This window comes from Cryptomeria japonica, chromosome 9, assembly GCF_030272615.1.
Source record: "Cryptomeria japonica chromosome 9, Sugi_1.0, whole genome shotgun sequence".
NCBI lineage: Eukaryota > Viridiplantae > Streptophyta > Pinopsida > Cupressales > Cupressaceae > Cryptomeria > Cryptomeria japonica.
The window spans coordinates 723,313,335-723,453,715 of NC_081413.1; the positions used below are offsets into that span (position 1 = coordinate 723,313,335).

At 36.9% G+C, this 140,381-nt stretch overlaps 1 protein-coding gene across 2 annotated transcripts; it reads right to left on the reverse strand.

The window, feature by feature from the left end:
- Positions 1-52,674: 52,674 nt before the first annotated feature.
- LOC131067433 (glutamate receptor 3.4) lies at positions 52,675-121,210 on the reverse strand. 2 transcript variants are annotated; one of them, XM_058002439.2, is made up of 6 exons: positions 120,052-121,210; positions 105,831-107,173; positions 105,424-105,701; positions 54,237-54,268; positions 53,544-53,950; positions 52,675-53,388 (listed from the first exon to the last, which is right to left on the reverse strand). In XM_058002439.2, exons 1-6 carry the CDS (start codon positions 120,326-120,328, stop codon positions 52,999-53,001), a joined length of 2,727 nt encoding a protein of 908 aa, XP_057858422.1. In that variant the 5' UTR covers positions 120,329-121,210; the 3' UTR covers positions 52,675-52,998. The 2 variants fall into 2 exon arrangements, with proteins under 2 accessions (XP_057858422.1, XP_057858423.1); XM_058002440.2 differs by having other exon boundaries at positions 105,831-106,985; positions 120,052-120,183.
- Between the last annotated feature and the right edge of the window lie 19,171 nt (positions 121,211-140,381).

The following is a 140,381-nucleotide window of genomic DNA, read 5'->3' on the forward strand; positions in this document are numbered from 1 at the left end:
ACTAGACCGAACTGACTATCCAAACTGACGGAAGAAACGTTAGTAAGAAGAAATGAGACAGAGGACAGTTAGAGATGAAGAAAAACTTGCTTTCAATAATGCACTTTGTAGGTGAGAACCTTTATTTTTATGTAGCAAAATGGATGCGTAGACTCATGGCATTGAAGGCTAGAGCTGAAATGCAACCCTTTTTTGCAAAAGACAGACGCATCGCAGACAAACAACAATCACAACAAAAATGAAAGGGACCATGAACCACCCCGGTCACTCTAAATCACTCAGTGACATCATCGAGCGACATAGGAACATGATCGAAGCCAAAGATAAATCAATAAGAAAATAAGATGCACAAATTCAAGCAAATCAAACAAACATCTTGATCTTCATTGTCAAAAGTTGAAAGTGCTGATAAGATGATCATGCTGTCTGGTTTCAGGACATGTGGTACCCCATCTAAGACAGGACACAGTCTGGTTTCGAGTATACCACACCCTGTATAAGACCCATGATAATAGGAACAAGGACAAAAGATTTTGATGCCGATATTCGATTGATATGACGGTTTAGATCAGTTTTGAATGCCTGGTTTGATTGAAAAGTTCATCTGTTAACGCATGATTTCATTAAAGTGTAGTGTTGAATTGATTGTCGTTGGATGTATGCTCAGCAATCTATCTATGCACAAAGGGATCATTTATTGCAAAATGCTTGTTTTTGTTTTTGCTTTTCGAGTTTTTACAAAAAAAAATTGTCTTGTTCATTTTTATTTTTTTTCAGGACTTTATTTGATTTTTAGGGATTTTTTCACGACATTATTTGATTTTTTTGAATTTTATTTCAGGACATTTTTCAATTTTTTTTGGATTATTTCAGGACGCTTTTCAATTTTTATGACTTTTTTTAAGGACATTTTTCAATTTTTATGATTTTTTCAGGACATTTTTCAATTTTTATGACTTTTTTCAGGACATTTTTTAATGTTTATGACTTTTTTCAGGATATTTTTCAATTTTTAAAAGTTTCGGTGATTGATCATGACAAGGGGAAGACACCCAATGCACATCTGAAAGACATATATATAGACCGGGACCAAAACATATGTACAAGAAACCAGAGTATGTAAGACAATGATGTTGACCAATAACAGGCCTGAAACAGAACATTGGGTCAAGACAAAGATAGGCATGATAAACCGACTAAGAGAAAGCATAGCTAGAAGTCATGATAGATGACAGAGCAATGATCTCATTACTCATGGCGCCTAATTGCCAGGTTTCACCATGGTACTTGCCCAAAGCGCCTGTTTGCTAGGTTTTCACTAGAGGGTGAATCATTTTTCTTTACTTTTTTGCTCTTTTTTCTTTGCTTTTCACTTTTTTCTTTGTATTTTCTTGATTTTTTTCATTTTTTTGTACTTTTTGCTTTTTTCATTTTTTTTGTATTTTTTGCTTTTTTCATTTTTTTGTATTTTTTTCGGGATCATACTTGAAGAAGTGCTGATAGAAACACTATGCCCAGTACTTGCAAAGGTGCATGCTATTTATAGGATCGGACAAAGGTTCACCTTCTGGAGTGGCAAGCTGATATGCCCCCGAGCCATAAGCTGCAGTCACTATGAAAGGCCCAACCCAATTAGGTTCAAACTTGCCCTTGATGATGTCAGTAGACTGTGCATTCTTGGGGTTTGAAGTGTCACCCTTTGACTTTCTTATTATAAGAGTGACGGAGACGGTTTTGATATGCTTGCAAATGTGTCAGGGTTGTCTAGCGTTTCTCATCTAACATTTCAAGTTGATGCAGCCAGGAGACTCTGTGTGTCTCATCATCAATCAAATGTTGCAAGGAAACATGCAAGGAGGGAATCTCCAATTCCAAAGGTAAAATGGCTTCCGCACCATACACCAAGGAATAAGGTGTTGCGCCAATAGGTGTGCGGATAGAAGTGCGATAGGCCCATAGTGCTGGATTCAACTGTACATGCCAATCTCGACCAACATCATTGACAACCTTTTTCAGGATCTTGATAATGGTTTTATTGGATGCTTCAGCTTGACCATTACCCTATGGATAGTATGGACTAGAAAAATGGTGTTGAATATGAAACTTGTCACAGAGTTCTTTGACATCTTTATTCTTAAAAGGTCGACCATTATCTATGACTATGGCAAGGGGTACCCCATATCTGCATATGATATAGTTCAGCAAGAATTTTGAAATTTGAACACCAGTGATATAGGTCATGGGGATGGCCTCGATCCATTTTGTAAAATATTTTGTAGCTGTAATGATGAACTTGTGTCCATTTTCAGATGTCGGGTGAATCTTGCCAATAAGATCCAATCCCCACTGAGAAAAGGGCCATGGAGATATGATAGAATGTAGATCTTGGGCTGGTGCATGAATATAATTTCCATGTATCTGGCACTTGTAGCACTTCTTAACAAAATCATGAACGTCTTTTTCTAGAGTGGGCCAATAATACCCAGCACGAATCAACTTTTTGGCTAAGCTTAGACCATTGAAATGGCCCCCGCATATACCATTGTGAACCTCATGTAAAGCCATTTGTGCTTCGTCAGAATCCAAACACCTGAGGAGGGATATGGTCAAAGGAACGGCGGTAAAGGGTGTCGGCAATGATGACATATTTGGCCGTTTGTCGGATAAAGGCTCAGCGTTGATTAGTGGAAAGGTTAGGTGGTAAGGTCTGGGATTTCAAATATTGATATATATCATTGTACCATGGGGAGTTAGGACCAACAAGAACGCACATCACATCTATTGTCGGAATGTCAAAAGAAGGGACAAGCAATTGTTCAACCAAAAATTCACACTTGTCCATATTATGGGGCATATTCAACATGGAAGCGATTGTAGCCATTGCATCTGCCGACTTGTTTTGCATTCTTGGAACTTGACTGAAATGGATAGCTATGAATTTTGTCTTGAAGAAATCTACCATGTGCTTATAGGGAATAAGATTTTCATCTTTTGTTTCGTAGTCATCATTGACTTGTCGGATGACTAACTGAGAATCTCCATAGACTTGTAAATGTGTGATGTTCTAGTGGACTGCTACTTGGAGGCATGTGACTAGTGCTTCATACTCTGCAATGTTGTTGGTACAATGGAAAGTTATTCTGTAAGAATTGGGAATAGCATCACCTTGAGGGGTGACAAACAAGATGCCTGCTCTGGACCTGAACTTGGTATGGGACCCATCAAAATATAACTTCCATTCATTAGAAGATGCAAGAGTAAAGACAGATTCATCTGGAAAATCAGTCAACATGGGATGATCATCATAAATAGGAGCTTCTGCAAGTTGATCTGCTATGACTTGTCCTTTTATTTCCTTTCGCTCCATATACTCAATATCAAATTCACTGAGGATCATCACCCACTTGGCTAGGCGACCCGTCAAAGCTACTCTGCTAAGCAAATATTTTAAGGGGTCAATTTTTGCAACCAGCAATGTTTGGTGATTTAACATATAGTGTCAAAGTTTCTGTGTTGCAAAGACCACTGCTAAGCATGCCCGTTCAATAGTTGAATAATTTAGCTCATAGCCTACAAGTGTCCGGCTAATATAATAAACAGCTCGTTCTTTGCCATTCTCATCTTGTTGTGCCAATAGAACTCCTAGTGTTGTTTCAGTTGCAGAAATATACAATATAAATGGCTTTCCTTCTATAGGAGGCATTAGGATAGGCAGCGACAGCAAATAGTCCTTGAGAGCTTGAAAGGCTGATTGACATTGCTCAGTCCATTTAAAAGCAACTCCCTTATGTAATAGATGCTGGAACGGATGACACTTGTCTGCCAACTGAGCTATAAAGCAGCGGATTGATTGGAGCTTTCCTTGCAGACTTCTTAATTGCCGAAGATTGGAAGGGGGAGGCATATCCATTATTGCTTTAACTTTGGCAGGGTCGACTTCGATGCCTCGGTGAGAAACAATATACCCTAGTAATTTGCCAGCTATGACACCAAAGACACATTTCTTTGGATTAAGTCAGAGCTTGTAGGTCACCATTCGGTCAAAGATAGGTCCCAGGATGGCTAGATGACTATCTCTTGTGACAGATTTGCATAGTAAGTCATCAACATAGTCCTCCATCAAAGTATGCATGAAATCATGAAAAATTGCCATCATTGCCCTTTGATATGTTGCGCCTACATTTTTAAGACCAAAGGGCATCACATTCCAGCAATATGTGCCCCAAGAACAGGTGAATGCGGTCTTATGCTGATCTTCAGGAGCAATGCGAATTTGGTTATAGCCGGAGAAACCATCCATCAATGAGAGCATCTCATATCCAACAGTCATATCAACTATGATGTCTATGTTTGGCAATGGAAAATCATCTTTAGGGCATGTTTTATTGAGATCCCTAAAATCTATACAGATTCTGATGCCCCCAGTTACCTTGCTAACTGGTACTAAGTTTGAAATCCAGTCTGCATAATCAATGGGTCTGATAAAGCCGACATCCAGTAATTTTTTTAGTTCCACTTTGACCAAAAGAGCCACCTGGGGATGCATCTTTCTAAGTTTCTGTTTGAGGGGCTTGGCATCTGCTTTCAATGGCAAGTGATGAAGGACTAACTCTGGATCAAGGCCAGGCATATCTGCATAGGACCACGCAAAGCTGATCTTCTTCTGAAGAAAAAAATTGACAAAATCTATCTTTTCCTGTTTTGATAAAGAAGCCGCAAAATGAATGACCTTAGGGTTGTCAGGTGTACCCAAATTGATTTCCTCGGTCATTTCCACAAGCAATGTTGATTTGTCCTGACTTGATAGGGGTACGTCCACTCTTCCACCTTTGGGCACCTCAGAGAGGTTTTCACCGGCAGGTACGTCTTTTATTTTTACTTTTGCATGATCAGAGAGTGCCTTACGGTTTTCACTCAAAGACCTATTCTTTTGATTTTTTTCTTTTTCTTTTCCTTTTTCATTTTGATGACTGGAAGAGGGAGTTGACTCCCCAAAATATGTCGTGGAATCCAAATCAATAGCAAATCCTTCCTTATGATCACCTTGTGGTATGCCTTCCTGTAGTCCAAGGAATTCTGCAATTGCTTCGTCGTTTTGAAAACAATCCAACATGAGTGGTTCTTGTTGGTCATGTTGGATAAGTTGGGGATAGGTGAGGGGCATGGCATCATCAGTTTTAAGGAGGGAGAGGATTGAGATGGTAAAGATGTAAACATCCGTGGTGTCACTGTCTGAGCTGCTGGAATCCGATTCGGAGCTTGGGTCCCAAAATGACTCTATCCAAGCATGAGGACATGTTTTAGGAAGAGAAATTATTTCATGTTTGTCTTCCATAGGCAAATTATCAGGGTCAAGAAAAATATTCTCAAGGGCATAGGAGCTAGAAGAAAAAGAACTCCACTCCCATTCATTGGAATCAGTCTCGGGTCGGGTATCCTCAGGTGCTATTTCATCATCAGAGTTATGCCCTTTTCCACACGTGGTCACTTTGGTAGATGAGGATCCAATTCGCAATGGCACAAAACCTAACCCTAAAGTTGGAGGTCGCATCTTGGGTATAATAGGTTCTAGCCTTCCCTTCTTGTCTGGACCTAAGCCACTGTAGCCATCATATCCTTTCTTCTACAGCATAGTAAATCCTTTGCCATACCGTTCCACTGGCAACTTGACAGGTGGGGTCTCGGTTGGATCCTTATAAAGCTAGTCTATGACATCATCATCTAAAGTTTCTTTGTCAAGTTCCCCCCATCTTGTAAATGTAGTGGGAGGCTAATATTGCATAACCACTTTAGGTTCTTTTTGCAACAAACTTGGTTTGCCATATGATTTTGGAGATATTGGTAAATTCCCGATGAGGAATGTTTGATCCATTGAATATTCTCCACATCCTTGGTCCTGTATCTTCAGTTTTCCTTTGACAGCATCTAATAATTCATTAGGATCCACATAGCTATTTGATTTGGCTTCTCTATTGACTGGGACTTGTTGTTGCAGAGAATCCTTTAGGGCAGCACAAAATTGAAATGGATTAGGATCTCCTGGAATTGTTATCTTAGTTCCATTGTAGGGATATTTCAAACATTGATGATAGGTGGATGGAACTGCTTGCATTGCATGGATCCATGGACGACCAAGAATCATATTGTAAGGGAGATCAAGGACTAAGACTTGCAAGAAAGTATTTTCTGTCATTGGACCGACTCTGATAGGCAATTTAATTATCCCTTTAGATGGACACTTAGCATCATCATATGTTTTGATGGTTATTCTTTTGGAAGCATCAATGTCATTTTCTGTATAACCAAGGCCAATAACCACTCTCAAGGTACAAATATTAAGACCCACTCCGTCATCTATCAAGACTCGTTGGATTTTACAATTATGGACAAAGACTTCAAGATGCAAAGGATCATTATGAGGAAGCTTGTCAGGGGAAATATCATTATCAGAAAATGTGACATTTTGGGAAACAGCTAGATGTCCTATCCGGGCTTGGAACTGGTCAACATCAATGTCTGTCAGGACAGTAGACTCAGTTAGAGGTTTATCTAAGACTACACGATGCATAGGGGACATTTTTAACAACTCAAGGATTGATATTTGTGCAGGTGTCCTTCCTAGATGATCCAAGAGATTATACTGACTTGCATGAGTTGGCTTGGGAGGAGCTATGGGAGCTCCTTTCAAGACTATTTTGGATCGACGAGTGGTGACTGTGCAAGAAGGATCTTGTTCTTTTATTTGTATGGTGGAAACATACTCATTTGACGCTCGAAAACAATTAATGACATTGTTATAACCAGTGTTTGTATAATTTGCTGTTTGGGTAGAGTTTGACGAAGATGCTTTACCCTTGTCATGATCAAGCAAAGGAGTTTTGAAAATTGTATGATTAGTATTAGAGGTCATGTTGGGTGGATCTATCTCAATTACTCCTTGTTCTAACAAGTCTTGAATCATATGTTTCAATTGAAAACATGACGCAGTTTTATGTCCTTTTGATCGATGGTACTCACAATATGCATTATCATTCCACCAATGCGGCTTTACCGTTGGTTCTGCCTTGATATCGGGTAGCTTGATTAATTTTGCTTGTATTAATTGTTTCATTACTGATTCAATAGGCTCTCCCAATGGCGTAAATTGTCGAGGAGGCCCATCTCTTGATCGGAAAGGTTTGCGTTGTTGGCTTTGTTGCTGACCTTGTTGTTGATTATATTGTTGAGCATGCTATTGGTATTGCGGTTGTTGAGTAACATTGCTCATTGGTGTTCAATTTTGTTCCATCGTTGACATATTAGGAACACTCAATTTCTTGATTGTGAATGGGGGTTGATTTGCATTCACCACTCTTGCATCAACAACACCATCATTAGTGACATTCTTGTTTTTATACCAAAAATCTATTTTCCCCTGAATTATTTGTGTTGTCACTGTTTTTATTGAGCTTAATAATTCCCTTAGCTACAAGCACAGTTTCAATGTTCATCCCTTTCTTAATGAGCTTCTCAATAGTACTGGGACTTTTCAATTTGGGCTCATAGATCATTTCTGGGACTAAATTTTGGATAAACAGATTCACTCGTTGTTCTTCAGGTATATATAGGGAAGAATGACTATACAAGCTTCGCCATCATTGCAAGAAAGTCACTAATGGTTCACCTTGCTTTTGCTTGGTGTTACATAAATTTGACATAGTCACATCACTATCAATGTTGAACGCAAAATGAGATATAAACTTTTGAGCCAATTCCGACCAAGTCTTTATATTTCTTGGCAAATGCGAATACCAATCCATGGCTTGTCTCGTGAGACTTCATGCAAATAAGCGCATTAAATATGTTTCTTCATAGCTCACTTCAGTACATGCCGCGAAAAATGCTTGAATGTGATCTTTTGGATTGCCATTCCCTTTATATTTCTCAAAATTTGGTGCCTCAAAATGCTTAGGGAATGGAGGCATGTATAAACTCTTATCAAATGGATTAGGACATAAATCTTGATCTGTATACAGCTTCTTTGTTCCTTTAGTTTCCAATGCGTCAACTTGTCGTTGCAATTTCTCAAGTTGTTGTGCAATTGTATCCAATTTTGGAGGTTCATCATTAATAATCCTGGTAGGTACTCTTTGCCGATACATCGTGTTTCCGATCGGTTGTTGATACTCCAAAATTGTCGTCTTTGGTGTCTCCGGCATATAATGTTCTTGGTACACCTCTTGTTGTTGTGGTAGTGCCATGCCTTGATATTGACCATGTTGTTGTGCTTCTTGCAGCCTAGGTTGATATTGCAATTGAGGATATTGTTGATGTTGCACAGGTGCCAATTGTGGTTGTGGAGCATGATAACTTGTTTGTCTTAGCGCATATTGAGGCACATGTTGTTGATGCTACCGAATCGGAATTTGCTGACCTTGTGCCAATTGTTGTCATCGCGGTGTAAATCCCATCATTTGCAAAAAACTTTGTTTAGGTGGTTTTTGTTGTTTCTCCTTAAGGTGGGGTATGGCACTTGCATTAGCTTGCTATGTTGTTTGTCCAATCCATTGTGATGGTTGCAGGTTTGCATTAACTTGTAATGAAGTAGAAGGCGCTGCAATTTGCTGTCGACTGCGATATTGTTGTTGTTATGCATTGCTTGTTTGCACATTCGATTGTCCCATTTGCATATTACTTAATTGTTGCAACATTTGTTGTTGGTGCATACCACTATCCATAGCTCTTTGTGTCACCATTATAGAAGGATCTGTCACAATAGTGTTTGGCAAATATATTGAGCTTAATGGGACATAAGAACGTTGTTGCATTGTGGAATCATTTTGAACATTAGTGATATTAGGCATTCCAGTCGTGAAGCTTTCTTGCATCTTAGATTTTGATTCAACTTTACGCATGTGAGGAACCACTTCTTGTTGAGGAACCATTATCAATACTTGCATGGTCTTCATTTGATCTTGTATTACAGGCGTTGTGTTGAATAATGGATTATTTATTGTCTCAAATGGTGACTTTTGAGGAATAGTCACTGTCAACGCCTTTGAAGTACGTTTACTCATCAAGGTAGGTTGAAGCTCTTGTTGCACATTTTCTTCATTTGGATGTGAAGAGAAACTTAACAGCTCACTACCTTGCTGTGTTTGCACATTAATTTTCTCATTTGAGGAAGCCACATTACTCATCATGTTAATATATTTTTGCGGGAACATCTTAAAGACTTTGTTCAATAATTTATCCATCCTTTTTGTTAACTTTGGATCTTGAAGGAACATATCAACATCATCAGAAGCATCAGAATCTGATGAAGAATCTGGTTGGACATTTGGATTTGTTTCTTGTTGAATGCCTTGATCTGAACCAAATCCTTGTGAAAGAGTTTGTTCCTCATATAATGTTTGAGTTTGAATGTCATGTTGCATGTTTGGTTGATTCCAATTGAAAGGTGCATTTCCTTTTGGTGTTGGTGGAACACTCCCATGTCCTGGTTTCATGGGTACAAACACTGGTTCATATAATGGAGGTGGTCCAAGTTGAACCATTCCATATGGTGGCAATGATGTGTTTGATGAACCTTCAACTTGCACTGTTTGACTAGTTTGAAACTGCGAATTTGCTATGTTGTCCATGGGTTGATACGTTGGTTCGCCCATCTTCTTAGATTTTGACCTTGTCTCAACAGGCATGTCACTTATGCAAATGCAATATTTTTGGAATTTTTGAAGGATAATATATGATATGCCACTAAATGCAAACTAAATAGATGAAAATGCAATTTATGTTTTTGGTTGTTTTTGAAGATTTTGACAAACTTTTGAAATGCAAATCTAAAAGAGACCTTTAGGAAATTGAAATGATGTCTAGACCTCAAAGGACAAAAGGACAAAAGGTTTGATAAGGTCCAGACTTCCTAACAATGACTTAAGGTTTATCAAAGATATGGATTACTCAAGTATGACAAGACCTAGTTTTGACACTATATGCAAAGGGACAATTGCTATGATATGATAATGACTTAAGCTTAATAATGGGACTTAGGGTATGCAAATATGAATGTATGATAATGATATTACTCTAATGCAAGAGGACATATGCAAATGGATGACCCTTATTGATATGCAAAGGAGTATGACTTAGATGAAACTTAACCTTGACAATGAACTTGCAAAATACAAACCTAGGATGAACCTAAATCTAAGTGACATAAATGTTGAGACAAGATTTTGACAAATGTTTGACAACCATGTTTGAAGGCGTTTTGAACTTTGTTGGATGAAATGCTCTTATGTTTAATCTTGTTTGGAATCAATTTGTCTTGTTTTGAAATGAGATGCAATTCAACTTTTGACAATCAAAGAAGACAAGATATTTCCACTTAGACTCAAGACAATCATGCTCATTCACACATTTCTTATGGTAAGCAAGGACATTAGGTACTTGAGAGGTAGACTCATTATGGGATTCAAGGAGAATACATAGATTCTTGACCCCACGGACTCCCCTCCACGGCACTCACTTCTCAAGGCAGCCAAGCATCAGTCCCCATGGAAATCTCCCCATGGCAAACTTAGTATCTCTTCCAAGTATCTAAATTTGTCCTTCTCAAGCAACTAGAAGGTTTTTTGGCCTCTAAAAACAAGGTGTTTAGTAAGGATTTCTGTTAAGTGTTACTCCTTGATGTCATGCAAGTATGATTGAGACATTAAGCCCACCAAGATACCAAACAAATGTAGTCGCACAAGCACAATTTAGATCATGAGGTCCTACTTAGATGTTGATATGAGAAAGAGTTCAAGGGTCATCACTTCCCAAGTAACTACAATTCCCACGTAACCCTTCCTTCAAAGCTTTTGCTCATCAAGTATTTGTTTATAGTGAGTTAGAATGCCAAGGTATTCTAGCTGTACTCACTTTGGGTCGTTCCCTTCTCACGATTATCACTTGCTTGCAAAAGCAAATGGTTGGGAAGGCAAGCCCTCTAAAGGTGACACACAATCAAAACAAAGAGCATGGTATCGAAGATCTAGATTTATGATCACCCTAAGAAGGATGAGAGCATACTCTCCTACTCCAATGTCACACTCAACAATCAAAGCAAAAACATGTTCATTCCAACCTATTTAGAAATCATACTAGGTGCCTATAACATTAATGACAAACACAAAGTTTAGTTGTTTCTCCAAGGCAACCTGCAAAACCCAAGTTAGAAGTTTGAGGTGTTTATTCTTTGACTATTGATTCTGCATAAAACATGTTAGGAGTTTCATTTGTTGTCTATGTCATGCGTATGCCAAGATGTTGCACAGATAATTAGTACCAAAAACCAAAAAACAGAAAACAGAATGCAAAAACAAAACAAATTTTTAAGCAAAACACTGCCTTTTTACCTCTGTTCTGGACTTTACATAGGCGCAGAACTCATGACACAGGCGCAGAACTCATGACACAAGTGTATAATGTCATTAACACAAGCACAAAATGTGTAACACAGGCGCAGGTTGTCTCACACAAGCGCAGAAGTCCCCAGAACGCCCTGCATTACCCTGTTTCTTGGGTTTTTGACCTGCAAAACATCTCAAAAGCACTCAAAAGCATAATTAGGGGGTTAGTTCACATCGAGTTCACCAATTAATGTGAGGTAGGAAATCAGAAATCATCAAAGCATATCAAAACTAATCTAGCTCAATCACGAAAGCACAAATGCAATGATCTATCCTAAAACACACTCAATAGAGACATGAAATAAAAACATTCAATACTAAAGATTATGCAAACCAGATGTAGACTTGAATGCTCCTTCATGCGGCTCCATTGTCCTTCTTTCTTCTCCAAATAGCCTTTGTTTGTGGATCTCACCTTCAAGTGCACACACCTAATGTGAAAGCAAGATGGATATTGGCACAAGAGTACTCAAAGCGTGATTGATTAGAAATTCGATAACCTGATTATTCTCATTCTCATTAGTTGGGATTGAAGAAATTCATCCAATTTATAGAGAAATTGGAGAAAAAGACCAAATTAGCATGATTCAATTCGAATGGAAATTGCAAATCAAACATGTCAATTATGACAAATTATGCACCTTCTATGCAAAATTTGATTGATTGATAATTAATGACAATTTATGAAAAATTTCTATGTCAAAATTGATTGATTGTCAATTATGACAAATTATGACAAATTTCTATGTCATTCCCATGAAATTAGGAGAAAAATAGGAGAGAATTGAAATTAGGAAATTAGAAAATTAGAAAATTGAAATTGATGAAAATTAGGAATTAGAAATTGATGGAAAATAGGAAATTAAGTGAATTAATTAATAATTTGTCATTTATTAATTAATTCACAAAAAGAGGAATAATTAGCCAATTAAATGAACATTTAATTGCGATGAGAAGACTTAGGATAAATAAATAATTTATTAATCCTAGAGAGAGAAATGACAAACAGGGTTAAATGATTAAATCATGAAACCCTAGAAGATGAATTAGCAATGCGAGAATGACAATTAGGTCTTGACAAAAGATAATTAATGTCGATCATGATTTTGAATTGATAAATGACCAATGCGATAAATGATTTGATTGATAAATGTGCCAATTGACGAGGAACAATGACTAATTGACCCAAATTGACATGATTGAGAAGGACGATGACGATCGATGACAAATCGATGACAAAATTGACAAGAGGACAAGGATCGATGACAAAATGGATTGCAAAACGACAAGATTGAAAAAGACCACGATCGATGACAAATCGATCGCAAAATGACAAGATTGAAAAATGACAACAATTGATGACAAATCGATCGCAAAATGACAAGATTGATAAGAGGACAAAACCCTAATTAGGATTGACGATGTCCAAAATGATGACAAATGAACACGCACATTGATGCGACAGGATAAGATTGACCAAAATCATGACTAAAAGTTGTTGTCGACAAGACCGAATTCGAAAGCGAGACAAATGAAGAATGTAGAAGAATGACTCGATGCTCGCAAATGATAAAGATCAAGTGCGAATCATAGGAGAAATGTTAATGTGACGCAAAAACCTAAAATGAGGCAATGCGCAAATGTTAAAGTATGACTCCGCAAGTGTTGACCATTTTTAGATGTCTACACCACCAATTTGGTATTAAACCACATTGACACACAAGGTTAAAACCTACCTTGAACAAGTTTACCCACAAGAGTACAATCTGTTATCCTTAGGACTCTGAGAGCATTCCTTGAGAGTACAATTTGGAAAAGAAAACCATAAATATCTTGCAATCTTCAATGTAGGATAATTCCATTATGAACACAATAAATCTGGTTAGAAACTTGACTTACTAGACTTACAAAAGCTTGAACTTTGAAACAAGTGAATCCTGTGTTAAGACGATAAGAGAGATAAGAAGCCAATATTAGCAGCGAAGGGAGGAAATAAAAGGGAAACGATATCATGTGAATAGGGAGGAGGATCATAAGGGGCCTCAACAATGATTTTGAGAGAAGGCTTGGGGTTGATTATTATTTTGGCAGCAAGATGGGAAGAATACGTTACAGGTCAGTGGAGTTGATCCTTTAACATGGGAAGAAAGGAAGCAAATAAGAATGCAAGGACGTGAGGGGAGAGAGAAGAGATCCGAAGTAAGATAAAGAGTGATCTCAGTTTGAATGAGATAAGTATGGCCATCCTTGATGATGTTATAACTGCTCCGTGAATTTAGTTCTTTTCCATGTCTTTGATACTGGTCATTACCCATCTTAAACTATAATTCTTAGAACTAATAAGAATCTATAACTTAGATCTATGCCTTTTCTGTGAATCCTCATGCTTTGTTCTATTTTATGGATATTGGAAAATCTATTTTCTTGAAAGTTCTAAAGCCTTTTCAACAAATTCATTTTATGCATGACCGGCGATCACATTAGCTTGAGGAATATTGTCATACAGTTCACACTTGCTCTCCTTGTTATCATATTTTGCATGCATACCAGTGTGTGGATCCCTTTATGAGTGTTAATGATATTTAGATTGTTTCTCATAATTTTTTAGAGGGAAATTAGATGCAATCTAGTTATTTAGGAAACCACTTCATTTGCAATTGTTGTTCAGATTTGTACCTTTTCCTCCATCCCCTAGTCGACTTTATTGGCCTTGGCACATTGCTTATGACTGTTAGTTATAAATAGCTTATAATGGTGAAGTATATGTATGACCACCAAGGGAATCCTTTTGCAACCTTTATTATAGAGTTCATTGTTTATCAGATGATACTGTCTTATCTACTTTCATTTCTTTTAATACATATCGATTGACTAAAGCAATTATTTTATAAATACACATGTAGAGAGTTTTAAGATCAATATTAGAAAGAATAATGGAGTAGGATGCTTTATTCTCATAGTATTGAGGCGATTCAAAGTATATTATATAATTTCTATTTTTATATATAAAATTATAGTCATAAAGAAAAACTATAGATACATATAGTATGTTGAATACAGTAGTATACTTTCTGTATAGACAAATTAACATAATCTTGGGTGCATAGTGTTGATAATGCTTATATTATCCAAATCTACATAAACTATACTTATTTTAATGTTTCATGACAACCCTTGGTGCAAATCACATGCAATTATGATCATTAGATTTAAGAAAAATTAAGTAAATTTGTGCATTAAATAACTAAAGAATCAAAGATTTGAATATTGATTGACTCAAATTAAATATGAGATCTTTAAAGGATCGATAATTGTTATGAAACTGAAAAGTCTTGAGTAGTTAATGATTCTTGTGGTTAATTATAAATTGAATAAACATTAGGTTAGATATCATATGGTATGTTAGCCATCAAAAGGGGAGTTAAATGATTGTTACTATGTGGTTTGTTAATATGATGTTATTATAAAATCCTCTTGCATAGTTGTTAGATTGTATTGCCTACGGGATTGTATAGTATTCTTATCGGTACAAATTGGTGTATAAGATTGCATTTATATGATAGTACATATGTTTTGCAATGGTTGTTGATTGAGTTCTCTAGAGCTTATCTAGGGATGAGATCTATTTCAATAATCGTTGAACCTAATAAGAAGAGTATCTTGGATTATAGGTGGGAAGTCCTATACTTTTTATTGAATCTAGTTTGTTTATTAGCATATTTAAATATCATAACAATATCTCATATGATTAATAAATTGGTGATATTTATGTTTAAGATTGACTTTATGAAATAAATGATGTCTTAAAAGTCATATTGGGAGTAGAATATTCACTAGCTCAGTCTTTATTACCAACTCATAGTAACTTTGATGTTGTGTATATCTTTTAGGACTTTTTATGATTGATCTGTATTCATAGTCTTGGGAAGTTAGCAATTAAATATGCAAGATTGTTCCTAGCTTGCTTATATAAGAAATTGTTTGATCCATTATCATTCATCTCTTGAACTAATGGGTCTATAGTTATGTCATGGTGCATTTGTATGCGCAAAAATGCTCTTATATGCTCTTTTGCTCGAGTAAGAGCCGCTGACAAAAATATCAATGGGAGGCAATTTGGCACGTGTGTGAGAGGTTGCAGAGAAGGCATTGGCAGAATTGTTGAGTCGAGGTAGTCTAGTAGAATTGCTAAATTGAGGAAGATTGGTAGAATTGTTGAATTGAGATGGATTGGCAAAATTGTTCATTTGGGATAGTTAGGTAAAATAATTGATTTGAGATAGTCAAGTGTAAGGAAATTGATGGTGTATCTTCTAGCACAATGGTTGTTGGGTAGGTGCAAGGAAGGGCTTGATTGCCATCATGAGTAGATGGGTAGAGGACAAGACACAAAGAATATTGCTCAATGGAGAGCAAGGGCAAAGAGCAATCATGAGACACAATTGATGGCCAAGAACGCAAAGACGATGGTTAGGTTGGATGTGATAATGGAAGAGGCAACACAAAAAGAGAGGATCAATACGACTAGAGGAGAGAAGGATGGTGTGAAGGCACAAACATTCTTATGGGGAGGACTTGAGGAGTTGATGAAGTTGGTATTGATAAAGGGGCATAGCTTTGTTCAAGAAGGGGTCACAGACACAAAGAAGGTAAAATTTCATGAAGAGGATGTTGTGTGGTGGTGTAGCAAAAGGATAGAGAGATCTCTAGGAGGGGAGATCATGTAGAGGTAAGGAAGGAGTGTGAAAGTGGGAGTAGATGGTCGCAAAACTATTGGATGAGGTGTTGCATTGCAAAGCGTGACCAAAGTGGTTGCGAAGGCTTGAAGCCAACAAGTTTAAGAGTGCATAGGAGATTACTTTTTTAGGCAATGCATGTAGGGAACTATTTAGCAAGTAGCCTAGTCCAAGTCCTCTGGAGCAACAAAGAGTAAAAGGACCCCATGGAGGTTTTAGTGGAAGCATAGGAGCTTGAAGGAAAGGCTCTAGAGGACTTTCGTCCTAGTCCAAGTCCTTTGGAGCAACAAAGAATAAAAGGACCCCATGGAGGTTGGAGTTGAAGCATAGGAGCTTGAAGGAAAGGCTCTAGAGGACTTTCATCTTGCCTCTATTGTAAATATGTAGACGCTCTAACTTCATTAAAAGAATGAATACTCTTTATTCTTCAAACAAATCTATAATTCATTAGTAGAGAGGTTGCAATCTCTAAAAATCAAGGTAAGTGGGGATAGCAATCTGATATTTTCTTTAAGGCCTAGCTCCTACTCTCTAAAAGTTTCAACAAGTTTTATATGCCAACAATGTTTATATGCTTGAAGCGAAGGCTTGAAGCCAACAAGTTTTATATTCCCGACAGTATTGGCTTGTCGAATGGGTGGCAGAATACTGTCAGAATTCTGACAACAAAGAGTAACATGTCTGATGGGCATGTTATATGCCCGACAATATTGGCTTTTCGGAATGGCAGTCACATTCACTGTCGGACGTGTCTTGGTTTCCGTCAAAATTTTGACGGCCTAGAGTATGTCGGAACATCCGACGATGATTTTGGTTGGTTTTCCGATGAAATGTAGTCAAAAATCCGATGAATTATCATCAGAATTCAACCCCAAATGTACTAGTGCAAGATACAATAAGGGCTACAACCCCAAAAGGCTCACTGCCTTACAAATATTGTACAATGATGAATTACAATTGTTGAACTCCAAAATAGCATCAAACAATGCATGGATGAGTTTCAGTTAAGTGCATAAAGTCTGACTATGCCACCTCTACTACTCCACTCTTTTTTCTATCTCAATTGGCTATCAGATCACGAATGTACACGTGAAACTACACTAAAGGATTTCTCAATCACAACTTGCTCATACTACTTCACAACATACACCAAAAATATCTTCTACTCCAATCTTATATATCCACAATCACAAACTAGACAATTATCAAGTTGACATGTAGTATAACGTTTAATCATGAATCGACTCCAATTGGATCACCCAAAACATGATAAAATAATTTTTATATGTCGGTGATGCAGGAGCATCCCCGATTCATGGCAATCTTGCATCAACCAAAAATATTTCTTTATGTTTTACTTTCTATTTGTAGTTTCAGAATTTCTCTCTGTATTTCCCGAATTTGGCTCACCAGAACATGTGGGGTTGGATTTTTCTTGAAGACTTGATCATCTACCTTATTCCCAAACTGCGGAGCATTTGGATCATTTTCTGGCAAGTTATCGCTACTGGTTTTCGAGACAATTTTATGTTACTAGTTGTCTGGACCTATTCGCATTGGTGATCAACCAGATCCTTTCCATAGCTTGCGAAACCCTGAGCATTGATTTTGTTGTTCCTTGGCATGTGGCCGACCTTCCCTTTGATTCTCACTTTGTCCTTTGGATTTTCTAGAGGAATTTCTTTGGCGGAGGCCGACTTTGTTCCTTTTACATGTTTGGTCTTGTTCTTCGGCATTTGATCCCTTTTGGGCTGACCGGATCCCCTTGGATCATATAAATCATTGTAAGTAAGCATTAGAATGGAAGATAAGAAGAGATAAATTAATATATAGAACATTGAAGATAGATCCTAAGATTTGAGGTCTTGGTTGTGACATGTTCTGTAATTAAGCATGTTTTAGCAGGCTAGTGAGTCGGTTTCTTGAACCCAGTTGTTACCAGTTGACTGTAATCAGTTTTCATGAAATAAATCGTTCAGTTTTGCATTGCCTCAATAATATCCTTGTGTTTTTCATTGTGTTTACTCTTGCTGACCGGTCCAGATTGATCTCTTTGAGGTCCCTCCTAACCAGTGACTGCACCAAGTGGTATCAGAGTGAGCTTTCATTCCAGAATTGTGTTATCCTGAGAAATTTCATTGTAGGGTGGCCTACTTTGGATCCGACCCACAGCTGCAGAGGACTGGCGTGAAGATGGCACGAAGAGGAAATATGAATGGTAGAGTGTGTGGGAATGCAGACCTTGTTGTGATGGAAATGTTGCAAGGAATTGCAACTTGGTTGGAAGCTATTAAGACAGCCCAGAGAAGAGGCCGACATATTGAAGATGTGAGTGAAGATGAAGGAGAAGAAGCCCCAATAGAACAAGTAAACCCACTAAAGATTGATCCAGATGAAGAGAGGTGTTTGAGGTTTTTGAGTAGGGTGAATACTAAACCTCATTTTACCCCACCAGAATATGATGAAAATTTAGATTCGAAGGAATCGATGGATTGGATCTCAAAGATGGAGAAATATTTTGATTTTGAGAACACCGCAGAAGAAAGAAAGGTAAAATATTTCTATACCCGGTTGAAGGGTCATGCATCTCTTTGGTGGGAGCATTTGCAGGTTGATAGATAGAGAAGAGGTAAAGAGAAGATCAAAACATGGGATCGAATGGTTGCTAAGTTGAAATCAAAATTTATGCCAGTTGATTATCAAGTGAATTTGTTCTAAAAGTTGTAGAATTTGAGATAGAAGGAATCTAGTGTGAAGGAGTACACCGAAGTATTTTACAAGTTGAATATCAGATCCAGACATGTTGATGATGAAGTTGAAAAAGTTGCAAGATATTTGAATGGATTGTGGATGTCTATACAAGAAGAACTTAGTTTGATCAAATTGTAGAGTGTTGAAGAAGCTTACCAGTATGCCTTGAAAGAGAAGAGAAGCTGAACAAAAGACATGAGTAGAGGCAGAGAGGTAGAGGTGGAAGGTTTTCCGGAGGAAGATTTCAAGGAGGAAGATATACCAGAGATAGAGGAACCTATACAAATTAGGACAAGGACAAGGAAGTAAGCAAAGAAAGTAATTCATACTGGAAAGATGATAGAAATTTCTACCGGAGGAGAGAACCAGATGGCTATCGGAATGATAATTTTGGAAAAGATGACAGAAGACAAGACAAGAGAGTGTTTAGAGGAACTTGCTATAAGTGTGGAGGAGAAGGACATCGTGCTTTCAAGTGTAAGAAGATAGAGAATATCGGAAGAACAGTAGTGGTGGAAGAAAGCCCCACCGGATCGGCCAATAAACCGGAAGATGGATAATTATTGATAATGAGGAGAGCTTTGTGTCATACCAAGAGAGATGAAGAACCCTTGCAGAGGAAGAATTTTTTCAAGACCATATGTAAGGTATCTAGTAAGTGTTGTAAAGTTGTCATTGATAGTGGTAGTTCAGATAATCTTGTTTCAAAAGAGATGGTGAATAAGTTGAATTTGGAATGATTGAAACACCCTAAGCCTTATTAGATAGCATGGATTTGGGATGATCATAAGTTGTTAGTAAGTGAGCAATGTTTGATTGAATTGAAAATTGGAAATTATCATGATGAAGTCTTGTGTGATAGTATGCCTATGGATATTTGTCACATTTTGTTGGGTAGACCTTGGCAGTTTGATAGACATACAATACATGATAGGAGGAAGAATACATACACTATTATGGCCAATGGGATGAAGAAAACCTTGTTACCCTTGGAGGAACCTTTGAAGAGTGAAGTCAGTATGAATGCTAGAATATGTTTGGTAGATGGAAGGAAATGCATGGATGGAATGAGACATGAGAATGTGTCTTTTGCCTTAGTTCCTAAGAAGACTGAGAGCACGGAGCATGAAGAAGAACAACTGGAAGAGATAAAAGAGTTGATGACAAAGTATGAAGACATCATATCAGATAATGTACCTAATGGATTACCACCTATGAGAAGTATCATTCATTGCATGGACCTGATTCTTGGAGCTAGTTTGCCTAACAAAGCTACACACCGTATGATGCAGGCAGAGAATGAAGAGTTGAATAGATAATTGCAAGAGTTGTTGAAGAAAGGTTTGATCAGGGAAAGTCTAAGTCCCTATGTAGTACCAGCAGTCTTAGCACCTAAGAAGAAAGGAGGATGTGTACCGATTCTAGAGCAATAAACAAGATCACAGTGAAATACTAATTTCCTTTGCCTAGGATGGATGGCATAATGGACTGTTTGAGTGGAGCCAAATACTTTACAAAAGATAGACTTGAAGAGTGGATATCATCAGATCAGGATCAAAGAAGGAGATGAGTGGAAGATAGCATTCAAGACAAATGAAGGACTGTATGAATGGTTGGCGATGCCTTTTGGGTTAACTCATGCACCGAGTACTTTCATGAGACTGATGAATGAGGTATTGAAGAAATTCTTGGGTAAGTTTATTATTATATATTTGGATGACATTTTGATTTTCAGTCAGACAAAAGAGGAGCATTTGTTGCATTTGACACAAGTTTTGTAGAGGTTGAGAGAAGAAAAGTTGTTGATAGATCTTAAGAAGTGTACTTTCATGAAGGAAGAATTAGTCTATTTGGGATTTGTGATATCTAAGGATGGTTTAAAGATGGACCCTCAGATAGTAGAAGCAATTGTTGAATGTTCTACACCGAAAAGCATTGGAGAGGTAAGATCATTTCATGGATTGGCTAGTTTCTACCGGAAGTTTATCTGAAATTTTAGTTCAGTTTGTAACTCTATGATTGAGACAATGAGTGGAGATAGGAAGGAATTCAAGTGGACCGTCGAAGCAAACAAAAGTTTTGAACTATTGAAGCTGAGAGTGATAGAGAAGCCCGTGTTAGCTTTACTGGATTTCAACAAATTATTTCAAGTGGATTGTGATGCAAGTGGAATAGCAATCAGAGCAGTCTTGAGTCAGGAAGGGAGAGTGGTAGCTTATTTCAATGAGAAATTGAATGATACCCGGAAGAGATATTCAGTGTATGATCAAGAATTTTATGTCATAGTTCAAGCCTTGAAGAAGTGGAGACATTACCTATTTCCTAAGGAGTTTGTGTTGTAGATGGATCATCAAGCTTTGCAGTATTTGAACAGTCAGAGTAAGTTGAATCAGAGACATGTGAGATGGGTAAAATTTTTGCAGAGTTACACTTTTGTGTTGAAGCATAGAAGTGGAAAATCAAACAAATTTGTTGATGCATTGAGTAGAAGAAGGAATTTGCTGACAAAGATGAGAGTGACATATTAGTATTTGAGGAGTTGAAGACCTTGTATGATGATGACCTAGATTTTGCAGAACCCTAGAGAGCATGTAGAGAACCGGTTATGGTAGATAGAAGCGAGTGGTTGGATTACTTTATTCAGGATGGGATGTTATTCAGAGGAGTGCAGTTATGCATGCCTAAGAGTTCTATGAGGCAGAATCTGATAAAGGAGAAACATAGTGGAGGATTAGTCGAACAATTTGGTGTTGATAAAATAGTAGCATTGGTGAGTGAGCATTACATTTGGCCCCAGATTCATAAAGATGTTAGGAAATATGTGCAAAGTTATAGAGTTTGTCAAGTTGCAAAGGGTAGTAGTTAGAATGTGGGATTGTATAAACCTTTGACAGTACTAGAGAGACCTTGGGAAGATATAAGCATGGATTTCATACTTAGATTGCCTAAAACATGGAAAGGGTGATTCTATATTTGTAATACTGGATAGATTCTCGAAGATGGCTCATTTCATACCTTGTAAGAAGAAATCAGATGCAGTGCATATAGCTGACTTATTTTTCAAGGAAGTGGTGAGATTGAATGGATTAGCTAAGAGCATAGTTTCAAATAGAGATGCTAAGTTTGTTGGTTATTTTGGGAGAACACTTTGGAAGAAGATGAAGACAAATTTGAAGTTCAGTTCTACTTTTCACCCACAGACTGATGGACAAACAGAAGTAGTTAATCGGAGCTTGGGAGATTTGTTAAGATGCTTATTTGGAGACAAAACCAAAAGTTGGGATTTGATTCTTGCACAAGAAAAGTTTTCCTACAATAATTCAGTAAACAGGAGTACCGAAAGGACACCTTTTGAGATTGTTACCGGAGCACACCCCAAAGATATATCAAAACTCAAAGATATTAGTAGTGAAGACCGGAGAAGTGTAGAAGCAGAAGAATTTGCAAATCATATAAAGGACTTACATATTCAAGTTAAGTAGTTTTTGGAGGACATGAACAATAATTATAAGGAGAAAGCAGATGAGAAGAGGAGACATAAGGAATTTGAAGTTGTCGATGAAGTGATGGTGTATCTAAGAAAAAAAAGATTCCCAGTTGGGACTTATAACAAGTTGCAGATGAGGAAGTTTGGACCTCGCAAGATTTTGAAAAAGTTTAGTTCTGGAAATGCATATGAAGTGGAGTTACCGGATAGTCTGAGTGTTTCACCTGTATTTAACATTGCAGATCTACATCAGTATCATGAACCAGAATTCAATGAGGACAATATAGCAGACTTGGACAAACAATTTCCCCGAAAGGAACTGGATCAAATTGAAGACATTTTGGATAGTAGGATTGGGCATAGTATTCGGAGCAGTCAGTATATGGAGTATCTTGTAAAGTGGAAAGGCAGACCAGTTGAAGATTTATCTTGGATTTCTTAGGAAGAGGTAGACAACCTTGGTTTTCCTCTAACCCCAGCAAAGTGAGAGACTCACTTTTTTTCAATAAACCCAGATGTTTGATGTAGGAGCATCCCCGGTTCGTGGTAATCTTGCATCACCCAGAAATATTTCTTTTTGTTTTCCTTTCTGTTTGCAGTTTCAACATTTCTTTTTGTATTTCCCGGATTTGGCTCACCAGAACCTATGGAGTTGGATTTTGCTTAAAGACTTGATCATCTACGTTATTCCCAAACTGCGGAGCATTTGGATCATTTTTTAGCAAGTTATCACTACCGGTTTCCAAGACAATTTTATGTTACTGGTTGCCTAGACCTATTTGCATTGGTGATCTACTGGATCTTTTCCGTACCTTCTGGAGCCCTAAGCATTGATTTCATTGTTCCTTGGCATGTGTTCGACCTTCCCTTTGATTCTTGTCATGCCCAAAATTTAGGGCAAAACAGAACAAATTTTTCTTTTAAAAAACATACTAAATTAATTAACAAGTTCACTCTCGCGACAAGCGTTACTGAAATTTCCATTATTAAATTCGAGCTAATTCTGAAACAAACTAAGCATCGATAAATTGTTAAATATTAATTGCGTAAGACTAACTGGTTTAATTTTATCTCCAAGAGACACCTAGTCCTTAGGTTTATTAAATTAATCAAGCTAAAGGAAATAGGAGAGGAAAATTAATTTAATCTCCCATATGACTATATTGTCTATCCATCCATTTTAAATTTCTCTTTATTACTTGTTCCAAATTATAACCAGAATTATATATATATAATTAAATACTTAATCCAAAATTATGATCAAAATTCATATATATACATATATATATATGTATCTATATATATATATATATATATATATATATATATATATATATATATCCATATATATATATAGATACATATATATATATATATATATATATATATATATATATATATATTACATATATGTTAAATATTTTAATTCTAATTCAAAAGCCATTTTAACTTCCTAAATATTATTCCATATTTTTCCCCAACCCTAATTAGGGTTCTATTTTCTCACATATATATTATCTAAACTAATTAACATATTATTTTTTAAACCAATCTGCCCTAACCCCACCCGGGCTAGGGTTTAACCCCTATTTTTTTTGTTACAGACAATTTTCTTACTGGGCCGAAGACCCCAAGGCGGCCATGTTTTTTTTTTGTTTGCAGGTTGCGGAGGAAGGGAGGTGGGTTTGGCCGCGCGCCACTGTGTGAGCGCACAGTGGGCGCCGCGGCACCACTGTGTGGCCACACAGTGGCGGTCGTGGCCATCCACTGTGTGTCCACACAGTGGGAGCCGAAAGCGGCTTCACAGTGGGCGCCACGCGGCCCTCCACTGCGCATACACACAGTGGGGTCCGCGAGGACCCAATAACATTCTCCCTTTTTTTTTAAATTTTTTTTTTTTTTTAATATATAATATATAAATATATATATATATAAATATAAATTTATATATATATATATTTATATTTATATAAATTTATATCCATAGTTAAAAATGGTGAAAATATTTCAATATGAATATATATATTTTTTAAAAGAGATTTACATACAAATTTTTTTTAAACTATTATAATAAAGGGAAAGGCATTAAGTTTATTCAGAAATATATATATATATATATATATAAAAGCTTTTAAATCAATGCTAACTGAAATACAATTTAAAATACTTTTTAAAAGATACAATATACTTTTCTGGAATAAAAAGAATTTCATTGATTTTTTTCCTCTAATAAAATATTTACATAAAACAACTTTTTTCATTAAAATACTTAAAATCTTTCAGCATCAATAAACTTCTATTTTGCCACAAGTAAAATATAGATAAAATTTAAATGAAAACAATTCTTTTTTTTTTTTTTTTTCATAATTCAAAGAAGCTTTTGCATGCAACACAAATTAACTTTTCTTTTTCTAAAAACCAGAAGTAGAAATAACAAGCCTTTCTTTTTTAAAACATCTCTAAGATATTCTACCAATTTTCAGGATGTTTCTCTGAACAGTCACAACAATAAAACTTCAAGTCTACTTTCACAAAATACAACTTGCTTCTCTTTTCTATGAATGAGGCATATTTCTATAACAATTTTAAACAAACATCTGCAACTGAATTTAAGAATCTTCAATAATAATCTTCAGTGTCTTTTTCATGGTTCCTATTCTTTTTCTCCTGTCTTTCCTGCATAATAGATAGACATAAATATGACCACGGAGTGCTCACCTCCCAGCCTAGGCTAACTGGTAGCCACCCCCGAGCTTGGAGAACCAAATCCTAGACGGGTTACAAACAGGCAAACACATAGAAAGCAATGCATATAGATTTTCCAGACACATTCCCAACTTGGCTTTCACAGCACCACACTTTGGTGATGAACAATTTCAAAGGGTGGTAGTGGACCAATACCCTGAGGAGAACTGCAAGTATGAAATAAACAAGAAGCCACCTCATGGCACAATAATAATATCAAGAATATCAACCCCTTATTCCTTATGCCCCCCAAAGGCATTCTAGCCTTATATCCCTCCTTATGACCCCCATTGCACAAACAGGCCATGCAGCAAGGGTCACACAAAGATCCCTTGTGATCGCTCTCAAAAGAGAGTCTCTCACTCGAGGGCTGTCACTGCTACCACCCTCAAGATCCTCTTCTCTCCCAAGAGTAAGAGATCTTGAGAAAACTCCCAAAACACAACAATTCATAAAGCAAAAATACCAAAGGATTTTCTAACACAAACTTTCAAGATCACAGATTTCTTATACCAACAACTTCCAAACATAACAAGAAGAAGACATTAAAATAATAATTGAAACCAACCTTAATCTGCCCAAAGGTTATTATGATATTTGATGAAGAGCTGCCCAATCCACAAATCTTTTTCCTTCTACCCTTATTCAATTTCTCTATTCCATAACATTATTTTCTTTTCAAATTTTCTTCTGTCTCCAAAAATGGAGAGTGGGTGATTACCCTCCTATTCTCAAAAATCTTCCTTAAGAAGCTCACTCTCTGAGTTCTCACAGGATTCTATAAAAAACCAAAAAGAAGAAAGAAAGCAAAAATGCAAAAAGATTCTCATTCCAAAAGGAAAAATCTTGATTAGATTTAACTTCTAATTTTCAATTTGCGCTCAACTCAAAAAAACCAATATTTAAAGCGTTAAAAAGATCATTATAAAGTAGAAACTTGCCTAAAATTACCCCTAACCCCTAGGTATACCTTATGGGCTTTAGGAAACCCTATTAAACTACCCCTAGGTGTTCATTTAACTCATTTTAAACCCCTCTGAAGTTTATTTTCGGGTCAAACATAAGTTGACCACTCCAAATATTATATTTCCAAAGTATTTATGACAACACATTAATTTATTTAAGAAAACTATAATTAAACACTTTCCCACCAAGAGACAAAATAAAACATTTAAATTTAAATACACACGTGTCAAGTGACACAAATAAAACACTTTTACAAAAATAAAACATGAAATTGTCTCTTGAGGTTTTTACACAATAAATTTAAATAACACTTAACACTCATGCAGCATATACTGCTACGAATAAAATACAACACAAACGGGGTGTTGTCTCTCCAAATAGACAAACCCTGGCTTACGAACATACATAAGTCTAGGTTTGATTCTCCGTAATTTTCCATGGTCACATGGTAAATTTTCCTGCGCATCTCAATATACACATTAGTACTTCCACATATCCAATTATAATATAATTCAATAATATAACAATGCACATCATTACTTGCATACAATTTTCATTTGCACAGATCAAATACAACTTTTACCAAGCAATTTCACATAAGCAATTTCATCCCAATTCACATAAACTAACCATACATCATATTTCTATATTCAAAGTAAAGTCCTGCAAATTCAATAACGACATCTATCATTGCAATATCATCCTATCTAACAATCAAGTAGTGTTCTATCTCATAAAGCATATAAGTAAATCATCAAATCATAGCAATGTTATCCAAATCCTGAAATCATATAAGTTCTAAGTCTCAAAATGCATCAAAATAAAGTATCCATAATAGTCTAAAATATAAAATCCACTGAATGTCAGACTGAGTCGAGGTGAGGCCTCACATCCTCCCCCTCTAGGCATGAACTTCCTCTTGGAGTTCATCAAAGAGGTGAGGGTACTCTGATCTCATACGTGCTGTGTCCTCCCATGAAGCCGTAACCTCATCATAACAATCCCACTGGACCCTAACCTGGTCCAACTCTCGACCTCGAAGGGCCAATGTCTGGCGTGCCAAAATGCGAATGGGCTCCAAAGCTAGCTGCCCGTCCGACTCCACCTGCAAGGCATCCCAATCTAAAAGGTGAGACTCATCATAGATATATTTTCTCAAAACTGAAACATGAAACACATCGTGGATGCGTGACAGGCTAGGTGGCAAAGCTAAACGGTAGGCAACTGGACCTATCCTCTCCAGAATCTCAAAAGGTCCTACAAATCGAGGTGCGAGCTTAGAACCCTTTCCGTAACGGATTGGACTCTTATGCGGTCGCACTCTCAAAAAAACTTTGTCTCCAACCAGGTAACTACGATCTATCCTCTTTGCATCGGCATACTTCTTTTGTCTATCTTGAGCCTCTCTGAGACGCTGTCTAATCAAATCCACCTGCTGTTCCATATCCCGAACTAACTCAGGACCAATAGCAACTCTATCCTCTATGCGATCCCAACTCAAGGGCATCCTGCAAGGCCTGCCGTATAATGCCTGGTAGGGTGGCATTCCCAAGGAAGTGTGATGCCCATTGTTATAGGCAAACTCCACTAAGGGAAGGTACTCCTCCCACCGGGTCTGATGATCCATGACGTACATATGAAGCATATCCTCTAACACCTGATTGACCCTCTCTGTCTGACCATCTGTCTCCAGGTGATAGGCTGTACTGAAATTGAGCTTAGTGCCCATAGCTGCCTGTAATGACTTCCAAAAGGTAGAAGTGAAAAGAGAACCCTTGTCAGAAATAATCTTGCGGGGTACGCCATGTAGTCTAACAATGTCTCGCAAGAACACCTGTGCTACTGTTGGAGCTGTGAATGTAGTACGAACTGGTGAAAAGTGAGCTACTTTGGTCAACTTGTCAACTGTCACCAAGATAGCATCATGGCGATGAGAAGACATAGGAAGACCAATGATGAAATCCATGGATATAGTATCCCACTTCCACTCTGGTATAGCATGAGACTGAAGCAACCCACCTGGATGGCGGTGCTCCGCCTTGACCCTCTGACACTCAAGACATCGAGCTACTATCTCGGCAATGAGCTGCCGCATTCCCGGCCAATGATACAACTGCCTCAAGTCAACATGCAACTTCTTAACCCCGGGATGCACTGCATAAGGAGCTCTATGAGCTTCCGAGACAATGAACTCTCGCAACCCTCCGGAGGAAGGTACATAAATGCGCCCTCTGTGGCGTAACAGTCCATCGGACTCCAAAGAATAATCCACATATTTCCCTTATAGAGTAACCTAAGAATGTAATACCTGACAAACCTCTGCATACCATCCATCCTCTGACAAGTGCCGAAGTATACGGTCTCTCAAGTCTGTGCCCATGGATATGGTGTAAACCTCATGACGTCTCCTACTCAAGGCATCTGCAACTACATTTTCCTTTCCTTTGATGTAGTGAATGTCAAAATCATATTCGCACAAGAACTCCATCCATCTCCTTTGGCGTGCATTAAGGTTCGGCTGAGTGAAGATGTACTGAAGACTCTGATGATCTGAATGCAACTCGAAGTGATGTCCTAAAAGGAAGTGTCTCCACCTCACAAGTGCATGCACTACTGCTGCGAGCTCAAGGTCATGGGTGGGATAATTAAGTTCATGAGTCTTAAGTTTCCTAGACTCAAAAGCTATGGCCCTACCACCCTGCATAAGAACTGCCCCTAAACCCTCTAAGGAAGCATCTGTACAAACCATGAAGTCAACTGAAGGATCTGGTACAACAAGGATAGGAGCGCTAGTAAGTGCCTTCTTGAGTTCCTGAAAGGCCTTCTCGCACTTCTCTGTCCACTCAAATTTCTTCCCTTTACGCTGAAGAGAAGTAATAGGGTGTGCGACTCTAGAGAAACCTTCGACAAAACGTCGGTAATACCCTGCTAAACCCATGAAACTCCTGACCTCTGTCACACTGGTAGGCGCTGGCCAATCCATAATAGCCCTAATCTTTGATGGGTCGACTGAGATCCCATCACCGAAAATAACGTGTCCAAGGTACTTGACCTCAGATCGAAAGAAAGCACACTTCGATAGGCTGCCAAACAACTGGTTATCCTGCAAACACTGCAATACCTGTTTCAGGTGCTCCTCATGCTCCTTCTCATTCCGAGAATATATCAGTATATCATCGAGGAACACAATAACAAAATGGTCCAGAAAGGTACGGAACACCCCATTCATGAGGCTCATAAAAACTGCCGGGGCATTCGTAAGTCCGAAGGGGACTACGGTAAACTCATAGTGACCATATCTAGTGCGAAATGCGGTCTTGTGGATATCACTTTCCACTATTCTCAACTGATGGTATCCTGGCTTCAGATCTATTTTGGAAAAGACTTTGGCACCCTGAAGCTGGTCAAATAAATCATCAATTCTGGGCAAAGGATATCGGTTCTTGATGGTTACTTTATTTAGCTGTCGATAATCCATACACAATCGGAGAGATCCATCCTTCTTCTTAACGAAGATGACTGGTGCACCCCATGGGGATACGCTAGGACGGATATGACCCTTCTCAAGAAGTTCCTCAAGCTGGATTTTAAGTTCATTAAGCTCATTTGTGGTCATTCTATAAGGTGCTCTGGAAACTGGCTCGGCTCCTGGTACTAGGTCTATATGAAAATCAATCTCTCTGCGGGGAGGCATTCCCGGTAATTCTGAAGGAAATACATCTGAATATCCCTTAAGGATAGGATAGTCATCAAGCGATGTTTCTTTTTCCTCCTCTTCCTCTCTGTCTCTGATAGTGATAGCAAAAAGCTAACATCCCTTCTGCATGCTCCGCTTAAGCTGCATTGCGGAGATCATACAAAGAGACACGGGCTTCTGTATCCTGGTGATAACTATGGGCGAACCATGATCATCCTCACACTCGATCTTTTTCAGGCGGCAATCCATCTTGGCTCTGTGGGCATAAAGCCAATCCATGCCAAGTACGATTCTGTAAGATCCAAGTGGAGTCACTCTAAGGTCTACTAAAGTGGTGGTCTTGCCAATCTGCAGCTGACATGCCCTAACCTCTGATTCCACTGACACTCTAGCCCCTGAAGCTAATTCCACTTCCCAACTGACACCCTGCCTAGTTGCCACTAGCCCGCAACGCTCCACAACCAATGGAGATATAAAGGAGTCAGTAGCTCCTGAATCAAACAAAATAGATACATTGTTACCTTTGATTATACCTGAAGATTTGATAACCGTGGCCTGATGCTCAGCCTGGCGGTTGTCAACCGCTGCGAATACTCTATGGGACCTGCCCATATCACCAACTGTCAGCTCTGAAGCGGCCATCCGCTGACTCCCTACTACCTGTCCCTGAGGGCAATCCCTCGCCATATGCCCCATGGCTCCACATGTAAAGCAAGCACCCCGTGCCTGGAACTGGGCACCCTGAGGCCTAGAGAATGACTGACCTCCTGTCCTACTGGATCCGCTGTACCCACCCCTGGAGGACTGCTGAGTCCCCGCCGGCTGTGTGTACTGCCCCTGTGCTCTCTGATCACATTTCTGTCCCTGAGTCTGCCACTGCTTGGGCTTGGAGCCCTGCGGATACTGTGGAGGCTTCTGCCTCTGGTTCTGTGGTGTCTGTTGTGGAGGAGGGGGTTTGGAGAACCCCTGAGAATTTCGGTTGTTCCCCTTCCAATGTGGTTTCTGGAATCCATAAGTCTGAGGTGTAGGATTTCGGTTCTGAAACCGATCCCTATTGTCCTGTGGTCTAACCTGAATTTCCTCAGCAATCAGTGCCTTCTCTACAGCAACCCGAAGGCTCTCTGGAGCGGACATCCTAACAGGCCCGGCTATACTGACATTTAATCCCCTGATGAAGCAGTTTACAAGAAGTTTCTCATCCTTTAGATAATCTACATATGGCAACAACTCAAAGAATTTACTCTCATACTGGGTTACTGACAAGCCTTTTTGTTGGAAATCATGAAATTCGTCTATACGACGCTGCCTGAAGTGTTCTGATAGGTACCTCTCACGGAACCTCTCTGTGAATATCTCCCAAGTGAGTGTATTAGGAACTAATCCGCATTTGTACTCTTCCTGTCTCCACCAGGTGGAGGTTGTCCCTCTCAGAAGATGAACTGCAACACGTGCTTTCAAGTTGCTCTCATATGAACGCAATGCAAAGCACCTCTCAAGACTCAGAAGCCATGCCTCGGCCTCTACTCCATCTGTAGAACCTCCGAAGGATGGTGGTTGGAGGCGCATGACCTCCCTGATGAGATCCCCTGGATCTCGATGACCTCTCTCAAAATAAACTGGTTCCACCGCTGGAGGTGGTCCTGGCATATGCACTGACTCTGGCTCATTACCACCCTGACTCTCTACAGGAATCGGAGCTGGGCTCCTGCTTCGTTCTCTATCAACAGACCTATGACTCCCAGAGTCATGACTCCTACCCTGAGGGTTCTCTGCTGGGATCCTTTCCTGAACAATGCCAATAAGATTCTGAATGGCTGCTAAAATGTCACGGTTAGGTTCATTTGGCTGTTCGGGAGGTGCTCCTGGGTTCTCCTCTGGAACCGATGCCTCCCTCTCTACCTCATCGCGTGCTATGCGCACACGTCTAGGACCCCGTCCGCGCTTGCGAGCTTGTCGCGTCAACGGAGGCATCCTAAGAGGAAAATAAGACAAAACAATTAATTTATTTCTTTTATAATTAAATTCAATTAAATTCAAAATTCCATTTAACAAAATAATTTAAAATATTCTAAGGCGAAACGTAAGTGAGTAAGGCTCCTAGTGTGGAAACCTTGCTCTGATACCAAAATGTCATGCCCAAAATTTAGGGCAAAATGGAACAAATTTTTCTTTTAAAAAACATACTAAATTAATTAACAAGTTCACTCTCGCGACAAGCGTTACTGAAATTTCCATTATTAAATTCGAGCTAATTCTGAAACGAACTAAGCATCGATAAATTGTTAAATTTTAATTGCGTAAGACTAACTGGTTTAATTTTATCTCCAAGAGACACCTAGTCCTTAGGTTTATTAAATTAATCAAGCTAAAAGAAATAGGAGAGGAAAGTTAATTTAATCTCCCATATGAATACATTGTCTATCCATCCATTTTAAATTTCTCTTTATTACTTGTTCCAAATTATAACCAGAATTTTATATATATATATATATATATATATATATATATATATATATTTATTTATATATACATATATATATATTTATAATTAAATACTTAATCCAAAATTATGATCAAAATTCATATATATATATATATATATATATATATATATATATATATATATAGTTTACATATATGTTAAATATTTTAATTCTAATTCAAAAGCCATTTTAACTTCTTAAATATTATTCCATATTTTTTCCCAACCCTAATTAGGGTTCTATTTTCTCACATATATATTATCTAAACTAATTAACATATTATTTTTTAAACCAATCTGCCCTAGCCCCACCCGGGCTAGGGTTTAACCCATATTTTTTTTGTTACAAACAATTTTCTTGCTGGGCCGAAGACCCCAAAGCGGCCATGTTTTTTTTTTGTTTGCAGGCTGCGGAGGAAGGGAGGCGGGTTTGGCCGCGCGCCACTGTGTGAGTGCACAGTGGGCGCCGCGGCACCACTGTGTGGCCACACAGTGGGCGCCGCTAGCGGCTCCCCACTGTGTGTCCACACAGTGGGAGCCGAAAGCGGCTCCACTGTGTGTGCACACAATGGGCGCCGCACGGCCCTCCACTGTGCGTACACACAATGGGGTCCGCGAGGACCCAATAACATTCTCCCTTTTTTTTAAAAAATTTTTTTTTTTTTAATATATAATATATAAATATATATATATATATATAAATTTATATATATATATATAAATTTATATATATATATATATATTTATATTTATATAAATTTATATCCACAGTTAAAAATGGTGAAAATATTTCAATATGAATATATATATTTTTTAAAAGAGATTTACATACAATTTTTTTTTAAACTATTATAATAAAGGGAAAGGCATTAAGTTTATATAGATATATATATATATATATATATATATATATATATATATATATATATATATATATATATATATATATATATATATATATATATATATAAGCTTTTAAATCAATGCTAACTGAAATACAATTTAAAATACTTTTTAAAAGATACAATATACTTTTCTGGAATAAAAAGAATTTCATTGATTTTTTTCCTCTAATAAAATATTTACATAGAACAACTTTTTTCATTAAAATACTTAAAATCTTTCAGCATCAATAAACTTCTATTTTGCCACAAGTAAAATATAGATAAAATTTAAATGAAAACAATTCTTTTTTTCTTTTTTTTTCATAATTCAAAGAAGCTTTTGCATGCAACACAAATTAACTTTTCTTTTTCTAAAAACCAGAAGTAGAAATAACAAGCCTTTCTTTTTTAAAACATCTCTAAGATATTCTACCAATTTTCAGGATGTTTCTCTGAACAGTCACAACAATAAAACTTCAAGTCTACTTTCACAAAATACAACTTGCTTCTCTTTTCTATGAATGAGGCATATTTCTATAACAATTTTAAACAAACATCTACAACTGAATTTAAGAATCTTCAATAATAATCTTCAGTGTCTTTTTCATGGTTCCTATTCTTTTTCTCCTGTCTTTCCTGCATAATAGATAAACATAAATATGACCACGGAGTGCTCACCTCCCAGCCTAGGCTAACTGGTAGCCACCCCCGAGCTCGGAGAACCAAATCCTAGACGGGTTACAAACAGGCATACACATAGAAAGCAATGCATACAGATTTTCCAGACACATTCCCAACTTGGCTTTCACAGCACCACACTCTGGTGATGAACAATTTCAAAGGGTGGTAGTGGACCAATACCCTGAGGAGAACTGCAAGTATGAAATAAACAAGAAGCCACCTCATGGCACAATAATAATATCAAGAATCTCAACCCCTTATTCCTTATGCCCCCAAAAGGCATTCTAGCCTTATATCCCTCCTTATGACCCCCATTGCACAAACAGGCCATGCAGCAAGGGTCACACAAAGATCCCTTGTGATCGCTCTCAAAAGAGAGTCTCTCACTCGAGGGCTGTCACTGCTACCACCCTCAAGATCCTCTTCTCTCCCAAGAGTAAGAGATCTTGAGAAAACTCCCAAAACACAACAATTCATAAAGCAAAAATACCAAAGGATTTTCTAACACAAACTTTCAAGATCACAGATTTCTTATACCAACAACTTCCAAACATAACAAGAAGAAGACATTAAAATAATAATTGAAACCAACCTTAATCTGCCCAAAGGTTATTATGATATTTGATGAAGAGCTGCCCAATCCACAAATCTTTTTCCTTCTACCCTTATTCAATTTCTCTATTCCATAACATTATTTTCTTTTCAAATTTTCTTCTGTCTCCAAAAATGGAGAGTGGGTGATTACCCTCCTATTCTCAAAAATCTTCCTTAAGAAGCTCACTCTCTGAGTTCTCACAGGATTCTAAAAAAAACCAAAAAGAAGAAAGAAAGCAAAAATGCAAAAAGACTCTCATTCCAAAAGGAAAAATCTTGATTAGATTTAACTTCTAATTTTCAATTTTCGCTCAACTCAAAAAAACCAATTTTTAAAGCGTTAAAAAGATCATTATAAAGTAGAAACTTGCCTAAAATTACCCCTAACCCCTAGGTATACCTTATGGGCTTTAGGAAACCCTATTAAACTACCCCTAGGTGTTCATTTAACTCATTTTAAACCCCTCTGAAGTTTATTTTCGGGTCAAACATAAGTTGACCACTCCAAATATTATATTTCCAAAGTATTTATGACAACACATTAATTTATTTAAGAAAACTATAATTAAACACTTTCCCACCAAGAGACAAAATAAAACATTTAAATTTAAATACACACGTGTCAAGTGACACAAATAAAACACTTTTACAAAAATAAAACATGAAATTGTCTCTTGAGGTTTTTACACAATAAATTTAAATAACACTTAACACTCATGCAACATATACTGCTACGAATAAAATACAACACGAACGGGGTGTTGTCTCTCCAAATAGACAAACCCTGGCTTACGAACATACATAAGTCTAGGTTTGATTCTCCGTAATTTTCCATGGTCACATGGTAAATTTTCCTTCGCATCTCAATATACACATTAGTACTTTCACATATCCAATTATAATATAATTCAATAATATAACAATGCACATCATTACTTGCATACAATTTTCATCTGCACAGATCAAATACAACTTTTACCAAGCAATTTCACATAAGCAATTTCATCCCAATTCACATAAACTAACCATACATCATATTTCTATATTCAAAGTAAAGTCCTGCAAATTCAATAACGACATCTATCATTGCAATATCATCCTATCTAACAATCAAGTAGTGTTCTATCTCATAAAGCATATAAGTAAATCATCAAATCATAGCAATGTTATCCAAATCCTGAAATCATATAAGTTCTAAGTCTCAAAATGCATCAAAATAAAGTATCCATAATAGTCTAAAATATAAAATCCACTGAATGTCAGACTGAGTCGAGGTGAGGCCTCACAATTCTCACTTCATCCTTTGGATTTTCTGGAGTAATTTCCTTGGCGGAGGTCGGCCTTATTCCTTTTACACATTAGCTCTTGTTCATCGGCATTTGATCCCTTTTGGGTCGATTGGATCCCCTTGGATCATATAAATCATTGTAAATGAGCATTAGAATGGAAGATAAGAAGAGATCAGTTAAGATACAGAACATGGAATATAGATCCTAAGATTTGAAGTCCCTGTTGTGACATGTTATGTAATTAAGCATGTTTTAGCACGCCAATGAGTCAGTTTCTAGAACCCGATTGTTACTGGTTGACTGTAATCAATTTTCATGAAATAAATCATTCGGTTCTACATTGGCTCCATCATATCCTTATGTTTCCATTGTGTTTACTCTTGCTGACCAGTTCAGATTGATCTCTTTGAGGTCCCTCCTAACCGGTGACTGCACTAGTCAGCCCTATCATCCCATGCATGAATCTCACCACCGCAATCACCAGAAATTTTCCGAACCAAAACTGCACTACTCAACCTGAATTACCAGTAGTCTGTCACTAGATCACAATAACTTCTGGATATCAAAATTTGTGATTACCAGATAGGATCTTCAAGGAGAGTTGCCATCAATGACAACCCTAGACCATTATTCACGCATCAGTATCCACTAGATGAGCGTCAATTACCAACAGACACTAGAGAGTTTACATTGGCATGACTATTTATGACTGATGACCTAAGCATTGATGATTATGACATCAAATTTGACACCTTTATGGATCAGTATCAATGATTATGAGTGGTGTTGGAATTTTGAGTTTATTGGCATTTTGCATAGAGATTGCATTAATGATATGCTGTCATTGATGTCAATTGAACCAGTAAAAGGTATTCGTGTTATTGTTGATATTATTGTTTTTGATATTGGCTAGTAACTAGTAAGAAGAGAGTTGTAGATGATGTTGTAACTGGTATGTAAAGTTTGTGAGTTGAACAGGTGAACCGGTGTAAAGGGTCAAACCTTTCTATGTAATGTAATCAGTAAACCCTATCAGTTGTTAAACCCTAACTGATCAAGTTTGTTGGTTTATTATCTGATGAGAGGTAATGATGGAGACACATGTGATCATTGTATGAGGATAAATTCAAATTGGTTTGGTGTGTTTGCTTATTGTCTAGGGAAGGAGCAAAGTGGATTGCATTTGATGCACAGCTCGTGATGAGTTACAAAGTCCAATGGAGCGGTGATCAAGGAGTGGTTGGAATTGTCTTAAAGAATGTGAAGAGATTGTCATGATTTCTAACGGTCAAGATTGAACCAACTTGTTTGTAATCTCAATAATGAGAATTAGGTTTTTGTTGTGTTACCGACCTAATTGATTTGTATTTAAGGTCGATGAAGTTGTTTGTAAAGGTTGTTGGCAAGATTGGTTGAAAACCTATTCAGTATGTGGTTGCCCAACCAGTGAATGGATCTGCATTTTTTAGTGAAGGAAAATTGAAGCTTAGAAGGATCTGATCAAGGAAATGTAGTTCTACTCAGACAGATCAAGAAAACTAGTTATTTTCTAACAATTACAGCAGAAGTAAAATCCCTTAACCAGGTAAGCTCTAACAAGCTTGGTTACTCATTAAATCCTCTAACAAGGTGGTCCATTAGCTTGGATTCTTAAATCCTCCAGTGAGGTTACTCCTAACAGGGTATTGTGCTTCTAACAAGGCATATTTGTAAATCCCCCTTAACCGAGTGATTCCTAACCGGAATTAGTTCTTAATAGGACTTATTGTAAAGCTCTAACAGGCTTTGGCTCCTAAAAGGGTGAACTTCGAAAGAGTTCAGATAGCTATCCTTGTGAGTCCCATCTCATCGTGGTTTTTACCTATTTGGGTTTTCCAAGTATAAAAATTTGTATCAAGTGGTGAATACTTTTGTGGTTGTGATCTTATTTGTTGATTTGGTTAATTTTTGATAAGGCATGTTAAGTAGAAGCATTGAGAGATGAATATGTTGAGTTAAGATTAAGCATTGTTGATGTTTACAAGATTGAAGGTGTTTACTGTTAAAAGTTCTCATAACAGTTAAACCAATTAATGTCAAGTATTCCTAAGAATATTGATCTTGACTGAGATATGTTTACTTTGTTTGACTAAGTTTGAGCTTGGGAACTTTGTATCAGTTTTTCAATATACTAATTCACCCCCCCCCACCTCTCATTATTCTACTGGATACTTATTCTTTCATCATACCATCAAGTGGTACTAGCATCAATGATTGGAAGGGTGCTTTTTCCAGATAGGTGAGATCATGGATTCCCTATTGGATGGGGCAGGTTTTATTAGTAGATGATGATTGATGGGACTGGGTTCACTTAGAGGTCATGTGTTCTAGCTATATTATTTCATCAATTACATGTTGTGTCTAACAGATCAATCAGATGTATTGTGATGCTACTACATATTTGGGCATGGGAGCATGCCACTATTACCATGTCAGTCTATTACAGAGCGAGAGGCCTAGAGTTTCCTTATGTGTACAACTATTCAGGGGTAGTTACCCATCGATAGTTGGGTAACAAAGCATGCTGGTAGGATGAGCTTGATATGTTAGTCACCTTTACCCAAAGGTCGTGGAGACATTGTGAGGGGTGGACAAATAATGTAGAGTATTTGTCTAACTATAGACATAACCAATATCTAATTGGTCAAACAATACAAACTATTCATGCCATTGAGTGTCAGTTGTCAATGTGAGTGCTCAAGTAGTTCGACAAGAGATAGCATGTACCCCTTGGCAAGACTATGTTTTCTTGATACCATCTAGAGATTGTAGCATGGGGACTATGATCAACCATGATGTGGCTATAATAAAGTTTCATCCATTAGCCCCAGTGTAGTAGGGAGCAGCGGCAAATGTAGTGAATTCAAGGACGACTTTGATCTATGACACTTGGTGGTTAGCTTATCACCCCACACACCTCATGGACCTCTAGAGACATATCAATGCCTTGAGAGATATAGTCAAGGAGAGGATAGAGGGGGAGAGGTCGATCCAGAGGGAGAGATGGAGATGGAGATGGAGGAGAGGGTAGAGGTGGAAGTGAGGGGAGTTGTCACCTAGTTATTCAGCCAACAGTATAGGTGTAGGTACAAACACAAGAGAAAGTGTAGGAGGATCAACCTAGGGAGAGTGGTATATAGGACAATAGTAGGAGGATGGTTTTATGAATGATACTGAGGTTGGCGAAGATGATGTGGGCTCATAGGTACAACTGGCTACATCATTACTAAAGCATGATAAGGCTCGAAGATGAGGGGACTTATTGCTTGTGGAGAGGGATACAACATAGGTAGTGTTGGCACAACTAAAAGCTAAGAGAGATGCACCTATGATTAGAGCACAAAGAGTTGAGAAAACATCTCTTAGGTTCCAACAAATAGTACAAGAACCTTCAGCTGATATGGCATTATAGTTAGTTTTTTCTTTCTATTTCTTGAGTTTATTTTCATCTTGATGATGGATCACAGAGTGTGATCCAAAACATTGATGCAAAAAAATCAACCAAAAACAACAATTCAGTAGTCTGTGTTGGTCAAGATGTTCGATACTAGAGAGATCTATACGAAAGTGTGTTGTTTCCAAATCAAAGGGCACCTAGTTACACATAAAGTCAATATGGACAGTCACACTCATATAGATCATCTAGTCCATCAGGAGGGGTTTCAAGACCTATGGGGCCACCACCACCATCACGGAAAGAACAAGGACGTATAAGAGCCTCAGGGTTTGGCCAGTAGGCACTTTCTCAATTAGAGGGTGGTAGTATCTCATAGGCTATTTTTGTATTGTAGACATATGTATGATAGAGCTTGTGAGCTCAATTTTGGACATACATTATGATATTATATCATGAGCTGATTTTTTTTTTTTGATATATATGAGATGCATTTTTCTTGCAGCAATCTATATGTCTTTTATGTGATTCTAATATGATGTCTACATTCATGTTTCCATTATGAAACGGGTCTATGTATATATGTGATGTGATTTTCATGTGTATGGATGCACTTATATGGATTATGATACTAACATGCTTGTGTGTGCAAGATGTGACGACTTATGAAAATATGTATGATTTATGTCACACTCCGCTATGAGGCCAAGAGGACTTAAACAACAAATACAAAGAAAATGCGAATATTTTTTTATTTTTAGTTTCTATATATATAAAGGATAACATTACAGAAAGAGAGATACATCCATCAAGATAAAAAGTGATACACAATTAACAACTAGCAATTATCGTCAAGGCCCCATAACTATGTAACTCATGGTTGAACATCATCCAATAAACCCAACAAAAAACTGCTAAACAAATTACAATGTTGATCATTTACATAAGATACATATTACATTTTTGAAGATTATACATATGAATATACAATATATTACAATGGACCCTCAAGTTACAAATCTCTAAGAGTCCCATGATGGGATAAATACATAAATTTGGTGCAATAATAACAGTCTTCAATCTTTTCACGAGCCTCCTCGAACATGCAGCTGAAGGAGCCAAAACCCATTGGGTACGAAAAGCACTCCACCCAACCATGTGGTACCAATAGGTCCACCCCCGTGCTAGGAGGTATCAGTCAGACCGACAAGGAGGAAGAAAACATACAAAGGTACCAATCAAGGACCACAAAATAATCCACAAAGCTATACTCACCAGAGACTCACAAGAGAATCCACAAGACAGAGTATACATGAGGCTCACAAGAGAATCAACCATACAAATTACACAAAAGACTCACAACAGTAACATCACTAGTCACAAAATATGATAACCAACTTCCAGAGGCCCAAAGAAATCCACAGAAGGATAAACCAACATAAGTTAACCAACCACTTCCGGAGGCACAAAGCAATCCATGGAAGGATAAAAAGACACAAGTTATCAGTAGGTAGCAATAGGGAAGAGTGTCATCACTAGGTTGTCATGAGTTACCCTGGTAGGTCTTCATTAGGTCTTGGCCCCCATCTTGAGTTACCCTGGTAACCTCTCTCGAGCCCTAGACCCCATACAAACTCTAGTGGACCACACCAACCTTTCGAAGGGACAAGATTGGTGGACACCATTTCAGGCCTTCTCTACTTACCCCAAACCTTTACGAGCGTTTACGAGCAAAAGAGGCAACAATCTTATCTTTATTAATGTGAACTAACTACCCACCCAAGTTCATTAATTATGTTTTCACTTGATTACAAAACTCCCATTAAGTTACCCTGGCGACCACTTTGGGTCCCGACCCCAATGAAAGCCACTCCCCCTTGACTTGCACCCAGGAATCAACAAATATAAATCACAAGGCCATGACACCAAAAACACAAGGTGACAAGGATTTCAACCATAGAAAGGCTCAGTCCACTTGCTAGAAAAGATCTTCAAAAGGAGTAACAACAATAGGCTAGGAATGACCATCTAGCACACAAAACTCCACTGATCCAAAATATCAGGAGAAGCAGTACAACAATGATCAACAATGAAGGCTTGACTATCATATAAGTCATGCAAGACACTAATCTCAAACATTCAAGGACAATGATAAACATACTCAAATGGGAATACAAACATTATCCTAGCCTCTGGAAGCTAAATGCATTAAACAACATGACCATGAATCCACAATAATGGGCAAGAAACAAGGCAATACCATGGTCTCATAAGGTAAAACATAAAGGAATACAATATAATACCAAGGAGACCACAAAAACATCTATACCACGTTATTTTAAATTTAACATTAATTTTCTAATATAACAAATTCAAATCATTAAAATCCATTATATTCCTAATTACACTATAAGACCAACATTTCATTGATCATCCATTTAAGATTGCATTATACGTTATTACCATTTCATTAACATGATCTTGATCAATAACAATAAAAAGAAGGGCTTCCAAATTCAAAAGAAGTATACACACACACACACACACACACACACACACATATATAATTACATTATAGCAATTAACCAATCTAAAACAAATCTTATATATTGTATCTATATTAAAACATATACAACTCCGCATATATAACCGAACACGGCAAAATACCAAAACAAGTTTATATATATATATATATATATATATATATATATATATATATATATATGAATCGTTTTAAATATAGAATCGACGGAAATAAACATTAATTAATAACCAATGCACAACACCCAGTTTTTAATAAGGTCGAGAGTATTATATGCACGACAAGGAAATAGTGAGGGAGCCGTGGGTTTTACCCACGGCTGTGGGTGAGCCCCCATAGTCGTGGGCTTAGCCACCCGCGTCGTGGGTGGGCTCTCCCACAGTGCCCACGGTAACAACAAACATGGAGATTAAACTCTGATAAACCGAAAAGTCAAAAAAACATTGAAACGCAAAAAAAAAAAAAAAAAAAAAACGAATATGAAATCGCATGAGTATATATATATTTGTTTTGAATGAATATATATATATATATATATATATTGATACTGAGACTAGCAAACCAGAATTATAGTAAGTTTCTCAGGCAAAAACTATACCAATTCAAAATACCCAAAACACCGATTTACAATAAAATTCAGGCTGACCCCAGATTCACAATTTTATTCAATCTAATTTCCCCAATTTTCAGACATTTTTATTTCCATTTTCTCATCACAATAAAAATATCTAATAGATTTTCATTTGAATCAAAGAGAGATTTTAATCTGCAGGGGAAATAACCAGAGTCCCTACCTCTTTCGCTTTTTGAAAATAAAAAACAAAGACAAAAGTTGTATGCACGAGATATCAATCCAAGAGATCCAATCCAAATGAATCGAACGATCCTTTCAATTTTGTTTACCCAAAAGCCAGAGTTTTCCCCAAATTCCTTTGAAACCTTCATAACCAGAGAAATGTGATTTTCAGAGCAAAAGAAATGTATGGCCAAAAACTTCCCTCCAAAAAGCCAGCCATAATAATTAAATACTCCATTCACAATTGTAACTCTTGCACAACATTTGCATGCCAAGATTTCCAACATTTAATTCCATAAATTAATTTATTTTGTAACCCCCACATGCACATGCAAGAAATTGATTAAAATAAATATTATTTTCCCTATTTGAATTAATTTCTAAAGGCCTAAAAGAATTCAAAAGACTAATTTCCCTTTTCAATAATTATTTTCTAAACAATAAGTAATTGTTGTATTTTAATAAATAATAACATGAGTAATGAAAATACTAAATTAAATATTTAAAATTTTCTATTTAATTAATCCTTCCAAAATAATTAAGTCCTAAAGCTTCTCAAACTAATTAAACTTGAATGCACAAAAAGATGTTATTATTAATTTCCTTACTAAATAACCCTTTCGAATAACTTAAATAATTCAAATCTTTAAGTTCCAAAATCTCAACTTAATAATAAATCAAATAACGACATCCCAATAACATTAAAATTTAATACTAATCTTTTCGCAAAATATTAGATAATTATTAAACTTCATATAGGAGCAACAAAATACAACAAATCAAAACACGGAGGACTAACGGTTGACATGACCAGACAAATACAACACAAGGATACCTGACTGGGGACTCATTCCATAGGAACGATGATACCACAGGGTCCGACTGATGTCTCCCTTTTTCCACTTTAACATTGGGTTGTAGAGCATGCTCAAACCTAAAGATTCAGGTGGAGTCAATGCTCAGTACCTACAGTGTTGCATCACAAAGAAAACATACATACATGCATACATCTATCACATGAAGGCACACCAGTGGAAGAGAGTCGTGATAGTCTGTGTCCCTCCGAAGTGGGTGACGGAAGATCATCCCCTCGCACCCCATACAGACTCATACTCATACAAGAAGATGAAGACAAGAAATATCTCATTCATGGAAGAAGATGCGTTAGACTAAGATCAATAAATACACAAATAATCTAACATCTAACTATCCTTCAAGATAAAATGCATTATCAACATAATAAAAACCTTCACATAAGAGAGTAACATCCAGTCACATATACCTCCAAGAAATGAAACAAAGTCAAACTAAGTTATACGGAGTCTGATCGAGGGAGGGGCACCACAATTTATTGCATATATGTTATAATACTATCATTTTAATTTGATGTTATGATTATGATTTCATCTTATGAATGTCCTAACTATGTATATGTAGGATATATTATGTCATAGATATGATTATGATAGCATGCTTATAGATGTGAAGTTTTAAATTAATTGTGGATGCAAGATGATGCAATGAATGCGATTGTTTTTGTGTGTCGTGACATTTAACCAAAATGACTATAATGATGGATAGAAGAACAATTAGTAAGAACAGAAGAATATTAGTTGATTGGTAGACAAGGTTTGATCTATATCAATTATGGATAATATCAATGTAATACTAAAATTTTGATGTGATGCTATGATTATGATTTCATCTTATGACCATGTTCTAACTATGTATATGTAGGATATGGTATGTGATAGATATTATTATGATATCATGCTTATATATGTGAAGTTTTAAAATAATTTTGGATGCAAGATGATGCAATGGGTGCAATTGTTTGTGTGTGTCGTGGCATTTAACCAAAATGATTGTAATGATGGATAGAAGAACAATTAGTAAGAATAGAAGAATATTAGTTGATTGGTAGACAAGGTTTGATCTATATCAAATATGGATAATATCAATGTATGAGATGGAATAGATGGAACTAATATGATTTGATGGTAGATTTTATTGAGATTGAATGATAAGCAATTGATAGATTGATGTGAAATTGAACTTTCATTTGTGCTTTTACAAGTGCCTATTCATCATCATATAGAGTTCTTATTTTTCAAATGGATATATTTACACCAAGGTATGGTAAGACCAAGGTGATGACAGTCTCCCTTTGCATAGACAAACGTATTGTAAACAAGGAGTGTCATGATTCATACTAGTCACACAAGAACCTTGTCAGTATATGTAAGGTAGTAACCATAAACCATAATAATCATGATGAAAAAAGCGTTAGATGATATTTAATTTGCATAGGATCATGATCTATCCTATATAGAACCCCAATCACACACAAGGAACTTATTTTCCCCAATAATGACATCAAAACAAACTACAAACATGACATGAAAACTATGATCATGATCCATCCTCACTTCTCTCATCACTTGTGGATATCCTTGAGTAGCATAAGAACATGATATAAGATAAATCAATCAAAAGAAAAGACTCACTAACTAGACAAATAAATTACTATTTAGATCTTCTTGTCAAAAGATGAGTGTTTCTAATAGCCTGATGATGTAGGAGCATCCCCAGTTCGTGGCAATCTTGCATCAACCAAAAAAATATTTCCTTTATGTTTTTGCTTTCTATTTTACATTTTCAGCATTTCATTCTGCATATTTTGGCATTAGCTCACTGGATCTCGAGGAGTTAGATTTTTGCTTGAAGACTTGATCATCTAAATTATTACCAAACCATGGAGCATTTGGATCATTTTCCGGCAAGTTATCGCTACCAGTTTCCGAGACAGTTTTTTGGTACCAGTTGCTTGCACCTATTTGCATTTTAAATCTACCGGATCCCTTTCATATCTTGCGGAGCCCTAAACGTTGATTATGATGTTCCTTGGTGTGTGGCCAACCTTCCCTTTGACCTACACTTTATCTTTTGGATTTTCCGAAGGAATTTCTTTGGTGAAGGTCGACCTTGTTGTTTTTACAGTTAGGTCTTGTTCTTCGGCATTTGAACCCTTTTTGGGTCGACCGAATCCCCTTGGATCATATAAATCATTGTAATTGACATTAGAATAGGGGGAAGTTAAGATATAGAACATAGAAGATAGATCCTAAGATTTGAGGTCCCAATTGTGACCTGTTCTGTAACTAAGCATGTTTTAGCAGGCCTGTGAGCCGGTTTCTATAACCTGGTTGTTACCGGTTGATTGTAAATAGTTTTCCATGATATAATTCATTCAGTTCGGCATTGCCTCCATCGTATCCTTGTGTTTCTGTTGTGTTTACTATTGTTGACCGGTCCTGATTGATATCTCTGAGATCCCTCCTAACTGATGACTGCACCACCTGATATGGTGATAAAGATAGCAACGAGATGTTTAGGTAGTTGATCAGTTTAGGAAGTAGGTTAGCTTGGTAGTTATCCATCAATTGAGATTTGTTTAGTCCAATGTTTTGCATATTGTCATGATTTTTTAAGTTTAAAGTGTCAATGTCTTAGCTAGAAATAATTTATTATAGATGATGGGATGGTAATGGTGTATGTTTGTTATGGCATGTGAATAAGTTAGTACTGTATAGGCAATATGTGATATGGTGATTATGATAGCAAAAGTGTATTTTTTTCCTTTGATATGATTTCAAAGATCCAATCTCAAATACTAGGTCGAGGATGTTAATTTCTATAACCCAATAGCATATCAATTGTTCAACAAATATCACAAAAAAGAAACTATCTAATTTGTAACAATTAATACACTGGATTAATTAACAAAAACAAATAGCAGAAGCAAATTCAAATGAAAACCAAACACATGAACACTGATATACCTAGGAAACCCCAATGTAGGGGAAAACCTACAAACGTTGAATCTTCTATTTAGCTTCTAGACCAAACTTTCCTTTCGAATACCATCCTAGTTGCTACAACAATTTTACATATATAGCCTTCTTGATGAAAACATCAACTATGCAAGAGAAGAGAAACTTTCCTCAAGCAACACATTCTAAGAGAAACTTTCCTTGCATGATGCAAACTGGAACTTTCCTTACATGAAGCAAAAGAAAGGAAACTTGTCTCACATAACTAAAACTATCCACACATAAAATTGCTCTTGGTGTAAACCTCACAACTCTAGGAAATATTCTATTTATAAAATAGAAAACATTCTCTTGTTGAACATTCAACACAAGTTGCACTTAAGAAACTTCCACAACCACAGCTTCCGAACTATAGAAACTTAACACTCCCTCTTAGTGAGGAAGGTGTTTTGCACAACACTCAGCTTATCCCTAAAGAATAGAAACTTTCTCTTCATCAAAGCCTTCGTTAGGATGTCTGCTATCCGTTCATCCATAGGAATGTATTGTAGCTTCATTATCCCCTTCTCCACACAATCTCTGATGAAGTGGTACTTTATCTCAATATGCTTCGACTTGTCATGAAACACTGGATTCACAGAGAGTTTGATACAACTTTGATTATCATAGTAAATGACTATCAGATCTAGCTCCTGATCAAAGAGCCCAGCTAGAAGTTTATGAAGCCAGATAGCCTCACATGTAGCCATATTGGTTTCCATATACTCGGCCTCTGTAGAACTCAGTGCAACTGACTTCTATTTTCTACTGTACCAAAAAACAACTCCTGATCCCAAACTGAAACAACACTCTGAAGTGTTCTTCTTGTCAGTTGTATTGTCTGCCTAATCTGCATCAGTGAACCCCTCGAGCTTCACTCCATCCTGCTAAATATACCTCAACCCATAATCAATTGTGCCTCGGAGATACCTTAAAACATGCTTTTCAACCTTCATCTGAGGTAGCCCCGTCACTACTTCCTTGAGCACATTAAGTGCTCCATGGTGAAGATGAGCCATCCTCCTATGCCACAATTCTCCAAGCCCTCTACAACTGCTTACCAATGCATGTGTTGGTTCAAACTGCAACCAAAATAAGCTGCCATGTCTGACTCCAATCACTTTTGCTACCTTGGAGTACTTAGGACGGATAGAAACTTTGCCCTCTTCAAAGGTCAAGATATAACCCTTGTCCTCCAAAGTAGAAACAAGATTAAATTCTTTGTCATGCCAGGGACATACAACACATCCTCCACCAGTAGAGGTTTGCCAGACTCCCTCTGAAACTTGACTGTGCCTACACCAGTTGCTTGGTACTTGCCATTGTCTCCAAGCTCAATATAGAAATCCATCTTTTTCTCCTCCAATTTGGTGAAATATTCTTTGACTCTTGTCATGTGGCAAGAAGCCCCACTATCAATATACCATACGCTTTTGGCAATTGAACTTGAGAGACATGCAATGAGTGAAAAATCATTCTCAAACCGTGTTGCAAACTCGTCCACCTCTGTTGTAGCCGCAACTTGCTTCTTCTACTTGCTCTTGTTTTTCTTATTCGAGCATTAACTAGCATAGTAACCCATCTAATGGTAGCAAAAACATTTTATCTTACTCAGATCTTTCTTCTTCCCATCCTTGGAAGAAGACATTTCAGTTTGCCCTTTTTTGAATTTATGCTTGCCCTTGCTTGCAAGAGCAAGATTTTCTTCATCTTCAACCTTCTTAGTCTGGCCTCCTCGATGACCATTTTCATCTCCTCCTTGACAAAATCGCCCCAAAACCTCGCCCAATCAGGTAGGCGATCTCTGCCGACAACGCATTTGACAAACACTTCCCACTACTTCGAGAAACCATTCAGAGCTATCTGCACGAGCTCATCTTCAGCAATCATCTCTCCAACAGCAACCAACTCATCCCTAACTTGTGTCAATCTGGACAAGTAAGAGATCACACTCTCGCCCTTGGACATCTTGTTGTTATGCAACTTGTCCTTGAGCACCATCTTATGACTTTGATAGTCGCTCCAGATAAATTTTTGTGAGCATATCCCACATTTCTTTGGCAGTGTCTTTCTCCGATAGATGAGGAATCAAATGATCTTTTACCCCATCAAGGATAATCCTTTGAGCCGTGGCCTCCTTGATTTCATGCGAATCTAGGGAAATAGGATCATTTATTGGAGGAGTCACTTTTGTACTAGCATTGGTCCACAACCTATTCTCCTTGAGAACGGATGCAATCCAAACCTCCATTGTAAGAAGTTAGATGCACCCTCAAGACTGTCCTCATATCGAACAGTGGTTGCCATTGCAAAATAAAATCCTCGAAGAAATTGAAAGCTGAAACCTAAAGAAATCTGTGAAAAAAAAACTTGGCTTCGTATTCAGAGTTTATAGCTCTAATACCATGTTAATTTCTATAACCCAGCAGCAGATCAATTGTTCAACAAATACCACAGAAAAGAAACTATCTGATTTGTAACAATTAATACACTGAGTTAATTAACAAAAATGAATAGCGGAAGCAAATTCAAATGAAAACCAAACACGTGAGCACAGATAACACCGATATACCCAAGAAACCCCAATGTGGGGAAAAACCTACAAACGTTGAATCTTCTATTCAGCTTCTAGATCAAATTTTCCTTTCGAATACCATCCTAGTTGCTACAACAATTTTACATATATAGCCTTCTTGATGAAAACATCAACTATGCAAGCGAAGTGAAACTTTCCTCAAGCAACACATTCTAAGAGAATCTTTCCTTGCATGATGCAAACTGGAACTTTCCTTACATGAAGCAAGAGAAAGAAAACTCGTCTCACATAACTAAAACTATCCACACATAAAATTGCTCTTGATGTAAACCTCACAACTCTAGGAAATATTCTATTTACAAAATAGAAAACATTCTCCTGTTGAATATTCAACACAAGCCGCACTTAAACAACTTCCACAACCACACCTTCCGAACTATAGAAACTTAACAGAGGAAATGCCCCCAGTTAGATATAGGACCTATTTTTACTATGGTAAGGGTGGAATGGACTAACTTTATTATGATATATGATTGGATAAATGATGTTAAATATCGACAAAAATCAATCTATGATAGATGTTGATAAGTTTTTATTATGAATGGATGGAGATCAAATTTATTATTAACAAAAAAGGATGTTTTCTTTTTTTTTATTTAATTATTAATTTTAATTTTTTTCCATGTATATGAAAGTATAAATTAATTTGAATGATTTCTAGTTATTAAAATCCATTTATATAGAATTAATTTAAATTAATTTATAATTTCTTATATAAAAAATTAAATTAATAGTTATATATGTACGTGTGTGTGTGTGTGTGTGGGTGGGTGTGGGTGTGTGGGACAAAATCTAAAATAATAATAAAAAGTTAACAAATTAAATGTTCTTTCTGAAAATATATTGAGAAAATATATTTTTTAAATGTAAAGGAGGCATTTTTATTGAAATTATTTTATAAACTTATAATTAGTGTTAATTTTACGATTGGTATTTCGCTTAGAGATAGAGTTACAATTAGTGTCAAGGTTGGAGTAGGAAATAGTATTAGGGTTAAGGTTAAGGTTATAAGTACAATTTAAATTAGTGTTAGTTTAAGAGATTGGGATTAGGGTTAGGGTTAGAGTTACAATTAGTGTTGATGTTGGAGTAGAAAATAGTATTAGAGTTAAGGTTAAAATTAGAGTTGCAATTAAAATTAGTGTTAGTTTAAGGGTTGGGTTGGGTTTATGGTTAGAATTCAATTAAGATTAAAATTCAATTAGGGCAAGGTTTTAATTGAGGTAGCAATAAAGGTTAAGATAAGGGTTAAATAAGGGTTATAGTAAGAGTTCAATTAAGGTTATGATTAGAAAATTAAGTTTATTGTTCAATTATGGTTAGGTTTATGACTAATGAAAAAATTACATTATATTATATTTATATTTAATAATTTATAATATATAATAAAATATAGTAATAGATATAATCATAACATTATTTTAGAAATAAATTAAAATATAATAAATTTAACATTATGTTTTCATATTTATTCAATTTCTTAAAGATTTTAACCTCCTTAACATTTTAATAATTTTAAAAATAAATTTAAATAATTTAATTTTCATATTATGTTTTCATATGAATTCAACTTTTTAAAAGATTTTAACCCACCTTCACATTTTAATAATAATAACGAAGGAAAATTAGTAAAGATTGAAATAAATATTTTGAACCCTAGCAGAGTAAATTTCGGCAGATATCGGACATTTTTTTAATTAACGACGACAATATTTTTTTAATTAACAACGACAATATCGGACATTTTTTTAATTAATAACAAACATGATTTATATATTTTTCCTAGATTTACTGCTAAGTTTATATGAACACGGATGATTGAGGTGCATACATGTGATTGTAGAACATCTCTCGACATTATTCACGTCAATGCCTTAACATACTTCCACATTTGTAAATTTAAGTTTGTTTTTAAAGAAATTAGCCTAAAAAGCTAGAACTACATATCTTCCATTGTAATACTTTTTGTTAACGGCTTTGAAAAAACAAATTCCAAACGATTGAAAACAAAAAAATCCTAACACATTTAATATAAAAGAATGAAAAAACAAAACAAGAGTTTGTTTACCTAGAAGAAAAAAATCGACATGCCTCTAATTCAAGAATCTTCATCGAAAATATCCTTAGCAATTAATGGGCTCTTGCACACGTATAGGAATAGCGATCAAATCTTTTTGTAACAAGTCTGCCTAGGTTCGCCTTGGATATGCTCTGCAATGTACCCAGATAAACTTGGAATCGATTTGCAAGACGTTGCTGGTATTCACAGTTGGCCCAAACCCAGTACATACTAAACCCAACTCTGGATAATATTCTGAGCTAACTAGTAACGTAATTGGCAGAATATACATATTAACAACCATCTTGTGGGTTTTTTATTTCCTTGTCCTTATGTCTACATATCTCTTAACCAAGTTATGGTTATCTTCTTTGAAATGTGTGATAGATTAGGGTCTGGGTACCATGGCACCACCTTCAAAAAAACGATTGTTGCAGTGACATGTAATCGTTTCACACAAATGCCTACTAAATTGATTGAAATAATTAAATATACACACAAAATGCACCGTACAAACAGGCAATGTGAGATACTGGAAGGCAGAATCCTTATCTCAGATTCAGCTTCAAATTCTAGATTATCAAATGAAACAATATCAAAAGGGAATATTAGCATTTACAGAAAGATGCATTATATAGTGCAATTGCGAGCACCAGGGTTATGAAGGCTGCAATATTCACATTCACTTTCCATTTGTTTTAAGCATGAAGAAGTTCTCACAAAAATATAAGGCACAAGGCTGACATTAATTATTGAAATTTTAAAGAAATGACACTAGAATATTAGAATGCATGATGGTGCTGAATTTCAGGAAACATGTGGTTTCTGCTTCCTTATTAGTAGTGAAATCTTTACGTTAATTTCAGTAAAACAAACCTGGCTAAGAAGGAAATTTAAATATTTCATATATAAACAGATTTATACAAAGCCATTGGCAGTTGATGTTTGTGTCGTACTCATTCCCACCATTTTCAGTTAATATCTTTGTCATCAAAATCTATTTAAGCCTCTTTTAAATATTCATAAATAAGCAAAGAAAATATGGTTGAGTTCACAGATGAAACGGTGGAGTCATTCTTGGATCTTTTACAAGACAATTCGAATCCAATAAATCATGACACTGGACAGTACCGAGTAAACACACATAGCAGAAAGCAAGTCTCAAAATAGATGACTAAAAGAGATTATTCTAGGTTGCCCGAAGTGTAGCTATGTGCCATTTTAACAAGGGAAATATGTAAAGCCAGAACAATCCAAAGCCAGTTAGAAGACTAACTAGAGTCTCCATGATAGTATCTGGAGCAGCGACACAGTAGCGTGTTGTTTGAAAGAAGCACTCCCCTTACCAAGGGAACACCTCTTTACTTTCATTGTTGAGGGGGAATATCATCAGTCTAGTATTTCGTTTGATATTGGCATTGATTGGACGTGTCGCTTGAATTGAAACTTACTTCACACCAACATGGTGCTTCCATCTGCAAAGGCAAGGTTGGCTAATAACTTTCAAGTTCAGTAGATTGGCTTTTTGAATAGCACATACTATCAACCAGTCAAAAGAGGCTTTTAAGCAAGGGTGCCACCCGGTGAAGTCTGAAGATATAGTTAATGTGACCATGGTAGCAAAAATCCTTCGATAAAAGATTTTTTCAATTAACCAGGAAATTAAAAAAACACAGTCAAATTCATAAAAATAGAAAAAAATGCTGTTTTTTTAATTTCATACCAAATTGGGATTGAATCTCAAGTTTATGCCTTTTTTGGTGCCTTGGGTATTGGACCCAAGTATGGAGAAAAAATTGCCAGTCCAATTCAGATCAGATTGCCAAACCTGCCAAGTGCTGATTACTTGCAAGTTAATGTGATTTTTTGTAGAGATTTGCTACCATGAATTATTTGTGACTATGACAGCCAAAATCATGTGGTGCAGTGTCAGGGTATAAATTCACTTGTAATTTAGTTTATTTCCTCCTGCCCATCAGTCCGTCTCCCCCTTGAACTTTCTTTTCTTTGATCAATCTCCTTACGATCAACAAAAGAAGCAAACTTTCTAATAGCACTTTTAACACTCTGTGAATCATCAGAAGTTCTTGGATGATGCCTGAATTGAAAAGCCAAACAACATACAAATCCAAGAAGAGCAACAAAGGATGCCGCTCCAGTGATCAAGAAAAGACCCCAAAAGTTGTTCAGGCCAAGTTCCTTTGGTCCATTGTCCTTAGAATGTGAAGTGCAACTATTTGCACCCAACCATTTATCATGGATATGCTGAAGTTCACCTGTCTCTGAAAGGTTCAGAATTGCTGTTGATATATCAATTTGTAGTGGGGAGTCCTTTTGGAAAACCTGTCAAACAAAAAAAAATGAAAAAGGAAAAAAATACAATTCAGCATCACAAGAAAAAGCAGAAAAGTAGTTTCTCTAATGCAAAATGCAGCTTGTATAACCATATGATCATTTCCCGAAACAAGTGGTTGTGGGCATAAATGAAAAGTACGTACAAATCCCCATCCACTTTTAGTGAATGACTGACCAACTATTTCCAAATCACACCGATCTGCTACTAAGAGCTGGCTAGGTGGAAGTTCATCTACAACTGCTCCCACACCTCCTTTGCTTGGTCCTTCCAATAGAGCGTTAGAATAACTTTCAGGAGAATCAAAAGCAATAAGTCTGGATTGAGCTATACTAAGCTCCCCTGACAGATAGTTTCTAACAAAGGACCCATTTAAATATCCTATCGGGAGATTGTCTGATATCAAATCATCAATTCCTTTAATAGTAGGTGAAAGCTGTTGCACAGTAAGGATTGAGGTCAAACTTGCTGTGTAACTTGAATTGATGATCAAAACTACAAACAGCCATATAATCAAAACCATCCGTGCAAGGCTGCTCACAATTTGCTCTCCTGCATCAATTCAATATTATTTTGCCTCAGATTTTATACCTTGAAGATGTTAAAAGACAAATAGATTTTGTGCTTCTTTTCAAATACAAAACAGACCCATTTTGTTGCGTTCACTGACTAGAAAATCTACTGACCAAATAATATTGGAAGTTAATTTCAGGAACGGGATCATTCATTGCAAGTAGAAAACTTGCAGACATGTACTGATTTTGGTTGTCACCTCTAGTACTTAGTATAACAAAGAAGGTCACTAAACAAAATTAGAACAGAAAGTTATGAAACTTACTATGGGCAAAAAACATTGTTGAGAAGGAAAACCTGCACAGAATCATTACACAAAGTAGTAAGCTATCCAAATTTTTATAATTCCATGATATAAATTAAAACCACCCTAATAAATTCCTTGGCATGCACTTCAAAGATAAAAAATATAATGTGGGATCTCAAAAAATTCAAAATAAATATTATAAGTTCTCAGAAACATTCTTAATGGTGTGAAGTTCTCCTTGTTATGTGCCTAAACACAAAAAAAATTCTGTGTAATGTAAATGATCTTACTATGAAGGTTATATTTTATAAATGCTCATTATTTATTAAGTTGTCATAGGCAGTGGTAATAGGTAGATGATTAATAGGGGTAGATGGCCAGTACTCTCAATATGGTTAGGAGGTGGCTTACATAAGAAGCTAATTGATCTGTTATAAACAAGGATTCATGTCATGTCCCCTTTTCAAGATTAGATCCATGGAGAAGACCTCCAACCTATCCCCATTTCCCAAAGGATAGAGCAAGGAAAATAAAAAATATTGACATTTTAAGTGAGCCTAATCACTTTATTTTTCATATTTAACACTTTATTCAACATATAATTCCAAAAGGGACCTTTGGGTGTAATTTCGAAGTATTTTTAACTACTTGGAGGGAAAAGCAAAATAAATATAAATAAAATAAAATAGAGGGACCAAAGCAAGTGCCTATAAAAAAGAAGTCAAAGCTCATATCAAATCATCCCATTTCATAATATCTGATTTTGTCATTTTAGTATTCCTTTCATTTTGGAGATTGAAGCATTCAAGGATGAAACCCTTGGTGTTGGAGATCTAGAGGATGAAAACTCTCTTGATTTTTCATAATTGGAATTTAAGATGAAAACACTCATATCACTTGAGGTGATTCTACTCAAGGATCACATTTCAACATATTGATTGCAGTTATTTGATTCATATTTGCAAAAACATTATACCACACCATCAAATCAGCATTTTGACCAACTTTTTAAGGTTACATTTTGCTGCTATAGTGTCACTAGAGTGATTTATTGAAGGTTTAATTTGAATTGATTGGTATTTGCAAGCAAATCATATGGTATCTTTCCGAGACACTTTCATTTGCTGCTAGGGAGGAGTGTTTCAAGTTTTTATGCTATTGCAAAACATTGATTATCATTGTTTCCAGTCACCATACTATCATTTCCAACCATCCATACCATAATATAGGTCTAATCACTGCCTTCAATAGATCACCATACCATTTTAGGGGTTTGGGCAGCCGTACCATCAGCATTTGATGTCTTTTTCAGTTATACAATCAATGAATTATTAGATCTGTTGTATGTCATCTTGTGAATGGATATTTGTTACTTTGAGATTCTGAAAAAATAGTTTTCCAGTTCAGCATATCGGCATTGGTGTTTGTTTCAGCTGTTATGATTAATAAAATCAGATCTAAGGTTTCAATGTTGGTGTTTCCATATTTATTGCTGCTGCTATAATTTATCTAGCGACTCATTATCCAATATACTTTTATATTTGATTAATTTCAATTTATAAAGGTTTCATATAGATATTGGTGAATGATAGTATCACTATCCATAAGAAATCAGTCATAAATCAACAATCATATTAGATAACTTTGATGCATACAATTCATATCTACTGTTTATGCTTGCATTTAAGGATATATACAAGCATTACAAGGGTTTGCCATATTGCATTATTCCTGATCAGCTAGGGTTTGGCATCTACATCAGTTATGTAATTATTATTTCAGCTTGCTCATATTTGATAAATCATCCATTTCCTAGAATTGTCTAATTGGGGACAATATAATTCACCCCCCCTCATGGTAATCTGGCTATCAAATCATATCAAAGCCCAAGAAGAAAATTAAGAAAAAAGAGGCAAATGAGGGTAGAAAAGAAAGGAAGAAGAAAAAATTCATTCCAATCACAAAAGTTATTGTGCATTTGGAAGGAGAAGAAGAATATCTGAAGAAGCACTACAAACAAGAGGGAGAGGAAAGGGAGAAATGAGGACAACCCAGTATCTTTTAAGAAAAAAGTCATGAAAAGGAATTTTTCCATGGCATTTTGTAGGTAATGTTATATATATATACCTAATAAGATCAAGGAAGCTATTCCAAAATAATTGGAAGCAGATGACTCCCATAGGAAGAGACAAACTATTTCATTTGGAAAGAGTTGTATGAATTATAGTTCTGATTGGGTTGGATAGACATACCAATAGAGAGAATAGAAACTGTAAACTTGTTGAAGGAAGTGTTGGCCTATGCCTAAAAATGCTAATCTATGCCATCTGTGTCGTTGGCCGAGTGTGCTGAGTTTGTTTATAAATAAATATTAGTAAGCTGGAAGTATAAACTATGTTAGAAGTTAGTCAGCTATTTGAAGTAAAACTTTGTTATGTAATTGTGTTTATTTGTCCCAACAAGTGGTTTGTTACTTGACAGTTCCTGACAGTTGGCAATCTTAACCAACCGAGGACTACTATATATGTACTCATGTTGTATGTGTTGGGGATTTGTTATCATTGTCGTGTACACATCGCAGATGAAGTTGAATGGAATAAATGCTCACTCATTTTGGAAGTTGTATCTTGATATTTCTATGTTCTGTTTTTGATATTCTATGCTCTTTAGGTTATATTCTCGTTTATTCTGTATGTTAAGTAACGTAATCTTACCTAAGTAATGTGATCTTACCCAATTAGACACTGGTTTCACCCAATTCCATGTTAAGACTTTTAATTTGCACCTTTCAATGCAACACAAATAGCACATATATGCAAGAAAATTGTTTTTCAAATTAGAAGGGGAGGCTCCCTATAAAATAAAAACTTACTATGAAAAATATGTATTTGCACTTTACAATCTTTAAAATGTCTTTCTGGGGATTTTTATGTTTAGGATAAACAAACTTTAAATGTGAAAATTTTGGGTTTGCTTAGAGTAAAATGTTGAAACACTCTTTCAACACAACACATTTCCCTCTAAACCACACTCAAATTGATCAATGCTTCAAACATTGCCTAAGCCTTTTCTTCACCCATTAAATCATGCCTCCCTCCTTCCATCTTATGTCATCTTCAATACACTATTATCTTCTTTCCACCAAATAAAATCAACCCTCATTTCCCAACTTAGCAAATCAAAGCTCTGATATCATCATAATATCCCCAATGAAATTTCATATACTATTTGATCAAATAACACTCACTCCACAAATTCCAACACTTTGTAAATGAATTTTGGTTGATACAAATCAGAATTGCTGATATGAATATTAGATATGTTAGAATGTTGTCGTTGATGTCAAAGGTGGGAAGACGAATATTAGATATGTTAGAAATCTTACCTTACCTCCATTAGTGCTTTTGAGAGTGATAAACTTGCTCTTGTCTCCGATCATATGCCTAGAACAGCCATTGTCAATATACCATGTGTCTTCTTCATTTTGTGCAAGAGAGGTTGTTTGCACAATCAAAGATTCATCTAACACTTCCTTCTCCTAAACTCCTTTGCTTTGTCCTGTTTTTCAACCTTCTTGTTCTGCTTAGAGAAACCTGGCATACCACTTCTACAAGATTTTGCAGTATGATCAAAGTTATTACATTTATAACATATAACATTGTAGTTCCTTGGAGGAGCAAAGAATTCCTACTCATAAGTCTGAAATCATTTCTTGCAAACATTCTACAATTGACTGCCTTGTGTCCAAAATAATTGCAAGAGAAACAATAACCATGAAAAAAAGAATTATTAAACCTGTTCATACGTGCTTGTCTTGAGATAGGAGGCTTCTTGAAAACATTATTTCTGATTTTTGATGATGAATCCTTTGAGCTGTTACCATTGATCTCTTATTTTGTAGCTTTAGAACTTTGACCTTCTTCAAGGCCAACTCCACCTTTATCAATAGGTGATTTTTGTGAGTCAATCACCTTGTCCAAAGACATGGGACTTTTCTGATCAATCTTCTCATGATTCCACTGTGTCAAAGGTTTATCCAACTTTCTAAGTGACACAATTTCAGCTTCAAGTCTTTCACAATTCTCTTCCTTGAGCTTAAGCTGTTTTCTGATTTCTTCTTCTATTTTCTTTGCTTCTTCAATCTGAATCTTCAAATCATCTATCAACTCTGCTTCTCCAAGAGCTTGAGATATCTTGCTATTTTCCTCATTCTCTTCTTGTAGCAGCAACTTCAAATTCTGATTTTTCTTTCTAAGTTTCTTGATTTCATTAAAGCATGTATTAGCTCCTCTTCAAGATCTACTCCCTCTCCATTAAAATAGTCTTCATCTTCTTGATTTCTAGTGTTAGTTTCTTCTAGGGCCATGAATAAAATCTCATCATTTAAGAACTCCTCGTCACTATCATCTAATGAACAGCTTTCCTCCCTAGAATAAATTCTTTGAAATTGAGTCTTTTTTTCCTTTCCCTTGTACTTCTTTTTGTTGAACTTAGACTTCTTTTCATAGTTGTGTCCTCACTTTTCTCATATGGACATTTGGCTGCAAAATGTCCTACCTTGCCATAGTTGAAACACTCAAAAAGCAACTTGCCTTTATATTTACCAGAACCCTTCTTCAACTTCCTCCTAAAATTTGCTTATCAAAATCAGACTCTTCATCAGAACTATCACTTGACACACATTCCTTATCTTTCTTTGAGGCTTTAAAGGTTGTCTCCCTTTTGGATGAAGAATCAGAATTTGTCCTCATCTCAAAGGCTATTAAAATGCCATGAAACTTGTCAATAGTCATCTTGTCAAGATTAGCCATCTCTTCAATTGCTAAAACTTTTGCATCAAATCTCAAAGGTAAAGACCTTGAGATTTTCTGAACTACAATATTATCTTCAATCTTTTCACCTAAACCTTTAAGAGACTTTACAACTTCATCAACTCGCAAAAGATAAGCAGCAACATTCTCTTCTTCCCACATCCTAAGACTTTCGAACTGCATACTACAAGTCTATAGTTTGGCTTTTTTAACTTTGTCATCTCCTTCATGTGCATTTTCGAGTTTCTCCCACATGTCATGTGTTGTATCACAATGCATGAACACAAATTTTCTCTGATAAGCCACATAAGATTGAATTCATGGCTTTAACATTGCTTTCAAAAGCCCCCTTCCTATCAGCATTTGTTGGAGGCTTTGGAGGGATTGTATAACCGGATACTATGTTGTTCCAAACATCAAAACCAAGGGACATAAGAAGCTTTCATTCACACACTCTAGAATGTATAGTTTTAGCCATTAAATAAGGGTGCTTTGTTTGTAGCAAGACCTTCAAGTGCACTCATGTGTGCTATCAGGATCAACCTCCAAGTTTTTAAGCTCTATTTCCGAAGGTAACTTGGCTCTAATACCAATTGAAAAGCACACAAAAAATATTGAAAGGGGAAAGGGGGGGTGAATCGGTATTTTAAAACTTTTAATTACATGAAACCATATAAAACATAGAGAGAGAAAACATCAAGACACAAACACAAATTTTCTTGTGGAAAACCCTTTCGGGTAAAAAACCATGGCACACAATAGTTTTTATTAACAAATGGGTACCAACACAAATTACAACAACGAGCACTAACTCACAGAGAGCACCAACTCTACTCACCTGAGGCGCCAACCTCAGGTTGAGCACCAACTTAGATGGACTAAAACTATACAAAAATTACTAACAACCCTCTGAAAGCAGCTCCTAACTTTGATAAGCTTGACTTCACAACATATACACTTGACTCTATCTCATATGATATTCGACTTCATAACCTTCTAATCTGCAACAAATCCTTCTTCAGCTATGCTATGAAAACACTATAAATCTCTACAGAAATTCCTTCTTTTCTGCTCACAGGTCTACAAAGATCTTCTTATATCAATAAATTTGCCTTTTTTTCCATCAATTCAAAACACACAAACTCATCTATATCATTCCCCACTCAATGGCTTGATCTTTTTTTGCTTTAAAATACTTCATATGAGCTTTGCAAACTGACCGATTCCTTTTTTTATTCTCTTTTTTTTTTAAACCTTCAGACAAAATATCATATATCCCCAAAAAGGGTGCCACCACTACATATGCCTTTTTTCTATATTGGTCCAGTCGTGGCCTTCACTACTTAATGCCTACCATGCTGCACAAAACGTAAAACATTTTTTGTCTTAAATCCATGTTCAAAACATGACCTCCACTTCATCCTCATCCCACGATACTGTAATATTCCTTGCTAAACTGCCCTTAGCTTGCTGATTTAAGGCTCAAGAAATATCGTCAAACACTTGTCATGAATCCTCTAATTTGTTGTCATTTGTTTTCAGATTGATTTTTTTTTGTGCTTTTTGAATAAATCTAACTTGTTTCTCTTCTTTCAGCACTTAGACATTTTGTCAAATACTTGTCAATCCATCTCCACAACTGCTGTATACTTGTTTGTTTGTATTTGTATGGCATATAAAGTTTACACAAACTGAAATAGACAAAAATGAAAGTATCCAAATGACTGAAACTAGATGGAGAAGCAATGTAAGTATCTTTTAGTCTTCTAGAATAAAGATAATTGACTGAAATTGACATCTACAGCAGATAGGTATTTTTTTCAAACACTTAATATGTGAACTAACCATACAATGGTAAGCTACAAAACTAGATAACTTCCCATGCAACCTATTAATGCAATAAGATAGCTGGTATGCGTCTACAGTCAAAGGACATTAAGGCGAACACTTGGCAAGCAACTGACCCATGCAAATGAACACCTACAGCAAGAAGGTATTTTAACAAACATATCATAGGTAACCTCAATTTCCTTTCATATACAATGATGTATAAGCTGATTATAATTTGATCACCGAAACTTTGGCTTGCTAATAGAATCGATTATAACTTGATGTTGTGACCTTTTCACACATCGCCCCATTGCTAACGGGGACCCCCTCTTTGTCGGCTTTCTGCGTTGTTAGGTTAGGGTTTTGGCTGCTTAGTGGGCAATTTTGCATTTCCCATGCCCGAGTCTCGGAGTTTTGATCATGCTTAGTGCCGTCTAGGGTTTTTGAAATTATAGGATCAAGTTGTAAAACGTTGATATTTTAATGATCCTAAGTTTTGTCTAAGTGTATGACCTATTGAGCGTTAACGTGTTTTTAAACACGTGCATCAGTGATTTTAAAGTGGCAGGGTATTCACAGACCTTTTGGAGTTGTTTTCTCGCTCCTAAGGTATTATTTAAGTTGATTTCGCACTTTATTCCAATATTTTCCTGGCGTTTCACTCATATTTTTGGAAAATTAGCCTAAGTCCAGTTTAAATTTAATGTTTCTAAGTGATTTTGAGTGGTTAAAATGATAAAATCCTAAGAGAAATCCTTATTCCAAGGGTTAAAGGGTCAAATTCCATGCTAGAGGTGCTTTTCCCCTCACATTCCAGACTACCCAACCCATTCCCCTACTCAAAATCCATACTACACATGGGTTTCCCCTGAAATCCATACTGGCTGCTATTTTCCCCCACTATTTATCCATGCTTGGGTCGATTTTCCCCTGGAAGTGCTAAAATTTGGCTAAGTGTCAGGATTTATCCAGACTGCCATCGATTTTCCACCAAGAGTGCGGACTGGAGTGCGGACAACGTTGAGGATGATTCCATGCCTGGGTCGATTTTCCACCAAGATTTTTGTGACAACTAAGTGAGGATTTTTGTCCGGATTTCCATCTAGACAGGGATCGATTTTTCCCTGAGAGCATTTTGTAAGAATTTTTTGTCGGGATTTCCATCCAGATAGAGATCGATTTTCCACTAGGAATATTTTGAAGAGTTTTGAGTCCGGATTTTCATCCAGACTAAGGTCGAAATTCCACCAGGGAGGTTTTTTCCAAGTTAAGTGAGTTTGGAGTGTGGATTTTCCAATCCAGACTGCCATCGAATTTCCCCTGGGGGTGATTTTTTGTAAGTAGAGTGGATTTTTGTCTGGATTTTTGTCCAAGCTCATATCGATTTTCCCCTAGGAGGTTTTTGTGTGCATTTTGATGAAGTTATGCATGGATTTTTGTCCAGACTCGTATCGATTTTCCCCTGGGAGGTTTTTGTGTGCAATTTTGATGAATTTATGCATGGATTTTTGTCCAAGCTAGGGTCGAATTTCCCTTATGGGGCAAATTTTGACACTTAAATGATTTTTAAGGGGATTTTTCAATCCCAACCTAAGTCAATTTTCCCCTGGAGGCTTATATGGATTTAATTTGCAATATGTTAATAAATAAACCCCCATTTTAATTGTTTTTAAATAATTATTAATGATTATTTAAAATTTAAAAGCAAAATTTAATAACTTGCAATAATCATTTAATATTTGAACCTTCTAGAAGCAAGTTAGGTTTTCACCAAGCAAGTATTTATACAAGTGTTTTATCTCACATTGCTTGTGTGGTGAAAGTGAGAGGTGAAAGCAAGTATAAGAGAGGAGACTTAGCATTATTTTATTATTAAATCTGCCAGGTGTCTCCATGAAAGCGATTTTTCTCCAAGTTGGGTGAATTTTAGCAAGGCATTTTTGGTGAGTGTGGGATTGAGAAATTATTTTCCTCCATTTTTTCCAGCTTGCTGATCTATCCCCTCGGCTGCCATTAAAGACCAGTTTCAAAATTTCGATTTTGCTAAGTTTGGCGATTTTTCCAAATTTAGCATTTTTTTGGTGAAAGTTGGCGATTTTATGTTTGGAGGCTTTGGCGATTTTTTCCTCCATCATTCGCTTGATGTCCAGACCTCCATTGCTACAGATCAAGGCTGCCATTGACAACATTTTCAGATTTTCAGTTTGGCGCCATAGTTGGGAAAATTTCGATTTTGCTTTGGGAGTGATTTGATGCCACATTTTGGTGATTATCATTCATGCTTGGTGGCTGCCATCATTTCCAGCCTACTGATTCGCTTCAGATCTGAAGTTTGCTTCAGATTGACCTCCATTAATGGCTGCCATTAATTTTCAAACTTAAGTTTTTATTGCCCAACCAATTCCAACTTAGGCATTTTGCATTTGGAGGTGTTTTATGGAGTTTTTTGTGCATTTTTTAGACCATTTTATCGCTGTTGCAAGTCTAAAAACTCCATTGTTAAGCGGTTGTCTTCAGAAATTTTTATTTCCAGCCACCTAACCATTTTGGCGATTTTGCTTGGAGATGATTCCTTAGCCATTTTTCATCATTTTCAAGGATTTTTAACTACTTTGCAAGGTGCTGGTAAGTCTAAAGTAATCAATTTTCAGACTTGTCCTCAGAAATTAAAATTTTACCAGCCACACTTACATTCCTGAATATGATCGTTTTCATCATTTAAACTGATTTTTATCAAGATTATGCACATTTTGAAGATTACAACATGTTTTAAAAGTCTGATTTCTAGGTTGTCTTCAGAATTGTTGACCTCCATTGTTGACTGCGGAAGGTGTCTTTAGACATTCATTGTGTGAAAACACAAACCTTTCACACCTTTCCTTAGTCATCATTTATCCGGTATACTCCTTTGCATTTTAGCTTGCATATTTTCTAAGCATAAGGAGGTATTCAATGAATTTTATGGAAGGCTTCCATGCCTTAGTGTTGTCACACTTTGAACTTAATTGCTAAAATTTACCAAGTGAATGGATTATTTTCCTAACTCCATGCTCTAAATTAGTTAAATCTTTAGAAAGTTAGGAATTGTATTAACATTATTTATTTTCTAAGTCTAACTTCGAGCTTCGTACAGGTGCAATGTCAAAGTCAGGATATAACGAAAGGAAAGAACTATTGAAGATGTTGGAGACTGGATTTTATCCAGAGCTTAAGATTTCATCCAGATGGAAGGAGATCGTTGATACAAACATGCATTTCCTAGACTTCGACCAGATGCAGCGTCGGATGTTCAGAGTCAGAGATCAGGTTCCTTCCCCAGCATATCCGAATATTATGAAGAGTGGCATTTTCCATGCCGTTGGATTTCCACAGTCCATACAGTGCAGTGAGCTTATCCTGGAATGCGCACGATGTTACGATCCACTCACAAGAATGATTAAGACTCCTAAGGGCGTTGTCATCGCCTACCTTGCTAAGGATGCTATTGTAGAGGTGTTCGGAATTCCACACGGAACAGACATGAAGGATGTGACCAAGGAGGATTATGCAGAAAGATACACGAAGAAGATGGGTGTATGCAAGAATTTAATTAACAAAGAGTGGATGATTGAGCCTAGGTCTCATCATTCCAAGGCTCCCAAGACACTCATGTGCATAGATTTTAAGGAGGAATATAGTGATTTGATATTCCTACTCAACAAAGTGATGGGGATGCCGCAGGGAGCAATATTTGATGGATGGATGTTCTACTTCATCCAGGATTGTCTTAGAGGAACGCTAGTGAATTGGTCCAAGATTATAAGTGACAATCTGGATTTTCAGCTGAGGAATGTAGAGCGGTCCAAGTCATTCGCCATGACTTCTTACCTGGTGTACCTGCTTGCACGGTTTATTTCATACAGAGAATTAATATGCAAAGGTGAAGTTGGGAATGGGCAAGGACAATTCAAAAGTTATGAATGCTACCCCCAACTAAGCATGCATAGAATTGAAGACTATAAGAGAGTGAATGATGCATTCACTATGTACCCAGCTAAGCATGCATAGAATTGAAGACTATAAGAGAGTGAATGATGCATTCACTATGTACATCACACGGATGCTGCAAAGCGGAATCCACAGAAGATTGTCCAAGGAGGCAACAGAGTTAATAGCAAAATATGGATCGTGGTATATACAGTTTCCCACTTTCACATACCTCAGGATTCATGGGTTTCAATCCGAACCCTACAGACTTCCTAGGTATCCAACCGACAGAATGATATTGTTGGAAGTGGTGAGACAGCTTCTAGAGTTCGATGTTATCTAGAGAGAGAAGCACAGGACAAAAATGAAATTCCCTATTTTAGTTGGAAAGACGTTTGAGGTTTGCCAATCCGCCATAGCCGCCAGCACTGCGAGTGAGGAGCTTGCATTCTATCGATTTGCTACATACAAGAAGAGAGAAAGATTTGATCCAGACAAGAAGGTCAGAAGGATCAGAGGAGAGAAGTTCACTCACAAGGTTGACATAGAAGATTATTGGGCTAACCTGATGGACGAGCAAGCAATGAAGAGAAGAATGTGGTCCAAAATGTCAGTGGATTTCATGAGGAAGTGTGGACTTTTCCTCATTCCTAATCAAGTATTAGATGATAGAGATCATACACATCCATAGTATGAGAGTGAAATGAAGAAGGCAATCCTATTGCCTAATTGGTCAGAGTCAGAAGAGATTGACCTGAATACATTGATGAGAGAGGTCTTGAATTTCTCCCGCCTATGAGTGGATATACAAATGAATAAGTTAGTTGACATGGGTGTTCCCTTCACTTACGAAAGGATGAAACCAAAAGAGTCTACTTCCGAGGATGATCAGAGGACTGTCAGTGATGTCAAGATTCATGCAGACGAAGAGAGTCAAGCTCCCAAGAGAAGGAAGAACACGTCAGGAGAAGTCAAGGCCAGAGGGAAGAAGATTGAGGAAGTGAAGAAGAAACAGAAGACTATCATTCCTTCACCCCCTCCCAGTGTCTCATCGATCGAAGTGATTGAAGTAACAGAACAGAACAAGGAGACTCAACAGTGTTCCAACACAGTGATACTACCAGAGAATATTCAGGAGTTCCATGCCACAGCGACATCTGCACCTCCTAATGAGAATAATGATCAGCCGGACTCCCCTACTATCCTTTTGGAAGTTAGTTTGGGAAATGAGGTATATGATTGGACCAGGAATAATCCTGATGATAATGATGATGTTATTTCAGCATTGAAAGGACTTGATCGAGAAATATGTCTCGGTGATGGTATGGAGATGGCCGCTATTCCTAAATGGCTGATGAGAAGTATGGAGAAATGTAATGTCCCTGCTAGTTAGGGATCACTTTCCTACAAAAACAAATTGTTAGAATACAATAGACATATAAATGTATATATATATAATCTAAATTGCCACTAAATTTTAACATACTTAATTACATAATCATCATTTTCATCTAAAAAAAAGGATACGAATGCCATACAAAGTATGTCCTTAGGCGGCCGTGAAGCTCGCCTTCTTGGAACCTATCTTGGTTCCAAGCCCTCCAGGAAGTCGAAGGTGAATTCGACTCCTATCTTGAATGTAATTTCTTACATCCAAGCCCTCCAGGAAATCGAAGGTTATTTCGATTCCTGTCTTGGGTGCAACCTCTTGCACCCAAGCCCTCCAAGGAAGACCATGAGTCATTCCTTGCCTTGAGTGATGCATCCCATCACCCAAGTCCTCGGAGTGGACCAGCCAAATCCATCTCCTCTTGGTTGAATTTAATCAACCAAGCCCTACATATGCATATCAATAATCAGTATATATACTGCCCTAGGGATTTCATAATCCCTTCCTTAGACTAAAGGAGTTTCCTCCCTATAGCCTCCATCATGGTTTTACATTTGTATTTATAATGCACTTTGAAGATTTAGTACTATTTAATTTCCTAATCTACATTTTATGTTAACATGTATTCCTGATGTATACTTTAACATGTATTCATATTAAATGTACCCTATCATTGTTGACATATTCCTTAATCATTCCTTATGAACAGATTAGTATATTAATTAATTGTATTCCTTAATATACACATGTTTAATGCCTTAACATAATCTTACTACTATCATTGAAATGTACTTTAATTAATATTAACATATTAATTATCATCCTTAATTAATGCATAATGAAACATATATTAATTATCATTAACATCTATTAAGTATCATACCTAATTAATATTTAATGAAATATACAATGGTTACTATTCCCATATATTAATTCATACTAATATATTAATTTATAATATATTTACCTTACCTCTTACCTACTGGTCTCAAGGTCTGCTCCTGGTTGCTCTCCCGTATTCCTTTTCCTTTCCCCTTTCCTTGCAGTGGCTGCTTCCCTTTATATCCTTGTGAAGGGATGTGAACCCCCACGATCCCCTTCCACACCAAGGGGTGCGGTGGCAATCACAGCCCATGCTGCGATTACCATCGCACCTCTTGGTGCGGGGGAATCAAGGGGTGGCTTTTTTAAATAATAATATTAAATCTGCTTTAATATTTAAACGTAATGCTTTGGTTTATTTGCTTTAATAAAACGTAATACTTTTTGTTTTATTTGTTATATATTACAATAACACTTCTTTTATTAATTAAAATATATGATATTTTAATTAATTCTTTTCTTAAATGTATTTCCTCTTTAATATAATACTTATTATATTAAATGTATTTCAATCTATTTAATATAATACTTATTTTAAATATATTTCCTCTTTTTAATAGAATACTTATTTTAAATATATTTCCTCTTTTTAATAGTTATTTACATAATTTTATATTAGGGGCTAATGCGGGTTTATCACAAGAAACGTAAACAAATGATAGAGGCGCAGCCTATTGATGATATTGATGACTACCTAGCTAGGAGTGCTAAGGGGAAGGAGCCCAAGAGAGCAGAGATTTTGTCGCACATAGCTAGAGATGAGACAGGAATGCGGATTGCGCAAATTGTTGTTCCTATTGTAGGCATGACAGCGAACATTGCTACTCCTATGGATTTCCAGATCACTTCAGTTGCCCTTGGTCGTACATCCAGAAAACAGGAATTCCAGGAGATTGGTGAAAACCTTCAGGCAATCGATGCAAGGTTAGGCAGAGAGGTTGCGAAGAAAGAAAGGTACAAAGAAGAGAATATTAGACTCAGAGAGTATATTGCAAGGACAAGTCATGGAAATCCCACCCTTATTTCCCCTATTGCAATTGACCATGGAATACATTCACACTGTGAGGTAGCGAGAGGTACACACTCGAGGTGGAAAAGTGGATTGAGAGCACAAGAAAGCAGGCAGATGATTTCCTTACTCAGTTTGCTCATGCATATGATAGGACAACAGGGCTTGTATTCAAAATCCAGTATTTGGAGGGAGTTTGGGAAGAATTCCGGCCTATCCAAGAGATGACTATTCCACACCTCTAGGCTTTGAAGAAGATTCTTGATTCCACCTTGGTCAGCGAGAACATTGTGCACAGAGGAGACAGATACGATTTCCATGGCTGGTATTGTTCACTAGCTGCGAAGAAATCAACTTATGAGAACGCCCAGTCGAGTTGCATGGAGATGGAAGGATTAATTCAAGACATTCAGATGAAGATCCTTGCCTCGATTGAGGAATTATTGGGTGTTGATGTTAGTGATGCTAGTGGTTTACACTTAGCCGGATTAAGAGACAAGATGAAATTTATGTATTTTTGCCAGTTGGACTCTTTGAAGAAGAGTCAGATAGACGACTTGGTCTCTTTGTTGATTCATGTTCATAGTTCACAAAAGCTCATGCCAGAATGGGAGAACACTTTGAATGCTTGCTCGGATTCACTTGACGTGATTGATTTACAGCATGATACCTTGCCTAGCATTTCCATGGAGGAGTTAGATTCAATATTGGCTAGATTCTTGGAGTATGCTAGGAGAGAGAGAGATGCAGGGAGGAATCTTCTAGAAGATTCCCTATTTGATGACTAGGTATCTTTTCATTGGGCCATATGTTGGTGGCACCATTTTTTATGTAACCCTAATTAGGGCAATTCTAGGGTTTTGTTGGCATGATCTCGGTCGTTGATCGTAGATCAATCTGAGCCATCCATTTTGTAAGAGACTCTATATATGCCTCCTTGTCTCTCATTTGTAAGAGAGTTTTTGTAGAATTGTTGGTATATGCTACAACTATTTGAATCCTAATCATTGTTCAATTGTTGGTGATTTTGCTCTTCAAGTGTTGTATTTGCATTCATGGTTCTCAATTCCTCCAAGTTAGATTAGAATTTAGATTAGCATTTATTTTGATGTATGTTAGATTGAGTGGAAGATTTGTTGAATTCATTTGTGTGGAATCCTTAATCCATACCACTAGCCTCTTGCCGTTGGTAAGTGCGCCTTGTGTGGTCAACTGGAATTTGAGTAAGCATAACTTCAACTATTACATGTCCGTTGACAAGCATCAACTTGGATGGTGTCAACGTTTGATGGTGACAGCCTGAAAATCTTTAAGTATACCTTAGACGATTGCACTAAGCTTGTGTCAATACCTGATTGTGAGACCTTGCCTGGTTTGATCCCACTAAATCCATTCATCATTTCCTACATTCTTAGGTTTAGAATAGATTTCCTGAACCCTATTCCTTTTGTCCTTTTTTTAGTAAGAAGTAAATCCAGAGCCATATTGATAAATCTTAAGTTGTCAGCACACCTATTTCGTATCATTCATGATAATCCAAACATTTGCGTAAGTCCCCAAGTGAAACACAGCAATTCACATCAACCATTGAGTTACCTACTCGTCAAGACCTGACATGTAGAAACCTTGGATCATTTTAGTTGATCTCATTCTTAGCATCTCAAGTGATTTTGTTCAAGAGAGGGTAAATTATCTTGGTAATTTATTATGTATTGTTATGTGCGTAAAATACACATCAACACCTATTAATGCAATAAGATAGCTGGTATGCGTCTACAGTCAAAGGACATTAAGGAGAACACTTGGCAAGCAACTCACCCATGCAAATGAACACCTACAGCAAGAAGGTATTTTAACAAACATATCATAGGTAACCTCAATTTCCTTTCATATACAATGATGTATAAGCTGATTATAATTTGATCACCGAAACTTTGGCTTGCAAATAGAATCAATTATAACTTGATTGTTATGCAATGACAAATATTAGCAGCAATTAAAACTGAAATACAGATGTAGACGTTAAGAACCTGGAATAATGACCAGATGGAAGGAATCAAATAGTCTCCAATGAAAGATCTCGCAATAATCTAATAATCAGCTCCTTAACCTTTGTAAAATCCAGAATATAATCCCTTCCATGACACTAAACTGCAGATATCACTGTTCATGTGTACCATATCACTGGTACTGTAGAGTGGCATTGTTCACGTGTGCTGTAGCAGCCCTACAACTTTTATTATGCAGATGATTAATCTTTTAAATATTCTGATCTGCAGATAGATATGCATGAAATCCTTGTGTTCTTTGTATTTCTTTTCCAATTTAGCACAAATAGAACCTTTGTATGAAGCTCTCCTAAAAGCCAAATTCGATAGATATTTCACCACCTCAAATGGTTGTTACAATGAAGTAGCTATGCACTCCAATGCCAAAAAGCTCTGAAAACTTGCAGGAACCCTTGGTCTCTCCAAATCCCAATGCTCTCCAAATCAAGTTGAAAGAAAACCAATAACATAATGAGTTCGATTTCTCTTGCAAAGCCTTATATCCCCTCATGAGGTTCGATTTCCTCAAAAAAGCATTTTTAAATAACATTTAAAATGTTATTACATTTTAACTTAGGAAATACTTTGAATTTCACATTAATATTGGACCCCATATTTAATTGTAATAATGGCCCCCTTTCAATGATGACTTGACCCTCAAGTATTAAGTTAAGTTATAACTTAATAATATAACCTTTTAATTAATAATTATCACTTAGGCCAATCAAATATTAATAACTCCCCAAATACTTATTATTTTGTTGTCGTCTGAAATGGGAGTCAACACTGCTAATCACCATGTGACCAGATGCCCTACTAAAAATAGAAAGGGTCCTTCTCGATCAACCTCTGATTTACTATAAATAGTAAGTATAGCAAATGAAGTCTAAATGAAGCCAAACTAAAGCCAAAACGAAACATACTGAATTTCGGAGAAGACAAGAACCTTTGTTGACCAAGTCTTTGCCTCAAAAGACCCTCTATACACACTCATTAGCCTACAAGGGTCAAAATGATAGGCTAATCTACCTAACACTGATGTCTAGCTAGAAGGGAACATCACAGATACTTCCAAAGGAACTTCACCACCAAAAGGCCAATCAATTCTGCCATATAATAACACCATACCAACGAATTGGAATAGTAGTAGAAATATTGTATCGACCCTTCATTAATATATGTTATATTCCTCCAAGTCACAACTCAATAATACACCCGACAGACAAATAGCTTGCCCAAAAATAAAGATTTTACGTGAGAATATGATAGCCGCACTCCTCAAGTAGAAATCTCATTAATACTGCTTTTTATTTCATGCTACCCATGCACTATGTATCGCATTTATTTTTTTATATTAAATGCAGTGCATTATTTTCTATAGAAGCATCTCCACTCGGTGAAACACAAGAATCCTATCTTTAGCAATCAACCCGCATTCATTCATTTGTTTTCAGTTTATAGCATCCTACACATGGTATTAAACCCCACCTTTTATAGGCTACGCATCACACAAAATAACAGATGCAAAAAGAATGGACAGCAAAATGTGACAAAATGGTTGCACAATAATAGGATACAACCAACACACCAAAGTCTCAAAGCCATTCAATGAGAAGGATATTAAATTCAGACCACCAAATAATTGAATATTCAACTAGTGATGTGTCAAACTGACTTGGCACAACGAATGGACAAGTAAGCCACTGACTTTGACAAGCAACCAGCTCAAACACACAGCTAGGTAGCTCAACCAAACAACCAAGTAGCTCAAAAACGTAGGTAAGTAGCTCAAACTGACCCCAGGAAGCTCGACCAAGTAAGCAAGTAACTCAACCAAAATCTACACAATAATCAGTAGCTTAAAGATATTTCATTCCAATTCTCTTTTCGGAAACCAACCTTTGAAATCAATGACAAAATCTGCAACACTAGGTCTATGAACATTGCAAAACCTATTTGAACTCCGATCTAGAGTGAAAGTTATGCAAAACATTTGGCAACTCCAACCTGACTTTATGCAAATCTTGTTGAAAGTCCAACCTCACACTACAAAACCCTAAGCAAAGTCTTGTTGATGGTGTTTTTACGCACTATGCAACACAAAATAAAATACTAAGTATTCTATCCTCTCTTGAACCAAGACTCCCAAATGCTAAGTTGCGTGGTCAAGTGGGACGACTCCAAGGTTCTCAAATGTCAGGTCTTGACGTGCTCTTGGATAGACTCAGTTGTATATGATGTGATATTGCTATAATCACAAGGTGGACGTATGTTGAATGCTTGAATGTGCTTGAATTGCTTGAATGCTTTGAATAATGCTGGAACGTGGGATTAACTTGATTTTTTAAAAAAAAGGAAAAAGGAAAGGGTTTAGGAAGCTAAGCTAACTCTAGGAATGTAAGAGCAAAGGACAATCTTTGTTGAAACCCAACTGAGTCATGCTTTGACATGCTATGAACATCTCCACAAGGCTAGTGCAATCTCCCAAGGATAGCTCTATGATTTTCAAATTATCACCACAAGCACAGACACCATCAAGTTGATGCATATCAATGAAGCAATAATTGAAGTTAAGCTTGGCTAAATAGATCCAGTTGACTACGCAGGGCACTTTACCATCGGCAAGGTGTTAGTAGTAAGGATATACGAATTTCACCATTGATCATGCACAAAGTCTTCCATTCATCTAAACAACATGAAAATCAAATTGAGAAGTAGAGACCATGCAAATTGTTGAATCAACACATAGAATTCACCATATCTTCAATGAAGTTTACATGCCTTTAGTAACAATATCTTGGCAACAATATTTGCCTTCTCTTCCTACTCTACTCTAATTGCTAACTGCTACTGAGCTACTAACTATTTACTCTCTATTGAACTCTTGTCTATTAACTATTAACTTTTACAAATGAAGAAGTGGAGCCTTATATAGTGCTCTCATTACAATTCAATGGCTCAGATTGATTTGCAATCAATGGCCAAGATCGAAACATTGAAACCCTAATTAGGGTTTGTTACACCCATTGCAAAGCATTTAATGCTTGACCAATGATACAATTACATCTCATCTTGATCACTTGCATTCTTGAGCTTTCATCTGGCTATACTGACATTGATTCTTGGATTTCCAAAGGAAATTCAAGATTGTGAAAATTTCCATCCTTGAATGCTTGATGTTGATGCTATCCTTTGCCTTGATGTTGCATTTGGTGTAGACCTTGTCTTGCCTATACTTGATCCTCATCATGCCTTGAAGTGCATTGATCCTAATTTTCCTTGTGTGTTCTTTGTGAAAACCTTTCCTTTGAGCAGCCTCCTTGTATCCTTCTAAGACTTGAAGTGTTGCAATGAATCATCATGTTGATCATGTTCTTGGTCTTTGTCTTTGCTTAAGACGGATGGTGTCACTACCTTGAACAGATCCTGTTCTTGGCTAGGACGCCTGGAGTCTTCTTGTATTCCCCTTGATGTATATGACTCCTATCTTGAGGCTTGACGATCCCATCAGCTGCCTTGTAAAGACTTGAAGTGTAATGTCCTTCTTGATGAAAGCTTAAGTTAGTTTTGTTATATGATAGTTGATTTGCAAACAAAGCCTAATCGCTTAGGGCAAGGAATCCTAACTTCAAAATGATAAGTCAAAATCCTAGCTGGACCTCCAACCTTTATCTCAAGATATGATGTGATCATCTTAAATGATAATAATCAGTCCTTACAAAGTTCTAAGATGATCAAATGTAACAAAGAAGACCTTCACAATCAAGATCATATAAAATTCATTAGAAAATAAGCTGGATCGGTATTCAACATAATCTGATTTTATAAGAAAATCACCAAACAAACTTCATCTTCAACCCTGTGAATTGTCTTATGACAAATTGAACTTAATTTTAGCAGTCTCTTGATCCAATATAATATAGTTTGAATGACTATATCACTGATATCATTGGGTCCAAACTGACTTTTCAAATTCGCTGTGATCCTTGGGCAGGAATTATGACAACAAACTCTTCATCGCCAGTCTCAAAGGTTAATTCGCTGTTCAAAGGTTCAAAGCAGACACTTTGAAAGATACCATGTTGTGATGTCGCTATGAGTTTGGATGCCACCTTGAGTTGCTGTCCATGGATATGATGGTATTAATGATGTCGAGGCACATAAGAATGAATTCGTTTTCCTCAAAGGAGATCGCTGTGAATGCCACTTATCGTCTCTTGTTTGACAACATTGCTGATCAAATTAAAGAATGAATTTGCTGGTCACTGGATTTTGATTAGAGATTTGCCCTTGCAAACATGAATCGCTGCATCTTCGAAATCGTTTGTGCACACATGATTTGCTTGGAGTAGACAACAAAATCTCCAATCCTCAAGGTCGCATTGCTGATCGCTGAGATATACTTGCTGTGACAACCATCAAAGCCGCCATTTTCACATCCGCCTTTGGTGATTTCGCTATTGGTTTGCAATCTTGGTGCCACCTTAAGATGAATTTGTCAGTTCTTAAGACAATTTGCTGTGACTCTATGTGATTGGAATTCGGGCTAGGCACAAATCACAGATCTTAAGATCAGAATCGCTCTTCATGGACTCGTCATAGCTCATATCCAAAATCGCATAGATCCAATATTACATGAATCGCTGTCACTCATTTAATCAAATCTGCTGATGGAGTTGAATCACTGATGCAAAAAGGCAATATCAATATTAAATTGATCAAATCAAATGATCAATTTTGATGTTTATAGCTATTTCAAGGAGATCGATGTTGTCGGGTAATTAAGCATTAAGGTAAATTGTGTTAGCATCGGCAATTAACCCGTCGGTTGTCGGCAGTTCGCACCGGGTAACTGACCAGACTCCATAATATTGTATCTGTTTCCAGTCTTTGGACATGCTATGGTAGTTGAACATATTGCTATCATTGTATGTACTGGCTTATTATGAATCAATAAAACACTTGTGAGTTTTGTATATCCTGTGTACTTCTGTCATTTATGCAATGCCTTAACGTGACACCCTATGGGGAAAACAATCGATACTTCATCACAAACCATTGGCGATTTCCATTTTACGCATAGATGTCGATTACAAATGATAATTGCAAATTGTGGCACATTGGGGATTCAAACATATCGATTTTCAAAGGCAAGGCATCATTCATTAAATGTTTTACACTTATCATTACCAAAACCTCGAACTTTGCCTTCTTAGGTTCTAATCGCCCTGCAATCATTTGTATGGGTGAGCACATCTCATTAAATGTATTTCAATGATGGCTATGCAAGACTTTGGAATTTGCAACTCGAATCATTTAATGTAATTAACCTTTCATTGTTAAATGCAGACTTTTGTATTCCTCGAACTAACAAATGCAATGCACCCCATTCATTAAATACAATTCGATCATCCTTTGGTGAAATAACATCGAGTTTTGCAATCCCATCAGTCATCGTTCAACCTAGAACTCTGAAATTTTGATTGTGATCGCCCTGGCCACCTTAAATTTAATTATTGACATCGAACTTAACACCATAGGGCATCGATTTTGAATGTTTCATTTGTGCGACAATTCTTAGTAAATGCCTTTCATTTGTCATTTGAACCCTTCATGGAACTTAGAATCTTCATTGAATAGGTTGCATGAATTGCATCATATGAATGTCAAGTATTGAGATAGTGTCATTGAATGCTCGCAGCTTGTATGTGCTGGAATCATCATTGCTCTTCATTCATTGCACCCAGTGAATGACTTGCATTGTGCAAGGCGTAGCTCTCCTTCCTCTCATAATCGAATAAGGCAATAGCAAAAGGCATTGAAAGCAATGAGGGGGTCATTGAGAGCAATGCACACCTAGCTCTTCCACATGCCTTGGCCAATTTTTTTGATTTTTCAATTTTGCACTTCTTCCAAATAAAAAGCTAATAGCTAAACGACTCAACAACTAACCTAGAAGGCACAAAAAAGTGGGGGTCCCCATTTGCAATGGGGCGATGTGTGAAAAACTTCGCCCTTCATTAATGCAGATGTTTTAAAAAGCCGACCTTGCACAATGTGGAGCTGTTGTAAAATCTGACAGTCTTGTGAGGGATTGACTCATTGACAACTCCTAAAAGGTCTGATTCAATGCAAGAACGGTATAAACTACAACTTGGCTTATGCATTTGTGCAAACCTAATCAAACTCCAACCTAGGTGTATGATTAAAGGTCCAAATTGCATTTGTGCACAATTGCAAAAAACTACTAAAGTCCGATCTTGCACAAAGGTAGAACAAATGTTGAATTGGTGTAAACTTCCACCAGCCTAGTAAAGGAATGCAAATATCATCAAAAGTCCAAATTGGTAAATAATGCAAATCCTGTTTGAAGTCCGACTTCAGCCTTGATGCCAAAATTGTTTTTAACTACGACATGATTTTTTTTTCATAAACTCATAAAAGCCTGTAATATCCCAGTAAATTTTATTTTTTATTTTTTAACAATAAGAGATACAAGCAACACCACAACCCGTTAAGGTTAGAGAAATAATCCAAACTACTGAAAGGGAACCCTTCCACCTTTTGTTCACCGAGAGCCCAGTTTGGGAGGATGAGAGCATACAGTGTTCCGAGGATTGTTAGCACCAATAATCAAACTGAAATTACAATTCCTGGGCGGCAAGCCAGCCCCTTCTGCTTATCCAACAGGGTACAAACCAAACTCTTGGCGGTAAACCAGCCAAGGGAAAATGACAAGAAACTGAAATTCAATCACTCTACCACATATTTCAGCAGGAGGACATTACATTAAACTATCACTCTACCGCATATTTCAGCAGGAGGACAATTGCATTAAACTGATCACTCGACAACTTATTCAGTGGGAGGACTGAGTACATAAACTGAATTTCAAAGTAAGGCGGCGGCTAAGCCAGCCTCTTCCACTTATGCAGTGGGAATTACAAAATAAGGACAGCAAGAATGATTGATCAATACTACTGAAACAACCTTACAAAAATAGAGATGAAAGAAGGAGAGTAATGCAGATTTCTACAGCAAGAATATAATTTTCTGTTACAATCAATCTGCAGGCTGAAAGTACAAATCAGCAGCCTATGGAAACACCCAAATGCTCATAACTCCCTCATTTTACATCCAAATTAACTCAAACCAGTCCCAAACCCACCATATTTCACTCACAATAGCAACCCATCCAAACTACAACCCAAACAATTCAATAACTATTTGGCACGCATCCCAATGCAAGCACAAAAACCAACGCTAGACCTAGAAAGTTCGACTTTGTCTAGGAAATTCATTGCTAAATTAAACTTGCTAAAAACTTACACAATGTATCGCCATGGCTAGGAAGGAAGGATGAGCCGATACCCAGAATGATGGAATCGCCTGGTCAAGAGGTGTGAACAAAATTCACTTTCAGCAGTCCCGCGACCAGCAACCAGAAAACACTCCAATCCCACATAGAACACTCCACAATTTGCAACTCACTCACCAACAGCACTAGGAATACATGGACACAGCTAGGTACTATCTTGCAAGTACGAAACTAAGACTAAGCTAGGAAGCCACACTTCGAAGCTCAGATTTTCAGTCGCCAAACCGGCAGCATAACGATGCAATTTTCATAGATGATGCAAATGGGAGCCCAAGTCTCATATTTATAACTTCACACACCTCAAACCCAAATGCACATTCCTTCAAATTTAACGCCTTGCATTTGCATTTCATTCCACTACATGTGGACCCCCAAGTGTGGCGCTATTTCCCACAAATCAATTTCCACGCCCAAGGCATGGACCCACGTTATACTTTGGCAAATGTTTAGAGATAAGTCACAAAAATAATATCTCTCTCAAATATTTCGACATCTCCTTAATAAACATGAAATTCGCCAAATATTTAGGAAAAATATAGATATTAATCCCAAATTCAATAATCAGTAGCAATTAAAAAGATTAATTAAATATTAAACCTTATGATAAGGAAATAATATTTAATTATGTCACATATGACTCCCGTACTGATTATTATCACAACTAGGATGAAACTGAGCCAGAACAACCACAGAACTGTTGCAGAATCAAAACCCTGTCTACTGCCAAAAATAGAATTGTGCCACATTGCCACTTACTAAAAATAGTAAGTCAAGAACTAATGCTCCGAAAAACATGATCTTCGCGTCCAGAGGCAAAGCATGGAGAGCTCAGTAGGACAGTAACACCAGAATGGCCATTCCCTGACTTACTAAAAATAGTAAGTCCTCATTTCATCAATGCTGGACCCTCATTCTTCATTCCACCTAGCCTATGGGTCTCAAGAATAGGCTAATGGATCACTGGAAGGTCATCGATGAGAAGGGGACATTACAAGGCCAGCCGACTTATTGTTATGGAGTACTTTAAATTTAAAATAAAAGTTGCAAAGTCGGCTATATGGAAGAGAGGTGAGTTAAAGGGTATGGAGAGGTATAAAGGAGTGATTGATTTGGACATTCAATCATTCAATTTTAAATAAGTTAAGGAGCGGAATTAGGGAGCAGATCTGCAAATAAAGGCAGAAAGTCAGATAAGATTTATTAATTTTGATGCACTCTTATTTGTGTTGCCTTTCATTCACAATGTATGTGCGACTTGGAGAAGAAACTTAACGCAGGCATGAGGATACAAAAGGTGACTTGAAGGGAAGGCTTTACAAGACTACGCAAGGAGGTGAATCAAGAACCTCAAGGTGCAAGGCACATGCAAGGTTACATCGTGGATATCACTTTGTAGACATCAAGGTCTACAATGTGTAAGAGAAAGCAAGCCAACAAGAAACACCAAGGTATTCAAGGCATTACAATCAAGAAGAAGAACACTTACACCTCGCATTTTCAAACATTGCATTATAAAGGATGACAAGTTCAAGCATCAAAGTATTCAAATGAAGATCAAGAGAATTTTGCAATCACCTAGAATTTCCTTTGTATCATCAGTATAGGAGGTAGATTCCCGAATGAGGATTGCTTCACAAGGAGAGACTTTGCGTGCAAATACATCACCTATACATGGAGTTACCCTACGTCAATGCAAGATCGTCAAGAATTCAAGCTATGTCATAAGAGGATCAAGGTCAAGCATATTGTGAGCAAGTGATTCTAAATCAGGCATCAATATCACTCAGTCTACATCAAACTTCATCATAGGCAACATAAGGATACCCCTACATCATACACAAGGTTGATCGAAGGTTTAAATTAAGCCTATGTGCCATGAAAGGTCAAGAATCAAGGCATCGTCATGATGAAGATTTCCAAGTTAGGAGGTAAAATTGTCCAAGTGTGATCAAGCGGATAGTTTCTAAAGAGTTGAACAAAGTTAGAAAATTTGCTTGATCATGTTGAGATGATGCAATTTTGGGAATATGCCCCACCACCTTCATCGTGTTGAGCAAGTTGGATAATGTTGAGTATAAAAAGATATGTCTCAATCACAAACACTTCATGATGACGTAGCTAAGGTAGCGTCCTCTTCATCACCAACCACTCAAGTTGCTACAAGTCAGCATGTCCAAGTTCAATGAAACTGATTTATCAAATAAAAGAGTTTGTGACACATGGCAATTCATCAAATATTGGTTCATATACCTAACCTCATTCTTCATTGGTTAGAATTCAAAAGGGAACATGTGTCTAATAAAATGCAATATTCTAATTGGCTAAGATGGAGTTTGTTGTAACAAACCCTAATTAGGGTTTTATTGTTGAATCTAGGCCATTGATCTCAAATTGATCTAAGCCTTCAAAATGTAACAAGACCTCTATATAAGGCTCAAGTTTTTTATTTGTTAAGGTTAATGGTTTAATAGTTAAAGGTTAGATACCAAGTAGCAATAGAGTAATCTTGATGTGTGTTTTAGGCACAATCGAACACAAAATAAAATACCAAAGTTTTTTACCCTCTTGAACAAAATCACCTCAAATGCTAAATATCTGATCAACTAAGACGATTCCAAGGTTTCTACGATCAGTTCTTGACATGTGGGTAACTCAATGGCTGATGTGATTTGTTGTTTTCAATTGTTCGGATTTTTCGAGCTTATCGTGAATGAGGATAGGTTTTACCATTGACTTAGATTTTTCAAAATAGCTCTTGATCTGATCTAACAAAAAATTTCAAATAAAATGCAAAAGAATAAGGGTTTAGAAGTTCTAATCTAAAACCTAGAATGCAAGAGGCACTGAACAATTCAATGAAATTCAACTAGGCAAGGTCTCACCATCAAGGAACAATTCAACACATGCTTAGTGCAATCATCTAAGGTAAGTTTATAGATGTTCAAATTATTACCATCAAGGCAATGCATACCAATGGACGAGCAATAATTGAAGTTAGGTCCAATCCAAATTCTAGTTGACCACGCAAGGCGAACTTACAATCAGCAAGAAGCTAGTGGTATGGATTATATGAATTTCATTCAAATGCATTCAACATTGCTTTCATCCAATCTAAAATACTTGAAACAAATTCTAATATAAAATCTAATCTAAATTTGGAGGCAATGAGAACCACAAATGCATACAAAACCTAAACAAAACCACCAAATTTCAATGATTTGTATTCAAACTTGCAGCATGTAGATGACAATTCTCAAAAATTTAAAGGGCCAAGATTCAATTAGAATCAAGGCAAATGGGTTTATATTGAGTCTCAAATGAAAAGAAGGGCAAAGATTCATTTAGAATCAAGGCCCAAGATCGTGCTAACGCTGCCCTAAAATAACCTTAATTAGAGTTTACATAAAAAAGGAATCACCAAAAGGAGACCAAATGAGATGACACCTAGTCATCAAGCAAAGAATCTTCTAGAAGATTCTGACCCGCATCCCTCTCTCTAGCAGCATATTCCAAGAATCTAGCCAAGACTGAGTTAAGCTCCTCCATGGTGATGTTGGGTAAAGCCTCCTGTTGTGCATCAATCACATCCAATGCATCTGAGAAAGTATCAAGGACATTCTCCCAATCTGACATAAGCTTCAGCAAATTATTGTTGTGAACCACGAGAGAAACCAAATCGTCAATCTAACTCTTCTTCAAAGATTCTAACCGATTGAAGTAAATAAACTTCATCCTTTTTTTCAATTCTTCGAGGTGTAAACTGCTGGAAGCATGAACATCCATCCCCAACAATTCATCAATAGATGTAAGGATCTTGGATTGAATATCCTGGATTGATCCTTCCATCCCTATACAAACTTGTCTTGCATGATCATATGCTGACTTATGCATAGCCAATGAACAATACCATCCCTAAAAATCATAAACATCACCTGCATGCACAACTCCCTCTTGGATCAATGTGGGGATTTGCTTCAACACCTTGAGATGAAGAATCGTCTTCATCCCAAACTCCTTCCAAATATTGTATCCTGAATATGAGCATTGACGATTTGTCAAATGCTTGGACAAATTGACCTAGGAAATCATCCGCTTGTTTTGAAACATCCTCAATCCATTTTCCAACCTCTAAATGTGTATTCCTCGTTGCCTCGTAGTCAAAAGGAAACCCGCAATCAATGGCAATAGGTGAGACAAAAGTAGGATCCTCAAGCCTTTGGGAGTTCATCCCTTCAATGTATTCTCTGAGTCTCCTGTTCTCATTTTCAAGCATATCCTTCTTCTCAATAGTCCTATCCAATTGTGCCCTAATTGCCTTCACCATATCATCAAGTTCCTAGAACTCTTGTTTCTTTGTAGTTGGTCCAAGGTCAATCGTGGTAATCTGATAATCCATAGGAGTGACCGCATCTTTACTCTTATCACCCATCGGGACAGCCACTTGTACAATACGCACACATGTATCATCTCTAGCAATTTTAGAAAATAACCTAGCCTTTTGTTCCTTTCCTTTGTCTGTCATGGCTAAGAAATCATCAGTATCTTGTATGGGTTGTGCCTCTATCATCTTCTTCTTCTCCATGCTCTATAGCAACCAATCAAGAATAGTGGAAATTTCCATTCCATCCTCAAGGCTCATGTCTTGATCAAGTCCTCTCAAGGCTGAAATGACATCATGTGTATCTTTGTCCTTGGTTAAGTCCACCACATTGTTGCCCAAATTGACCTCCAATTGTATCGTGGGAGATCCTAGCTATTCTTCTTCATGATCATGTGGTGCCAACTGTGCTATAGCATGCAACTCCTGATTATTCTTTGGTAGTATTTCCGTATCGGAACCCTGTCTGGACTCATTGTCCTTCTCTATCATATCATTTTCCTTCACTAATGAGGAACTCATGGTGGATTGAGGAGTGCTAGACTTGTGTTTCTTATGTCTTGAACTCTGGCTAACGATCTCCTTGCCTTTTGCTTGCGATTCTCCAGGCATACCTTTCCTCCTCTTGGGAGCTTGACTCTCCTCATCATCATGTGTCCTTACATTACTAATTGTTCTCTCGTCATCATTGAGAGAGGACTCCTCATCTTTCATCTTCTCATAGGTAAAGGTGACATTCATTTCTCTTAACTTATTAACATATTTGTCTACCCTTCCCTAGAGTAATCATTCACTTCTCTCATTAAAATGCTCAAATCCACCAACTTAGGTTGTGCCAAATTAGGTAACAAGATAGGCCTATCCTTTTCATTTATGTATTGTGGATGGGCGTGGTCACTATCACCGTGAACTTGATCTGGAATGGAGAAAAGATTACATTTTCTCATGAAGCCCACTAACATACGAGACCACATTCTCTTCTTGACTATGAGCTTATCCATTAGATTATCCCAATAATCCTCGATGTCAATTATGTGTACAAACTTTTCTCTCTTGATCTTTACAATTCTTTTGAATGGATCAAATCAATCCTTGCTCTTATAGGTTCCAAGACTATAGAACTCTAGTTCTTCGATAACTGAATTTGTTGCGGCTGTGGTGTGGCATACCCCCAATGTCTTCCCAAGTGCAATTGGAAGAATAATCCCTATTCTATGCTCCTCCTTTTGGAGGAAATCATACTCCAAAATTTGTTTCACTACCTCAAGTAAAATCATCTTGTTTGTTGGATATCTAGGAAGTCTGTATGGTTTGGATCTAAATCCCTGAATTCATAGATATGTGAAGGTAGGAAACTATATATACCACGATCCATACTTCTCAATAAGTTTCGTTGCCTCCTTGGACAACCGTCTATGGATCTTGCCTTGCAGCAACCTTGTGACGTACATGGTGAAAGCATCGTTCACCCTTTTGTAATGTTCAATCTTGTGTAGATGGAGTTGTGGATAGCACTCATAAACTTTGTATTGTCCTGGCCCATTCCCGACTTCGCCCTTTCATATCAATCCTTTGTACAAAACAAACTTGGCTAGTGTGTACACAAGGTAGGAGGCCATGCTGAATGTCCGCATTTTCTCCAAACATCTCAACTGAAAGTCGAGGTTGTCGCTTATTATTTTGGTCCAATTGATCCTCTTGATATATCTTCAATAAAATAGAACATCCAATTCTCAAACAACGCCCCTTGAGGTGCTCTCATCACTCGATTGAGTAAAAATATCAAGTCACTATATTCATCTTTGAAGTCCTAAGATAGAAGCCTCTTGGGTAGCCTAGAGTTGTGACGCCTTGACTCAATGACCCACACGCTGTTCACAACTGTCATACATGCATCTGCTCTCTTCTCAAATTTATTTTGGTATTCATCTTTGGTTCTTTCTTGCATATCCGAACTCTTGGGGATGGCAAACACTTCTGCGATCGATTCTTCGGCTAAGTATGCAAGCACTGCCCCCCTTAAGCGATCTAATCATTCTGCTTTTTGGATCATAGTGCTTTGCATATTTGACAACAAGCTCACTGCATTGTATGGATGGTGGAAAGTCGGCTGCATTGTAGATTCCGCTATTCATGATATTGGCCGAAAGGGTTGAAGGAAGATGATTCTTCACTCCAAACATTCTTTGTCTCATCTACTTCATGTCCAGTACTCCATGTTCGTATCCGTGATCTTCTTTCATTGAGACGATAGCAATGACTCCGGATAGAAGCCTTCTTGTACAATCTTCAATTGTTCCTTCCTTGCAGCTATCCCTGCCTTAGACATAGTACCTGTACGAAGCTCGAAATCAATATCATGGAAAAATAATTCGAATAATTTGTTTTCAGAATTTCCTAAGTTGTGATTTTTTATGATTTTGTCAAATTTACAGGTCTAAGATCAGAAATTTCAACAATTGGTAACATAAACTCTGAAAACAACATGATTTTTTATCAAAATGGGGTACAAAACCCCTCTTAAACCCTGATTTTCAGACTTATTTAAGGTCTGATCATGAAAATGACTGATTTGAAGCTCAAAAATGTATACCCGGGTCTGAAAATGTCACTTGGAGGTCTGAATACGCTCAAAAAGTGACTGATTTTTTATGACAAAGTTGTAATTAAGTCTGATTTTCTGAGGACTGGGTCTGAATACACCCTTTGACAAAGTTGTAATTAAGTCTGATTTTCTGAGGACTGGGTCTGAATACACCCTCCAAGGGTCTGGAAATGACCTCCAAAAGTCTGAATACGCTCAGAAAATGATAAATATCAATGGCTAGAAGTGATCACAGCCATGGCACACCCCCACACTTAGTTTGTTTTGTCATCTAAAGCTCCAAAATGGACACACCTAGGCACAAGCAAGTGGCTGGGAAAGAAATCTCAGTCTGAGAATAGTTCTGAAAATTGTGCTTCAGACTGGACCAGCAATGGCATCAAACACAAATTTGGATGAAGTTGCTCCCTCCACCAGCAATGGCGGCCAAACGATAACTCCAAATTGCACCCAAATGTCCGGCAATTAGCCACACAAAAAAATCGCTGCGCTTGACTATGATGGCGCCCCAACACACAATGGCTACAATGACAATGGCACCCCCCCTTTCAAATCTGCATAAACTTGGAGTTCTCCAAAAATGGCATCCAGTCACACTTAGACAAAAATCGCCCAGCAATCACACCTCCAATCAGCCCCTTTAACTGTCACATCAAGGCAATATAATAATATTATAATACTGGCTAGGTGTATTTATCCATGTTTTCACCTTGAGAGTTCACCACACAAGCAATGTGGGATAAAAAACTTTTCTTAAATCAGCCTGGTGGAAAATCGATTCACATTGAGATAACACATTTGGCATTAAATGCATTTTGCCGATCATTAAATGTTTGCAACAAGGCAAAAATTAAATCATTTAAGGCGCACTTGTCATTAAATCTTTCATTTGTATTAAATTTTGGCCATCTGGGGAAAATCGATTCATATTTGGACAAGCAATTTGCATTAAAATTCACCATAATTCATCACATAAAGCCTTGGGGGAAAAACAACCTCCATCTAGACACATAAAAGCTCATCACTCCACTTGTCTTGTCAAAAATCTCATCTTGGGGAAAAACAACCCCTGTCTAGACAACAAAATTTCATTCATCCATCAACTTTGTCCACAAATCAGGCTTCGGGAGAAAAACGTCCCTCATCTGGACTCCAAAACTTGTCAAAAATTATCAAAATAGCCTCCAGCAGAAATTCGACCTCCATCTGGACAATAGAATCATGTTAAAACTTCATAAATTCATCCAACGGAAAAACGCACTTCATCGAGACAACGTAAATTTGTCCACACTTAACTCTATCACACTCACTTTCCAACCTGGTGAAAATTCGAACCTCATCCAAACAAAACATAGCACTGCACTTGGTCATTTTTTCCTGCTGGTGGAAAAATGTGGTCCATCTGGACAAATCCAGAGGAGAATACGGATGCATCGGGATTTTCCCAAAAACTCCTACAACTTGGTGGAAAAATGCCCTCCATCGGGACAACTTGATTTTATGACTTTAATTTCATGGGGAGAAACGTTTTCCATCGGGATAATGGTGTTTTTCACACTGCAAAAGTCAAAACTTGTCAAATTTTACCATTTTGCATCAAGACTTTCATCATTTTGAGTGGGTGAAAATAAGGGTCCATCGAGACTATGTATATTGACCAAATTCTACCTCCTAGAAGCAAGAAAATGACTCCTATAGGGTCTCTTGATGCTCTTAGCACAAAATAACACCAATTTGCAACATTTAGACACATTTATGCTCAATTTACAACTTTTTGAAACCCCTAGACTTAGGCAAAAATTTAAGATCACACTAATATTTTGACATTTCAAACACTTGATCCTATTGACTTCAAAATTCAAAACTCAAACCTTAATAGCACATGGCAAACCCTAAGGCATGATCATTTCAAAACCGAGACACGGTGAAAGATCCCTAACTAGAATTCTTATCCAAACTGCTGATTGTTTACAAATTCAAATTCTTTGACCAGCGAAAAGAGTTTTTGGAAGTTTATTGTATTTTCAATTTTTTTGTAGTTTTTTGGATTTTTGACAATACATGGAAAATTATAAATGCAATACAATAAATATAGAACTGATAATAGTTCCCAGACTTCTGATTATTAATTGTAGAAAGTACAAATAAACAATAAAGAGGATTCTTGATAGAATTAAGTCGTTCAAGGCTTATCAGGAATCCAATGCTGGGGATTGAGGGTGGAATTTGAGCCTGGAATGAAGCAATGACTGAACCAAGCACCTCCAGTTGCTACTAATGGCTGCAAATGACTTTATTTTACTCTAGGATAATTACCAAAAACTAATATTGAAGAATTATTCAGTCCCAGTTGGAATTCCAAATTCTTGCCAGGCAAGATTCCCAAATTGTCTCTTTTCCTCAAAGAATTGCTACTGCTGCCCAAATCTGATATTTTCTTCACACCAAACCAACTGTGATCACTTATTTATACCCCAACAATGAATTCACACACAAATGGAGGAGTCAAAACCCCTCAGTTTATTTAATGGAAGCTAGAGGCTTCCTTAGGTGGTTACGGCCAGCTACTTGGAGAGGTACGGCTGCCTTAAATGCAATTATACTGCTGTAATAATCCCTTAAGTGGATCAGATCTGTTGTTAATGCCAATATAACCCTGTCACAAGCAATAAACCCCTGATTTATGACCCTGAATGGCCAATTATGAGGCTCCACATGATGCCGCCTAGCTACAGATGTATGGGTTTCCGTCCAAACACCTGCAAATTGGAGATTGCCGCCCCCAATCAAATCTCAGACCTCTGCAAACCATGCAGACCTGCTGTAGATGGATAAATTCACAAACTAAAATAATCATAATGATTTCCAAAAACCCTTCTCCATCTCTTTAATCCTCTTGCCCTAATTCGAACCCCCTTAAAGCATCTTTTTAAGATTCCAAATGGTATCTTATTCCTCCATAAAAGTTCGCCTACATTGAGGGTTGCTCTCTCATGATTAATTGACCACTTTTTAAGTTATAACACTTGCCTAGGGAAATGAGCCAAGGGGTAAATAAAGATAATACTATAAAGTCACTTTTATTAAAAATTTCTAATAATAGAAAAAAGTAACTTATAAACTTTTATAAGCTTTTTATTATAAACTTTATTGAATAATTCTTCACCAAGCTCCAAAACTCACTAAGTATAGCTCCTCCTGATAAACCAAACATCTCCTAACCCCATCAATTGCCTACGGAGACGACTAACAAGCAAACCTAAGATTCTTGAGCTATCATTGGAAAAATGGGGACATTACACACGGACACCTAAAACCTCAAAATTGTCACCTGACTGCCAAAACCCTAAACTAACAAAGCGCAAAAAGCAGGAACGAGGGGGTCCCCGTTTGCAATGGGGCGATGTGTGGAAAGGTCACAACAAGTAGGAGGAAAGAAGGAATTGTTGCCAAGACTTGTTGAATCTAATACATGATCTTCATTGAAGCATGGTGGATTTCTATGTGTTGTTTCTACATGTTGCATGGTTTCTTGTTACTTCTCAAGTATAGTTATAGTTCATTGATTGTAATGAAGAAATGTGATGATATCTTGATGGAATTCCCGTTCATACCATTTGTAACTTGCTGATTCTAAGTTGCAGTGCATGGTTAGTCTGAACTTCATCAAACACAAGTTCGATTGTGAATGTTCACTTGAATTGTGGCAGTATTGGGTATTTGGATTGTTTACTGCTATATCTGATAAATTAAGTACAAGAAATAATAATACAAATGATAATGCATACAACAGTAAAATTAATTAATACATTGGCAGATTACAAATATTATCATACGATGCAAATGAAACAATGTACGGATTGCTCTTGAAGATGTTGTACGATATGCCATGAACCAGGAAGACGTACTCGTACGTTGCCAAACCACAAGCTAGGAAGATGTTCCCGTATGGTGTGAAAGATCTTTTCTATGACTCATACCCATACGATAGAATAAGATTGTCGTACGGCCAAGCAGTTTCATACGGTGAAGTCAAATTGCCAACACCACCGTACGTCTAGAAGAGGACAACAATGTCGTACGTGCTGAATGGAAATGCACTATCGTACGTGTTGAATGGAAATGTACTGCCGTATGGGGTGAGGAAATGGATGTTGTACGGGAAATCGTCGTACGTGGTGGGTCATTTGTTGTACAATTTTATGTTGTCGTACACAGGAGAGCTGCCAGAATTGTTGTACAGGTTGTATAAAATGATGTCGTACAAGAAAAATGTGCCCAACGGTACGAGTGTGAAATGCCATGCCACAACTGGAGGTTGATGTCGTATGTTGCTAAAGAAGTGGTACGGATGTGCCAAGATCTCGTCGTATGGAAGTACCAAGGAGTTGTCGTCCAGAGGTAATGAAATTTCATCATACAAGATTAGATGAAAATTGCCCTACGAGATAAAAACAAGGATGTTGTACAAGTAGAAAACAAGGGCACTATACGGATGTGGTGGCAAGTTGTCGTATAGGAGCAATAGCAAGTTGTTGTACGTGGTGCCAAGAGCGTCGTACAAATTTTTGTCGTACAATTTGGATGGAAACCCATTGTATGGTGTGCCAAGAAGGTTGATGTCGTACACTCCCAAGTTTCTATTGTTGTACAAGTGTTGAATCTCGTACCAGTTCAATACCTCCACTTACAATTTTTTTCTTATTAACCAACTCCATATTTTGCCTTCTTAATTTTTTAATTTTATTTAATTCCCTTTTCGTTTTCCTTCCATTTTCCATCTTTGTACTATTAGATGTATCTTCCATAACTTTACTCGCTTTCAGTTTCTCTTCACCAAGATTTGTAGCTTCAAGAAAATTACATGTTGGCAAAAATAGCTCATGGTCCTCCATCTGCCAATGGAATAGTCCAGACTCCATTCAAGGAACTCATCTCATCGTCAGAGCAGTATTCCAACTCGAGCAACCCTTCATCATTGGGTTCCACGCCCTTCCTCCCTCCATCCATACCTAACTCTCCACCCTCGAACTCTGACTTGGAGGATGTTAGTTCTTCACTCACCGCCTAGTTCCTCAAGTCGATGACGTACTTGCTTCCCTTACTCTTGATGGAGAGTGTGTTCCACTTCCAATTGTGATCTGCCTTCGTAGTGATTAGACAACCCCTTCCAAGGAGGGCGTCATACGCCTTCTTCTCCAACGAGATGACAACAAAGTCCATAAAGAAATGCTAAGTGCTAAAGGTGACCTTTTGTGCCATGAGCATCCTAAGTGATTTGATGTTGTGTTGGTCAACACTTACTAGATGGAAGGTTGGTGGCTAGAGTGTAGATTTTTCAAGGCTCTTCCAAGTTTCCTGCAATAGTACATTGACTCTTGAGCTCCCATTGGTGATGGTGTTTGTCAACTTTTGGCCCATTATTTCCATCTCGACGACAGTCGGCTTCCTCCCAATGCTCATTGTCAACAACATTGGATCACTAGCCTCATTCCCTTCACGTGGTAGTTTCCCCATTAGTTCCTCCTCTTGTGGCTCACATTGTTTCTGGATGACTTTGTCATCACTGATTGTGTTAGTAATTTCCATTCTCAGTTGCAGCATAGTTTGGAGAAGGTCTACCACCTTGATGGGTATGGTTGTCTGAAGCACCTACCGAACTATGTTCTTCTCTGACTCCCACAAAGACGTACTTGTAATTCCATTGGAAGTTATTCATTCCTTTGCCAACACTTGTTCTACTTTTGCTCTGACTTCTCAAAGTCATTCCCTCTCCATACAAGGGTCCGAGTACACCGCCTTCTTTGTCTATGCTCTCGTGATTTCCAAAATTGCCTCCTCTTAATCTGCAACGTCTAGCATATTAATACCCTCTTTCTTTGAATAGTCATTGTCTTCATGATTCCTTGGTCCACACCATTTGCACAATAGTTGTACATTGTCCTTATTCTAGCAATCTCTCGCAAAGTGTCCCCATTCACTACATTGTCGGCAATGTATGATAAGAAGTCCTCTAGAGTCGTCTTATATTTGATTTTGCCCTCGTTGGTTTTGATAACTGACTAGCAATGCACTATGTGGTTTCGCTGAAGTGGACTCTCCCTGTGTGAAGAGTACTTGTGGACTTCTCGTCTTCAAATTGTATAGGCACTCCTTGATTGAATGACCCATCACTTGGCAAATCTCACAAAACATCTTTTTAGGACAATTATCCTTCGTGTGCCCCTCAATTTTGCACTCGGTACACCATAGTTCATTACATTCTTTATTGGTTCCTTTCTCGACCTTCAATTCTTTCATCATTCTCAACATATCAAGTCGAAGGGCTTGTACGGTTTTGGATTCTTCATCATTGCTACCTTCAGTGCTCTTGTCATCGTCAATCTTCCTCTTCCCTAAGGAGAATGTTTTGGTTTCACTCTTGATGTCCATCGCCTGATTGTAAGCATCAACATATGAGGACGGAGGCACTACTTTCCTCTTCTTGTGCAGCGAGGGGATCAATCCCTCAGTGAAACAACTCCTCTTCAACCCGTCAATTGCCCAGTTCCCCATCTTGTTCAACAGTTCTTTGAGCCTACGATTGTATGCTTGCACGTTCTCGTTCTTCCCTTGCCTAGTGTTGTAAATTTCTACAACAATTTCATTTTCATCTCTCAGCAATTTAAACTCTTCCTGAAATGCCTTCTTCAATTCTTTCCACGATGCTTTGTATTGAGTCGCTAGGTCTGTATACCAATCAATGGCAATTCCCTGTAGGGTGGTGAGGAATGCCTTCAACCAGTAATCTCAGTCGTCTTGACCATTTGCCTCCGATGTTGTTAAGTAGATCTTGCAATGGCATACGGAATCCTCCAATCCGTCCCCTGTAAATTTTGGGAGTTTCTGCTTCTCTTAGGTGTTCATCATTGTTTTCACTCGGAAGGTACCATGTGTATTCAACGAGATTGGACCATCTCACTCTCACCTCTTGCACTCTCGGCCACACACGAGCTCTCTACACATCCACCTTCTACGTCTTCTACACCTTAGTCACCTTCTTCATTTCTATACTCTCTCCTCCTTAGAGTCCTCGACTCGAGCCCCCTTATTCTCGGTTCCTCGACGAGCGACAAGTTCCCAATACGATGCAAATTGATTTCTCGCCTACTGACTCCATTGTGTGCTGGACTTGGGTGGACCGTTCCAACCGCTATGTTCTAGTGCTTTCCCTACACTCTTGGCCACGCGCACGTCCTCTACATGTCCACCTCCAGCGTCCCCAACACTTCAGGTACTTCCAAGTGTGTCAAACCTAGTGGATTGTTTTGACCAGTACAATTTGGTGCTTTCCTTGCACTCTCAACCACGCACACATCCACCTCCAACGTCCCAACACTTCGAGTACTTCTAGGCTCTGACTCGTCCCTGTGCTCCCTCTGGCTGAGGGTCGGCAGATCACCCAATCGCTTGGTCTTGACCACCCTATGGCCTCTTCTCACCTTTATTTGTGTCTACGGCATGAATCACTCAAGGCTGACCCGATTTCTTTTGAGGCAACAACGCCAAAAATTTTATTGCTATATCTGATAAATTAAGTGCAGGAAATAATAATACAAATGATAATGCATACAACTGTAAATATTACAGAGAAGAAGACCAGAGATGGTCGGCCAAGGATTACAATTAATCCGACTATACCATACTACCTTCTTTGGCGATACACAACATATTTAAAGGACCCAACAATTGCTGAGAGGAACACTACCGTCAACCAATGGACACATAACTACCCAAGAGTGACAACCCACTTAATACAATTAATTCATACATTGACAGATAACAAATATTATCAAACATAATTGTAAAAGTATTCAAATTTATGTTCAAAAGTGGAATGTTAAGGATTTTGTCTTTCTTTTAATTCCTTAGAAAGACAATATTCAATGCTATTAATGTATGCTTTCTAGTTATTTCTGATTATGAACTGAAACTTCTTTGTTTGCAGGTGGTTGTAGATAATATTTATTGATTTCGATATTTCTCCACCATTCTTCACGGCACATATATATAGGCATTGCCTTGTAAGATCAAGGCATGCCTTGACCTGACATGTCTCATGACATGTCCAATCAAGACATGTCTTAATCAAGGGTGGTGCCTCTTCATAATGCAAACCGATAACTATCGGTTAATATAAATGTCGATACATAACAAATGATAATTGATGCCAATCGGTTTGTGATTTAATGCGGTTTGATTATCATTGTAACCGATAATGAATCGATTAGTTTCTAATGCAACTTTAGTTATCATTAACCGATCACTAATCGGTTTATTCTTAATGCTATTTCATGGTAATCGATGGTAAATGCAACCCGATTATGGATTGGTATAAGAGCAAAAATATGTTAATACGATAACTATTGTAGTTATCATATGACAGCACTAATTAGTGTTGTCATATGACAACTAGAATAGATATGCAGAACCGATTACAATCACAGTATATAAATGAAATCACTGCATAGCAAATACGATCATATCTTGATCGATGATAGAAATGCTTATAAAGATGATTATGATGTCTACCATTAGCATGTAGATTTATCGATAGGATAGATGATTGAATGAGAGACTTCATTTATCTCTCATTCAATCATTTATCTTACCGAAGCTACATTGTTTCAACACTCCCTCTTAGCTAGGGAAGATAAATGGAGATCTATGTAAACATAAAAATAATCATCTAATTATATAGCATCACATTTCTCATAATAGAATGTATTACATGACCTCGTAATACAAAAGATCAAGTCACATATGCTCGTGACATGATGTATCACATAACGCATGATACAAAAATATATCACATCATCTCATGATATAGAGATATCACATAGCACGTGATATCAGTATCGCATAACACGCGATACCTTGGATATAAAATAATTTGAGAATATTGAATTCTCTTATATCCAGGTTATGGTATGTGCACTGACATTATGTCACATAATGTCTACCATAACATATCATGGCACATCCATGAGTCAAGATGATATCAAGTCAGCACGATATCAACATTACAAGATCGTCACCTTGTAATGTTCAGTACAAGTGTTCATTATCTAAAAGATCGTCACCTCTTAGAAATGGACACAGGGGGAGGAGCCCATAAAGTCATAACACGACAAAAGAAGTTTACATATTAAACACCTTATATATTAGTACAGATTATAAAGCAAATTACAATTCAATCATACCAAGTCCTTTCCTGAAGTGTTCAACTTTTACTCTGGATAGAGGCTTGGTCAGTATGTCTGTTGTTTGGTCTCCTGTACTGATATACTGCAACTGAATCACATTCCTATCCACCATATCTCTCACATAGTGGTAAGGAATCTCTATGTGTTTGGATCTATCATGAAATACAGGGTTCACGGAGAGTTTTAAACAACTCTGGTTATCACAATGAATTATAGTAGGCTTTAGTGGCTCACCGAATAATCCCACAAGTAGTTTTCTAAGCCATATAGCTTCTCGTGCAGCCATGGAAGCTGCGATATATTCAGCCTCTATAGAACTCTGAGCTATTGAAGACTATTTCCTGCTAATCCAAGATATCATGGCTGAACCCAAACTGAAGCAGCATCCTGAGGTGCTTTTCCTATCAGTCACACTTCTAGCCCAATCTGAATCAGTGAACCCATGAAGATCCAAATCAACTTTCTCATACTTGAGTCCATAGTTAAGAGTACCTTGAAGGTATCTCATAAAATGTTTCACAGCCATAAGATGTATCTCCTTAGGTTCACACATGAACTGGCTCAAGGCATTTACTGGATAACAGATATCAGGTCTAGTATTGACCAAGTACATTAACGATCCAATCATCTGTCTGTAGAGAGTGGGATCTACCAATGGTGAATCTGCTGCTGCCTCCTTCAGTTTGTGAAGATTAGTTTCCATAGGAGAAGACACGGGTCTGCAGTTCATCATACCAAATCTCTTCAATATGTCTAAGGTGTATTTTCCTTGATTAAGCACAATACTGTCAGAGTTTTGCCAAACTTCCAATCCAAGAAAGTAATGTAGAAGGCCTAAATCCTTCATATCAAACTCCTTTTCAAGGTCTTTCTTACATTGTCCAATAAGGTGATTTTCTCCTGTAATCAAAAGATCATCAACATATAAGATCAATATCAGCATATCACCTTTGACTTTCTTGAAGTATAGATTCGGATCTGCATCATTCTTTGAGAATCCCAATCCCAGAAGATAGCTGTCAATTCTTTCATACTAGGCCCTGGGAGCCTGTTTTAAACCATATATGACTTTCTTTAATCTACACACATGTGTCTCTGCATTGTGAATCTCAAACCCTTCTGGCTGTTCTAAGTAGACTTCCTCCTCAATTTTACCATTCAAGAAAGCAGTTTTCACATCCATCTGATGGACATTCCAACCTTTGGCTGCTGCAATGGCCAGTACTGCTCTGACTGAGGTGTACCTAGCAACTGGAGCAAATGTCTCATCATAGTCTATCCCTTCTTTCTGTGAGAATCCCCGGGCAACAAATCTGGCTTTGTGTTTCTCTATGCTACCATCTGCAGCATGTTTGATTTTGAACAGCCACTTGGATGAAACAACAGATTTCCCTTTTGGCCTAGGAACAATTTCCCACACATCATTAAGTATGGATGTATATTCTTCAGACATTGCATCTTTCCAAACTTGATGTTTAAGAGCTTCTGGTACACTAGAAGGTTTTGATTTGGAGAGATCATTCATAAGGGCTACATAGCTAGAAAATCTTTGAGGCCTCTTTACTTTCTCTAAAAGTCCCTGAAGGAGCTGCAAAGTCCCTTGCATCCTCCATTGTTTTGTGAGCCCATAGAGGTCTTTTCTTAGGGATTTCTTGGGGAGGAATCTGTACTTCATTTTCTTCTAAACATTCCCTCTGAATCTCAGGAGTGGGATCCTCTTCTAGGTCTGAAGATGGAGCATAGATTTCAGACTCAATAGAGTATTTAGCCCTTTTGAAGGCTATGTCTTCTTCAAAAATAACATCTCTACTAAGTTCAATATTGCTATGTCCAGGTACAAAAATTTTGTAAGCTTTAGAGGTTTCACTATATCCAACAAAGATTCCTTTTCTTCCAGAGGCTTTTAGTTTTGTCCTTTTCTCTTTAGGTATGTGAAAGTAAACAGGGCAGCCAAATATTCTAAAGTGGGTGATATCTGGCTTTATCCCAGTGAAGACTTTTTCAAGGGTCTTGTCTTCAATGTGGGAATGAGGACATCTATTTTGTATGTAAATAGCAGTGTTGGAGGCTTCTGCCCAAAGGTGAGTTTCTAAGTTCTGATCAAGGAGCATGGCTTTGGCTGCTTCTACAATGGTTCTATTTTTCCATTCAGCAACCCCATTTTGTTGGGGGTTGTAAGGAACAGTAAACTCCCTCTTAATCCCAGTTTCTTTACAAAATTGCCTAAAGATGTCTGAGGTATATTCCCTCCCATTATCAGTACTTAGGACTTTTATTTTCTTTCCGGAAGAGTTTTTAGAGAGGGATTTGAATTCCTTAAATCTCTTGAGAATCTCTTCAGATTCTTTGCGTTTAAGGAAGTAGATCCAGGTCTTCCTGGAGAAGTCATCAATGAATATTACATAATAAAGGAACCCTCCTAATGATGGTACAGACATTGGCCCACATAGGTCAGAATGAACTAGTTCCAAAACATTGCTCATTTTCCTAGAACTATTCTAAAAGGAACTCTTAGTATTTTTGCCTAGGGCACACCCCTTACATGTACCGGAATGGTATTGTTTTAACTTAGGCAAACCAATTACTAATTTTTCCATTGAACATAAAGCACGAAAGTTTAAATGACCTAATCTTCTATGCCAAATTTCATTAGAATATGCAATCTCATGAAGTAGGGCTAGGTTAGATTCAGTACATACCTCGTACAAATAGCCTTTTCTATGTCCTAGGGTTATAGCCTTCTTCATGGAAGAGTTTTGTGGCCATACTAGAACTTTACCATTCATGAAGGTTATTTTGTACCCATCATCTTCAAGTGCAGATATGGAGATTAAGTTCCTCTTGATGCCAGGAACGAATAGGACTCCAGTGAGTTGGTGAGACACGCCTGTCTTCAGCTTAATGGTGCAGGTACCGACGCCTTTCACTGGATGTGCAGAGTCATCACCAATGGTTACTTCTTCATCAGTTTCTTCTAACATGGACTCCAATAATTCTCTATACCCAGTGATGTGTCTTGAAGACCCACTGTCAATGATCCAGGTGTTAGATTTATTGGATACTTAGCCAGAGAGGGCAGAGTAGAATACATCTCGGAGTCATATTCTTCCCTTTTCACTTTTGCAAATGTAGCTGCTTGTTTGATTCTATCCGGACATCTTGCTGCATAGTGTCCATATTGATCACACCTAAAGCACTAAATGTGAGAGTTGTCTTTCTTAGATGGCCTTTTCTCATGTCGGTTCTTTCTCTTCTTGAAATGTTTCTTCTTGCTTTTCTTGTTGGAGTTGGTATTTAGAACATGGAGATCTTCATCTATGTTCTTTTGCTTGATCCTTTTCTTATTTAACCTTGACTCCTCTTGAAGACAATCTACTCTTAGCCTATCAAATTTTGGATATTTAGCCCTTGCATTAATGCCTTGGACGAATGTTTCCCATGTACTAGGCAACCCATCTAGAGCAATGAGCGTTAGCTCTTTGCTCTGGATCTCATATCCAAGCGTTGCCAATTCATCCCTTAGGGCTGATATCCACATAAAGTATGCATTGATTGACTCTCCTTTGTTCATGCTTATATGATTTATTTCCCTTTTTAGAGTTGGGGTTCTTCTTGCGTTGTTTATCTCGAATGCACTTTCGAGTGCTTTGAACATATGGTAGGCAACCTCATGCTTTGTTATTATTGGCATAATGTGATTTCTCACTCAATCGACTATGATCTTCATGGCTTTTTCATTTCCCTCGATCCATGTTGATTTGTCAAGTTCATTCTCAGGTTCTTTAGATTCAACTCTTACAAATGATTCAACTTTATTCTCTTTTAGAATCATCTTAATTCTGAATTTCCATGCTGAGAAATTGTCGCCTCCTTCAAGTCTATCCTCAAATCTAATAGCGTTAGCCATGGAAATGTGATGTCTATATCCTCAATTTGAACTTCACAAATTTGAATGCCTTAGGTTCGATCAACCTTGCTCTGATACCATGTAAAAGTATTCAAATTTATGTTCAAAAGTGGAGAGTTAAGGATTTTGTCTTTCTTTTAATTCCTTAGACAATATTCAATGCTATTAATGTATGCTCTCTAGTTATTTCTGATTATGAACTGAAACTTCTTTGTTTGCAAGTGGCTGTAGATAATATTTATTGATTTCGATATTTCTCCAGCATTCTTCACGGCACATATATATAGGCATTTCCTTATAAGATCAAGGCATGCCTTGACCGGACATGTCTCATGACATGTCCGATCAAGACATGTCTTGATCAAGGGTGGTGCCTCTTCATAATGCAAACTGATAACTATCGGTTAATATAAATGCCGATACATAACAAATGATAATCGATGCCAATCGGTTTGTGATTTAATGCAGTTTGATTATCATTGTAACCGATAATGAATCGGTTAGTTTCTAATGCAATTTTAGTTATCATTAACCGATCACTAATCGGTTTATTCTTAATGCTATTTCATGGTAATCGATGGTAAATGCAACCCGATTATGGATCGGTATAAGAGAAAAAATATGTTAATACGATAACTATTGTAGTTATCATATGACAACACTAATTAGTGTTGTCATATGACAACTAGAATAGATATGCAAAACCGATTACAATCACAGCATATAAATGAAATCACTGCATAGCAAATACAATCATATCTCGATCAATGATAGAAATGCTTATAAAGATGATTATGATGTCTACCATTAGCATGTAGATTTATCGATAGGATAGATGATTGAATGAGAGACTTCATTTATTTCTCATTCAATCATTTATCTTACCAAAGCTACATTGTTTCAACAATAACAATAGGTATTTTATGCCGACTACATGGATGAATGTTCATGATATGAAAACCTTTCATTATTCCTCAAAAGATTGCATCGGTTTTGTGTAGTTGTTTGTCATGTCCCCTCCTTGATCATTATATATGTATATATCCTAAATGAAGCAATTATAATTATTATTTCTACAATAATTATCAACAAATGATTATTATTATAATAATTATCAAACAATTATATATAATTATTAATGTTTATTATTATTTGTTATGATTATTATTTATTATTATTGTTATATATGATTATTATTTATTATTATTTATATAATAACTATCAAACAATTATAATGCGATAAGGCAGCGGTCATCAAAGATATGTTAAGGAGGAAATAATCATTAATGATATTAATTAAGATTAACAAATTAGTAATCCAAATAAAGCAACATTAAATTAATATTATATGGTCGACTTATAATATTGATGGTCAACTTCATTAGAATATTAATCTAGTAGCGATAATAGAGGTGGCAAACAAATAAGGAAAAAGAGTCTAAATTTCATTGATAACCAAATACGTAAAGACCAGTATTTTCCACTGACGGCCTTAGCAGATCTAGATTAATATTTGACACATAATATATTGAAAGTTCATTAGTGGAAGTAAGCGGAAATTGAGAAAATTATTGATAACAAAACATATAGTGCATTTGTTTCATGAAATACCTTCATGCCATCGAATAAATCTCTTTTACTAACTTGGACCGCTCATTCTGAGCAATTGCCTTTGGCTTGTATCACTTGCTTAAGTACCCAATTACACTTGAAAGACAAAACATCCTTATTGGTAATTTAATTCATTGAGATTTATGTAGTAACAGTTCACTTTGGACGAGCATATAGAGTCACGGTTTAGAGTGTAGCAACCATCAATCATTATTGTTAACAAGGATCAATATACATATAACCATAGCAAGACGACAGTATATAGAATATACAACAAGACATGTATTTGTGGATATTTTGAAGAGGTATAATGACATTGCCTAGATAGTGTGAACTCATGAATTCCGATGGGAACCTTGTTTAGCATTAATAAATTGATATAATCAAAGACCGATTCCTTAGTAGTAATCACTTCACTTGGAAAAGGTGCGTCTATTATAAAATGATGCGTCTTTCTACATTGACACCAATGTATAAATAACATTGGAAGATCGGGGGAGAAAAGAAAGCATCAGAACTAAATATCTGGGACTCATCAGCGAACCGAAGGAAGAGATTATTACCATACCACATCAAGGAGAGGATCAAACATCACAATCTGTGGTAATGATAGGTAAGGTGTATCTCAGCTAATGACTATCTGCAGATTACATAATGATAATATTATGAAGAACAATTAAACCATAATCAGGGACACTGCGTTAATAAATATATATCAGAAAATACTGCCAATTAATTATACCAGTAATAATTAAGAAATCAGATTAACTAAAGTACTTTTGCATTGGTAATACTTGGAAAATTAAAATAATAAACAGTCTGATCCTTGCTCTTGGTGGTATGCATGAGGATGGGCTTCATATGAATGCTTAATATATGAGCCCGACAATGTCTTTAGGCAGAATTCAATAACAATATTAATATGGACTGCAAACAGTGGCAGAACAGATCTGACATGTGTCAGATCTGTCTGCCTTTACCAGCCACAATATATATATTAATGATTAATAAGCAATGGTAGTATTAAGGATTTATGCAAAAGGTAATAAGCAAATACATAATAATTGCTAATATAAATATATATATATATAAAGATGCTTGATCAAAAGAAATAATAATATTAGATCAATAAAAATTAGAAAGAACTCTTAGTAAATAGTCAATAAGAGGAATAACAAGATTAATTGTCTAATGAGGATCATCTAATGAGGAAAATACATAAGTACTTGTTAATAACTAATAAATTGAAGAATATCACTGTCTGACTTTATGTTTAGTCTCTCAATTGATCAATATTAGTATATTGAGATAGATTAATTATGTTAATCAGGTAGGGGACATTACATTGTTTATGCATGGCAAAGCAAAGCTTGATCATGGAATCTGTCTATCAAAGCATCATCCATTGTCATCATTGTTCTTAGGATTAGATTAGGTCTCTAAACCCTTATTTCTTTTGCCTTTTATTTCCAAGCAAGTAGTTAGATTCCCTGTTCCAGCAGAGTTCAAGCAAAACATAAGTCCCCTTGTGATTTGCTAAATCACATCATAAACACTGAGTCTATCCACAACATTTAAGTCGCATAGTTTGCATTGTCAACCTTGGAATCATCTCATTTGATCACGTTGGAAAGCATATGAGGTTTCTTTGTTCAAGAGAGGATAGAATACCTTGGCATTTTATTTTGTGTTTGAGGTGCATAAAAAACACATCAACAACGTGCAACTTAAAATGCTGACATGTAGGATTGTTTGAGCTACCAGTACTTGATGAAGAGAGAATCCTATTCAAGCCTAAAGAAATTTGTAATGTCCCCATTTTTAGCAATATTGTTTTGTGAGCTTTTGGCTAGTTTTTGGGTTTTCCTATAAGCTTCTAGGTGAGCTAAAGAGAACTCCAAACTTCTAGGAGGGTGCAGGTTCAGTATTGCAGGGTTTCTATTTGTGGCAATGACCTCAATTGGCATTATGGATCGTGGTGATGCTTTTAGAAGTGCTTTCATACTCTTGGGGTGTTCTCCAAACTTCTTATAGATCACATATATTTTTAGTAAGTTTGAGTTGGCACCTGTCATTGTCCTACTACTTTAGTTACATCATGGCATGATCAGAATTGGATTCTAATGCCTTGATAGTGCTTTCTGCAATTTGAGTGGAGTATTTAGCATATACATTTAAGTTTTGTATGTTTAATGTTAAACTATTCACTTAAATGTTATATGTTATTGAAGTTGCTTTATGTCCCCTCAAAAGTGGACACGTAGGTAAAAGTGAAGAGTTTTAATTCAAAAAAGTCTTTTGGTGGGAAAAATGAATTAATTTATATTATTTCAAACTGCTTTTCCCCTCCAAAGCTATAATAGGAGGTTGAGGGGTCTCATTTGCTCATATGCTAAAGATTTCATGTATTGTTACGCTACCAAATTGAACCTATGAGTTGTTCCACAATCTTCTGAGGACGGAAACCCTCTCTAGATTTTCTAGTTTCAGATTTGGAAGATAATCCCTATCTAGATTGGGTGTGATTCCATTCAGGAATCACCATTGAGCTTGAAGCAAGTTTTTCAATTTTGGATTTCATGATGGAGGTATTTGATGTTTTCTAATTTTGCAGATATTTTTGGGTGTGATTGATGATCTTTTGCAGATTTTGTTGAAAGGTTTTGTGGCGATTGAGGAGGGTATTTCTTTTGTTGGTCCGTACCATTCTGGGTATCCCAGCATACATGGAGAGGGACATTGAAGACCATTTTCAGTTTATGTTGTCCTTCAGAACTAACTGATTCATTATGCATTGATTTCAAGCTGATTTGAAGGAGATTTGGTGAAGTTGTTGCTGTTGTATGGCCTGGTACTAGCCGTACCATTTCTTGACCTTGGTGTGAGCTTTCTAGGGCAAAGCGCCTAAGCTTTGGGCCATTTTCTCATGATGTGAAGGGCCACCAGATCTACCAACTTTTCCATGCAGTTTGGCTATTGGAAAAGATGATTTCCGTAAGGATCTGATAGTATTTGTGAGTTCAGTGCTGATGTTCTAAATATTACAGACCTGTTGGCCTAGCGTGAGGGTTCTGGCCTTGAATAACCTATCTTTCCTTGGTCATTGGTTACTGTTAGGTGGTGCTAGAGGTGTTTGAATTGCTGTTCATCAACTAGAGAGGTGTTCTTGGCAAGTTTGGATGATGTTTTTGATAATCTTGTGGCTGTCTAACCTGTAACAGCAGTAATCTCAGTTATATCAGACCTGCAAATTGTGATACCGGCATTGTAAGTGGTTTTCAGACTTGCCACTAATTCATTCCAACTCTGATTGCAAGATATTTGATCCATTGGAGGGCCATAAAGCCTTGTATCAGTTGGTCTGGACAGCTGATCACAGATTTTCCAACCTGCAAGTGCACGTAGTGAATGTTGGAAGTGCTGACTGAAGTTAGTTGTGCATGGAGCTGATGATGATGATCTAGGTTAGAGGTTAGTGATCTGGGTGTGATGTTGAATGTGATTTTTGAGTGAAAACCTTGCTTTTCCAGATCTGTAGCAGTTCATTCAAGACATAACAGACCAGCAACAATTATTATTATCTCTTATTCAAGGTATTTCCTTGTGGGTATTCATAATCTTGTTTATCTTATGTTTTGGCAACTCTTTGTACTGAATTTTGATTAAGCATTCTATATCAGCACTTGTTATAAATGTTATCTACCAATATCGGTGCTTATGACAGCAGTGTGTCATCATTTGGCATGTTTATGTTAAGCTTCATATTACTCGAAAATTTTGAGGGTGGTTATTACAGAATCTGAGATACATGGAAAAGTCCTTTAGAAGCAAACCAAATGACCCCAAATTGAATCAAGTAGAAACTTACGAAGTAAAGACACTTTGTGCCATAATAGAGTATGAATTTTTTAGAGGTCAGCATCCCTCTTGTCTATACTTTGAGCCTAAGCATGTCAAGAGAGGGTGATTTGATTTGGAACTTGATAAAAACTATCACTTATTGAAGGATACAACCAAATGGTACGTACTCATATGTCTATGTGCTTTTCAATGTGTGTGCAAAGTTGTTCATGCATTATATTTATGTACCATACACTTTGTCCACTTTTTGAGGGGACAAATTGCTCACCCTCTAGAGGCAAAATACTAAAAGATATGCCTCCACCAATTTCGGGGAAGAAATGTCAAGCATCTCCTTTGAAGCCTCCATGTTTTCCTTGGGATAGTTAGAAGCCACCCTAGGATGTCCATAACTTTTTTTGAATTCCTAAGGACATCTTAGCATCTGCCAGTTATTTGAGGGCAGCCTAAAATATCCCCAAACTATTTTATTTTTTTTGTTGTATTTATTTATTTTGTAAATATTTGACAAAATAACAATAGAATAAAAATGCAATAAGCTGATTACTTATTTATCAGAACATGAGAGTAACAACAGAAACTTTTGGAAATATAGGCTAAACTGAAATATCCTTGGCAATGCTATGTCAATTGTACTAACCCCAATATATTGTACCATATTTATTAATGGATGAATGCAAACTGAAGTAATGTTGGAACCTTATATACTATTGAATCTATTACAACTGAAAATCATAAATACACCACTAGATACCAATAAAGCCTCCCTATTGTGTGGTATAGCTCACAAACATGATTGCAAACTGCCTTTAACCCTGTCTAAAAATGTAAAAAAATTCACAATCTAACATATGCACTGCAGCAGCCATACAGATCATTATAGCGATGGCATGGATCACTACAGCAGCTAGACGGATCACTGTAGCAGTGGTGTGAATCACAATAGCAAACACCAAAAATCAAAAAACGTTCAAAAACTTCCAACATTCAACACTTCAGTGATTCCTAAATGAAATCACTCAAATGGCTAGGAGGGTTTTTGTCCTCAAAACCATTGTCGAAGGGTTTTTGTCCTAGGGCAGAAAAGATAAACAATTTTCAATCTTCGAAGACTAGGGTTTGATAAAATGAACAGAATGACCTTTTTTCTCCTAAAATTTCCTCTTTATATGCACTTCAGAATAATAAAATACTATCATTCATTTCCCTTCAGAAGTAATTTTTTTTTTTTATCTAAATAAATACTACTTTTGAACCCCATATTAAGTCAATTTTATGGTCCATTTTATGGTCCCTTTTAAATTCCAATCTATATAATACTGACCATCTTTAAATGATTAATTAAAGATAAATTGTCTTTTGAAAATATACATCTCTAGACAATTTAAGTTGATTAACTGCATATTCCCTTGCAACATCCCAATTAGCCTGTGGGAATTAAAATAGGCTAAGGGTCTCTGAAATTCTTCGTGCCTGAGAAGGGGACATTCCCAACTGCTAAGGATGTTAAGACCTTCCCAGCATAAGTCAACTTTATAGATAGGAAAATATAAAACCTTTTTAAAAGTCAGCAAGAAATATGTCTGCTAAGTTTAAGCATTTTGTCATGTCTCAAATACAATTTTTATATGTTTTTTATTTTCTTATTTGCTTTGTCATATGAGACTCTTGTAGTTGGTTTACTTATTTGATAAATGATACGCCAATATGATATATGAAACAACTCCTACAAAAGCAATTTAAGAGGAAATTATTTTTCTATTTGTCTCATATGTTATACACAATGTTTATAACCCTACCCTCCTTCAGATTTGAAACCGAGATCTCCCCTAAGAAGAACAGTCAGATATTCATTTTTGCTATTTGGCATTAGAATTTGCCAAACTCATTTTTGTATATCAATGTTCAATGTTCGATGTCAGAAATGTTATTTCAGACCTTTAGAATCTTCAATGCTGTTTAACTACACAATTGAAAAGCTATAATTTATTTGTATTTTTTTATTATATATTCTCCATCTACTGTCTCACCTCCCGACACACCATCATTTCAAAAATCTGGGATAATTTTTTTCCATCCCAGAACTGTCCCCTCATGATGGAAACTTAGAGAAACAAAGATTATTAAAGATTAATATATAAACCAGTGCTTGTTTGGCTGTAAGTTGTCATACTATATAGAAAATCTCAATGCTGAGTATTAAACTCAAACATGATGATAAGAAGCAAAAAAAGAAAGAAAAAACAGTTTATTCTATTATAGGTAAGTTGGAAGTTGTACATACGAAAAGATGGTAACAAGTTGTTTCTTTGGTTCTCCTCGGAAGTCTGGGTTTAGTTTGTGCTCCAAAATCCAGATAACAGCTCCTATGACAAGAAAGAATGCTCCAGTTGTAAACCACATCTCTCGTGAAAATGGCTTCAAGAAAGCCCAAGGATTTGAATTTAACTTTCTGACAGGAGCTACCACTACCAGGCCAGAGTCCACAAAAGGTTGGGTGAAGTCCACATAATTTGATCTCTTTGTCCGAATTGTTATGTCCCCAATTGCTGCATCAAATTCCTGTAGGATTTCATCTGTAAGTAGCTGCTACGAATTTCTGAATGATTCCATGCAATCCCAGAAATATCATAGTATATGGAAACTAAAGATAGAAATGGATTAAGAAACTAAAAGAAGTTTAGATAAAACCTTGAAAGCAACTTTTTTCACAAGATCATCATAATTGGGAGGTGATTCTTTACTTCCATAGACTATGAATTCATAAGGAACAGGATAAGTCAGCATCTTTACTGCAGCAGCAAACACCTCAGTGCAGTAAGAATCTCCCACTTCGGAACCTTCTATTTTCACCAACTTTTCAAATTCTCCCCCTTTCCAAGGAACTCCAATCTGAAGCTTCCTACCATTGCCCGGGATTGTCCACCCTTGAGGCACCTGTTTTCTATCACCAGGCCATATAATATCATACACTGTTCTATTTAAACCTGCATTGTTGTCTGAACTTACACGTCTGTTCTCAGGAGGAATGACAGATAAGCCTGATGATATATTTGACCAGTAGCTCACTTTGCGAAAATCTTTTCCAACTATATTAATTATCTCAAAAGTTGAACCAAGCAGGTCACCTCCTTCATCCAGTTGAACTTGACCTGTTAAGCCTGTAATGTTACTTTGCAATAATATTTTGTGCAACTGTGGACCTCCTCTGAAGACCTTGAGCTTTGCTAACTCTGATACAATTCCACTTGCAGTGGATAGGTGAGGATAATCTGTAAAGGATAAATTTCCCCCTTTTTTCAAAAAATTATCAATAGCATAGGCAATTGCCCATACTGTATCATAAGCATACAATCCAAACACATTGAGGCCTGAATCAACATTTCCAACTTTTTGCAGATTATTCCATCTTATTAAGAAATCATGTTGCTGATAGGAATTGGGAATATGCCGCCGCACAGTAACGAGCCCTTGTAGTGACTTCATTGTATCTGAATCAAGCTCAAGAGAATCCAGAGCAGAAGATAGCCAATCTGTGGCAATCCATACATAGCCATTGCTCAACATTTGAAGGCGGTGTACTTCAGTGAAAAGTTTCAGACCAACATCTGGATTCATATGAACAACAAAAACTCTAGTTGTCAGCAACGCCAAATCTTTCAAGCTATTAGCCAGGCTACTTCTAGTGATGTCTGGACGCATTCGATATTTTTGAACAATACTAGCTTTATTCCCAAGTGCATCACCCAGAGCAGTTATTCCATTTCTTCCATAGTCATCATCTACATAAACTGCGATAACCTCTCTCCAATTGAAGAAACCAATTACAGCAGAAATTGCTGTCATCTGTGAGAAGTCATTATGCGTCAAACGAAAAAAATAAGGATACTGAAGTGAAGAGAGACTCAGATCAGTTGCTCCAAATGATAAAAGTGGCACATTAAGTCCATTTGCTATGTGAGAAATAACATGAGCAATCACGGAGGATTGTGGTCCTATAATTGCCACTACATTATTTTTTGACAACTCAATAGCTGCAGCGGAAACACATCAAGTAACAGGAATTAGCTATTGCTATTACTTCTTTTTCCATAGGGCAACAATGAAAACATTCCTGCACAGCACTAAGAATCTGAAGTGCCATCAAAAATGGAAAATATGGTGTTTAATACAGTAGCCAAATACAAAACTATGTGTACGCAGTATTTCAGTTGCTAAACTCATTTAGGAAACAAACAATTCTCACTGCATAAAGTTAAGTTATGTTCAGGTCTATTCCATTAGTCTGTGATGAAAGCCTTGCAATCACCTGCAAGTAGTCTCAAAAGGATTAGATTTATATGATTTGAGGTTTTGAAGGCATTACATAACAATACTTTTATAAATTATCCTCCATGAAGAATGCCAGATACTCAAGTAGCCTCATGAATGTCATTTCATTAATAAGTCAGGCAACATTAAAATATACAGGATGCATTTAAGTAACATGCTGCTGATCATGCTTCAAAATTTCCCCTCTCTGCAGTAATGGCATCTTGGCAGAGTAGGTTCTTTTCAATGTCATACATCTAGAGCATTTATGTGACCTTAAGTTTAGTCCAACATTTGTCTATGATTCAAATTTCAAATAATTTGAAATTTATAGAGAATGGTGAGTCATTTTTTCCTTACAAAAACAAGCTAGCATTGACAATTAACCTAAAAATATCAACATCAAACACATACTCCCAAATAGCTCTTTGACATTGTCCATTCTCCAACAAATACCCTAAACAAAGACCCTCAATCAGCAATAGAGTGTGATAAATGAAATATGTCATTGGAGCTTTCTTGTGGATGCAAATAAAGCCACGAAATGATACTTAAGTTACTCTTATTTTGCCATTTACATTAAGTTGCATTTCACTTCATATGTTACGATCAGTTTCCTTTCAATAAGAGTTCCTTGATGCATCCTTTTGTACCTAATCTGAAACTTGATTGTGTTGTATGGTACTGTTGACGTGTATTTTGTACACGACAAAACACAGAATAAAATACCTAAAGGTACCTTATCCTCTCTTGAATAAAGTCTCCGAATGCTGAAGATATCGCGAAAAGGATCAATCGGGATGACTTTAAGGTTCTTCGCTGTAGGATCTCTACGTGTGGATAAGCTCTTTGTGGTATGATGTGATTTGCTGGAATCACAAGGGGACTTACACTTGATGACTGAACGTTTAATTTGCCTTGAATATTGCCGGAACACAGGCTCTTACTAGCTTTGATTTGAAAAAAAGGAAAAAAGATGAGGGTGAGGAAAGGATCTAATCCTAATACTAAGAATGTAGGAGCAATGAATGATCTTTGATGAAATTCTAACTAAATCTTGTTTTGACATTGCAGGACCATCTCCACAAGATTAGTGCGATCTTCGAAGGAAAGCTTTATGATGTTCAAATCATCACTGCAGGCATAGACACCATCAGGCTGATGCATATCAATGAAGAAGCAATAATTGAAGTTAGACTTAAGCTGAACAATTCCAGTTGACTACGCAAGGCAAGTCTGCAATCAACAAACTGCTAGTAGTATGGATATACGAATTTCACCATCAATCAAGCACATTTCTTCCATTCATCTAATCATCTACCATCTAGGATTGAAGATTCGACAAGAAACCATGCATATTGCAAGAAACGACACACTTCACCATTACTTCAATGAAAATGGAGTTTGTTTACAATCAATGGCAACAATTTCTTGCCTTGTCCTCCTATTCTACTCTAATTGCTAGACTAATTCGCTATTCTAACTACTGACTCTCTATCTTCTATTCTATTCTCCTTTCTAACTCCTTCTAACTGCCTTTACAAAATGAAGAATCGGGGCTTATATAGTGCCCATAATACAATTCGATGGCTGAGATCAATGGCCAAGATTCAATAATGAAAACCCTAATTAGGGTTTGTTACAACCACTACATAACATTTAATGCTTGACCAATGATAAAATTGTATTAATTGGACACGTGTCTTCTCTGGAAAAATCAACCAATGGATAGCTGGGGTAGGTACATCGAAGTTTGTGCCACCTCCCATGAGTTAGGTACATTGAATCTGGACATGCTGAGGTGGACTACACTGACTGGAGAAGTGATGACTAGGATGCCAACTCGTCTGATACTTGGTTGATGCCAACTTGATGTTGCTGAGAAGCTAACTTTAATTAACTCTTCTGAAACTATCTGCTTCTTCAACGAACCCTTGCTCTGACTTCCTTTTCTCTTTGATGTGCAGGATGATTGATGTACCTCGCCTTGGAATGTTGGATTGGAAGAAGTCGCCCTTGTTGATGTTTGATCGAAGAAAGCCATCCTTGTCGATGCTAGACTAGAGGAGGTCGCCCTTGTCCTTGCTTGATCTTCTTGGAGGAGACCGTCCTTGATCTGGCTTGATTTTCCAACTCCGGGATCTCCATTTGATGCCTACACAAAATATTAAAGTTAGTTTTTTGAGCTTCAAACCTTAAAGCATGAAATTTAAGACCTTTCAAAGGTAAAACTTAAGATATTAATTTGAAAAAAGTCATGATATATCAAGAACTATACATTTTCAAATTAATTATGAATGGAATTTGAATCTTCAAGACTTAGATTTTACAAAATTGCAATGGGATCGCAATAAGTCTTGAATAAGAACTTCAAAAATGATTCTTCATACCTCCTCTTTGATTGCTTAACTACAAAACCTTGGCAAAAGATGAAAGAAAACCGGATTTTGATGGACAAGCTTAGATTATAGTCCTCCCTTGGATGAATTACGCCTCCATTAGCCTTCAAAAGAGCTCCACCTTCCACTAGCTTCTTCAAAATCTGGAAATTCGCCTTCAAATGCCTTCAAAAATCTGGAAATTATCCTCCAATCTAGCAAGAAATTCACTTCTCCAATAGCCTTCAAAATGAATTTTGGCCTCCTTAGTCTCCACACTTAGTAGAAATTCGCTCCACTCCAGCTAGATTTCGCACCTTCAATTAGCTCTCCAAATTCGCACTTGAAAGGATGATTGAATGATTTAAATTGTGAAAAAACACCTCCAATATATAGAGCGCTCACCCCTTTGCTCCCTCTAGGCCGACTTGGCAAAAACAGGTTAAAAATAAATAAATTTCCAAAAAAAGGGGGGCCGACTTGGCAAAATAAGTGAAAATAAGGCCTTGTGCGCTCCACATTTAATCTTTTAATTATTTAAATTAATTTTAATACCTCTAAGATGTTTATTTTGATTATTTCAAGGTACAAAATTAATTTATTAAATTGAAATGCCTTTAATTTAATGTGAATTTGATTTAATCTTCCAAAGGCTTCGAAGTGAGCAAATTTGGTGAATTTTAAGAATATCAACGCTCAAACAATGTAAAAATGAAGGATATCACCAACTTTGCCCTGGACCTTCAGTGAAGGTCAGGAGCGATTTTTCAATCTAGTCCTTGCATATCTCCTTTTTCCCGCCCAAAACTTCATCTAGACATTTAAATGGCATTTTTAACTGGAATTTTGAGTTTAATTTCACTTGATCTCTAGGAGGGAAGTGCATTAGGACCTTTTTCGCCCTGGACCCTTGGAGAGGGATAGGAGCGCCTTTTCACTTTTGCTCTTAATCTTTCATCCTTTAATTGCCAACTCTCGTTGTGGGGTAAGCAATGATCCCTTTCATCCATTCCATGCATGCTTAACTTATTTTTTGCGAGGCAAAATAGGTGTTTCAAAGACTTTCGCCCTGGGCCTCCAGTGAAGGACAGGAGTGACTTTTGCATTTTAGCCTAGGATTAGCAAATTTTGAAGTCAAATCTTTGTTCACCATGCTTTAGAAGACCTTTTCCATCCTTGCACAACCTTGCCTTAGCGTCATCTTGGAGGGAAGTTATTGGTTTTGCAAAAATCGCCCTGGTCCTTCAGTGAGGGACAAGAGCGCTTTTGAGTCCTTTGTACAAATTCTTGATCGTTTCAATCTTCAAATTACTCCAAGGCGTAGATCATCATTCCCCACTTCCTTTTGAGTCTTGGAAACAAAAAAAGTTATCTCGAAATGCAAGGAAAGTGGGCACACTTAGAAATTTCGCCCTGGACCCTTGGAGAGGGACAGGAGCGAATTTGCAAATTGTCATCAAAACTTGTAATCTTTGCATCTTAATTCCACCTCAAGGCGTTTCAAACATCATTTCAAACTTGCGCGTTGGCTTAGATTTGTCCAAACTTGGCGAGAAGGATTGGATATTAGGTTTTTCGCCCTAGTCCCTCAGAGAGGGACAGGAGCGATTTTATCCTTTCTGGCTAATCCATCCAAAATTTAAGTTTCTAATCACTTCACAGGGCAAGGTAAGATCATTTTCAAGGCCAGGAACAAGGTTTCAAATTCAAGCGTGTTGGCATATGATGTCTACAATGAATTTCGCTCTGGACCCTCAGCAAGGGTCAGGAGCGAAATTACCCTTATAGGCGAAACTCCATCATTTCATTGTCTTTAATCAAATCTGGATGCTTTATCACGCTCATTTCGTCCTCCACCATGCCTTTGATGTTCCAATTTGACCAAACAAGGTCAAGAATGACTCAAATAAGATTTTTCGCCCTGGACCCTTGGTGAGGGACAGGAGCGATTCGCCTTGGACCTCCTGAGAGGGTCAGGAGCGAAATTCGCTCTGGATCCTCAGTGAAGGACAGGAGCGAAATTTGACTTTTTGAACTCTCTATCAGGATAATTTTATGGAATATAACATTTAAGTATAAGTGCTTATACTTTAAGTTATATTCCATATATACTTTCAGGATGTTTGAGAGTGGTTTCAGACCTCCAGGAGTTATATTGCAAAATCTAGTTTTTTGAGGTTTTTCAGTTTTCCAGACTTAGCCAAATTTCAGGATCAGGACTTTCAGACTTAGCCAAATTTCAGGATCAAGACACCACTCAAGCCGGACTTGCTATCCATGTGATCCCCTTAGCGACACTCAAAATGCAAAGGCCAACGGACAAAACCCTAAAAGACCTAGAAAACAAACCTTAGAAAGCAAAAAGCAGGGGTCCCCATTTGCAATGGGGCGGTGTGTGAAAACGTCACAACAGGTACCCCTTCACAGTCAAAAATCAATCATTTGTATATTGAAGTTAAATCAGAAATAGTTGTTTCTGATTGAGTCATAGGTTGTTGTGTCAAAATTCAGATTTTGATTTATCAAATTGTTGTAGATTGCCCATCAAAACAGATTAATCTAGGCCATTGATTGTAAATCAATCTGAGGTTTTCTTCAAAAGTAGCCTCTCCTAGCTGAATATCATTGTTTTGTGAAGATTTTTGGTCTTAACACATCGGCACATATGTTCAAGCTTTGACTAGGCCCTTTTCCGAGTGTTTCTCCTCTTCCATGAGCCTTCCTTCACATGTTGAACCTAGCCCACGCGGAAGCTACCATGTGTCAAGCTTGTGCAAGTTCTATTCAGACCAAAGACTCAAGTTCCCAATGCAGTGCGCTAGGATGCCACATGGCGGCTCCATGTGCAACCAGAAAAAGCAAATTGTGCGTCCTCTTTTGCCATTCGATTGAGATCACATCTCTCTATGTGTCCAAGACTCTAGGTAGTTTGTTTGTTGTGCTATTGGCCCAAATCTGAGTGGGCCCATCGCCAAGAGAAGAGAGAAGCCGACACATAGCAAGCCCACACAAATTCTATAACACAGGGATTCTCATCCTTAGAGACCTGCTATTGGTATTTTTAATAACCAACTTGGCCAACGGTTTCAACAGAATTAGTGGGAAGGGCAGATGGCATCACCACCTTGCAATAGGGAAACAATATGATTGTTTGATCAGGTCGTTTCAATCATTGCCATGATGGCAATGCCCATAGAAGAAATGGAGAGATCTTTTCTGTTACTGCCATTTTTCCAGTGAAGGGAGGATTTTCTATTTAATCTAGGAAGTGCTTTGTTTTAAGGGGTTCATCACTTTTGTAACTCAAAGAAAATTTTGGAAGTAGTCATTTTTCGTTGTAAGTATCAAAACTTGGCATTTCATTTAAAAGAAGAAGATCAAATACATGATTTTGTGCACAAATTGGCCTTTGTGATGTATTTATCTCTTGTTCGTGAATTAAATTGATGCTCTGTGTGTTCCATTGAGAGATTACTATCTTTGGCTATTGTTAATTAGATTTTATAGTTTCAGTTATATCCTTTATATACAAGTTTTTGAATCATGTCAATACTCTTCGAAATTTCTAAAGATATTTATGAAGCTGAAGCTATATCATGCACTATGATGGAGAAATTATTGTAGCATTCCAACACATCGCCATAAAATAGTTGTTTTATTTCAATTGTGTTGGTTGAAAATTTTGTACACTGAGGGAAATATACAAAATTGTGGTTTCAACCACAATGTGTGAGCAAAACTCTCCTAATTAAGGGAAGGCTCCCCCTATCTAACTACAACTTTAAAAATAAAATAAGATGGGACAGCAGTCTTTCCTCTTCTTTCAAGAAAGGCAATATCCTTTTCTCTTCACAGAAAAGTGATAGCGATTTGATATAAAACAGCAGTAACAACTTTCAAAATGAAATGAGAGAAAGGAAATGAAGTTTCCTGAAAATTCAAAGACTTCGGTCACTTCCTTCAAGACGGGACAGCGATATCAAGCTCAAAGTCTTGATTATGTGAAGTCCTATCTACCCTTTTCTATACTAATTTTATTAAGAACAAATTATAACAGCACAAAGACTGAAATATCTTATTCTTTCTACGCAAGACAACAAGAACAAGTGTGAGCTCAAAGACTCACTGCTATTTCTCATAAAATCTACTACTTCTAAACTCTGATAAGAACAAGTGTAAGCACAAAGTCTTACAGCTTTTTCCCAATAGAACTTCTACTTTAACTAAATTAATCTCCAATACTTGCAGCTCAAAGACTGCAAATTAGATTCGATTAAATTCTCAAAGAAACACTTGCAAGAAAGGTAATATGGAACACAAACTCAAGAATGTAGCACAAAGACTCAAAGCTTGAGTAATTTTCTTTTATTCCTTTCAATTCTTCAATTTACACATAAAAGCTCAAAGACTTCTTTGCTGCAAATTTGGCAGAGTTTTTGCTTGCTTTCAAAAGATAAAGATTACAATAGACCCCTCAAGTTTTTATAGAAGAGGAGCCTTGAGAAAAGGTGGGAGAATCCTAACTAACTTGAGAGATTCTCTCAACCACCAAGACTTATTCAATAGCTAACTAAGACTTATTCTAACTACAGTCCTAACTGAACTCAACTTGTAGTTGTCGTACTTGCAATTTACAAAAGGCTTTTACATGTAACTTGTCAAAAGAAAAACTACCACTAAAAGATTACAAATCTGGAAAAATACAACTAAGTGTTGAAAAACACTTAAGCTGCAATATGTGAAGACATGAATCCTTCGAACTTCTGGATGATCATTCGTAGCTCGGCGGGATTTGGTTCGTGGGCGTTCTTGGCAACAACCATGGTCTTCACAATGGTATCATGACATTGAAGAAGCATGGAGTTGTTCTTCTCCAAGATGGACTGGATTGCGTGCAAAAAGGTTTGATGTTTCATCAGAGCCTGAATTGAAGCAGCTGAGAATTGTTCGCTCCTCCATTCATTATGAATCCTCATCTGTAGATCTGCAAGAACTTCTTTTTCTAGTACCAGCTCTCCATTCTGACTCAGTATGTTGCAAGAAGCCTTCTCACAATGGGAAACAATACCTTGAAATACTTCACCCCGCAGTCTCATTGCATCATCAATCTCCTCAATGAGGGATTTGAGAACAAGGGATGACCCTAGAAGAAATAATGGCATGCTCCTGAAGAACGCTCAACTGTTGTTGGGGCATGGTGCGCCAGATTGTCAAACTATCTTCAACCCTTTCCAGATTCTGTTTGAAAGTGTCGGAGATATGATTCAATGTCTCTTCATTGGCCTCCAACTTAGACATCATTTGGAAAATGTCTTTCAGCACTTGTGCACATAGATCATGAAGTTGATCCACCCAAGAATCCAATGCTTGTACTTTTTGAGAAGCTCTTTCAACTCCCCGAATCGGTTCTTGGGAACCGAAAGAACTTGTAGGATAACTCCCTTCACCAACAGGTTTTATAATTTTATGAACAGCAGCAACAAGTTGTCGGTTCTCCTCTTCTAGCTTGTCTTTCTTTGCTAGAAGTTCGTCATACCGCTACACTAGTGAGGCTATAGATTGTTGGGCATCGTGTTTGACCACTTCATGCGTTCATTTGCCCAATTCTATCCTTGTAACCCTATAATCAGCAGCTTACATTTCCTCACATGGCTTATCCACAAGGGGCTCAACAATTTCTGCCACTTTCATCTTATTGCTATCAACAATCACTCTTGAGATTGTCTTGGCCTTTTTAGCAACCTTGGGCCTAGACTGTTTGAGTTGTTGATAATCAAAGACATCAGAAGAGATTTCCTGCTTCTTCCTCTTTGGGGTAAAAGAACTAAGCCATGGAGGTAAAGCAACTAGTTCTCCTTGAGTAGCTGTTGAAAGCGAAGGAGAAGCGATTTCTGTTTGAACAACCATGGTCACCCTGGGAGGAGTATCTGTTTGGATGGTGACCATGGTTTGCTCAGTAACCAATGGGCATGAAGATTGCCTCATAAATTCTTCAAAGTCAGAAGTGGAGGTATCAATCTCTGACAACTGGATACATGCAGGAGTATCCTCAGGAATTTCCAGCACACCCTCTTGTTGATGATCAGGAGGCGGCTCAAATGCTGAAATAGGAACGACATTCTGAGGAGATTCTTCCACTATTATGTCAGGAGGAGAAAGAGGCGTCTAAATGGACACTAAGGAAGGAATCTCATGAGGTGAGTCCGAAGCTAGAGACTGGGGAGCATCATCAGATTGTTGTCCTTCTTCTGGATTATCAGGATTGATCACATGAACATGAAACTGAGACTTTTCCTTTCCACGAACTGTCACCTCTTCGAGAGGAAGCACTACTGCCCAACTAACCCGCAATTTGATCCTGGTGCCAGAAGATGATGCACCTTCCTTGTTGTCAATCTGAATCTCAAACTTACGTCCAAGAGACCCCGTACAGTCATCTTCTTTCCCAACCTTGATCTTGATGAGTCTAACACCATTACCTTTAAGCCAAGTGTTGGTGTTAGCCAAGATAGGCTGAAATCTTTCAAGAATGGACGTGCATTCTTTATGCAACCATTGGATTAAAGGAAGTGGAGCTTCCTCAACCCTTCGTGAAATATATTCAGGATCAAGTACATGCCCATCATCAATCATCCCTTGTGGAATATCCACCAAGTTCAAATCAATAACCTGCTCAACAGTAAGCCTGCAATAATCCATCTTGAGAACCTCCACTTTTGTATGGAGATCTACCCAGATATCCTCAATATGATGCACATGTATGAAGGATTTCTTCATATTTTTTCCTTCATACCCCGGTAATCAAAATCTACCCTAGACTTAAACCTTTTGAGTTTAATCTCTTGCATCTCAGTCTCCATAGCTTTGGCTTTGACAGATGTGACAAGAGAATACCGGCCAATTTTCAATGGGTTGGTTGTAGAAATCCCCATTCCGACCTTATGTCTAACAAACTGATGAGCATGCACAGCCATGATTTGTCTTCCCAACTCCATAAGTATGATCTTATCAGTCGGGTATGTAGGGAGTATGTATGGCTGCCCACTATAGCATCTGACTCTCATATAGGTAAAGGTCAGGAATTGAAGAAACAAACACCCATACTCATTCACTCTTTCCCATGCCTCATCTGACACCCTTCTGTTCTTTAGAGTCTTGTCAAACTGGCACATGAAGTAGCCAAAAAATGCACCTTGAACTCTTTTGAAATGCAATCTACTGGGTCTCAAAGGCAGCAGATCATAATATTCCCATACAGGTATAAGCGAGCAATCACCCTTGGTAGAAAGACCAGGGAAATGTCTGAGTGACGCTGCTAAATACACTAAGTATGAATTCATATAGAAGTCATGGTGGTAGGGACTGCTGCAAGTTGCTCGCACAAAGCATCGTTGATAATCTCTCCCCATGATATATGATGGGATTGCCTTATGAACATGGTAAACTGATACATCCAGGGTTCAAAAACATTGGAGAGTTCAAGACCCATCATCCTGCTGAAGAGAGTTATGATGTCTCCAATTTCCCACTTAAAGTCACAGAGGTACAACTTAGCCCACCTTGAGAAGGCGACTCGTGGCTCATAAATCCATTTGTTAATATGACGTTTGCAGTCATTTTCCCTCTTGACATAGTACTCGGCTGCACTATCCTTTGAAATTTCCATATAAACAAGTGTTGGTGGTATTCTGAAGACTTTCTCAATTGTATCTGCATCAAGGCAGATTATTGCTTCACCATCATCATTTTTAATGGTTCTCGTCTCCTTGTCAAAGCGATGGGCACAAGCGAGAACAAATTCAGGTTCTAGGGCAGCCATTGGAAAAAAGGATGTGTGATGGATGTGGCTATCCAACAGCCGTTGCATATTACTATCCTACGGATCCTCCACTCTCTTGACAAATTCTGACATGTCCACATGCCCTATCTCTGTATCTTTTATGCGATCCAAAGGAGAGGAAACTTGCGAAGGTGAAACTTCATTCTGGTACTTGTCATATTTATACTTCATCTTCTTTGGAATAGGAGAGGATGGTAAATCTGACATTGAAGGACAACCTGGTATACTGCGATGAAGACTTAAAAGTGTTAAGGCAATATCATAATCAGCTGCAACTAACATTTTTCCTTCTTCAAATGGGAAGAACTCCGACCCTTGCACTTCACAATTTTGTGAGAGAAAGATGGGAAATAAAAGGGAAATGCTAGGAATCTTGACTTTGACCAATTTCGGATCTTGGGGAAAATTATACAAGTTGGGAAGAATGCACATGCAATCGGATTTTTAAAACCCGAATGCAAGTATACTTGTAAAACAGAAAATGGAGAAATGAGTGAAAAAGGAGAATTAGACTTGCGGGAAATGACGTGAACGGAAAGTACAGATATAGGCGATATGGATGGATAAAAATGGGAAGATTTTGGGAATATCACTTCCAAGAAAATGGGAAGAACTTTAGACATGCAATCTGGTTCTAAAAACCTGATTTTGGAAGGATGGGTATTTTTCATCTTTGCAACTTGGAATTTCAACAAAAGATGGTTAAATTTTTTTAACCGTAAGGGAAGAACAATGATTTTCATCCAACTTGTAATCGGGATTTAAAATCCCGAATACAAGTAAAGAGGGAAAATGGGAAAGAACAATGCAATTCATAAATTGCTTTACAAAGGGGAAAATCTCTCTCACAAAACCAATTTTTGGGGCAAAATAAATATATATACAAATTTTCAACTAGAAAGGAAAAAAAGAAAACAAGAAAACAAGAAAACAAGAAAATGAAACATGAAAAAAAGAGAAATCATACCTTGCTTCAAACTGAAAATGCCTCTTCAAAAGATGATCAATCTTTGAAAGAAGGAAGAAGAACTCTTAAATAGAGAATAAACCGTATTCTAAACCCTTGCCACATTTTACAAAAAAGCCTTGGGCAGCAAAACATGGCACCAAATGCAAATCCAATGGCACAAAAAATGGTCAAATCTTCCTCCAACTTCAACGCCTAGGTGAAGGAAGGCAAAAAGATTTAGGAGATTGCTGCTTTGTGGAGTTTAGATCCACCAAAACGTGGGTCTTAGGAATCACGTGGAAGGCGTTTTAGCAGAAAATCAGCAAACAAGAACCCCAAATGGCATGAAAGATGTTTGCAAATGCATGAGAATATGGAAGAATCCCAAACGCTTTATATCTCCCAAAAAATCTCCACAAAAAAATACTTCAAATTTCCAACAAAATCGCCTTCTTTAAGCTGGTCGGGTTTTTGGAAAAGGAATGCAAGTTTTATTTTTCATGCAATAGAGAAAATCAGGTTTAATTTCCCATATAGCAAGTTTAAAGGTATTTGATATATAGTGAAGCTTGTTATCCATACCACTAGCATCCTTGCTGATTGTAAGTGAGACTTGCGTGGTCAACTGGAGCGTTTAAAAGTGTTTAAGTTCGATTATTGTTCAACCTTTGATATGCATTCAATTGATGGTATCTATGGTTAATAACGATTTGAAAACCTTAAAACATCCTTAGAAGATTGCATTAGTTCTAGCAAAGTTGTTCATGTATGGCGATGCTATAACTAGTTGAGCTTCATTTGTATTCATTCGTCATCCATTCATGCTAGAGTAGCTTAGAATTCCCTCTGAACCCTCACTTTTTTCTTTTTTTTGAGAATCATTTAGTAGTTTTAGGGAAAAACCTTACTGCATACCATCTGCTAACCAATTGTTGAGTCTTTTTGAACCATAAATGCCCTTTGATGAAACAGCAATTACAACGATCAATTAGACTTATCCACACATAGAAATCCTACATTCAGAACCTTGGAGTCTTTTTTGGGTGATCCTTAAGCAAATCTTCAGCATCCAAAAGATTTTGTTCAAGAGAGGGTAAGATACTTTGGTATTTTATTCTGATGTGCGTTAAAAAACACATCAACAGGTAGGAGGGCAGTTTGGGGATGCTACTTTACTTTGCTGTCACAGAGCATATGAGACTCTGGTGATATCCTCCTAACATCAGAAGTTTTCTGTGCTCAGAAGCCTAAAGGTACAGCTATTTCTTGAACCAATAATTACGATGTTTCTTATTAGCAATTGGACAGTTAGCTTACAAATACTTGCAAATCTTAGATTTTCTTCAGTCCATTCCTTTAAACAGAAAACGACTTTAGACCACGCTTGTAAATATAAAATTCTTAGTGAACTCCGAGCTAGAGAACTTAACATACCTGCTGAAGTGCCGATGAAAGCACTGCAATTGGAGTCCATCATGGTGAGCACGAGTTGGGTTCCATTGAGCAAAGTTTCATCGTTGTTAACATCTTCTACTGCTAATTCAATGGTCTTTTTGGCCACTCTCCCAATAGTGGAATTATAGGCTACAAGAGCACCCACATTCACAGTCGGGGGTCTATCCCCATTTTGAGCTAAGCAGAAGCATACCCAATCAGGGAAAAAGACACTTAAGACAAAACCCAATCCCAGAAATGCCACCCAATTTATCATTAGGAAGAAATACTAAATTTTATCGATTCCTCTTCTCCAACACAATAATTAGCAGACAGTGAAAGAGCTTCCGTTTGGGGAGGCAAAAACCAACACCAGAAATTAAAACCAATTGAAAATCATTTGGGAAGATTCCCTAGAGTTTATGTTTCCTCCGCACCACATAATTTCGAGCGAGCCCAAAAGACAGAATTTTTCCTTTTTGGGTTGTGTAATGAGACTTCAACAATCTCCACATGAAATTCTATACATGAAGGGAACTCTGGTTTTCTAATATTCTGGGCTTGATCGGTCTCACATCTAGATTCAATAAATGCTCTAAGTATGTATCATGAGTGGAAATGGCTGGCTTGAGGATGATATTATTGCTTTAACCCGAAGCTTTTTCACTTTTTTTAACAGGTCTCCCTTGAGAAGAAACGAAAAGACAGATCAGCGATACTGGACCCATTTTACTGGGTGTTATGGCGAATCTAAAACGCATAAGTTTGCTTGAAATGATAACATTCCAATTCTCTTTCCCCATTCCACGCGTTGAAAAGATTGCTTATTATTGTTTACGTGCATGATGAAAGCAATTAAACAATTGACAGTGATTACACATTGTGGAGCTCGGGTGCGGCCTTGGGGCTTTAACGATTACCGTTTTTGAGCAGTGAATCTTTGAAGGCAAAGGAGGTAGGTCCGGCTGCTCAGCGAGGACAGCGTAGTGGGGTCCCGTGTCAGGTTTAAGAAGGCAAAAGAGTCTAGTTTTCTTCTATGCAGATGATGTATCTACCGTATTTTGTTTGTTCTTTCATCTCTACCAGTTGATGTGTTCTCTGAGCTTGGTGAGGCCCTCCTTGTGGGGGATTTCAATGCTAGAACTGCAAGTGAACAGGGTTGCATCTTTAGCTGTAAAGACGATTGTAATCTTATTTGGCTCCTAAAAGAAGAAAATTATCAATGGGAGAGAGTGTCAGAAGACACCAAAGATTGCAACCAATTTGGGGAAGAGTTGTTTACTCTCTGTGGCATGTTTGACTTAATTATTTGTAATGGTCTGATTAGATGGACAAATTCCAGCAATTTCACTTGCAACACTTACAATGGGTCGAGTGTGGTTGACTACGTTGTTTGTTCGCATAGCCTATGTGAAAAAATCGAAGATATGGTGATTGGTGAACATTTATGGGACCTCAAATCAGATCACAAACCAATCTATTTAAATATTGTTTGGGCAAAAAAGAAGTATTATGTGGAAAAAAATCAACCTTCCCTACAACAACATTCAAAGGGCAAAATTCTTTTGACGCAAGAAAATGTTTGTATCTTCCAGGTTGCCTTGGAAAGACTTCTTAAATGGGAGAAAAAGATATTTCATGATCTCAACAGTCATAAGTTAACAAATCTGATCCATGTAGCCCTCTCAAAATGCAAAAGAACAAAAAACAAAAAATCTGAGACAAATTGTTTCCCGGTGAATGCTTGGTTTGATGAGGAATGCAAAATGGCTAGAAGAGGTTTAAGAAAGTCAAATAATAAAGAGACTCACATCAAAGCTTACAAGCAGATTTTAAAGAAAAAGAAAGTTGATTTTATGTGTACTAGGAGGGAAGAGTTAATTTTTCTTTGCAAGTATAATCCCAAACTTTTTTGGAAAGAGCTGCAATCAAAAAAGAAATAGATTGACAATAGTATCACAGCCACTCAATGGTTTGATTATGTTAGACAACTTTATGAACATGATTTGGAGGTGGCTCCCCCACCCTTGGTCAACATTTCTACTAATCTTTTCACCGTTTAAGAAATTGAATTGGGTATTAAGAAATCGGGTGTTGGTAAAGCTAAAAACTTAAGTGAACTTCAAGCAGAGTTTCTCAAGTGGGGCATGAAAGTCCTTGCCCCTCATATTGCAAAAATATTCAATAACATCATTCCTCATGGGTTTCCTAAAGATTGGACTACAAGTCTTGCTATATCTCTTTTCAAAAGCAGAGATGTCAATAACCCCTCCAACTATAGGACTATAATGATCAATCCTTTGTTTGCTAAGTTATTTGGCAGCATGATAGAAAATAGAATCAGCAAATGGGCAGAAGAAAATCATAAACGTGCAAAAGGCCAAGCTGGTTTCAGACCTAAACATTCCACAGTTGCTCATGGTATTACTTTGAGACACTTCATCGAAAAAACCTGGGAGAAAAAGGAAGATGTCTTCTTTTGCTTTGTTGACTTCAAAAAAGTTTTTGACACAGTCCCACGTGACAAACTGTGGCACAGAATGGAAGAGCTTGGTATCCCGGCTCATCTTAGGGCTGTTGTTCATAGGCTTTATGATGAGGTTAAAGTAAAAATCAGAACTCCTGATGGCATTTCAACTAGTTTTAGGAGTGATATTGGTGTCAAACAAGGGTGTCCTCTTTCCCCTACCTTGTTTGGCTTGTACATCGACAAACTTGAAGAATGGTTAAACATGCAAAATGGTGATGGTATTCAATTGGGTGAATTTGTGATAAGGCTACTCCTTTATGCTAATGACCTCATTTTGCTTGCTAATTCCGCCCTTGGTTTGCAAGAGCACTTATTTGCCCTTGAGTGCTTTTGCAATATTGTGGGAATGCAAGTTAATATCAGCAAGATGAAAATCATGGTTTTCTCAAGTAGAAGGAAACAAGAGCAACATAAGTTTTACTTTGAAGGTAGCATTCTTGAAGAAGTTGCAAATTACAAATACCTTGGAATTGATTTCAACAAAAGTCTTAGTTGGGAAGGTTGCAGGAAGAAGAGAACTCTAGGCGGCTGGAAGGCACTCTATGCACTTCAAAATAAATGCAGAGAGGCTGAGCTTTGGGATTGGAAAACCATCCAAACACTTTTTAGGCTTTTGGTGTTGCCGGTTATTCTATATGGTTGTGAAGTTTGGGCCAGCAGTACCTTAGATTCTCAATGGAAGCAAATTGAGAGAATTCAAAAACATTTGATTACAAGCAAGTTCAAAATTAAAAGCACGGTCCCATATGATATCATGTTAAGTGAAACGGGTGCTGCCCCTATTGAGGCAGCTGCTATGGTGCATCTCATTAGCTATTTAAAAAGAACCGAGCAAATGGGAGAAGATAGATGGCCTAAGGTTGTTGTCAACGACACTTTGTGCAAAAGGAAGAAGACGTGGATGAAACAAAACATCAAATGGTTGAAAAAATGGGATATTTATTTGAACTCATGCCCCACAAACAGCAAGGAGATAAAGGTCTTCGTTATGGAAAAATTTTACAAGAAAAATTGGAGTATTGGGTTAGGAAGGAAGAAACAATACTATATTAGTGAGTTCAACCCCAATTATGATCATCTTCAAAAAGTCTATATAGGGGCTAATATATCATGGAAGGCTAAAATTCTAATCGCACAGCTTGGAGCCAACTCTCACCAACTTCAGTGTGAGACCGGGCGGTGGAAAAGGCCAAAAGAGATTTGGGAAGAAAGAGTTTGCCCGTTTTGCGTCAGCGAGAGTGTGGAAACTAAAAAACATTTTATCTTGGAGTGTGAAGCACTTAAAGTCAGCTGGGAGAAGTTTGCCAATTTCCTAACTGCCAGCACATGGTATAACCTGTTCAGCGAGGAGCATATCGTGAAGATGGGTGCTCTCATCATCAACCTGAATAAGCAGAGATCAAACCTTAAAAAACTGATTCAGCTTGATCAGATTGTCCCATAGGCTATTCTTAGCCTCGTGGACGTTAAAATTCTTTCTTCTTCTTCTTCTTCTTCTCTTTTTCTGTCATCAATGGAAGACAACATTTTGGCAATACCACAAACAAATCAACACCATGGCCATTAGAAAAACACAACAAATATTAAGGTTGGCAACTCAAAAAAATTATCTAAGGCAACCTTATAGGATAAAAATAGAAGTGAGTTTTAGTCAATCTAAAGTGACATAGAAGAAGAATAAAATGTATACTTGACCTTTGTGGTGAGTGGGCAGCAATTATAATTTCTTATTTCCTTACAATTCTATGGGGCAATTTTAGAATTATTTTAGTGTCGATTTTATAACTATTTTAGTTGTTATTCTAATAAGTTGATTAATTGGAGGGCCCTTATAATTCTATAAAGGTTGTTCACCCTACAATTCTATGATGCTATAGTAAAGCCCTACTCTCAAATTGTAGGGTATTGGAGCCCCTACTATTCAATAACAATAAGAAGAGAATGGAAAGGAAGAAAATGAGTTCAAAAGGAGAAATTTATTTACAAATCTTTAAAAAAAATTGAGTTATGAAGTTTAGAGATGAATTGGAATGGAGGTCAAAGGGAAACAAAACAAGTTTATAGTCCCACATCAACATCTCTAATATGATCATGAAATTCATACGTTAAGGACTATAGAATGTTAAAAGAAATGATGAAGGAGTTAATGAACATTAAGGAAAGGTTATAAAGTATTGAATTAGGGAGAAAGAATATCATTGTAAGCTTTGAGGTATCATAACAACAAATAAATCTCTAAAAGAATATTTGTTCCAAGAAGAACTAAGGGTGGAAAAACATGAGCTATAAACCATGAAGCAAGTTTGACAATCACTAGAAGAACCAACAAAATTGGACGTAAGCATCTTATAGAATGGTAAGAGCATAGAGTGAGCTTTGTTCACTTGGTTGTTTTGTATATGATGTAAATTTTGGTGGTAGATATGTTCAATACTTTTCAAGTGTTGAACAATGTTACCTTATTTTTAAATGCTAGATATTTTTATGTACCAAGAAATAATAAATGTGTGTCAATTACTTTTATGTTGTTGATTGAAATGTGTTGTACTTAATTCAAAAATTTGATTTTGAACATGAAAATTTGCCACAATAAATCAGCATTTTTATTGTAATCCAAAAATAGTCATTTTTCCATCAAATTATAAGATATTATGTCAAAATCCAAAAAATATCAAAGATATTTATAATTTATCCATCAATTTTATTTTTCAACTTATTAATTTATAAATAATAATTAATTATTCTTTTCTAAAATTAAATTTCTATTAAAAATATTGATTTTTAATAATTTTCTCAAAAATATTAATTATCACTTGATAATTATAACTTTTTGTTTTAAAAAAATGGATAGCTTTTTCCTAAAAATTACTATCAACCATTTACAAGACTTGAAGAATAAAGAAACAAAAGGTTTAAAAAAGATCACCACAAGGAAGGAACAAAACATGAAGTAGTCATAACTGAAAAATAGGATAAAGACAAGTCAAAGCAGCCCACTCACGAGGACAAAAACATAACAAATAAAGAATGCAAATTTTAAACAAATCTTGCATTTTCTAAAAAGTGTGGCGGAGGCAAGCAACACATTTCCTAAAGGAATATACACTTTTGTAGGCAAGCAACACATTTCCTAAAGGAATATAGACTTTTGTTTTACATAAATTTCATATGATTATGTGAGATACATATTAGCTAGACAATGGAGAAATATTATTTTTAAGAATGGAAAGAAAAGAAGGTCAACATTTTTTTGGAAATCAAAGATTCTTTTTGTCTAGTAGAGGATCAATTCATATGTTTTTAATGTGAAATGGGTAGGAGGTTTGAAAATGGTGGGATGCATCTTTTACATAATAGAGACAATGGAAATAGAAAAATACTTTATTTTGGACTGCAAAGTGTACAAAGACATGTGAATCAAGTACATAAGTAATCTTTTACATGATAGAAATCATGGAAATAGAAAAAAACTTTATTTTGAACAAGACTTGTGAGTCAAATACATAAGTAATGTGAAATATAATATGGGATTGGTTCATTTCCTTTTTTTTCATTTGCTAGCCTATTTGTTGTTCTTATTTATGTAACTTTTTGCTTTGCTTCAATTAAAAAAAAAAAAGTAAATAAGTAATTTAGTAGTAGCTTATTTTCAAGATTTATTCAACAAGGAGATGGTTGAAAGAATGGGAGAGCTTATTATCAAATTGAATGGTAGAAGAACAACACTTCACAAATAAAAGTAGTAGGATCTACTATCCCATAGCTTATCTCTGGCCTCATGGACACTAAAAGTATTCTATAAAAATTGTAGTTAAGTCCAAAAAAATATGCCTAGGTGAGATGCATCTTGGGACAAATTTTATCATTTAAAAAAAAAATGTTTAGCCTCTCAAAACTACATCAACAAGGAAGTGTCTTAAGAGCTTTGGTCAATAAACTCGCCATAGGGAATGGGAAAAAGGCATCCAAGTAAAGCAAATTGCCCAATCAAAATCTCTAGTCAATAGTCAAAGGAAAAAGACAATAGCAAGTATAAATCAAATCCATGGTCCGTCAAGGCATCGTTCATGCAACATTCATGATGCACCATGGCAAAGATGGTGTATTTCATCCATAACATTATGTTAAATGTCATTGGATCATTGTTACATTTTTTAACTACAATTTGTGGATTTATTTCGCCTTAATAATTTGCTATCCCTTATTGAAACTTTAGAAAAATTCTCTTCATTGTAAAAAATATTTGATTATATCTTTCCTATTTTAACTAAATTCATTATTGAACATTATCAAACATTGGAGAATTGCAAGGCAAGTTGGTAGACACGTCAAATGTTTCTAAATATTTTGTTCATATGTTGCTATATGTTATAAATAGATAGATTAAGAAAATGTTGTCTGGAACACATTTAGTTCATATACTTGTTTTTCATTTAATGTTGTCATTTTTCATGACTTTGTACTCATATATGTAGTGTCGTAAATTGTCATCGGGCCAATTTGCACCTCATGTTTGTGTCCCTACTTTAGCATGTCTCCCTCTCATCTCCTATCTGAGTCTGTTTAGTGCCTTAACTCCAGTTTTTGATGCCATATACACCTACCAAATGACTCTTTGGAGGGGTGTCCTCCTCTTTGGGCTTTAATTTTGGTCCCTAATTGAAGAGGACCAGGGCACTAGCGCCCAGGTCCCCCTCAATGGGGCCCAATTTTCAAGAGAAGGATGAGACATATCTCTCTGGCAGGAAATAAAATTGGTGGCTCTATATGGTTGTTGGATGTTGGCCTAATCGATAAATTGACCTAGGATCCTCTATATAGAGGAATTTGATCAGTTCATTTCAATCTAAGTCTCTGTATCCAAGCAATCAAGCATTAAAGCATTAAAGAATTCATCGTCGAGCATTTTTTAGAGATCTTCAAGGCTGCATACTCTTCATTCAACCATTGTAGAGCAAAATTACATCATTCATATGCAAGAATGTGTGTGTGATTAGGGTTTTGTCATGTTCATGCCATTTCATACAGCATATGTGATTACATTCAAGAAGCAAAGCATCATTATTAGTCATTGCATATTTGAGGTATATCTTTCCATTGTTTATTTCAATATTTGCAATATTTCATCTAATGTTAATTCCTAAACCAGGGTTTGACTTAGGCAAACCCCTATTACCAACCTATTTCCCCTTCTTTTTATGTGTGGGAAGCAAGTACGGAGATGTGATCTTTAAGATTAGCTTTATTTACAGAGATGAATAGATTTCCCTATGGACGGCAAAAAGTGCATAGGACCGGTGTGATGGGCATATCGGTCCTGACATTTCAAGAGCTCCTTCTAGGAACATATCTGAATACACTTACATTCCTCGAACCCAATTTTGTGGCTCTATCCAACAACTGTAGCTCATTGTTCACACATAATTACTTCAATTCCAGCATATTTGCCCTAATTTCAGCATTTCAACAATTCAACTTAAAAGAGGGAAATAAATTCAAATCTAGTAAATCCAATAGAATTCTCAACCTATCCTTGTTGATTTGTGGCTAGATCCATTAGGTTTACCCCTCTCTAACATAGTGGTTCCTAAGCCCAAAATTAGTGGTTTTCATACATCTAATTATGGAAACCCTAATTTTACACCATTATAGCATCTATGAAATGCTTCTCCACAACTTTTGAAAAATTGGCATTTACTATCTATTCCAAATATTATTAATGTAAGGTGGGGGAATAGGATTCCAAGTTTATGTATGCAAACAAAGAACCTATTTCCATGTACTACCTTACCATTGGAAGGAAGATGATACACTAGGCTCAAGAAGACTCAAGCACAAAGTGGATGCAATGATCCTTTGTTGTGGGGTACTTGAAAATGACTATGCAATTGTAAATAAATAAAAAAAGGCTAGGATGAACAACTTTCACCATGCATAGGGAGATAGTGAACTTGCAGACCGATCCTAGAAAATGAGACCGCAGAGCAGACTGAGATTGGCCTGCAATATAAATTTGAGGCAGAAATGGGAGGACTACGTCGATTTGATTAGCAAAGTCCTGACAGTTTCAGCTGTGATGAATTGTGGATTGTACCTCTCCTCTTGATTAGTGTGTACTTGTTTTTGGTTGACCACATGTTCCTGCACACACAAAAGAGAGAAAATATTGGGTAGAAAGGGATTTACCTGGGTCAAACTCTGCTTTTCGAATCAACCTTGAAATTGAATTGAATTGAACATGAAATGAAAGAGTGTTGATATATAGAAAATGCTAGATCTGATAATAGAAATGTTTTGAACCTTGATTATGCAAATGCTTCTTTAAAGATGACCACAAATGTTAATGCAATAGCATGACTCCACACAAAAGACCTAAAAGGAAAAGACATGCTTGCATGAAGATTGTTGAAGGTTGCCACAATGAAGGATGTGGTGAGACGAAATGTCTTAAATGCTTGAATGATGAATTCTTGAATGCTTGAATATTTGATCTCTAGTTCCCCTTATTGATTGTTGTGGAGTTACTCAAAATGAGGAGGATACCTTGCTTATATACCTCTCTCAAGCATTTCGAGGTGTAAAACTTGAAGCAGCCCAACACGGGAAAAGATTTCTCGCCCAACCACTTTAAGCATTATGTGATTCAAATTTGAGGTAAAATATTGGGGACTAGGTTAAACTAATTGGCCCAATCTCGGGACTAGTTCGAATTGGTCGGCCCAGTTTTGCTAATGTCGCCCCAAATTGGGACCTGAGGTCCAATTTGGGAAGGAGATGCCATAAAGAGAAGTTGAATTAAGTAGTGGAGAAGGGGACCATATGGGGGAAGTCATACATGCCAAAATAGGGCCTAGCTAGGCAAGAAATTGCAAAGGAATGCAATTTATGATGCTACATTTAGCCCCCACTTTAGTAGGAGTATGAGCCTACACACATACTCATAGGTAAAGTGGAAGAAAGAGAAAGAAAGATAGAGGCATTAGGAAGGCCTACAAAGAGATAAGGAATCACTAAGTTCAAGGGAACGAGCCCCCAAACCAAGGATCTTAACTCATACAACCATGTGCAAGGACACAAAATTGAAAACAAAGACAAAAACAAAAACTAAAGACACAAAAAAGGAGTTAGTACTAAAGGCTCCAAGTCAACTAGTTGAAGAGACCTCGATAATTAAAATGTCTCAACCACTAATATCACACTCGGAATGCTATTGCAAGTGGAAAAGTGATCACCTAGAAAGAGAAAGAGCACACATCAAAGGCAAGACAAGACTCCATGCTCCAATCAACTAGCAAAGGTGTGTTATAGGATCGTAAAGGAGAGAAAGAAAGAGAGCATGGATTCAACATCCTAGAAATTTGTGTTATGCTAGGTGATTTGTGAAAGTAGAGAGGAAGAGTAGAGAATATAATAGCAAGTTGTGTTATGCTAGTTCCATTCATCCCAAGAGAGCTCGGTGCAAAGAGAGAGTTGAATAGTCTAGCAAGTTGTGTTGCTCTAGTCAACTCATCTTGAAAATGTATCGGTGCAAAGGAAAGACGAGATAGTCTAGAGCAAGTTGTGTTATGCTAGTCAACCCATCCCAAGATAACCAAGGAAAGTATTGACTAGAAATCCACAAAAACAGTATAGAAAGGATAACTAAGGAAAGCATTGTCTCCAAGAAAATCCACATCTTGAATTGAAAATGGATAAAAAAGCAAGGCACCATGCAACGAAATCCGCAATATAGTACACAAGGAGGCCGCATATATGGACCCTCCTTAATATAGAAATGTAGAGCTATGGTGTCATCTTAAGGAAAATAAGAATAAAGATAGAAACCTTCAATCGCCAAGGAGATATCCTTAAACAACAATGTACATGCAACCCTAACCAAAGAGGCACAATTCTAATGAGCTAAGGAAGAAATGATTGTGCGCTATCTTGCAACAAGTGTAAAGGGGATCCTCTTTAGAAGAAGGAGGAAGAGATATTTTCTCAAAGACATCTACCTCCAAGAGGAGATCTTGTATAAGGACCCGCAAATCCTAAACTTATAAAAACTAACTTAATTAAATCCGGTGTAAATTTATTAAAATCTACATACATTAAATAACAAATTACCATTAATATGAGCACAAGATTCATCATGCATATCAAAATAATAGTTTAACATGCATTTATACAAAAGATTGCAAATACCATTAAGTTGAATGCAAAATTAACCATACATGCAAATCAAATAAAACATGTGTACATATATATAGAGAGGTGAGATAAACTAGATGTAAACGTGCATGTAGAACTAAGAAAATAATCATGCAAGTACTAAGTTTAAGCAGACCCATAGTTAGTGTGCATAAGATAAATGAAAGGTATCTCAAGTTACAAAATGCTATGACAATTAAATAACTATTGTAACTAAAGTTAAGGTGCACGAGAAACTATGAATCTTCTATTATTAACTTAATGGTTTTAACAAACTAAGGTTAATGTGCAAAAGAGTAAAGATAACTTATCAACCTAAATCATATCGTGCAACCATGCATTCATGAAAGAAATAAAAGACAATTCATCAAAGACTCACATAAGCAATGAGTCATGCACATGATTGACACATGTTAGTAGGTTAGTGGGTTGGTGGTTTTACCTTACTTTTTGTTAGTTTCATTCTTATAGTGACTTCAGGTCACATCTTTGATAGTAGACCTCGTAGGCCCTTTACATAGCTTGATCATGAGACCACATTGGTCAATTTAACAAAATACAATAATACAAAATATAATAGTCCATAGGACTTTACAATGAATCTCTATCTCTAGATGTATCGTCTCCATTGCCATCAGACTCACCTCCATCTGCATATCTGGAAGACGGACATATGACCCATGCGATTTATCTGCCCAACCAAATGAAGCTTATGCTTCTTGGTGCTCGTGATGAGCTCTCGTCCCTCATGATGGAATTTCCTAGCAAATTGGAACCAACTAATGAGAATGGAAGGTGAGAGTGCATGTAGTATCTAACAACCAAACTATTGAACTTAGCTACATGTGTTTTGCCAAGGAGAACATTAATTTAGATTTATTGGCCAATTTAACCCTATCGAGGTAGGTGTAAACACCCTTCCTATTGGCAATTGACACTCATCTGGTGACATATGGTAGCTGCTTATTAGTCTAGGGTTGTCATTGATGGAAACTCTTCTTGGAGATTCGATTTAGCGGTCGTAATTTCTCTTATCTGAAAGCAGGAGTTAACCGACAGGTAGTTAATCGATAATTCAGAGCTATCTCGATAATATTTTGGTCCAGAAATATTTCCAATGATTGCGGTGATTTTGGTGGTCGATTTCATGTCCTTGGTGAATGGGAAGATCCTTAAGAAGTGTGTGATCATACTCTTTTGGTCTGGTGCTATGGTTTGCTAGATATTGGAGCCGACTTGAAGCTACACGTTACACTTCTTTAAAGCCAACTTGGAGGAGATTTGGAGAGAGGCAAAGTGAGTGAGAGGATGAAATGGTTAGATGATCAAACAATAGGCATAAAAGCATTCAAAACACAAAAACCAAGTATACCTTCACAAACTTCTCTTCTCCCTCGGATTGAGCTTGATGAAGTGAAGGCGCCCCTTTGATGCTCCACTTGATTTTCTCTTTGCTCGTTGTAGATGTGGATTGCTCTCGAATGCTCAACAAGATAGATGGATTAAGGATTTGGATTTGGATCAAGGATAGATGGATATGGATAACAAGGATTTGATAGAGGACTATGAGAAAATTATAAAAATATGATAGAGGGAGATGAGAAGAGAAATTAGCAGCATGACGATAGAAGAATGGAAGACTCATTGATTAGAGAAGGAAAGATGCTCCAATTTATAGATTGGAGGAGGCCAATGGAGGGCCAAGAGTGATATGCTTGTGAAGGGCTAAGATTGATTCAAGATAGTGGACATGGATCAAGGATGCATTGGAGAAATAAAAAGGAATATAAAATTCCTTGGGAAAAAGGGGGGAAAGAAATTTAAATTTCAAAGTGAGGATGCATAGGGGGATTCAAAGAAATTTGAATTTCTTTGAGAGATTCAAGATTGATGTGACATGAGTGGGGGAATTTAAATTGGAGAATAGTGATAAGTGGGATTATGAGAGATTCTAGAAGAATTAATTAGGCTAAGTGGGGATTAGAAAAAAGTGATTTGTAGGAATCACATGATTAGGTTAATTGATTAAAATTAATTAACTGAGAGGGTTTAGAAGAAATAATTATTGGAGGGACTTTAGAAGAATAGGGAAATAATTTATTTATTTGATAAATTAATTATTAGACAATAGCTACAGGATTAATTAAGTTAGATTTAATTAACACTGAGAAAAATAAGGATAACACAATTAAATCAATTAATTATGTTGACAAGCTTAAATTAATTAAATATTCATTTAATTAATTTTAGGTTTCTACATTTTGCCCCTCTTTGATATAGCATCATGAAGTGATGTTATATCAAAGAAGAATAAAACATAGTGGAAGAAAAGGATAAGGACTAGTAGCATGATGCCCCAGCCACAAGATGAGGAAAAATGATGAGGAGGAAGGATGACGAGGAAGTAGTTGTATGCCCCCTCGAGAGGACATGCAGGTTCGAAGAACATGGGTGTGCTCTCGAAATGGATGAGAAGACAAGGTGATAAAAGAATGAGAGTGATGAAGAGGGAAAGAGGAATGGATGGATTGGAGTCTTGTGAATGAAATGAGATAAAGAAATGATAAATGGATGGGATTTCTTGTTGATCAAATATAGAGAGCAAACCTTGGTTTGATATTGCCATGGATAGTCTACACCATTGATTATAAGAACCAGGATGATATGAAGATCTGAGGTGTGGACTGATGCTCAAATAAATAGGAATCTCTTACACACAACCATGTAAGCATTGAGAAACACTAATACAAGGTTGTAGGTTCATACAAGAAAGACCCTCAAACACGTCATACTACAAAGATGATGGCCCATTATACCCAAGTCAAGACATACCAAGAAATAGGATGATCAAGGCAGCCATGAGCAAGTATAGTCCTGGGACACAAGATAAAAATCAAAAGCAGAAAGATCAACCATGCAAACAACATGCACATAACCAACTGACATCTCTTGCCAAGAGTAGGACATGGATTTGGATAAACTGTCAGACTAGGGAAGGATGCATCCTGATGGACAGGTGATGTATTTGGATACAGGTTGATGATTGGCAAAAGGCAAGTTGGATGTGCAAGGTTTGCAGATGAGAGGATTGTTGCTTGGATTTGATTAGCACAATATGGATGGGTGTTTGCATTAGGCACAAGTCAATGTAAGCTTAGGTAGATGGGAAAAGCTCAGTTTGATGGATTGGATATGATGGAAGAAGGATAAATGATTAGATAGGATGAAAAGGGGGATGGATGATTGAGTAGGATTGGATTGGGGATGGGATTAGTGATTGAATTGGAAGAGATGGAGAATATTATTGGATGAGATAGGATTGAATTAAAAATATAATTGGATAGGATGGGGTGGATTGGTGGATATAGGATAGATGGACTGGAACCAATGACAAGGGAGAATCAAGGATTGGTAAGAGAATGGATGGATGGGGAGATTGCTTAAGTGGATGGATGAGGATAAGGTAAGGAAGACCAAAGGGATGAATAATAGGTGGAAGGGGGGATCCAAGAACTATGTTGCAAAGAAGGAAAATTCCCCACCAAGGGTAGTGGAATGAAGGATAGGAAATATGGTGGATAATAATGTATGAGGTGGAAAGATAATGTGTAATTGATATGGATGGATAGAGGTTTTAAGGCTTGTACTTTCCACAGCATACACGGATGTTATTTTACCTTTATATTGATCAAGATCAAACGTAGGAATGGATGATGGATTTAGATAGGATGAGGGAATATGCGATGGAGGATATGGATAGGATAGTCAAGATCAAAGATAGTAAAGAAGGATGGATGCAGACAAGAGTTGGATAAAGGATAAGAGATATGGATAATGAAGATGGTAGGATAACATGGATGAAGTTTGCCCCCAAGTGTAGAGTGTAAGAGGGGGGGTTACACATGACGCTTGTTTGCCAATTTTTCATCATGGTACTTACCCAAGGCACCAAAAGAAGTGGTTTTCACCATTGGATGAAATGATTTTTCTTTACTTTTTCTGATTTTTTTTGCTTTTTTTTTTTGGACTTTTTTTTTTGAATTTTTTGGATTGATAAAGATGAGGATAAGTGGATATGGAAGATAGTGGATGCGTGAAGGAGGAAGGGAGGAATCAAGCATCTAGTTCCATGAATGGTATCCCTTAGTATTTCTTTGAACTGAAGGTATGCTCGTAGATGTAAATAGATAGGGGATGGAAGATAAGGACTTGCAAAGGATTGGACTAATGGAATGGGATTGTGAAAAATGGATGGTGGATAATAGATGGGGTTTTGAAAAATTTGTGGAATATAGACATTGGCACACAACTTGAAGGGTGGTGGAGTAGTGGAGGAGAGGGTTTTGAATTAGATGGAGGAAAAAGTGTGGATTTTGGTACATGAAGACCCAAAATAGAAGAAGGGGATGATGGAGTTGCGATGGTGGATTTTGGGACATAAGGACCCAAAATGGATTTTAAAGATGGAGGAGTGTTCGATGGAGGATTGAAGGACTTATGAAAGGATGGAGCTTGTTTGGGTGCCATTTTTTATTATTCTGCTTCTCGAAGTATCTTAGGAATCCACATAGTTTTTTATTTTTTCTTTTGGGGCCTTTGTGGTCTTTTGGATTGTCCTTTATTTCTAAATAATATTTTTCTTTTGAGCATGTCGTTTTGAGGGGATATGTTGATCCTTTTTTTTTTTGTGGATTTTGAGCTTTATGCTTTTTAGATTGGGCATCCAAATTGCTTCCAATAACAATGGGATGGGTGCATGAGGATGAAGGGTTGATGGATTTTATGGATAGGATGGTGGAGGGAGAATGTTGGAATGGATTCAAGGATGTATTCTGCTATTGATATCACTTAGGGATAGTCGATGGAGGGATGTAAGGACCCAAAATGGATGGAAGGAATGGAAGATTGAGCATTGGAACATAGGGGCCCAAAATGGATGTGGAAGATGAGGGATGGCGTGATTTTGATTTGCATGAAGGACTTTTGGATTTAGAAGGAATAGAGGATGTGCCAACATCTTGAGCATTAGCTTGAGGATCCTTATTATTTTGGGAACAATATGCGAGTCCATTTTGAGGGGGACAGGAGGTGGAAGAAGCTGTAGGCACTTGAAGACAGTCGGCTTGGATGGGAGTGATGGGATCTAGAGGAGGATTAGGTTCATGTGGGGGATCGGGATTATGTGGAGGATCGAGATTATGTGGAGGATCAGGAGTGTGAGATAGATTGGGATCATGACATGAGGATGAAGGGATACTTTGATCTTGACTAGGAAGGGTATCATGAGATGGAGTGGGAGGGGTGATTGGATCGTGAGATGGAAGAGGATCATGTGATGGAGGGAAAGGGTTGGATAGAGGAATCATATGATCATGAGAGGAAGTGCAGGGGATGGGATCATTAGATGGAGTAGAGGGAGATGTATCATAATATGGAGAGGATTCTATGTTGGCATGCTTTGGAACAGTCCCTTGGCATGTTCGGGGTTGTGGGGGTGGTGTGATGGAGGAGGATATAGAAGCTTCGATGTGAGTAGATGGAGGAATGGGGGTATCATCAAGTGTGGGGGATTCATATTTGTTTTGAGGTGGAGGTGATTGAGGTGGATTAAGGACTTGAGGAGATGAGGCAACTTGATTTAGAGAAGAGGATTTTGTCTCCTTTGCTAGCATGTCTTGGATAAGATCACGAATCATGGACTTGGAGGATGTGGATAATATGGATTTTGGAGGATTAGGATTAGATGGAGGATTGGGATTAGATAGAGGATAAGGACTGGATGGAGGATTGGGATAATGGATTGGGGAATTAGGGGTAGGGTATGGAGGATTATGGGGCAACAAATTTGGATAGTGAGTGTTACAAAAGGACGGGGATTGGGATGTAGATGGGAGGGGAGATGAAGATATATATGCGGACAAGGGATAATATGGAGATACAGATGGGGAATAAGATGGATTTCCCTTGCCGAAGATAGAAGCAAGATAAGAGCTATGATACGGATTGGCATTAGGTGCAATGTGTTGAGGTGGGATGGATGAAGCTATGATAGGTGGATGAGAGAATATGGGATTAACTTGGTAGGTAGGTTAAGGTGGTCTGTGGACTTCCATGAGCATCTTCTCATTACAAGCTTTGAAATTATGGGTAGCCATGTTGAGAACGAGGGACTAGATTGGAATTGGATGAGTATGTTTTGGAGGAGAGAGATGATGAAGATGATGTTAAATGAAGATGAGGATTAGGGCTTGGCTTTGAATGATGATGGATTGGATTTGGATTGGATTTCATTTGATTTAGTTGGATTAGATTGGTTGATGGCTTAATCGACGATTGATAGAGATTGTACCCTAGTCCTTAGATTAGGATTTCAAGTGGAGGATTGATGATAAAGACCACAAACATAGGTGACGACCAAGGTAGGGTAAAATTTAGACCTTATGAAGATTGATCAAATCTCCCTCTACTAAGGATATAATTATGACTCTAAGCAAAGAGGAGATAAAAGGATAGTGGTCTAGATCGACCACAAAAGGATTGAGCAAATATGCTTGGGGAGATGATTTCCTAAGCACACAAGAAAAGATGATTGATTTGATTTAAAATAAAGGACTAAATAAAACTCTCACAAGGTATTGACCTTGGATTAGGGTTGATGATTGATCAAGGGATGATTGGATTAAAGGATTGGATGATTGATTGATGGGTGATTGGATTACCAGATTAGAAATATGGATTGATTGATTGATTGAAATTTTGGAGATTTAATTGAATTAGAAGGAGAATGATTATGGAAGAATGGATATATAATAGGAAGAAGAAAGGGGAAGGCTACCCAAAGTCAGATGATTGATTTGGACAAAAAATTTGGTTGAGGAAGGATGATTGTTTGGATGGATGAAAATGGATTAGGGATTGGAGAATGGCTTGGATAGATAGAAATGGATTAGGAATTTGATGATGACAAGATGGAATTTGGAGAGAGGGAGGATTGATTGGTTCGAGGAAGGATGGACTTGGCAAGAGATATCAAGCAATGAATACACGTTGGCCACTGATGCAAATAGAGAATCCAAACATAATGCGCTATCCTAGGAAGTTGGTTGAGGAGGAAAACCTTTGCTTGACGAATCAGGTACACACCCAATGACTAATCAGAATACGACTGATGAGTCACATGCAATGGATTCTCAATGCCATATTAGCCGACTCCAAATGCTAATGGGGGCATGAAATGACAAGTCTCTTGGGGGAGTTACTATCTCCCTTGCACAAAGATTATCCACCTTTCATAGGTGAACTAGGTAGTTTCTATAGGGTTCTTGGTAAGGGTTTCCATTCGAAGACTACCCTTTGCATTCGCGCAAGTGCGATTGAGGCCTATAGACCAACAAAGTACCAAGCAAGATGTAGTCACGCAAATGTGATTGAGACCTAGAGGCCCTACAAAATGCTTGATATGAGAGTAAACTCTTAGATAGCTTTGTCCTCCGAGATTTTCATCCCAAGAGGCCTATTTATTATAGTGAGTTGGAATGCTTGGGTTTTAGCCGTACTCACTTGGGTCGTTCCCCTCTCACCAATTCCTATGCGAGTGTGCTAGGAAAATCAGGAGGGTAGGCCCGCAAAGGGTAAAAAACATGCAAGCAAACTAGAAAAGTTTCAAGGGCCTGGATTTTTTATTGTCTATATAGACAAGAGCATACTCTCCTACCTCTACGCTTTCCTCAAACACATTAAACATAATATTTCTTTTACCCAATTATATTTAAGTGCCTAAGAAAACAATTTAAAAAGACACAATTTTTGCTTGTATCTCCTTAGGCAACCTGCAAAAACAACAAATTAGTAGTCCTATGGTTTGAGAAATAGATTCTTTGACAAGCAGAATCTCGGACTAACGTTCTGCAAAAACACAGGTTAGGTTGTCAAAAACATCAGAAAAATAGAGAACAAAAATGGGTTAGGATTAGTATTAACAAATTCATATCTAAATACCCCTAAAATGGAGAGGGATAAAAGGAATAAGCCCTAAAATTTGACTAAGTCTAAAATTTGGAAGATCCTCCAAAAACTAGATTTTGCATTATAACTCCTGGAGGTCTAAAACCCCTCTCAAACATCCTGACAATATATGTGGAATATAACTTAAAGTATAAGAAAGAGAAAAGAGAAGATGAAATGCCACTTATACTTAAATGTTATATTCCATATATATTGTCCTTCCACAAGCCTAATTTCAAGCCTTGGTTCATATCATATCTTTAAAAATGAACCTCTTTGTTTTTCATATGAGTAAGCAGAAAGCAACAACTCGTATGATTTTTATTAGGTACCCATACGATAATTTATACACTGACTCATATGATGAAGAACATAAACTCATACTACATCAGATAGAAACTCATACGAGTTTAATAGAAAGAAGATAAAATTTAGACAGAAAGCAGAAACTGCAGAGTTAGAGCAGAAAAAGAGATAGAAACTCGTACGAGCCTCCTCACATGCCCATACGACAATTAGCAGATGCCCATACGAGTAAAGAAGTAGAATCATTTTGTGCACAACAGAAATTCATACAAGCTTTTGCGCTGGAAACGTAACTTGTAACTTTTCAAAACACAAAAAGTTGCAAAAGCATGAAATTAGGGACGTGGGTCCTACCGGGCGTTCCAAAATGGAGAGAGGCAAAGTGAGTGAGGGGATAAAATGGTTCTGATGATCAAACAATAAGCATAAAAGCATTCAAAACACAAAAACCAAGTATACCTTCACAAACTTGTCTTCTCCCTCGGATTGAGCTTGATGAAGTGAAGGCGTCCCTTTGATGCTGCACTTGATTTGCTCTTTGCTCGTTGTAGATGTGGATTGCTCTCGAATGCTTAACAAGATAGATGGATTATGAATTTGGATTTGGATCAAGGATAGATGGATATGGATAACAAGGATTTGACAGAGGACTATGAGAAAATGATAAAAATGTGATAGAGGGAGATGAGAAGAGAAATTAACAGCATGATGATAGAAGAATGAAGACTCGTTGATTAGAGAAGGAAAGATGCTCCAATTTATAGATTGGAGGAGGCCAATGGAGGGCCAAGATTTATTTGCTTATGAAGGGCTAAGATTGATTCAAGATAGTGGACATGGATCAAGGATGCATTGGAGAAATAAAAAGGAATATAAAATTTCTTGGGAAAAAGGAGGGGAAAGAAATTTGAATTTCAAAGTGAGGATGCATAGGGGGCTTCAAAGAAATTTGAATTTCTTTGAGAGGTTCAAGATTGATGTGACATGAGTGGGGGAATTTAAAATTGGAGAATAATGATAAGTGGGATTATGAGAGATTCTAGAAGAATTAATTAGGCTGAGCGGGGATTAGGAAAAAGTGATTTGTAGAAATCACATGATTAGGTTAATTAATTAAAATTAATTAACTGAGTGGGTTTAGAGGAAATAATTATTGGAGGGACTTTAGAAGAATAGGGAAATAATTATTTTATTTGATAATTAATTATTGGACAATAGTGACAGGATTAATTAAATTAGATTTAATTAACACTGAGAAGAATAAGGACAACACAATTAAATCAATTAATTATGTTGATAA

Bases quoted from the DNA above. Each gene is read 5' to 3' on its own strand.
- LOC131067433 (XM_058002439.2), bottom strand. From the start codon at position 120,328: ATGATAAATTGGGTGGCATTTCTGGGATTGGGTTTTGTCTTAAGTGTC. The intron at 107,174-120,051 runs GTATGTTAAGTT...TTTCCGCTGCAG, and splicing joins TTTCATCGGCACTTCAGCAG to CTATTGAGTTGTCAAAAAAT. The intron at 105,702-105,830 runs GTTTTATCTAAA...GAAATCCTACAG, and splicing joins TGAAAAAAGTTGCTTTCAAG to GAATTTGATGCAGCAATTGG.